The sequence below is a fragment of the Globicephala melas genome, chromosome 5 (assembly GCF_963455315.2).
Source record: "Globicephala melas chromosome 5, mGloMel1.2, whole genome shotgun sequence".
NCBI classification, from domain to species: domain Eukaryota; kingdom Metazoa; phylum Chordata; class Mammalia; order Artiodactyla; family Delphinidae; genus Globicephala; species Globicephala melas.
In genome coordinates this window covers 39,591,756-39,735,934 of record NC_083318.1, presented here as the reverse complement: position 1 = coordinate 39,735,934, position 144,179 = coordinate 39,591,756, and positions in this window count along the sequence as shown.

Genomic DNA, 144,179 nt, shown 5'->3' with positions numbered 1-144,179 from the left:
TCAGAATTGAGATTATTGATTCTCATATATCATTATCTGTCAACATCACCCTGGGTGTTTGGCGAAAATATATGTGCACACCATAAATCTAGAACTGGAACCCCTCAGAATGGGTCCCAGGAACCTGCATTTTTAACATGTAAATCAAGTCATTGAAAACATTTTAAACTCTGCCTGCAGATCCCTCATGCACTCAATGAATTTTTTTTGTAAGTTCATTTTTATCACCATAGTCTGTTGACTGATCTGACACTTCAGTCCAGCCCATAACTATGGAAACTGTAACTATTGTTTTGCTGAGGGAAACATCTTGTCCTTTTGCTGTAAATCTATTTTGCTCAGGGGCAAGCTTTTATAGGTCAAGATCCTTGCTGTGTTATTGAGAAATGTAGGTTGGCTTGTAAAGAACAATTGTTTCCTGCAAAGTCACAAATTTGGGCCCAGCATGATGGATATTCTCAGGTTATGTGTGCTATAGCATACACTGAACGATAAAATTATCTCAGTAAGATATTTTTATGAATCTGACCTGCCTTGCCAACATGAAGTATTAGGCATTAGGAATATGTAAAAGAGAAACTATGGGTAAAAAAAAAAAAAAAGTTTCCGATTATTTGCTCAAGTGACACTTCAACCAGCCTATTTTAGCCTTCTTTTTGTCTTCTGGTTTTCTTTGACTTGCTAACCCCTTGTCTCTGAATCTTGACTCTGTATCTCTTCTTAAGTTTTCCTTCCTAATCTTTGACCTCAAGACTATATTTTTTAACATTAGGTGGCTACCTCCCCTGTCTATACACATAAATACACAAAATTGTTATATAGTGACTACACTGTCTCCCAGAGCCCCAGAAGGCATTATGATAATAGAAAACTTTTCTTTCCTTAGGTATGTTAACAGAGGTCTTCTCTCATAAGATCGTTTACCCCAAATTTGTATTGCTATGTAAATAAATATCCCAAATGCAATGACATAGTAATTACAATTGCTCATTTTTCTCATGTATTTGCAATTTAGGAAGGGCTTGGAAACAACAGTTCACCTCTGTTCCTTGCACCATCAGCTTGGACAGTTCAAGGCTAAGGACTACTCACAAGGCTGGAGGCTGCAATCATATAAAGACCCACTCACCCCCATGTCTAGTGGTTGATGCAGCAGTTAAAATGGAACTGTTGGCCAGAACATCTCTGCATGTGGTTTCCTCACAGCATGGCAGCTGTGTTCTATGAGTCGTTTTCCCAAAAGACAGGATATGGTAGCTAGCCATTTCTTAAGGCCTGGGCCTGGAAACCAGCCATTTCCATTGCCAATTATCTATTGATCCAGTCAGAGAGACCAGACTCAAAGGAAGGGGACATAAAACATACATCTCAATGAGAAAAATGTCAAAGAGTTTTGGGGTCATTTTTTTAATACTATCATATGAAACTCATCATCATTAAGACTTGCCGTTGTGAGATTCCCAACCCTGCTCATAAGATGAATCATCTTCAAGTTGTAGTGATGAGTAATAATAGGTAACACTTGAGAAATAGGAGACTTCGTAAAGCAAAGGAAAATACAGAGGAGGTGTACTTGACTGTGTCCTACAATCCTGTTATTCTAGAAATAATGTCCAGCAGGGGAAGAACTTCTTATTAAGATTTCTCTGGCAATAGAGGGGAAAAAAAGTTCTTACTCATTAAAGTTTGTAAGACTTTTCAAAGCACTAGCATGAACAATGGCCTATAAGTTTCTAACAATATCCACCAAAGAAATTGGTACTGCCATTATTATTTATATTATACTAATGGTAAATTTTGATTTTGTGATATTAGAGGATATGCTCAGTATTTTACAGCTAGAAAGTAGAGAGACTGAACTTTAAATCAATTTTCCCTCAAATCTCATGACAAGGCAAGTTTTGTTAATAAAGAAATTTTGAATTTCAAATTAGGACAGAAGATCTGAACTTGAATTGGTAAATTGGAGCAGGTATATTATGAGGTGATTCCAGTTAAATAGAAAGTATAGAAAGCTTATGGCAAGAAGAAAGGAGCTAAGAAACTTGGTCTCACTGGGGAGGTTAATTCTGATAAGGGAAGGCAGTTATTCAATGTACAGTATCCAAAGAGCTTGTCAAGATCACACGTAATTTGATTAGCAAAGACTCTTAATAGCATGGCTCATTCTATTTGGTGGGTTCCAGTAGCAGGGTTAATGTGGTTGACAAGTTATGTTCCAAGATTGGCATGCATTAGGATGGGAATGCCAAGAAATGTGTCCATTCACCAAAGGACATCTTTGAGGATATGGGATTAAGATTCAGTTTCATAAGTGTGAGAAGGACACAATTTAGGAAGATAAAATGTCCAATTCAGGTTAATTGAACTTCACAGTATTTTTCTGAGTCTCAAAGAGTGTTTCTTGTCCCTCCCCCTAATATGGGAGTAAGGGATTAAGAGGGAAAAACTATTATGTATAAGCTATAGGATATATTGTACAACACATGTACTGACAAAGCAAAAGACTTTATTGGGAAGGGATCCCCAGGAAGAAAGCAGCAGCGTAAGAGGACCCAGGAGAACTTGCTCTGACATGTGTCTCACAGGTTTTATGATAATGGGGTTAGTTTCCGGGTTGTCTCTGGCCAATCATCTTGCTTGTGCCCATATTTGGTCTGACTCAAGGTCCTTTCTAGTGACACATGCATCTCTCAGCCAAGATGGATTCCAGTGTGAAGGATCCTGGGAGGTTGGCAGGACATTTTATGGGGTGGTGGGTTTCCTCCCTCCTTTTGGCCCCTCCCAAATTCTCCTGGTTCAGTGGCAGCACCATGCTCCTTATTGGGACTTCTTGTTGGGAGACAACTCATGCAAGTGGCTATCAGCATGCCTGGCTAAAGCAAGCAGTTTTGGTTAATCATTCCCTAACAGAGATTAGAAGTCCCAAATCAGTTTCTCTGGTTGAAATGAAGATATTAGTAGGGCCATTCTCCCTCCCAAGTCTTTAAGAGGTAATCTGTTTCTTTGTCTTTTCCTGATTCTAGAACTGCATGTTTTGTACTCCTTGGTTCTTGGGCCCTTCCTCCATGTTGCTTCAATGATCACAATGCCTTTTTCTTCTCTTGTATTAGAATTGTAGCCAAGGCTGTTGCCCCATAATCATACCCCTCTCCCTCCCTCAAATAGAAATCAATTACTCTTATCTAAATTTTAGGAGGATGTGGTAAAGAGAAAGAAAAATAACAAGAACTGTTTAGAAACAACTAGGCCCAAGATGGGGATGATTTGACTTCCAGTAGACCTTGAACCTCAGTGTATACTCACTGTAATGCATTAACATGCTAAATGACAAACCCACCTATATCATGACAGTTGATGATTGCCAAGACAATAGGAAAAGCTAGTACAAGAACTAAAAAAGAAAGTTGCATCAGTTCCGAGTCCAAACCACACCTGTTCACGGAAAACTCATGAATATTCCTCCCACACTTTCCAAATCCCTCCCTTTTACTTTGACCCACATGTACATTTGGTGTCTCTACCCAAATTGGTTTGAGAAGTATATTTGCAACCTAGTTTACTGCTCCTCCATTCTTTGGCCACTGAATTAAGCTTGTGCCGTTCCAGTCTCAGCATTTGTTTCTTTATTGGATGTGCAAATCCAATTGGAAAAGGAACCTCCCTGGCAGAGACAAGGGGTCTCAGACTGGACTAGGACCCCAGCACAGGTCTAGTAGGCCAATTCCATAACAAAATCTTCTATTTCCTTCTTGTAAAGAAAATTGCAATTAGAATCAAAGCCTCTGGATGATCCATCATAACTTCCCCTTCTCAAGATTCTTCACTTAATCACATCTGCAAATTTTCTTTTGCCATATAATGTTCACAGGTTCCCAAGATTAGGACTCAGACATTTTGGAGGCCATTATTCAGGTTACCAAAGCCATAGTTTCCTGCATTTTAGATAAAGTCACATGGAAGTGAAGCCTGGATTAAAATTCAGATATTCCCATAGCTTACAATTTTTTTTTCCCTCACCCACATCTACTCTATTGCCTTAGTTCTAGGAAATGTACCACTTCCTAGACATAGGAAACCCTGCTACCTTCAGGATTCTAGAGTGCACAGATCTCCCCAAGAACACAAGATACCAATGATGAATGAAATCAAATTTAATGACAAAGAATAAAGCAAGGTTGGATATACGTCTTCCATCATCAATTATACTATAGTGAAAGACAAGTATTTTAAATTCTCTGAGATTCAATTTTCTCATTTATAAAATGGGAAAATTATATATGCCCAATAACCTCATTAGGTTATTGGAAATATAAGAAGGAAAGCTATTTGAATAAGCGAAGCACTATGATCAGGTTCAATCTTTGGGGTTTATGAATTTCTATCCAAACAGTACTGAAGGATGTGGAAGCTTCATTTTTCTGATATAGACTACATTAGACCTTGATTCTTCCTCTTTTGGGGATTGTATGAAATACTTGATTTACATTTTAACTTTTATCTGAAGCTGCAGGTATAACTGACAGAGCTTATTAGTAGACAGCAAGAAATAAATTTCACCTTCTGAAGATTTTGGCAAAAATAACAGGGACTTTTAACTATTGGGAAAAAAAAACTGAATTAAAATGTCCCTTAGAAAGAAAACTGATTTTTAATGGAACAGATGGACTATTACACTGACCACTTTCCAATCTGATTTTATCTTCCTGTTTTTTTGATTCATCCATATTGATATATTGCTCCTTATATGAGCATAATGTAATCCTGCAAGCCAGAGGAAAATTTCAGCAGTCAAATGCATTGCGAATAATTGCTACTCAACTGACATAAATCTGTTTGCAACTCCAGGATCATAAAGCAATAATGTTGGAATTGACCCCAGGAATTGCTGAGGAGTGTGTGGTAAAATGGAAGGATTACTGGTCTGGGAGCCCAGAGAAACATTTTCTAATCCATTCTGAAAATCCTGTTCTCTTCCATTTATGCTTTGTGTCTGTCATATATTTCACAGATTTTTATTTCCAATATGATCACTACAATTAGATGCTTAATTATCTCTCCTTTGACATTGGTCATCAGATCTTAACTAGAAAACTCTCTGTCAGCAGTGTGTTCTATGTGCTTCTGGACAGTTTACTTTGTTAAGATTCTGATTACTAAACAAACAAACAAAAAAACCCAAAAAAACATGTTATTCCCTTATTTAAAAATCTTCACGGGTTCCACATTACCTATCATTTGACTCAACCCATTTCTTATGTCTTATCTATCTTCCCCATCCACTCACCTCAACAACCTTCAGTTTTATCCATCCTATAATCCTTATAAGTCTCTGACACTAAATTTGTTGACTTTCTTCTTTTATTTGATTTTTTTTTTTTTCTGCACTATGCCTGTCCAAATCCTACCAGCCAAAGGAATATAGAGTAAAAGTGATATGCTATTTCTGGGTCAAGAAAATTAATAAGTGTATATACTTTTATTCTCTTTTTCTCTTCAGCTTCCTTGAAACACAGACATTATTTAGTCTAATAAAAAAAACTCTGGGGCTTCCCTGGTGGCGCAGTACTTGAGAGTCCACCTGCCGATGCAGGGGACATGGGTTCGTGCCCCGGTCTGGGAAGATCCCACATGCCGTGGAGCGGCTGGTCCCGTGAGCCATGGCTGCTGAGCCTGCACATCCAGAGCCTGTGCTCCGCAATGGGAGAGGCCACAACAGTGAGAGGCCCACGTACCATGAAAAAATAAAATAAAATAAAAATCTCTAAAAAACAATAAACAAAATTCTACAACCAATTTACACTTATTGATGAAATTACTTTGAGAGAAAATATATGGCAGTTTCTACTAAAGTTGTAAAAACTCATGCTCTTTTACTCATCAATTCCACTTATGTTTGCCACTATTAGAAACAGTTTAGTGTTATTAATAATAACAACTCTGGAAACAACTTAAATATACATCAACAGTAGAATGCTTAAATAATAGTGACATAGTCATGTATTGGAGCATTACCCAACCACAAAAATGAAACAAATGAACAACAACAAAAAAAACTACAAGTAAACAAAATGACTTAGATGAATCTAACATACGTAATCTTGAACAAAACCAACCAGAAATGTGTATGAGATTTAAATAAACTTTTAAAACAGTGAAAGGTGATCAATGGAAGTAGGAGTCAAGATATTAAGTACTGAAGTGACTGAAAGATAACATGAAAGGGGCTTCTGTTTTACTGGTAACAACCATTTTTAAAGTTGGTTATATGATTATGTTTATCTAATGAAAAATTATTAACCTCAAATTTATAAGTTGCATATTTTTTTCAAATGTATATTATAATTCAGTACTATATTAGCTTGGGCTGCCATAACAAAATACCATAGACTAAATGGTTTAACCAACAGAAATAAATTTCTCAGAGTTCTAGAGATTGGGAAGTCCAAGATCAAGGTGTCAGCAAGGCAATTTCATTGAGGCTTCTTCTCTTGTCATGTCTTGTAGCAGCTGCCAACTTGCTGTGTGCCCACATGACCTCTTTTTGTGTTTGGGGTGGAAGGGGAGTAGAGAGAGAGGAAGCCATCTTTCTGGTGTTTTTCATATAAGATGCTATCTTATAATGGCAGCCACAACTTCATAGAAGCTTCACTATCATGACTGCATATAAGCCTACTTATCCTGCAAATGACCCATATCTAATACAGTAACATTAGGCATTAGGGCTTCAACAGATGAATTTTGAAGGGACATAAAAGATATTTCAGTCCATAGAAGATACCATGTTATATAAAAACAAACACAAAATAAAAACAAAACAGGAGAGACCTTCAAGATGGTGGAGGAGTAAGACGTGGAGAGCACCTTCCTCCGCACCAATACATCAAAAATACATCTACATGTGGAACAACTCCTACAGAACACCTACTGAAAGCTGACAGAAGACCTCAGACTTCTCAAAAGGCAAGAAAATCCCCACCTTCTTGGGTAAGGCAAAAGAAAAATAAATGAAAAAACATAGACAAAAGAATAGGGATGGGACCTGCATGTCTAGGATGGAGCTGTGAAGGAGGAAAACTTTCCACACACTAGGGAGCCCCTTCACTGGTGGGGATGGGGGTGGGAGAGGGGGAGCTATGCAGCCATGGAAAATAGTGTAATAACAGGGGTGCAGAGGGCAAAGGGGAGAGATTCCTGCAGAGGATTGATGTCAACCAGCACTCACCAGCCTGAGACTCTTGTCTGATCATCTGCCAGGGTGGGCAGGGGCTGAGACCTGAGGCTCAGGATTTGGGGATAAGATCCCAGGGAGAGGACTGGGGTTGGCTGCATGAAGACAGCCTGAAGGGGGCTAGTGAATCACAGCTAGCCAGGAGGGAGCCCCCAAAATTTCTGAACCTGCCCAGAGAGGCAAGAGACCATCATTTTGGGGTGTGTGAGGAGAGGGGATTCCTGCTCTGTGTGCCCACAGAAGGCAGAGCACTGCCTAAGCAAGCTCCAGAGATGGGTGTGAGCCACAGCTATCAGCTCAGACCTCAGAGATGGGCATAAAATGCTAGCACTGCCACTGCTGCCACCAAGAATCCTGTGTGCAAGTGCAGGTTACTACCCACACCCCCTGGGGAGCCAGAACAGCATGCCACTGCCAGGGTCCCATGATACAGGGACAACTTCCCCGGGAGAACACACAGCATGCCTCAGGCTGTTGCAATGCTACACTGGCCTCTGCCTCAGCAGACTCTCCCTGCATTCTAGTTATGACTACCACACCCCTCCCTCTCCCCAGCCTGAAAGAACAAGATAGCCCTAATCACTTGCTTTTTAACCCCCTCTGTCTGGGAGGAGAACAGACTCCTGAGGGTAGCCTACACACAGAGGTAGGGCCAAAATCAAAACTGAACCCCAGGAGCTGTGTGAACAAACAAGAGAAAGGGAAATTGCTCTGGGCAGCCTCAGAAGCTGCACAAACAACTTGATAAATGCTGCATCTGCGGAATACCTAATAAAACAATGAATGTTCCCAAAATTGAGGCAGTGGACTTTGGGAGCAACTGTAGACTTGGAGTTTGCTTTCTGCATATGATTTGTTTTAGCTTTTATGTTTATCTTAGTTTAGTTTTTAGTGCTTGTTATCATTGGTGGATTTGTATATTCGTTTGGTTGCTCTCTTCATTTATTTTAATTTTTTATTTTTTTATTACAATTTTTCCTTTTTCTGTTTCTATGAGTGTGTATGTGTATGTTTCTTTGTGTGATTGTGTCTGTTTAGGTTTGCTTTTACAACTTCTCCTAGGGTACTGTCTATTCCTTTTTTTTGGTTGTTTTGTTTGTTTTTTTGTTTTCTCTTTAGGAGTGTATGTGTTTGTTTCTTTGTATGATGTAGTCTGTTTAGCTTTTCTTTCACCATTTGGTTTGAGGTTCTCTCTGTTCGTATTTTTTTTTCTTCCATTTTTTCTGAGCCAGGTGGCATAGCAGGGTCTTAGTGCTCCAGCTGGGTGTCGGGCATGAGCCTCTGAGGTGGGAGAGCCGAGTCCAGGACATTGAACCACCAGACACTTCCTGGTCCCATGTAATATCAATCGACAAGAACTCCCTGAGAGATCTCCATCTCAACACGAAGACCCAACTCCATCCAACAGCCAGCAAGATCCAGTGCTCGATGTCCCATGCCAAACAAAAAACAAAACAGGAACAAAACCCCACCAATTAGCAGAAGGCTGCCCAAAGTCATACTAAGTTCAGAGACACCACAAAACACACCACCGGATGCAGCCCTGACCACAAGAACACATGCACCAATTCCCTCCACCAGGAAGCCCACGCAAGTAACTGAACCAACATCACCCACTGGGGGCAGACACCAAAAAAAAAAAAAAAAAAAAAGGGAACTACGAACCTGCAGCCTGTGCAAAGGACCCCAAATACAGTAAGTTAAACAAAATGAGAAGACAGAGAAATATGCAGCAGATGAAGGAGCAAGGTAAAAACCAATGAGACCAAACAAATGAATAGGAAATACACAGTCTACCTGAAAAAGAATTCAGAGTAATGACACTAAAGATAATCCAAAATCTCAGAAAATGAATGGAGAAAATACAAGAAACGTTTCACAAGGACTTAGAAGAACTACAGAGGAAACAAACAATGATGAACAACACAATAAATGAAATTAAAAATTATCTAGAAGGAATCAATAGCAGAATAATTGAGGCAGAATAATGGATAAGTGACCTGGAAGATAAAATAGTGGAAATAAATGCCACAGAGCAGAATAAACAGAAAAGAATGAAAAGGATAGTCTCAGAGACCTCTGGGACAACATTAAATGCAACAACATTCACATTATAAGGGCCCCAGAAGGAGGAGAGAAAAAGAAAGAGTCTGAGAAAATATTTGAAGAGATTATACTCAAAAACTTCACTAACATAGGAAAGGAAAGAATCAGTCAAGTCCAGGAAGTACAGAGAGTCCTGTACAGGATAAATCCAAGGAGAAACATGCCAAGATGCATATTAATCAAACTATCAAAAATTAAATACAGAGATAAAATATTAAAAGCAGCAACAGAAAAGCAACAAATAATATACAAGGGAATCCCCATAAGGTTAACAGCTGATATTTCAACAGAAACTCTTCAAGCCAGAAAGGAGTGTGAGGACTATTTAAAGTGATGAAAGGGAAAAGCCTACAACCAAGATTACTCTACCCAGCAAGGATCTTGTTTAGATTCAACAAAGGAATTAAAAGCTTTACAGAAAAACAAAAGTTTAGAGAATTGCACACCACAAAACCAGCTTTACAACAAATACTAAAGGAACTTCTCTAGGGAGGAAACACAAGAGAAAGAAAAGACCTATAATAACAAACCCAAAACAATTAAGAAAATGGTAATAGGGACATACATATAGATAATTACCTTAAATGTAAATGGACTGAATGCTCCAACCAAAAGACATAGACTGGCTGAATGAATACAAAAACAAGACCCATATATATGCTGTCTACAAGAGACCCACTTCAGACCTAGGGACACAGACAGACAGAAAGTGAGGGGATGGAAAAAATATTCCATGCAAATGGAAATCAGAAGAAAGCTGGAGAAGCAGTTCTCATATCAGACAAAATAGACTTTAAAATAAAGAATATTACAAGAGACAAAAAGGACACTACATAATGATCAAGGGATCAATCCAAGAAGAAGATATAACAATTGTAAATATTTATGCATCCAACATGGGAGCACCACAATACAGAAGGCAAGTGTTAACAGACATAAAAGAGGAAATTGACAGTAACACAATAATAGTAGGGGACTTCAACACCCCACTTTCACCAACGGACAGATCATCCAAAATGAAAATAAATAAGGAAACACAGCTTTAAATGACATTTTAGGGCAGATGGACTTAATTGATATTTATAGGACATTCCATTCAAAAACAACAGAATATGCTTTCTTCTCAAGTGTTCATGAAGCATTCTCCAGGAGAGATCATATCTTGGGTCACAAATGAAGTTTTGGTAAATTTAAGAAAATTGGAATCATATCAAGTATCTTTTTGGACCACAGTACTATGAGACTAGATATCAATTACAGGAAAAAAAAATGTAAAAGATACAAACACATGGAGGATAAACAATATGTTACTAAATAACCAAGAGATCATAGAAGAAATAAAGAGGAAATCAAAAAATACCTAGAAATAAATGCCAATGAAAACACGATGACCCAAAACCTATGGGATGCAGCAAAAGCAGTTCTCAGAGGGAAGTTTATAGTAATAAAATCCTACCTCAAGAAACAAGAAAAATCTCAAATAAATAACCTAACCTTAAAACTAAACCAATTAGAGAAAGAAGAAGAAGAATAACAACAACAACAACAACAAAAACAAAATTAGCAGAAGGAAAGAAATCATAAAGATCATATCAGAAATAAATGAAAAAGTAATGAAGGAAATGATAGCAAAGATCAATAAGACTAAATGCTGTTTCTTTGAACAGATAAACAAAATTGATAAATCATTAGCCAGACTCATCAAGAAAAAATGGGAGAAGACACAGCTCAACAGAATTAGAAATGAAAATGGAGAAGTAACAACTGACACTGCAGAAATGTAAAGGATCATGAGAGATCACTACAAGCAATGATATGCCAATAAAATGGACAACCTGGAAGAAATGGACAAATTCTTAGAAAGGTATAACCTTCCAAGACTGAACTAGGAAGAAATAGAAAATATGAACAGACCAATCACAAGTAATGAAATTGAAACTGTGATTAAAAATCGTCCAACAAACAAAAGCTCAGGACCAGATGGCTTCACAGGTGAATTCTATCAAACATTTAGAGAAGAGCTAACACCTATCCTTCTCAAACTCTTCCAAAATATAGCAGAGGGAGGGATTAGGTATCACCCTGATACCTAAATCAGACAAAGATGTCACAAAAAAAGAAAACTACAAGGCCAATATCACTGATAAACATAGATGAAAAATTCCTCAACAAAATACTAGCAAACAGAATCCAGCAGCACATTAAAATTATCATACACCATGAACAAGTGAGCTTTATCCCAGGAATGCAAGGATTCTTCAATATACACAAATCAATCAATGTCGTCCACTTCCTAACCAACCCTATCTCACAGTTTTGTTAGTAAACAAGCTGCCTTCTGGAATTATAATTCTACCCTGAGTTTCTGACAACTGGAGGAGATGACTTAATTCTGCATAAGTCTTGCCAATTCTCTCACCTAAGACCATGCTTTTATATCCTCCAGCCACAGACTGGAGCCCTGTTACAAACGAAAGCTTGGTCACTACTGTACAATCAAATCAGTAACCAGCCAAAGCAAAACAGCTTGCCTTCCACCTCCCAGTCCCCACAATCCACCTTTTGGATAATCTCCTCCAAATTTCAGCCTCCATTCATGTCTGTTTCCCTAGGCCTGGTATTTATTTTTCCAGTTCCCTTTTGGCCAGTGTTATTCAGGGCCAAACTTGCCAGGCATTCAAGGTCATATACATTATGATTCATTTTTAATATTTCCCACTCAATTTCTCCTTTTTCTGCACTTCTCAACTCTTTTGCTGTGCATTTCTTGGAACTTTTCAAAGGAGAGTTAGAACCTCCTTAGGATATTTATCATTTAAATTAAAGAGGAGAAAGGGAGATTAGTAAGATCAAAACAAAGATAAGAAAATACTAATTTTAAAAGAGAATAGAGTATAAATGGAAGAAGTACAAGGGTGGAAAGCAAGAATACTCAAATTTGGACAAGTTATTTTACTGCCCAGGGCCAGAGCTGGAAATGGTGAAAGGCATAACCAGATGATTTACAGGAACTCCTCTGACGTGTAATATTCACTGAGTCTCTGAGCTGAGATGTAAAGGAGTATGGGTGCAAGATCTTGTATGTCCCCAGATTAGAAGAGTTTTAGTAGCCAGACTTGGATGTGAAAGGAAGTAGAGGCTGTAACATTTATTTCATTTATCTTCAGATTAATCAAACTGCTATTATCAAACTAATTGTTAAGCAAATAATTTAGATACTTTGAGAATGAAAGGTGTTATTTAACAATGAAATTGCTTTCTTAAGTTCTATTTAATGGCATCTTAAAGACAAAAGTTATCATTAAATAATTCTTTTTATTCTCTGGAAAGGTAATGGATTATATTATACTAACTTTCTGAATGTCATGGTCATAATAAAATGTATTAAAGAGATTGTTTAGTAAAAATTATTTCTCAATAAAAATAATGGATAAAAGGTAAACTTATAATGATGCTTACAAATAATCAAAATTCTAAAAGATGAAAGAAGGAAAGACATGCTCCTTATTTTTATTTACTCTTCCCATTCATCTCTTACTTTTATTTCTCCTCTTCCTCCTACTTCTTTTCTCTCATAAATCAACTTTATCTTACTAGTGCTAAAATAGACCAAACATTGGAAAATGAAAGAAATTTTCTGTGTTAATTCTGTCTCATATTTTGGTGCTAACAATCTTACATTTGGTGCGAAATCAGTAAAAGATTAGTAAAACAAAATACATTATCATCATCATCATCTTTATCATCATTATCCCTGATGCTGACAAGGGTGATGTAAAATAAACGGAGTAAGAAAATTGGTACAACTTTTATGAAAAGCCTTTTGATGATATATGTTAATAGAATAATAGAAGCTTAGTCCATTTAGACCCAGCAACTATATTTCTGAACCTCTATCTGAAAGAAATAATCCTAAATATAAAAATATCATTACGTTAAAAAAATTAACATAGTTATTTATAATATCAATCAACTTGAAACAATTAAATGACCAACAAAATTGGAATGTTTAAACAAATTATAGTATATATACTCAATGAAATTTTATACAAGATTTAAACTGAATGCCCATGAAGAGGATGTCATAAATTATAAGCATTTCCCTTATTAAGGGAAACAGCCGGATAACAACTGTATATAAAGTTTAATTATAATCATGTTTAAATTGTTCATAAAAATGACTCTAAATAAATATATTTCCATTGCAGAATTTAGACTCTGGGAGAGTTCTTCCCCTTCCCATATATTTCTGTTTTACAAATTATATTTCATGACTCTGAATTGATTTTTATAATGAAATAAAAATAAGCATAGTTTTGGAGGAAGTCATTTTGGAAATTTTGGAAGCCAATGACTTTTAGTTAACCCACATTTATATATCATGCTATGAACAAACAACGAATGTGCCAGGCACTCTGCTAAATATGTAGGGAAAGCAGAAATGTTGGAAACAGCCTCCCTGTCCTCAACGACTCAATGTCAAGAGTGGGACTCACGTGTGGACCTGATTAAATATAAAGTGATTTCATTTCTGAAGGGGTCCACAAGATAAATGTAAACTAAGTTCTTTGAGGTCACAAGGAAAGAAAATGGTAGTTCTAAGAAGTTGACTGAGGAATGGAGATAGTTGTGAAATTTGAGATAGCATTTGTATGAGGGGTACCGGTTCCACTGTGTGACCTGGGAAAGTCAGTTCTGGAGGGAAGTATTTCACAGGTGAAGTCCCAGGAAAGATGTTGGGGCTACATTCAGGGAAAACAGGATGGATTCATTTATGGGAAGCATTCTCAGGAAGTACTAGTCTCGATGACAGTTGGAGAAGGTGTGCCACAGTAGGAAAAGTTTGGGTATGGGTTAAGAACACAAATAGGCTACCTTAAAGGGAAGTAGAACGTTTAACTGGAGGAGGAAAGGGGATGAGAGATAGCTTCCTTTGTAATACACATTATGGATGCTTTTCTCTAAGGTACCTGCATACTTTGGCTACTTAGAGTCTTCTCCCACTGGGAAAGGCTGAGAAGAAAGGCATGTGGATGGAGAGAAAAGAGTTATTATAGATGGGACTCATTTCTGGTCAATCAGATGTATGCAAATATATTGTGTGGAATTTGCATTAAAGCTGTGTTAACAGGAAGATGATTTACCTGAGAAGAGGTTCCATTTTTCTTTCCCCCTACCGCTTGCTACATGGAATGGAAACATGGTAGCAGGTGTTCTAACATGAATTTTGTGAAGCAACTTTGAGTGTGGAAACCAGAGAATAAAGAAAAGAAAAGGATGGGCTTCCCTGGTGGTGCAGTGGTTGGGAGTCCGCCTGCCAATGCAGGGGACACGGGTTTGTGCCTTGGTCCGGGAAGATCCCACATGCCACGGAGCGACTGGGCCCGTGGGCCATGGCCGCTGTGCCTGCACATCTGGAGCCTGTGCTCCGCAACGGAAGAGGCCACAGCAGTGAAAGGCCCACGTACCACAAAAAAAAAAAAAAAAAAAAAAGTAAAGAAAAGGATGAAAGCTACCATACCAGCCTTAAGCTTCTCATCTCTCAGATTTCTTTTATGGAAGAGAAAGGGTGGCTTCCAGAAGCTACTGCTATTTGAGTGTCCCATTCTGTTATATGGAGATAAAGTAAATCCTAAGTAACAAAAGCTAATATGTATTTACTGAGTTAAAGTTTGTTTTAGGCAGAGCAATAAGATATACATACTTATATAAAATACATAGTTATAGAGTGTATAACTATATATTATATATTTTTATATTTTTTACTTTAATCTTCATAATATTAATCCTTACAATAACACAGTGATGTATATATGAATTCTGCCGTTATATAGAGTAAAACTATAGAGAAAAAGAAAGGCTGAACAATGTGCTCAAGATCAAATTGTATATGAGTAGTATGAATAAAAAGCAAGTCTCTGTCTCAGTGTTAACAAAACTATGGTCTTTACACAACATATGTGCGATTTCTAATTTGCACACATGCTATGCATTCTGTATTTTCTATTTCAGATCTTTTTGATGATTATTGGTAAGATTCAAGCCAACTGTCTTTTTCCTTTGTAATTGGCTTTTTAGTTTATTTTAAGTAAATAATAATCATGATCATATTCATAATAATAAAAGCATAAGCAATGTCACCTTCTAATGATGCATTTTTACTCAAGTTTGGCAGAAACAGGTCATATGGCTACTTCTAATTTCAAAAGGGGCAGGAAAGAACAAGTCTTTCAGATGTCTGGGAAGAGAGGAAAGACTGAAGAATTTACATACAGTCCTGAGGACTAATCAAGACTTTTGATATACTAGCAAATCAGTTTCATAAACAGTTGTACCAATTTATGCTCCAAAAAACAATTTTAGTGAATGCCTCTTCTTTACTCTTGTCCAGTAATTCTGTGATTTCCAACTCAATAGGCAAATCATGATGTTTCACTGTTATTTTTGATTAATTTTCATGTCTTTGATGATTATTAAGTTGGAATATTATCTTTGAAAGGCATTTGTGTTTTGCTTTCAGAAGTGTAATTTTTCATGTTCTTTAGGTATTTTTTACCTTCTTCTTTCTATAACATGGCTGTTGAGAATGCAGACCCTGTTGAGAAGTCAGACCACCTAAGTTTGAATCCTTACGTGGACACTGTACAATATTAGGTAAGTTTCTTAAATACACTAAACCTCCTATATAAATATGTAATATGAATATATTATACATAAACATATTGTAGTATTTATTTTATGTATTATATATAGTATTATATTGTATATGATATATAAATATGTAATATATCATACAGTATTACATATACCTAATCTGTTTATATTATACATAATATTTAATTACTTATGTTTATATTTTATATTTATATATATAAATTTTTTCTCCTTAATTCAATTTTATATGTATATAAAATTGAGATTTCACATCCTATGTATCCTATGTATCCTATGTCTATGTATTCAACTGCTCTCACATAATGGTAATTTTTTGTCATTTTATTCACATAAGTACTGTACAGCCTTTCTAAAGTTTGATTCTAAGTATATTAATATGTTTATGATGTTTTGATAAGGTATTTTTCTATTTTGTTTTCTATTTTTATTGTCAGCATATAAGAAAGCAAATATTTATATGCCATCATCTAAACATCTGAGTGAACAATTGTTATTCTTAATTTTTTGAAAGTTAATTATCTTTGTTTTCCTAGGCAAGCATCATAGCATCTATAAGATAGTAAATTATAATTTTGCCTCTACATTTGTACTACTTTACTCTACTTTTCTTTTTCCTAAAATAATTTCCAGGATAATATAACTACTTGCAATGTCATTTTAAATCTTCTATAGCTTTGTTTCACCAAATCCTTGCATTTTGAAATCTTTTCTCTGACACCTGTCCTTTATGTCTGTGTCCATCTTAAATAGTCATTGTTTTAACTTATAAATAAATGCACTCTTTGATTTCCTTAAAAGCACAAAGTTTATTTTTTCCAATGTTATATTTGTTTTCTATACTAAGATTGAAATAAATTTATTCGAATCTATTTGAAGATAGTTGCAGGAGGAAGAACCTCTCCCTCTACTGGTCTCTCTGCCTTTACCTCCTGCAGACAAAAGGCAGAACAGGTATTTCTGGTTCTTCTGTTCTGACCACCCTTCCCCCACTTTCCAGGTCTCCGTTAAAAGAGTCAGGAATAATATCAGAGTTTGGTTTGCCCAGAGATCAAGAGAGTAGTTCAGCCCTCCACATGCTATAGGGAAAACAAAACAAAACAAAAAAGCATTCTTTTTCTCACTTCCATATCATAACTATGAGGAAAGATGTGGTCCTTGAAGTCTACATCCTCCTGACAAGACTACCACACATTGAAGCCTCACCTCCACTTTCTAACTTGGAGTCACCTTGGCTTATCTCCTGTTCCTCTTTTCCAGATCAAGTCAGTCTCCAAAAACAGCCCAAGATGCCCTGATATTCCCTTAACCCAAGTGTCAGATGGCTTATTGGTGAGTGGAGCAAATAACTTTGCCAACACTTCACTTTCCTCTCCTCTGATTTATTTCCATTCCCATCACTCATCACCTACTGGCAAGTCATATATATGATTTATGTTGTTGGTCTCTCTCCAGTAGACCAGGCGCCCCACCAGGAGAGAGATATTTGTCTATTTGGGTCATCACTGTATCCTCATGATCTAGAAAAGTACCAGCTGCATAGTAGAAATGTAATAAATATTTGCCAGTTGTTGAATAAATCAATTAATGAATCCATCTCTCATTCTCTCCTTTAACTTTTCATATTGTTTTTAGTGTGGTGTAGTTTGTACCTTATTTTCCATTTACACTTTAATGAAGTCATGTTTATTTTGAACAATTATGAAAATATACTGTGAGTATTTTTCTTTGGGTTCCCTTCATGTTTATCTGGATGGCCTATGAATCTTGTTTTAGATCTAAGGGAATTTGCAGGGTGAATCTTTTCTTAACTTAGACCTTCCATGATCTGGCAGGACATGAGAGGGAGACCACACAATGGTCAGGTTCAGCAGGGAATTAGACTTCTCTCAGTAGATTCTATTTCAATTTATCATCATTGTTGCTGTCAAGACAATGTCAACAAATGAGGTCATGAGTCTACTTGTGGATTTCTGTTCATCTTAGTCTTTTTACAGGAACATATATTCTGTCTTCTGCATCGTTCTTACGCTTACTACAGCTCATAGAAGTGTTCAACCCTATTGGGAGTTTCTCATCCAATTCAGTGTCCTTCCAATACATGAAAAGCTGTATTGAAAGGAGCTTTAAACTTTCTACTTAGTGTCTCCATGAATGAATTTCCAGACTGAAAATAAGAGGGCCGCAGTTTCATGATTTCAGTCATTCAGGAGGGTCTTGCTTACCTGGTCTGTTAATTTAGTTTCAGCAAAGAGTTTTCAAATTATATATTTATTCTTCCTTCTTTCTCAGGCTTTTAACCTGAGGCTCTACTTTCTACTGTCCCAGGTCTTAGGTAGCACAATGGAATGGGAGAATCCAAACCCCAGCACACTCAGGAACACTGAAGAATGTCATTTCTCAGTCTCTGCAACGATCTTGCTTTTTGTGAGTAACTTTGGCTCTTTTAGCTGATCATAAAAATAATAAATTAAAATGAAGAGATTCCAAAAATCATTCTCTTTTATTTAACTTTGTCCATAACCAGACACATATACAGTAAGTCTGCTACATACAAATGAGTTCTGTTCCGAGAGCATGTCGTAAGTCCAATTTATTCATAAGTCTAACAAAGTTAGCCTAGGTACCCAACTAATACAGTCAGCTATATAGTACTGTACTGTAATAAGTTTATAATACTTTCCACACAAATAATACATAAAAAACAAACAAAAAATAAACATTTTTAATCTTACAGTACAGTACCTTGAAAAGTACAGTAGTACCAGGTACACCACTGCTGCTTTTACACTTGCTTCTGGACATCCTGGGCCTGAAATAAAGACACTGTACTACTGTACTCTATACAGTACTGTACGGTAAAGTACACAAAAGTACAACCACTTGTAGAGGATACACGTAAGTGACAATGTACCTCAGACATGTGAACTAACTTACGTGATTGGACATGTGAACACACGCTTGCATCCTTGCAAGTTCACAATTTGAAGGTTCATCTGTAGGAGAGTTACTGTATTTTAAATGTACAATGAATTAGCTTGTTATATGAAGAATTTACTCCAATGGAGAATGCCAACTGTAAGAATACATTTTTACATTTTATTTTCTTTTACTTTGCCTAAACACACAAGGACTTGTTCTGTGTGAGTGTGTGTGTGTGTGTGTGTGTGTGTGTGTGTGTGTGCCTGGGTGTTTGTTTATATGTATTATCTTCTCATCTGATATGACAGATTCTAGTCCATGACTTTTTTGAAAGTGCTAAAAGAAATCATGTACCAGGTCTCTGCAGATAATCATATTCATTCAAGTTACCTTGGTGATTTGACTTTTTAAAGTGTATTGCTGAAACAATATAAATTCACTGATTTGCATGACAAATAAATTACCAGTTTGAAGTGTTGAATGCCTAAAGAAATTTAATCATGGTGTTTCAGATAAATTATAGTTACAGTGTGATTTCTGTTTATAAAGTAACTTATAATTTCTGTTCAGTTCAACAAATTTGCTGAGTATTTACCCTGCGCCCAACACTTCGTTTTCTGTGGGAGACAATGAGGAAGAAGAGACAGTCCTTTGCCCTAAGAAACACACAATCTGTTGTATTCAGAGGGGTAAATGACTTTTTTGGCTTCTTCTTCACTAAGGTGTATGTGTCAAGGGTCACAGGAAAGATTCTGCAACAAACATCTTCAGATCATGAGATTTCATCAGGTCCTGAGATTTCTTCAGGTCTATGGTTTCCTCTGTTGGCTTGAAATTTTTTGTACCTATTGTATTTCCCCGATTTTTGTCTGTCTACCTCATACATCAGTTTTTCTCATTTCCTAATCAAGGTATAGTCTATATTTCTGAGCACTGAGGTTTGCAGTAGAGATGAATGGTAAGTAACACAGACAGAAGTTCAATCTTCCTGGAATTAGAGTCTCATCATGGAATGACATGGCCAGAGTATATGATTTCTTTACCTAGAGTGATGGTGGTGATGACAGTTCATTTTTCTGGCACTTGTATGCCAAAGCTCATCTTAGGAAAAAGAGATATTATGCTATTTAAATAATCCATAACTAGTTAAATTCTAAACTACAGCCTTGGGCACTGATAGTATAAATGCAGAAAATCCAAAAGTAGTATCAGCATAATTTCATGACTGATAGGGTGTGGAGTATGAAGGAGATGGAGAGATATACACTATCTGGAGGAGTTTTGTCTTAATTTCCTTGGTAAATGTGGATCCTATTACCTAAAGTAGGGAATAAAGGAAACAAAGTGGGGATGGGGCATGATTTAGGGAGAGTATAAGCCATTTTAATTATGTTAAATTTGAGTTATTAGACGGTCATTTAAATAGTTCTATTAAAGAGAGAGTTATATTTAGAAAAGTTTAAATCTCAAAGAGAAAATCAAAGTCATAGATGAATGAGTAGACTTCATCTGCATTTAGCTACCAATTCTGCCAAACAGTGGTTTAAGAAAAGTATGTGAAGTGTAAACCATTATCATTAGTCCTGTTATTTCAGATGAGGACTAAAATGGAATGAAGTTTGTGTTGCTTACAAAATTTGTGAGTTGAAACCTAATCTACGTGATGGCTTTTGACGATGTGCCTTCAGGAGGTGATTAGCTCATGAAGATAGATCCTCATGAATGGGATTAGTGTCCTTATAAAAGAGATCCCAATATTTACAAATGAATCAACAGACAAAGGATTAATCTCCAAAATATATAGACAGCTCATGCAGTTCAATATTAAAAGAACAAACAACCCAATCCAAAAATGGGCAGAAGACCTAAATAGACATTTCTCCAAAGAAGACATACAGATGGCCAATAAGCACATGAAAAGCTGCTCAACATCACTAATTATTAGAGAAATGCAATTCAAAACTACAACGAGGTATCACCTCACACCAGTTAGAATGGGCATCATCAGAAAATCTACAAACAACAAATGCTGGAGAGGGTGTGGAGAAAAAGGAACACTCTTGCACTGTTGGTGGGAATGTAAATTGATACAGCCACTATGGAGAACAGTATGGATGTTCCTTAAACAACTAAAATAGAATTACCACATGACCCAGCAATCCCACTTATGGGTATATACCCAGAGAAAACCATAATTCAAAAAGACACATGCACCCTAATGTTCATTCAGCACTATTTACAATAGCTAGGTCATGGAAGCTACCTAAATGCCCATCGACAGATGAACGGATAAAGAAGATGTTGTACAATGGAATATTACTCAGCCTTAACAAGGAACAAAATTGGGTCATTTGTAGAGATGTGGATGGATCTAGAGACTGTCATACAGAGTGAAGTAAGTCAGAAAGAGAAAAACAAATATCGTATGTTAACACAAAAATGTGGAACCTAGAAAAATGGTACAGATGAACCGCTTTGCAGTGCAGAAATAGAGACACAGATGTAGAGAACAAACGTATGGACATCAAGGGGGGAAAATGGTGGGGGGTGTTGGTGGGGTGGGATGAATTGGGAGATTGAGATTGACATATATACACTAATATGTATAAAATAGATAACTAATAAGAACCTGCTGTATAAAAAATAAATAAAATAAAATTCAAAAACAAAAAACAAAAAAAGAGACCCAGAGAGCTTCCTCAGCCTTTTCTGCCATGTGAGACTACAGCAAGGAAATAGCCATCAAAGAACCATGAAGTAAGTCCTCACCAGACATCAAATTTGCCAATGTCTCAATCTTGGATTTCCTAGAATCTAGAACTGTGAGAAATACATCTTTATTGCTTAAGCCACTTAGTTTATGATATTTTTATTAGAGCATCCTGAATGGACAAAGACAAAAACACTAATGTCCAAAATAATTGACTTGACTGCAGTCATGTAGCAAATTAGCACTACAGCTCAGATCCGTTATTATTTTTTTTTTACTATATTATTGCTAATTTTGAAAGAGCACCTGAAAGAGGATGATGATGATGATGATAGACAGATAGATAGATAGATAGATAGCTCCATCATATTCCTTGAAAAATTACTATGTGACAGACTATAATAAATTTTTATATGTATTATCTTATATTCACAACACTGCTAGAAGTAAGTCAATTTTTTATATACATTTTACAGAAGAGAACACTGAAATCCAGAGAAGCTAAGAAATGGATCAGTCAGAATGCTAACCCTGACTTATCTAACAATAAAGGCATTCTTCCTCTGACACCTACACCATATTCTTCTGCCTTTCATCTGTCCATCTACTCATCCATTCATCTACACAACATATAGACTAACCAACCAAACAATATTGTTAAATGCATTTTCTCTATGGGTTATTGTCCTTAAATAACCCATGGCATAACATAGAAAACTGAAAAATTAGAAATTATTTTATAGTTTGCTATTAAGCTGTTTCCAGGAAATTACTAGAATATTCAGGATGGAATGCAGACCAGTATTACTACTACTGTTATTAGCAATGAAATGTTTCTTTTGTAATTAATAATCACATAAAAAAAAGAAAAAACATAATAATCACATAAATATTTCAGTTCAACAAAAAGTCAATAAGGAACTTATCACTTACATTATCAATGATTCTCTTCAATTAACAAATTTGTACCAGGACATGATAAAACATGCATGTCCTCTTGGAAGGAAGTTTTAAAGAAAGATGTAATATTTAGGTGATTGGTTTTTGATTTATTATTATGTAAAAATGTAATAGACTTGCTCCCTCTTGTGATGATTACTGTGACTATCCTACTCATTGGAATAGTCCATTTTAACCCTGGGTTCTTGGATGCAGAAATTCTCTGTTTCACTGGGGGCCTTCTACTTCAGGGTTATGATAGTCAATATTTCGCTAAGCATTCATTTGTTCTATCCCCCCTTATTTTTTTGATATTTTCTTCTTAGAAGCATTTTCAAATATTGACATCAGTTCTAAATGGTGAGGCACAATTAGACATTTAGTGCTGCTAAAGACTCTAGGACAGTAAGGTCAAGGACCAAAGTACTATATTCCTCTTGATATCTCCTAGTACCATATGTAGAAACTTGTACTACAAAGGAAACCCCATCTCTGAGCTGTCACTCCTGAAGGAATAGCAGTGAAGCTCAAGGTAAGGGATAACCAGCATCCTCCTGTGAGAAGGGCCTTGGCAAAGTGCCAGGGGCTATTAGCTTCACGTCTGGAGTCTGGCCAGTATTAAATTCAAGCTGGGAGGCAAACTAGGATCAGAATCCAAAAGGAAAGGTCTGCAAGAGAGAACCAGTAAGCACAAAGTATAGCTTCGGGGAAATTTGATCTACATTACCATGCTAGAGCTCAGACTCTTTTGAAAATTTAGATACTTATCCCCAAGGGAGTTCTCCACTTAGTTTTAAGGACATAGTACTCTAAGTCAGCTACCTGACTGTAAGTTATTTGTTTCTATATCTACGGTGTGATACTATTTTAATGATTTTCATGCTGTAATCAAGAGACTACAATATATTCACCAAAATAAGATGTGCTCTGTTATGAGATCCCCTAGGAGGCAAACAGAGTGCTTGGTTATGCTGTACAATTTGTAGCATTTATTGAGCACCTACTCTGTTCCAAGTACTTTCTATACTTGATTTCATGCAATTCTTACTGCAGAATCTAGATACTAGATATTATTAGACTCATTTTTACCGATACGGAATCCAAGGCCTAGAGGCAGCTTAAACCACTTGCAATGGTCCAGAAATAATAAATGGTGAAACCAATATTCAAAGTAGTCTTGCTGTTTATCACTATTATGCATTACAAAACTGTTTTCATGGTTCAAATTTATTTTACAATACCTCTCACAAAGCCAGGTGAGACAAGAGTACTGGTCCCCAAAAATAACAAAATCAGGCAAATAAAAACATTACACTTCTTGGTGTACTAGAAATCATATTACCCTTCTTTGATCCCTCACCTGATTTATAACATTTGGCTAGAGATTACTTTTGGTGAAGTTCTGAAATTAAAATTAAAATAGAATCAGTCCCCCAAAGTTAATAATTTCTCATTGTAAGAAATATTTTAAAGCATGCTGTACACCCTATGAGGATACTAAAAAGTTTTGAGTAATGATAGCCTATTTAACCTTGTACTGTTACTGCTGTTGATAATAATAACTAATGTCTATTATTAATTTACAGTGTTTAAAATGTTTTTTTTTTTTGCTTCACAAAATCAAGTAAACTCTCAAGGGTCTACTTTGAAGATGAGTCATTCGAACATCTAAATTAGAATAATACATCATCTCAAATGAATCAAATACATAAATATAAAAATAAGTACATAATGATTTCATATTAAGGGAAACGATGCATCTTAAAACCCTTTGTAAACTCTAAAGTTCTACACCAGTGTAGGAACAATTATTAATCTTATAATAAGTCAAATGTTTTCTTAGGGAAAGGATTCACTCAACAATGTCTGGATAGGTGGCAGCTTAGCCTCTAGGGATATGGAATCTCAGTGCCCTTTGAAGCAGCTCCCTCCTTTACAAACATCTTCCAAGTAGTGAGAGAAAGTACTTCCCCATATTAGGTCCAAATCTATTTTGATATATGTTATGGTTTTAGCAAACTAATAAATACTACCCATTGTTTCTGGAGTTTGGAAATATTGAGCACTAGAAAAAAAATGGTGATAAAGCTACTAGCTTTGTGATTGATAAGGAGAATTAGAAAATGCTGCTTGACCCATTGCCACAACTAAATTCTCTAATATGTTCTCCTCTGCTAAATAGAACCTTGCCCAAAAAGCTACAGTTTTTCAGGCATGTTTACCTCATGGATCAGTAGAGAAACATGTGTCACTTGAGGATTAGCCACTCAAAAAGAGAGCAAGGAAGGGATGGAGATACAAATACTCTCTCTCCATCCATACCAAGATAAATCACTTACAGGAAAAGTAACAAGGGAAGCCTTTGAAAGAAGAAGAGAAAGCCTATTGCACCTACTAGAGAGTGGACGATTTATGGAAATCATCCATATGGAAACAGGAGGAAGAAAAGGTAAGAGCTTCTTTGTAACTTAATTTCCCAGGTTTAGCTCCTTAGACTGTTAATCTTATCAATTGATTCTATGGCTGACCAGACATGTGGCTGTCCCCATAAGGAAACTAGAACAACTGTTTTTTTAGGGCAGTCTTTCATGTTCATTCATGAGTCTTTTCTCTCACTTCCAAGCATTGTTCCTTTTTTTCTTTTGAGAACAACTGGTGGACAGTTTATCCTTTCTCACTTCACCAAGGCTAGATAGGACAGAACAGTAATTTGAATTAATCCTAAAACTCTATTGTACCCAAGGCCCAAAATTAATCTCTCATTCTTTGATGCACAGCTACTCTGTACAACATATAATGCTTCAGTGGTTAAATGGTAACTTCATATGGCAGCTTAAAAGTACTCATTAAGTACAATATTCTCAACACAAAATACTCCCAATTTGCATGTGAACACCTTCCCACTATCAAATCCCCACAGAAGACATAAAGCTTGAATATTCCATGTTGTTTCTCTTTCAGGTTAAATTAACAATACCATGCTTTATCCATTCTTCATTCTGGTCCAGTCTTACTCAGAATCTCAGAATGGGTGTAGCTGCCTCTCAATGTCCAAAGGTGAATTAATTCCACATCGGCTCTCTCTTGTAGCTCACTTTTAACAGTTCAGATGTTAATAGGACAATATAGACCTCCTCATTGCCAGTCCTACACTTTCTACAAGCAAAGACAGAATGCTATCCATTCCCAACACTGTTTCGTGTATTCATTCATTTTCTTATTTCACAAATATTTATTTATAGCCTACTCTGTGACAGATACTATGCCAGAAGTTAGGGACACAGCAATGAACAAAACAGACAGAAATTCCTTCACTCATGGAACTTACATTTAATTGGGAAAGGTAGAAAACTTTAAGATATATAAGCAACATATATGTGGATTTGCCAAGAAGACAAAAGGTACAAAACTGGGGAAAAGTCAGAAAATATATTGGAGGTGGGGTGACATTTAAAATAAATTAGCCAGGGCATGCCTCATACCTCCATATATAAAGGAAAGACAATGTGTAATTGGAGATAGATACCAAATGGATTTTCATGGATGGCTGGGAGAGGAGAGAAATAACAGTGGACAATGGAGATAAAGAGGAAAGATATAGAAATGAAATAAAATCAAGAGTCCTTCCTGGACTATAAAGATAGCATGTGGGCTTCCCTGGTGGCGCAGTGGTTGAGACTCCGCCTGCCGATGCAGGGGACACGGGTTCGTGCCCCGGTCCGGGAAGATCCCACATGCCGTGGAGCAGCTGGACCTGTGAGCCATGGCCGCTGAGCCTGCGCATCTGGAGCCAGTGCTCCGCAACGGGAGAGGCCACAACAGTGAGAGGCCCACGTACCACCCCCCCACCCCCCAAAAAATAAAAATAAAAGCATGTCACGAACTGAAAACTATCTGCATCTACTCTAAAAAAGGATTCTTAAACTCTATGAACAGTTATTCCAAGTACAATTATGCCTCAAAAGCCAGTACTTGGTGCAAAGCAGAGCCATGATGAGGGTAACAATCATGAAGCCCACTGTCAATGTTCGAGAGACTGCAAAGATGGAAAAAGTGTTGCTTTCTGTCTCACCACGATACCAGTTAGTCAGTCTGTGCTAAGCATCCGGAAACTAAAACCTGTGAACTTAAACGCTGTTCAGGAAAATCTCCTATTGAGAGGAGTGTTAATTACAACCCATGCCTACTCTCAGAGAATGACACTAGGGATATTCCTTGTTTTCTTGCAAAAGTGGTTGGCAGCTCCAACCGCCACATTGTCTAACTCTCCTTTCACATTTCAGGCTTCCAAAGTTTATTTCCCATCTGAGTCCTGGACTTCTGGTGTCTTGGCTCATCACTGAGTGTGGGCTTCTTAAGGCTGAAGCTCCTTCTCATAAGCAGCCACTTTTTGCCTCATCCCACTGTGCCTCCTGGTCCGGTCTTTGCCATGGAATCTCCCAGGAGTATGAGAAACTGTCTGCTAGGGACAATTTTGTTCTTGTCACCATATTTGTTTCTGTTGGGGTATCTCTCCCTACAGGATCCCTGCAGGATCCAAAACAAAAGCTGCAGGGGATGGTTATGAAGCCTGCGTCTTTAGGCACCTAAATGAGCCTATTAGTTTCGGTCATTTTTTAGCGTACCCCAGAGAGGATCAGTACCTTTGTTGTAAACTTCTCAAGACCCTGTCTTCCTTCAGTTTTTGAGCATTTCAAACTTCAAGTAACATTTTTGCTACATCTTTTGCAGCAGAATAGGGTAGGACCCTCATGTCCTATTTACATCTAGGTTTCTTTTTTCCCCATGCTCTTTTAAGGAAGGTTTGATAGTTTAGTCCAGTTTAACCATTTTTCTTTTTTTTTTCTGTTGCTTCCTTTTCTTCTCTATTATGCTAACACACCTTTATTGGATCTCAGCAGCATCTTTCCTTTTTTCCTTTCTTTTGAGGCACAGGGAGTTATCTTTGTATCATCCATTGTAGGTTGTCGTTGTAATGAGAGGTACAAAGCAAATGATTTGTGGGGCTGACAAAAAACATCATCCCAAACAATCCAATCCTCTCTCACCCTCCTAAGTAGGATAACCCCACCCTGACAGCATTCTCCTTTTAGATTAACATTGAAAAAAGACTGTTCTTGATTTGCTATTGTTCTGTGCCAGTCCCTTGGGGTGGCACTTGATCCCTGTGCCTTCCTTATAGTGTTTATCCTTTCCTGCTCACTCAAGGCAATGGGATAACTGTATACCTAACTACAACAGCTGAACGGCTTATAAAACGCTCTCAATGGCTTTGTGTAGTCAGTATCCTTCTTGATCTTTCCTTCTCAAATCAGTACAAATTTTCTGTCATCACTTCATACAGCTGTTCTGATCTATTATGGATGTTTTCCCTTTTATTGTGACACAGCTCTTAAAGGCCTTAGATATGTCCTATATCTGGTTTCCCTCTGGGGGTCTCTGCACTCTGCTCTCTGGAATGAAACCTTTTGGTTATGTATGATTGGGGGGGGTGGCGGGCGGAAACATCATCCTCTCTGATCTAGTAGCTACAAAGATGCCTGTCTCTTTCCTCAACTCCCTTCAAGGGCATTCAGCCCAAGTGAATCCTCTTTCCCTATTCATATTTGTCCAGTCTGGACTCTATGATCCAAATTTTACCTCACGAAACTGCCCCTCTTCCTGCCCAAGCATGTTGCTTTCTCTAAAGCATCTGTTATTCTCCACTGCTCCCATTGTGATAGAAAGACAGAAACATAATGATTAAGACAATTCATTTCTGAGAAAATTCAATTCCTAGAGATGGAGTGAATGTTACAGAAACAGGCCTTTTTTGTTTTGTTTTGTTTTTTCTTAATTTTTGAGAAGTCGTTTGTTTCATGGAGTTCCTCTCTACCTTTACTTATAAAGACCTATCCCTTTTTATGTATTCATTAGTAAAATCTACTGCCCTTTTGTTCATGCAGCTGTGTCTTTATCTAAAGCCATTATTCAAAGTATGCGTCCTGACTTTCTATGAAAGCAAAGGCTCTTGAGCTTATGTTGAACTTAACTGCAATGATGATGTTAAGTCACTGCCTGAGGCTCTCACAAAAAAACTCAAGCTGGAAGCAAAAATCATCTCATCTACTAAAGCCCAAAACATTCATTGAGGAGACTTAATTGGGCCCAAATCTTTCCCCTGTTACCTGCTCCCTGACTCAAACCCTACTATGTAAGTCAGATCAATGTTCACTACCATGGCCTATATGATAAGGCCCCTGGATGTGCTTATTAAGAGCCCAGGGGGCATCAATCAGGCCCTCATCTTTTAAAACATAGCTTCATGTCTGTAACTAACAGAAACTAAGGGGAGCTGTGATCCACATTCAAAAAGACTTTAGTGATCTGAACTTACTAAAGCTTAGATTTGAAAGCATCTCATCCTGGCTAAGCCAAAAACTTCAGTCTGTCTGAATTTTATGTACATAATTCTGTCCCTAATTTCTAAGATTCTGAGCCCTTGCACCCTTTTATAATAGCATCCTATGTTCTTCTACTCAAAGTAGGACCCATTTGTGAGGAATCAGAAAGAGAACTAATGTGTTATCCTTATTGCTAATAAGCTGACAGGAACACAGTCTTAGATCTACTGCCAACAGACTTTGAATTCTCCCTCTATCTGTTACTTAAACTCACCCACCCAGTCCCTGGGAGTGCTGGAAAATTCAGAACCTTACATGCTTCAGAGACTACCTTAAAAAAGAGCCTGTGTTCTTGGCTCTAATTCTATGTGTGTCCTTGGCTGGGTCACGGCGCCCAGATATTTGGTCCAACCCTATTCTGATGTTTCTGTGAGGGTATTTTTAGATGAGACTTCCAACAAAATCAAGGGTTTTGAGTAAAACAGATTACTCTCCATAATGTGAACGGACCTCATCCAATCAGTTGAAGACTTTAATAGAACAAAAAGGTTCACCTCCTCTAAGCAAACAGAACTTATTTTGCCAGCAGACTGCCTTCAGACTTCATCTGCAACATGGGCTCTTCCCATTTAGCCAGCAGACTGCTTTTGAACTAATACTGCAACTTTTGCATGAGTCTCCAGCATGTCAGCCTCCCCCATCAGATTTTGGACTCACCAAGCCTCCACAAGCACATGAGCCAATTCCTTAAAAAAAAAAAAACTTCTCTGTATAACCACATCCCATTCGTTCCCTTTCTCTGGAGAACACTGAATATTACAGGAGCCCCAGAAGGGAATGTTACTGTATTTTTTTTTTTTTCAAACTCATCATCTCACAGCTTGATGAATCTTTCTACCTCCCTCACCAATCAGGGAATGGGACAGAGAAATAGGCCAGTGGTGGTTTTCCCATGTTTTTCTCCCAGATTAGGGGGAGTATGGAAGCATGAGAAGAGGGGAATGAGCATCTTCCCAACTCCTAGAGGGACACAGATCCAGTTTAATCTTTCTTCCACTCAACTTATTTATACTTATATATATACTCACATATATTTATTTTTGCCAGTTTTAATCCTCATATACATTTATCTGCTTCCAGACTAAACAGAGAACTTTTAATCTTTTGCTTCTTTGGCTAAAATTGATTCACTTTGCATCTGAGTCACAGCCCAGGCACCAGGTGTAAGGCACCAAATGCAGACTTTGATTTGGACAAACCTGATTTCAAAACACAGGTGCTCCCATTTGTATATTCTTTGGCATTAAGGTGTAGAATCTCTCTGACTTACATACTTTCCGTATATAATCTCTAAGTAAGTTAGAATCTTTCTAATTTACTTATTTCCTCTGTTGTAGATTTGAAATAGTAGCAATCTACCTAACAGAGTTTTCATGAGAATTAAATTAGGTAATAATGTCTTACAGTGTCTAGAGCATGGTTATGAGTTATTACTGAATTTTTGAGGTTATGAACATGCCCTTATAAAAAGAAGGTTGAGGATTCCCCAAACTCTGCTTAGTCAACATGGGCGTTACTATTCTGCTAGTTTCTGAGAAAGACACTGTCAAAGATTCTTTGCTTGATCAAACTTTAGTCAGGCTCCCGAATCTTCTCCTAGGCCTATCGTTGCCCTTCCCTGTAAAATTCAGTTTTGGCAAGAACCTTAAGTCAGTTTATCAAGAATTTCTTACCCTTGGTATCTGCTCACCCTGGCCTATCTTAATCAGGACTCCTGTTAGTTTAGGTTAGCCAGAATCTCAGTAATTTTCCATTCATTGCTGCAAATTCCCACTGTCTCTGTTCTGTTCAAAAGGGAGCCCAGTTCTTTTTCCCTTTGCAACAGCCCTAAATAAAATTTTCCTTCACCACTTTAACTGCCATCTGGATCTGGTTTACTTTGACAACATTCACAAAGGGAGAAGAGGAAAACCAAAGCAAATTGCACTTTATATTTAGCAGAGCTTTTGCCTAAAATTCCAGAGTAGAGTTCTCTGATGAATTAAGCAGGAGGACGTGCCTTAAGTTGCAGCTTTCTCTCTCTCTCTCTCTCTCTCTCTCTGTCTCTCTCTGTCTCTCTCTCTTTCCCTCCTTCCCTCCATAGGCACAAACAGTACCGTTAGCTTAATTAGTTATAAGGCAGTGGAATGGAGGATATGAAAGTACCAGAGTGGAGAATAGATCAAAGGTTGAGAGAGATCAAGACAGCTGGCATACATATACTGAATTTTGGGCTACATGAGACCCTGTTTTATTAGGTCCAATGTGTCTTAAGTACACAGAGGAAGAAAACCATCATATGGGGGGTGGTGTATGTTGGTTTAATAACCACACTCACTAGAAAATGTCCCAGTCAAAGGGTGCTGACCCATCTACTTTAAAACTCCTGAATTATTGGCAAGGAGAAGGTGATGTAATGCCTGTTAGAAAGGGCACAAGTGAGAATCTTATGTATCTTGATTATCTTCTCCTTGAAACGTTATGCTTTCAATTCCTGAAAAGAATATATACACTTCTTATCTAGGTACCACTTATCCTAGGATTTTACTCAGTAATCATATCTGTAATCTCACCAATTTAGAGAATGGATATTGTATTAGGCTTTTTACGAACAACTCGTTCAAGTAAGAACATGAGGGGGCCAGCTCAGGAAATTGTAAAATCCAGGGATTGTGTGGCTTCAGGAATAAGTAGATCCAGGTGTTTGTGACACAATTAATTCTTGTCTTTTACTGTATCTTTTATCTCTACTTTCCTCTCTATGAGCCCCATTCTTTGATATTCCTGCCACGTGTCAAAGTGATGCAGTCAGCACGTCCAACCATATATAGCACTCATGGTTCCTTATGTAAGAAAAGTGAACCATTATCTTTCAACATCTGTACTACTTACTGAAGTGTCATTTACCCTGTCTAACCCATATGTTTGCTTCTTCATCTAGTATTTGGTCTGGAGTGATAGGGCCCTCTCATTGGACAGGGTGGTGAATGATTACCATGTCTTACAGATATTCCATTTGTTTGAGGAGTCTTCCTTTGTTTAGAGAGTTCCCTATATAATGAATCCAGCCTTTCCAAGATAGTACCCTGGAATGCCCTTTTCTAGCCTCTTTTGCATCCAGGGATGAGGCCGAGTACTACATTCAACCTGTCAGATTCATCCACATGAAATTAATTCAGAATAGAACAATGGGAGAGGCCATTTGGAATGCATCCATAGCATGGATAGCTGTTGCCATCACAGGATTTAGAGTTGTTTAGCCAATGTCTTAGGGTTCATTTCTGGCCATTCATCCTTAAAAATGAATGACCCTGTGACACTTTCAGATATTCTTTGTGCCACCTAATAATAAGAAATTCATTTTTCTTGCTACATTAGAAAGAATTGATTCAGATGTTTGCAATTAACTACTCTGACTGTTATAGCTGACCTGGACTGGTGGTCACCCTGCTGATCGGAAGTGGAGGTTCAGTTTGATATCCATAGTGCAACGACATGGATTGGGAAATGGTCAATTCTCCAATGAAAGCAATGCTGGACTGTCAAGAAGTCTCAGATACCCACATAAATCTGACACAATATACCAGAAGTATTCAGTTATGAAGTGATTCATTGATTTGTTAAATAATGAGAAACTCTCTGGAAATCCTCTGGTGAAAGTAACATTTCCGTACTTTCATCTTCTTCGCTGACCCTCCTCTGGCCCTTTAGGTGCAGCTAACCAGTGCAAATACTGCTGTGGCAGGTGCCTGAAACTGCCCCGATAACCAGGACCACACTCATTTAATTCCTCTCTCCCCTTCATCGCCCAACCCTGGCTCTTGAATACTAGTTCCTTTTATCAATATTTAATTGCTTTGCTTGATTCTCTTCCACTTTTAGGGGACATACTTCCTTCTTTGGCTTTTTGGGATCTTTCATAATTTGTTTGCAATTCTGCATATTTCTGTGATTTGTGCATTTTGCACAGAGGTTAAGTAAGTGTCCTGTCATTTTGGCCTCATTTGAATTTATTGCCTCTGGCGATTTACACTCTCCACCCCATAAGGGGAAGATGACTCAGACGCCTCCTGTACCATACTGGTGTCCTTATTACTACTGAAATCCCCACTGTATTTTCTATTATGGTGGGTGATCTAGACCCATTCCCTTGCCATTCTCTAAAGTATACCATTGAGCAATATATATCTATTATTCATGTTTATGGAAGATCCACCAAAGGAAATTTTCCAGTTGGCATCTTAATACAATTGGCCTTTGAGTTACTGCTGAAACCTCATCTTTTTTAGATCGATTTTCTACCAAATTTTGTATGGTTTTGTGACAGTTTTCAACTCGGCTTTTATAAGCCCAGTTAATGACGTTGCAACATCCCCTGGGGGTTCACTGGTCCCAGGTGCTCCTGTGTGGCAGATGTTAGAAAACATCTGGAAGATGTAGGGATTTGCATAGACAATAAAAACCATGTATATATGAAATAAAATAAGTGGATTTTATTGTATTTTATAACAAAGTTAAATTAATTGTTTGTGAATCAGTCTAACTCTTTAGGATGATGGGATGCATTGTGGCAAAGGAAGGTGCTAAGGGATGGCAGTGAAGAGACTCAGATTCCAGTTCCCACCTGCCTCTAAGACTGTCACCTTGAGCAGGTCCTGCCGTCCATCAGGTGCTCAGGCTCTTGATCTGCTAAATGAGGGGTGTGGATTAAATCAGGTGTCAGCAAACATATTTTAATATAAATATTTTAGGTTTCATGGGCAATATATTCTCTTTTGTGACTACTCAGTTCAGCATTTTAGTGTGAAAACAGTCATAGATAATATTTAAGTTAATGAACACTGCTGTGTTCCAATAAAACTTTAGGTACAAAACAGCTGGTAGGCCAATTTAATTCATGGGCCCTTGACTAAATGATCTCTAAATGTTCTGCATGTCTGCTCTAATTTTACCTGATCTCAAACACATATAAGATATCTGTTGGAGCACAATTCCCCACATAATTTAAAAAATGAGATTACAGTAATGGTGTTTTATTTACATTAAAGTTGTCTTTTGTGACATTTTCTATGATCCCTAGACCCTTATCCTAGTTCAATACTACTACCCCTTCGTTTTGCATGGGCACACACACGCATGCGTGCACACACAGCCTCCACACATGTGTGCACACACATGCACATACACATTTCTCCCACAAATTCAAAATGACCTGCCCTCAAACTGTTGCCACCTGAAAATCAGTTTTCTAAATGTGCTCATCACTTACAGGCAATTTTGATAAATCCTGAAGTATAGGCTGTGTCCCTGACAAGCTGACCTACTAACAACCTCATTATTTCATCAATTCAAGAAATAGTTATTAAGCACTTATATACTTGGTATTGTGCTTAGAGCTGAGGATAAAATAGTGGGCAAACCAGGTATAGTCCATACCTTCATACTCTGGAAATGTTAAATTGTCCAGAGTAATTGATTTAACATTTCAATATCACATCAATAAAGTTTACTAATGTAGTTCTAAAAATACAGGAGAATGAACCAAAAAGACATGTTTTTTCCTTAACTTACCCCCGGATGATTTTGGTCCAATTCTTTAAGTTTTATGAGCTTTACCTTTCTAAATTGTCTTTTACAGTCTTCTATACAGTATAGCTATATACATTATAGATGTACCTGCCTTAAAGGACATTTACAGAGCATAAAAGTGTTCATTCATGTAAAATGTTATCCACAAACTATAGGTTTGGAACACGTATCATGCTATTGAGTGAAGGCATTTTTTTAACCTGAATAATGTTACTTTACTTACTAAGTGCAAATTTATTTCTTTATTTTAGTAAAATGTGGGACTAAATTTCTTTATAGGCATAGGCCCTTTTATATTAAAATTGGCTTATTAATTGAGAACCAACCTCACTGTGTGCATTAGAGGAAAATAGATTTCTTGAGGATACCATTTGTACTGCAGTTACTATCACACTCACTCCTCCTTGACCTCTCTCTGCCAGATGGAGGTAAATTATGAACCAGCACTAGCAAATGCTGAAATGTGTTAACTTCAAGGATAAACCGGGCTTCCTTGGTGGTGCAGTGGTTGAGAGTCCGCCTGCCGTTGCAGGGAACACGGGTTCGTGCCCCGGTCAGGGAAGATCCCACGTGCCGTGGAGCAGCTGAGCCCATGAGCCATGGCTGCTGAGCCTGCGCGTCCAGAGCCTATGCTCCACAACGGGAGAGGCCACAACAGTGAGAGGCCCGCGGACCGCAAATAAATAAATAAATAAGAATAAAACATTAAGCTAATTCATTTGGCTAAATAATAAAAAAAAAATCATTGTCTTCAAATTTATTGATTGATCAAGCCATGTTCCTGGTACCTAATATAGATTATTACATTTTTTATTGCAAAAATGCCCTGTTTGATATTTTCTCCATTTTAAAACAGGCTCGCAGTGAAAAAGCAGATGGACCAGGATGCAATCCCATGTTAGTCTGACTTTAAAACACCTGCTCTTTCCTCAAATTATACAGTGTTCCTTCTTTCTCTCTTTTCTTCTTCAGTTTGAATCTAAATTTAGTTTTCAATAGTCTAGAACCATCCCGGAGAGCCACTGAGATAACTTGGGCTGTATTCATATGAGAATCGAAAAACCTTCCTCAGGAAGAACTCATCTTAAGGGAGAGACCAGAGGCTGGAATAGAGTTAAATACAATGAAGCAGAATCAGAGGGGTGGGATGACCTTGAGAACATTCTACTCACATAGTCCTCTGGCCAATTACCATCCTCTGTTCCTACATCTCACCTTGGGAGTTGGGGCAGGAGGTGGTGGGAGCTGAAATGCAATAAAAGATAAAGTAATTCTAAAGAAGCAAAGACTTTGGAGACGTAACAGCATAGGTGGTCAGCATTCCAGATCCACAGGGGCACTTACCCTGTGTCCTGCCTGAAGCATGTTGAGGACATATCCTGGGTACAGACAGCAATACCCTTAATATTTGGCTCAATATCAATGTTCACACTCATAAGAGGTGTCGTGACCTTGTGGACAATAGCAGGTGCACTTTCTACAGGTGCTCATTAGAATTTGCCACTTCCTATTTTCTAAGAAAGAGTGAATAATTACATAGGTAGCTGAGATAAAAAAGAAGAAACAGATCCAGAACTGTCCAATAGAAATTTGCTATGAAACCAGGTTCCCTCAGGATCATCGGTGACAGAATTTTATATAAACACAAACATACACACCTATATATGCATATGCATACTTATACACATGAGTATATACACATATATGTACACATATTATATATAATATTTCCTGTGGTTACAGTCCTCAGTTCTAGATTCCGTCTTTATTCACCATTTCAGTTTACAGGACAGTCTTTGTTGTACAAAAATAGTGGCAATTTATAGGAATTCCTTATTATTTTACATCCACTTACCATGTCCTTTATAAAATTTTATAAATGCATATAGATTAAAAATTGCAAATTACCCTAGATTACCCCCCATTCCCATTCCTAACCTCCCCAAAGTTTGCAGTATATCCTTCCAGTCCTTTGGAAAGTTAAATCTATGAATTCCTGCTTCACTGATACAAGGGTAAGTTGGACTGATTACCAGGAAGGGAAAAAAAAACTAATTTATTCTTTCTTACACGTGGTGGAACCAACCCTAGACACCCAGCTTCAAATTCTTCCCCTCAGAAAAGCACTCTGGTCTCCTGACACATACCTAGAATCAAAGATTTTTCTTCTGCAATTGAAAGGAAAAGAGAAAATAGAAAGAGCTATTTAAAGGGATCTTTGTCTCTTGCCTGCCAACCTAAAACTATACCCCACTCCCTTTCTTTACCAAACTTCCGGCTTTAATCTCTGCTCTCTATCCCAGGAGAGGCACTGAGGAATTATCTGTCCATGTATTTGTAGGGAAATGAGTAGAGTCTTTAGGAGAACAACAATGTAGTGAAATTCCACAACCAGTGTCTTGTAAAGCCAAGACTTTGGAGGCATTGTCTACACTTTCTGACCCTTTGTTTCTCTCCACTGAAATGAGGTAAGTAAATACTCCACTTGCCATGTTCATGAGGACAAGGCTTTGTACTGTTTACCTCCAGGATAGGGCCTGGCAAAGGAAGATAACCACTTAATAAAAGAAAAAAAGTAGGAGTGGGAGGGTAGGAGTTGGGAGGTTGAAATAAAGAAAAGTATGAGAAGTGTGTCCATAAAGTGGCTGTGTCTCAGTAAACCCTTTAATTAATGCCATTTCCTAGTCACTTTCTCTTCCCTTCCTACCCTAGTGAGGACGTGACCAGAATTTTCTTCTAACTAATCTCTCCTAAATGTATATATTTCATTGTTTTGTATGTTTACATCACTCTAGCTTTGCACATCCTTGGTCTTAGATGCCTAACAATGGTGTTGATGTAATAAGGAGATGTGATGTGGACCAACACTGAACACTTTATTTTACTTCCTCTCTTTATATCTCACAGGTGGTTGTGATTCATCACACAATGTTTGTGATCCATCATATACACCCTTATGCTGAGTTTCTCAATTACTAAAATGTTCAAGGTAAAACAACAAAAACAACAACAAAAACAGAGCTATCTTACATCCTTCATTTCCTCTCTCTCGTTTTTCCTCTCTCCTTCCCTCCCTCCCTCTCTCTCTCCCTTCTTTCCTCTCTTCCTTCCTCCCTCCCTCCCTTACTTCCTCTGCTCCTTCATTTCTTTTTCTTTCTCTAAAAGATCAATTTGTCTCTGCAATTTCCTTTTTCACTGGCTAATAGTCTTGTTGTTTTGTTTATGGAACACATTATGTTATGGGCTGAATTGTGCACCTGAACAAAAATGTGTATGTTGAAGTTCCAACCCCCAGGACTTAGAATGCAGCCTTATTTGGAAATAGGGCTGTTGCAAATGTAATTAGTTAAGATGAGGTTATACTGGAGGAGGTTGGACCCTTTATCTAATATGACTGGTGTCCTTATATAACGGGGAAATTTGGATGGGCACACATACACACACACACAGGAGACAGCATGAAGGCAGAGATCAGGGTGATGCATCTACAAGCTAAAGAACGTCAAAGATTGCCAACAACCACCAGAAACCAGGAAAGAGGCCTGGAACAGACCCTTCCCCAGCATCTTCAGAGAGCAGGGCCCTGCTAACATCTTGAACTGAGACTTCTAGACTCTGTAACTGTGAGACTATTAATTTCTGTTGTTTAAGCCAAGCAGCTTATGGTACTTTGTTACCGCAGCCCTAGGAAATTTACACTTTATAAGTTTATCTTTCTAGACTACTCTTTTAAACTGGTTTCCACTTATTGACTCACTTCTTTCTTCAAACATTTATCTTTATAAGAGCCAAAGTGATCTCTAAAGTAATAAATATAATCACTTCCTCCTCTCCCTCTCCCCATGTCTTAAAATACCCTCATAACTCCATGTCACCCTGCAGTGAGGTCCACAGGGTGCTGTGTCCCAGCCCCACTCTCTCCCCAGTGCATGTCACCTACTCCCTTTACTTTTTAAGCTCCAGAAACACAGGACACATTCGAGATCCTCTTGTCCCCTCTCCTGATCCCACTGCAGACAGACTTGAGTCTGAACGCCATTCCCTGAACTAGACTTGAATGCCACGAAGTGTCAGCCCCCATTTTCCTAATCATCTGTCATCCAATTGTCATGCAGTGTACAGCAGACTTATTTTTCTATGATTTTAGGATTTATCTGGCTAGAAAGATTGGTATTTGTATATGTTATGTTCTGCTTAAATCCCCTTAGGCCAAGTATCATAAGCTTCAGTAATGCATCAAGCAAACACATCAAAGAAAGAAAACTTTGCTGAGCTTCATTCCTGAACCATTAAAAAAGTGTCCTTTGGCACGCTGGCAAAAAGCAGACTTTAGCCTGATGAGTTTTCTTTGCATTAACTCCTGATTTTAACGGCATTATGTGGAGGGGAAGGAGATGGCTCTTCACGGTCTTCAAAAATGGAAGGAAATTGAAAACCCTTAAAATCCCCATTATGCTTGAACTGTTCCCCTCCATTTAACTGTGAGCTTCAAATTTTTCATTATCTTCTTACTAGTAATTAACTCACCTGACCATATTCAACAAATAATAAAATGCAGTGGTAGAAGAAATTAGTCTCTAAGCATTCCCTAGAATTACTGAGAGAATAAGGGAAACAATAAGTTCAAGACGGAGCCCTCCTCTAGAAAACCCACCTTACCTTCAGCCATCAGGTGGCTTTTCTGCTTGGAGTGATTTTTTCCAGAGTTCAATCTATGGGCTCCTATAAAACTATTTTCTACACACAGACTTGCTATGGAACAGGTCTACAGAATCAAAATATTTTGTTGCACTCTAAGATGAAGGGAGAGCAAACTGTTTGGAATATGAAACAAGCAAGGGCACTTAAGAGATTCCCCAAAAGTAATTTCTTCCGGAATGAGACTGTTAGTATTGAAGCATTGAATACTGAATATCTGCTTTCAGGACTTTCTCTAAGATTTAGGGACACTTTTGTATCTGAGCCTAAAAAGGTGATGGGATTGTCAATGTTTCCCATTTATTCCTGCCTTGAATGTGAAGAGAAAAAAAAAAAAAAGATTATCTTTGATTCTCTGAAATAGGTGGGGTTAGATTGCAGGGAATGTGATTTGGGTTTTACAAAGTATGGGCTGAAATCAAACCATTCAGGCATCTTAATTCCATGGCTAAATCCACTCTGTGCTAATTAACATGGCAGAGTGATGCTGACTGAAGGATTAAGGAACTTTCCTGAAAGAACTTCACAAAATCTAATTTTATAAAACCTAAAAATGGTATAATGGGAGCCATGGATCTCATCGGATGCTTGCAGTAGGGTTGCTCAGGGAAATGGAAGCCTGGGAAGGATTTAAGGCGACAAGAAGAGCTGTTGTCAGAGCCACATGAGGGATGTTCTTTGCCTGCCCAGAAAGTCTCAGGTGTTAATCCCTCTATACCTGGAGCATAGAGTAGAGTAGTGGGTGGAGTTGAAGACTGAACACTCAGTTTGAGGCCCTATATTGTTACTTGGTAATGGCTTTGAGCAAAAAGATTAACTCCTTGACCCTCCACTTCCTCATACAAAGAATTGAAATTATAGTACCCCCTTTCAGAGGTTATTATGGGGATAGAATGATATAGTGAATATGAAACAGTTTGAAATAGTAAGTATACCCTTAATAATATTTACCACATGGCAGTCTTATATAAGCGTTTAAAGGTGTTTTAGCACATAACAAACAAATACCTGAGTATTATTATCATCCCTATTATGTGGATGAATTAATTGGCACCAAAATGTTTAGGTTTGAAAACTGTAAACTTAGACAGTGTGAGTATGTTATTATTATGATTATTTTTCCCGTTAATAATCACATTACTTCTCAGCAACATTAAGTGCAAACCTAGGATGGGACAAAGGGGAGAGAGTTAAATGTATAAATGTAAGTGGATAATATTAGGTCTCTTACTCTTTGATTTGACCGTTTTGCTTGTTCTGGGATACCCTGTTGTAGATAGACTCCAGATACACAGTCTACGAGTGTAGAAATAAGTAGAACTTGATTCAGTTGCGTCCACTTCTGTCCATCTGTGCCATCACTGACCCAGCCACCATCTCATCCAGCCTGCTTTCAAGAAACAAACTCCTCACTGAGCTTCTTGACTACAATCTCATTCTCCTGGCTAATCTCCCCACTGCATGTGATCTTCTAAATTATAAGCATGCTGTACTTTATGGTTTATAATTGACCTTATGGCAAACTTTAAACAATGTATGCTGTCTTACAAGACCCTTGATGACCTGGACAATTCCACTTCTCCACCTCATCCTCCAACTCTTCCTCTTCCCCTACTTCCCACCCTTCCCCTGCACCATCCCATGTTCTCAAATCACATGCTTTGCCTTCAGTTACAGTCACTTCAGCTATAACATGATATGTGCATTACTAAAAATCATAGCACTATGCAAAATTACACAATAAAAACCACAAGGTTGACAAGGCCTGGGGCAGAGCAAACTCGAACATTTCATTTGGGACACACGTAAAAAGGAGATAGAAACCTAGTAAAAGTGGGAACCTACCAAATGGCTAAGAAATGCATAAAAGTAACAAAAAAATGAACTTAACCTTAAAAATGACCTGAAGTATATTTATGGACGTGAGGATCAGAAGGGTGCAGGTTGTGAACAATAGCAACATGGAGGAAGGAGAGTTACCTAGAAAAGAAAGGAAAGTTGTCACACAGGATATGGAAGGGTGACTGTGGCCCAGAGCACTCAGATTGGACCTATGTAGCTGGTAGATGCTTGAGGCGATGCATGTGTGCATGTTGTGTATACCTACAGAGCTCAGTGTAGTGAGGTGTGGGTTTTCTGCAACCACCAGTGTTTCTCAAGTAGAAATCACACTTAAGCAAATGCAAAATTCACTCATGCTCAAACTGTCCCCTGATATATCAATTGCATTGGAACAAGTTCAGCTTTTCAAAGCAAGGGCTATAGCAGTCTGTGTTTGATGTGCTGTGATTCACCCTGCTCTGGACATGTACCTGTTAGGCTTCTCTGTAGGTCCCTCACCCTGCCTTCCTCTTCACTTCCATAACTCCTACTGATCCTTTATACCTTAGCTTAAGTATAATTTATTCCAAGAAGCTTCTTTCAGAACTTCAACATGTGCCAAGTAAACATTTTTAAAACTAATTTCCTCTTATTTTCACCCAAACTGTTCCTAAACCTAGACCCATTGACTCAAAATACTTTGTGAAAACATGTGTTTCCTTATCTCTCTCCCGCCTCAATATATTCACCTGTCCCAGTCTTTCTCCTCTCAATAAATGGCACCTTCATTCTTCTAGCTGATCACATACTTGGCATCATCCTTATCGCCTCTCTTTGTTTTATACCTCACATTCAATCTGTCAAGAAAGCTTGTTGGTTCTGCCTTCAGAATATTTTCAAAATCCAACCACTTCTTGCCAACATCACTGTTGTCCTTCCTTAAGCCACCAGCACCCCTTGCCTGGGTGACAGTGATGTTTTAACTGTCTCCTTCCTGCCAATTTTTTCTCATGTAGTCTATTTTTAATACAGAAGCAGAGTGATCATTTTAACAAGTAAATTGTGTTACTTTTCTGCCCAAAGTGGCATTCAGAGTCCTAACAATCAGCTTACAAGGACTTAAATAATCTCATAACATTCCCTATCCAGCTCCAATTCATCTTCTCTTATTCTCTTCTTTGCTCTACCCTCCAACCCCATCAACTTCCTTTTAATTTCTTGAGCACAACAAGCACATCACTTCAAGGCTTTAACACTTGATGTGTCCTTTATCTGGATCACTCTTGGCTCAGATATCAATATAGCTTGATTTCTTACTTTTTCAGGTCTCTGCCCAAATATCACTTAAGTGGTGAGGTTTTCCCTGTCCACCTAATTAAAGTAGTAAGAACAAGGTCCCTTTACCAACAACATGGCTGTCCCTATTCCCCTACTCTGACTCATTTTTAACTACAACATTCTACATTTTTTCTCTTTTTTATTATTGTCTAACTTTTTCTACTAGACCGTAAAAACAGGATTTTTGCTCATAGCTGTATCCTCAGCAGGTATAACATGGTCTGGCATAGAGCAGGCATTCAACAAATATCTGCTGACTAAAATTTTCATATTTGAGGTAATTGCATGAGCTATAAATTGTTTTTAAAAATTACATACTACAGGTGTATCAGTGTTTTTTTTTTCTAAAATTGGCCTTGTTTTGAGACAGCCAAACACTCTCAGAATGATTTGTTTTTATTGGTAGTCATGTTAAAAGAGGTTCCTCTTTACTTATTCATTTTGGACGTGGCTCAGTTATGAGTCTCCTGTCTAAGGAATTCTAATCTACTAATCTAAGGGAGTATATATAAGGGTTTGGAAAAACAACAATAATACCACTATTAGAGATAGAGTTTGCATTTCCTGGAAGTGCATGCCCCATAGAAATTTAGTATGGTAGGTAGCACCTATTATTTGGAAACTTGCAGTTCTGGCTTTCTCTTGTTCTTCAAACTGCAAAACCATTGTTGTCTATGGGTATCGATTTCATAGCTTTAAGTGGTGAGATGATGTTTAAGCCTCGAGGACTTACCAGTTAATTTTAGCTGGCTAACTGGGTTATTTTACTGCTCTATATATGCATTTTATTTATTTGTTTTTCTTGTTTGTTTACAGTTTCTGAGGTGCAAAACCTTGGATTGAGCCATGCACTGAACACTGAAGCCTGGGATATAAATCCCAGAGAGGCAACATGGGCTTGATGTTAAAACTGAGCTCTGATCCTGGTCCTACTTCTTATCATCTGTGTGACCTTGTAAAATCACATAAGTTCATCCTTCCCAGGACCTGCTCAGAAAGGGGCAGACACATCAATTAGTGTGCTAATTGGATTTTTCTGAGAGAAACTGCTCCCCAGCAGTGAAATTCAGTCTCCTCTGCAATGCTGTGTGTGAATTTAAGCTGGTTGGCTTGCCTCCTGTGTGATTTTTGTGATTGATGAGTTTTTCTATTTCCGTGACAGTGTTTCTCTGGGAGAAGGAACCAGCACTGGGGCCAGATTGCTAACAGTATCATTATGATTTTATTATTGTCCTAGATCTGGAGATCCATAACTTGGTTTTCTATTAGCACATTACTCAAGTGAGACAGTGGGAAGGCAATCACTTCTGTTGTGGGGCAGCACAAGCCAACCTGGTTTTTGGAAATGCCTGTTCAGATGCACTAGAAATGAGAAAATTAAGTGCAGTGACCAGCATGAAAGGTGGTTTTCCTTCCTTGTGCATCTGTATACAGTGTGTGAGATTATAGTCTCCACAGAAAGTGAGATACATAAGACCCATTAACATTTAGAGGATAAATGCACACTCACCAAGAGGTAAATATGTCTATTACAGTAGGAAGCATGTATCAATTTCATTGGCAATCTCACACAGGCAACCACGAATGTTGTTAGGCTGAAAAGACCCTAGTGGGACCTAAAATTGATAGGTTTTAATTTAAGAAACATTGTAAGAAAATAATTGAAAAAAAAACAGTTATCATGATTTTGAAAATATGAAGAAAACTTGGCATTGCAAATCTGAACAAAATGCCTATGGCTTTTCTGTTCATGGGATTCCAAGGAAGAGGTTCCAGGATGAGAAAGAATGGAAGAAAACTTACCTTTCACAACACCAGATGTGCCATTATCTATCTAAACCTAAATTTAGGATAAGTCATACCTTCTTGTATTATTTTGCTAAAGCTTCCTGATAAAGTACCACAGACTAGGAGGATTAAACAACAGAAATTTATTATTTCACAGTCCTGGAGGCTAGAAGTCTTGAGATCAAGGTGTCTGCATGGTTGGTTCCTTCTGAGGCCTCTCTCCTTGGCTTGTTTATGTCTGTCTCCTCCCTGTGTCCTCACATGGTCTTTTCTCTGTGTGCTTCTCTGAACTTATCTCCTCTTCTAATAAGGGTGCCAGTCATCTTGGATCAGGGCCCACCCAGTGACTTAATTTAACCTTAGTCACCTCTTTATATACCCTATATCTAAATAATGTCACACTCCAAGGTACTGAGGGACTAGTAATCAACATGTGATTTTTTGTGTGTGGGACGGGGAGGGGTCAAAATTCAACTCATAATACTCATTCATGCAAAATTTAAATGGTTGGTCATCTTAGCCTATTTTCCAGAAGAGAAAATAATAATACTTCTACAAGGATTTTTAAATAACAATAATACTTCTACAAGGATTTTTATGTATTTTCTGAAACTTTCAGTCTTTTGTAAGTCAGTTTTGATACTTCTACTGTGATAAGTGTGGCAGGGAGTTCTTTCCAAAGATTGTCACAACAGTGCATCTCATCTTGAATGTTCTTCTGCAATGTGGCTTTGCCACTCCTTTCATCCAAGGATGGGGTCTTTGTCCCTTCCTTTAAATTAGGGTGAGCATACCAGTGCTTCAACAGATAGAGGATGCCAGAAGTGATGATGTTTAATTAAATTCTGAGGCTAGACCATGAAAGGTGATGCAGCTTTGCCTTGTTCATTGGATAACTGTGTGTGGAGTGGAAGCAGCCCACCTATCCTGGAGGTATCATGCTAAGAGGAGGCCAAGCCACACTGAGGGCAAGCATAGGTGCTCTGGGCGGCAGTGTTGGTCTTGCATCTCCCTGGGGCCAAGCACTAAACAGTTGAATGAATAAAACTTCTGCCTCTTGTCATCCCTTCCAACCATTTCAGTCTTTCAGCTGTGGTCTCAACATCATATACTTTAGTGTGGACAAATGCCACCACCCCACCCCATATTCTATCTGAATTCTGGACCCCACATAACTAAATGGTTGCTGTAAGCTACTAAGTTCTGGGTCAATTTTCTTATGGAGCAAAGATCAAAATAGAATTTGCTACTTAAAGTGGGTTGCTGCCATAACAGAAACCTAAAATGTGTGGTCTTACTATGGACCAGAGTGTGGGCAGAATCTGGACAGGCCTTGAGGAGAATGTTAGAGAAGCTGGGATTCAGGGAGGGATTTATTATGGGAGGCTGAAAACAAGATAATTCTTACTGTGTAGTAACATAAAATTTGGTAACACTGTCCCTGTGGTGATGTGGGAATAGAAACATTCTTCAATTAACTGACAGATTTGATTAGGTAACTTCCAGGAAGAATATGGAAAGAGCTAACTTATCTGATCCATGTTGCCTGACATTTAGATAGAAATGAAATAACAAGAAAATGTTCAATTTTCAAGCAAAATATATAGGAATTCTACAGGCACCAAAATTTGCTGGGTTCTAAATAAACAAAAACAACAAGGCAAAGCAAAACAAATCAAAACAAAAAAATCAAGTGATAAAGAACCACTGCGCAAAAATAAAATGCAGGCTACTCTCAGGATAACTATGAAGCCAAAACTGTTATTGTAAAAAGATTTTAAGACGTCAGAAATATGTAAGATGGGGAGCCTCCTAGAACCTTTATGACAATAAACAAAGACCTCCTGAGGATCTGAATTGTGTGCCTCACAGATGGTCTCTGTTAAACTATAGGGCTTCTAAGAATCTTAAAATATTCCCCAGCAACCTCAAAAGAAACGAAGGGCTTATGTCAAGGAACTTTGTAGATGTGTTTTTTTTTTCCTTTTTTTCTAATGGAGTTAATTATAAATAGATACACAAGCAACCCAAAAAATTTCTTTGACAATGGGATTGAAAGGGCCAGACCATATAAAGAGAAAAGAGTCCATTGAAAACCTCAATTTTTATAGGCAGAAAGTCCACTGACCAGGCGACTCAGTTACAAAAATGAGTAGTATCTTAAAGAATTGGAAAACTGAGTAAGAAGACTGAACCAAAATCCCAGAAAATAGAGCTAAGAGTCAAAGATAACAATTAACAAGGAGCAACACAGATCTTAGTCAAGATTTGGCAAGTTATCTGCTACCTATCCCACCACTGAATTACGTACATCTGTGTGTGTTGCAGGTGGGGGGAAGATAACAGTCTACTTTACAGAATTTTTTTTTTTTTTTTTTGCATTTCAGCAGTTAGGTTGATTAATTTTCACACCCTTATTGAGGTATAATTGATGTACAAAAACTGCATATATTTAATATAGATAATTTAATGAATTTGGACATATACATACAACCATAATACCATCATGGTAATAGATATGTCTATCACCTCTAAAAGCTTCCCTGTGTTCCTTTGCTCTGTATGTGTGTGTGTGTTTGTGTGTTTAGAACACTTAACAGGAGATCTATCCTGTTGTTAATTTCATAAGTCCAAATTAACTACAGGCTATATTTTGGACAGATCTCTAAACTTAGTCATCTCATATAATTGTAACTTTATACCCATGGATTAGCAACTCCCCATTTTCCCCCTTCCCCAATCCCTGACAGCTGTCAAAATCACTTTCTGTTTTATAAGTCTATCTTAGATATGTCACATAATGGAACTATGTAGTACTTGTCCTTCTGTGGGTGATTTTTTCACTTAAGGTGATTTCTTCAAATTCGCAAATGCAAATAGTAGAATTTCCTTTTTTTAAAGGTGGAATAATATTGCATTGCATAGATATGTATATTATTTATCTATTCATCTGTTGATGGTTATTTGAATTGTTTAGCTATCTTGGCAATTGTGAATAATGCTTCAATAAAGATGGAGTTCAGATATTACGTCTAAATCTTATTTTCAATTCTTTATTTTTTTAACATCTTTATTGAAGTATAATTGCTTTAAAATTGTGTGTTAGTTTATGCTTTATAACATAGTGAATCAGCTATACATTTACATATATCCCCATATCTCGTCCCTCTTATGTCTCCCTCCCACCCTACCTATCCCAACCCTGTACGTGGACAAAATGCACTGAGCTGATCTCCCTGTGCTATGCAGTTGCTTCCCACTAGCTATCTATTTTACATTTGGTAGTATATATAAATCCATACCACTCTCACTTTGTCCCAGCTTACCCTTCACCCTCCCCATGTCCTCAAGTCCTTTCATTACGTCTACGTCTTTATTCTTGTCCTTCCCCTAAGTTCATCAGAACCATTTTTTTTTGAAATTCCCTATGTATGTGTTAACATAAAGTATTTGTTTTTATCTTTCTGATTTACTTCACTCTGTATGACAGACTATGGGTCCATCCACCTCACTACAAATAACTCAATTTCATTTCTTTGTATGGCTGAGTAATATTCCATTGCATATATGTGCCATATCTTCTTTATCCATTCATCTGTCGATGGACACTTAGGTTGCTTCCATGCCTGGCTATTGTAAATAGAGCAGCAGTGAATATTGTGGTACATGACTCTTTCTGAATTATGACTTTTTCAGGGTATATGCCCAGTACTGGGATTGCTGGGTCATATAGTACTTCTGTTTTTAGCTATTTAAGCAACCTCTGTACTCTTCCTCCATAGTGCCTATATCAATTTACATTCCCACCAACAGTGCAAGAGGTTTCCCTTTGCTCCACACCCTCTCCAGCATTTATTGTCTGTAGATTTTTTGATGATGGCTATTCTGACTGGCATGAGGTGATACCTCATTGTAGTTTTGATTTGCATTTCTCTAATGATTAGTGATGTTGAGCATTCTTTCACGTGCTTGTTGGCTATCTGTATATCTACTTAGGAGAAATGTCTATTTAGGTCTTCTTCCTATTTTTTGATCGGGTTGTTTGATTTTTTTTGATATTGAGCTGCATGAGCTGCTTGCAAATTTTGGAGATTAATCCTTTCTCAGTTGCTTCATTTGCAAATATTTTATCCCGTTCTGAGGGTTGTTTTTTCATCTTGTTTATGTTTTACTTTTCTGTGCAAAAGCTTTTAAGTTTCCTTAGGTCCCATTTCTTTATTTTTCATTTTATTTCCATTTCTCTAGGAGGTTGATCAAAAAGGATATTACTGTGATTTATGTCATAAAGTGTTCTGCTTATGTTTTCCTCGAAGAGTTTTATAGCATCTGGCCTTATATTTAGGTCTTTAATCCATTTCGAGTTTATTTTTGTGTATGATGTTAGGGAGTGTTCTAGTTTCTTTCTTTTACATGTAGCTGTGCAGTTTTCCCAGCATCACTTATTGAAGAGGCTGTCTTTTCTCCATTGTATATTCTTGCCTTCTTTACCAAAGATAAGATGACCATATGTGTGTGGGTTTATCTCTGGGCTTTCTATCCTGTTCCATTGATCTATATTTCTGTTTTGGTGCCAGTACCATACTGTCATGATTATTGTAGCTTTGTAGTACAGTCTGAAGTCAGGGAGCTTGATTCCTCCAAAACCGTTTTTCTTTCTCAAGATTGCTTTGGCTATTCGGGGTCTTTTGTGTTTCCATACAAATGGTAAAAATTTTTGTTCTAGTTCTGTGAAAAATGCCGTTGGTATCTTGATAGGGATTGCATTGAATCTGTAGATTGTTTTGGGTAGTATAGTCATTTTCACAATGTTGATTCTTCCAATCCAAGAACATGGTATATCTCTCCATTTGTTTGTATCATTTTAATTTCTTTCACCAGTGTCTTAAAATTTTCTGCATACAGGCCTTTTGTCTCCTTAGGTAGGTTTATGCATAGGTATTTTATTCTTTTCATTGCAATGGTAAATGGGGGTGTTTCCTTAATTTCTCTTTCAGATTTTTCATCATTAGTGTATCGGAATGCAATAGATTTCTGTGCATTAATTTTGTAACCTGCTACTTCACCAAATTCATTGATTAACTCTAGTAGTTTTCTGGTAGCATCGTTAAGATTCTCTATGTATAGTATCATGTTATCTGCAAACAGTGACAGCTTTACTTCTCCTTTTGTGATTTGGATTCATTTTATTTCTTTTTGTTCTCTGATTGCTGTGGCTAAAACTTCCAAAACTATGTTGAATAATAGTGGTGAGAGTGGGCAACATTGTCTTGCTCCTGATCTTAGTGGAAATGGTTTCAGTTTTTCACCATTGAGAATGATGTTGACTGTGGGTTTGTCATATGTGGACTTTATTATGTTGAGGAAAGTTCCCTCTATGCCTACTTTCTGGAGGGTTTTTATCATAAATAGGTCTTGAAATTTGTCAAAAGCTTTTTCTGCATCTGTTGAGATTATCACATGGTTTTTGTCCTTCAATTTGTTAATATGGTGTATCACATTGATTGACTTCTATATATTGAAGATTCCTTGCATTCCTAGAATAAACCCAACTTGATCATGGTGTATGATCCTTTTAATGTGCTGTTGGATTCTGTTTGCTAGTATTTTGTTGAGGATTTTTCCATCTATGTTCATCAGTGATATTGGCCTGTAGTTTTATTACTTTGTGACATCTTTGCCTGGTTTTGGTATCAGGGTGAGGGTGGCCACGTAGAATGTGTTTGGGAGTTTTCCTCCCTCTGCTATATTTTGTAAGAGTTTGAGAAGGATATGTGTTAACTCTTCTCTAAGTGTTTGATAGAATTAACCTGTGAAGCCATCTGGTCCTGGGTTTTGGTTTGTTAGAAGATTTTTAATCACAGTCTCAATTTCAGTGCTTTTAATTGGGTTGTTTATATTTTCTATTTCTTCTTGGTTCAGTCTCGGAAGGTTGTGCTTTTCTAAGGATTTATCCATTTCTTCCAGGTTGCCCATTTTATAGGCATATAGTTGCTTATAGTAATCTCTCATGACCCTTTGTATTTCTGCATTGTCAGTTGTTACTTCTCCTTTTTCATTTCTAATTCTATTGATTTGAGTCTTCTCCCTTTTTTTCTTGATGTGTCTGGTTAATAGTTTATCAATTTTGTTTATTTTCTCAAAGAACCAGCTTTTAGTTTTATTGATCTTTGCTATTGTTTTCTTCATTTGTCTTCTTTTATTTCTGATCTGAACTTTATAATTTCTTCTGTCTGCTAACTTTGGAGTTTTTTGTTCTTCTTTCTCTAATTGCTTTAGGTGTAAGGTTAAGTTGTTTATTTGAGATGTTTCTTGTTTCTTGAGGTAGGATTGTAGTGCTATAAATTTTCCTCTTAGAACTGCTTTTGCTGCATCCCATAGGTTTTGGATCATCATGTTTTCATTGTCTTTTGATTTTCTTTGATTTCTTCAGTGATCTCTTGGTTATTAAGTATTGTATTGTTTAGCCTCCATGTGTTTGTATTTTTATAGATTTTGCCTGTAATTGATATCTAGTCTTATAACGTTGTGGTCAAAAAGGATATTTGATATGATTTCAATTTTCTTAAATTTACCAAGGCTTGATTTGTGGCCCAAGATATGATCTATCCTGGAGAATGTCCCATGAGCACTTGAGAAGAAAGGGTATTCTGTTGTTTTTGGATGTAATGTCCTATAAATATCAATTAAGTCCATCTTGCTTAATGTAACATTTAAAGCTTTTGTTTTCTAATTTATTTTCATTTTGGATGATCTGTCCATTGGTGAAAGTGGGGTGTTAAAGTCCCCTACTATGATTGTGTTACTGTTGATTTCCCCTTAGCATTTGTATCTTCTTCTTGGATTGATCCCTTGATCATTATGTAGTGTCCTTCTTTGTCTCTTGGAATAGTCTTTACTTTAAACTCTATTTTTTTCTGATCTGAGAATTGCTACTCTAGCTTTCTTTTGATTTCCGTTTGCATGGAATATCTTTTCCATCCCCTCACTTCAGTCTGTATGTGTCCCTAGGTCTTAAGTGGGTCTCTTGTAGACAGCATATATATGGGTCTTGTTTTTGTATTCATTCAGCCATTCTATGTCTTCTGATTGGAGAATTTAATCCATGTACATTTAAAATAATTATTGATATGTATATTCATATTACAATTTTCTTGATTGTTTTGGGTTTGTTATTGTAGGTCTTTTCCTTCTCTTGTGTTTCCTGACTAGAGAAGTTCCTTTAGCATTTGTTGTAATGCTGGTGTGGTGGTGCTGAATTCTCTTAAATTTTGCTTCTCTGTAAAGGTTTTAATTTCTCTGTCTAATCTGAATGAAACCCTTGCTGGGTAGAGTAATCTTAGACGTAGGTTTTTCCCTTTCATCACTTTAAATATGTCCTGCCACTCATTTATGGCCTGCAGAGTTTCTGCTGAAAGATCAGCCATTAACCTTTTGTGGATTCCCTTGTACGTTATTTGTTGTTTTTCCGTTGCTACTTTTAATAGTTTTTCTTTGTATTTAATTTTTGATAGTTTGATTAATATGTGTCTTTTCATGTTACTCCTTGGATTTATCCTGTATTGGACTATTTGTACTTCCTATACTTGATTGACTTTTCCTTTCCCATATTAGGGAAGTTTTCAACTATAATCTCTTCAAATATATTCTCAGTCCCTTTCTTTTTCTCTTCATCTTCTGGGACCCCTATAATTCGAATATTGGTGTGCTTAATGTTCTCCCAGTGCCCTCAGTTATTTTCATTCTTTTTCTTTATTCTCTTCTGAAGTAGTTGTTTCTACTATTTTACCTTCCAGGGCACTTATGTGTTCTTCTGCCTCAGTTATTCTCTTATTGATTCCTTCCAGAGAATTTTTAATGTAATTTATTGTGTTGTTCATCATTGCTTGTTTGCTCTTTAGTTCTTCTAGGTCCTTGTCAAATGTTTCTTTTATTTTCTCCATTCTATTTCCAAGATTTTGAATCATCTCTACTATCACTACTCTGAATTCTTTTTCAGGTAGACTACCTACTTCCTCTTCATTTGTTTGTTCTGGTAGGTTTTAACCTGGCTCCTTCATCTGCTGTGTGTTTCTCTGTCTTCTCATTTTGCTTAACTTACTCTGTTTGGGGTCTCCTTTTCACAGGCTGCTGGTTCGTAGTTCACATTGTTTTTGGTGTCTGCCCTTGGTGGCTAAGGTTGGTTCAGTGTGTTATGTAGGCTTCCTGGTGGAGGGACTAGTGCCTGTGCTCTGGTTGATGAGTCTGTATCTTGTCTTTCTGGTGGACAGGTCTGTGTCCAGTGGTGTGTTTTGGGGTGTCTGTGACCTTATTATGATTTTAGGCAGCCTCTCTGCTAATTGGTGGGGTTGTGTTCTTGTCTTACTAGTTGTTTGGCATAGGGTGTCCAGCACTGTAGCTTGCTGGTTGTTGAGTGGAGCTGGGTCTTAGCATTGAGATGCAGATCTGTAGGAGAGCTTTCACTGTTTAATATTATGTGGAGCCAGTAAGTCTCTGGTGACCAATATCTTGAACTCAGTTCTCCCACCTCAGAGGCACAGGCCTGACATCTGGCTGGAGCACCAAGACCCTGTCAGGCACACGGCTCAGAAGAAAAGGGAGCAAAAATAAGAAATAAAGAGAAAAATAAAATAAAGTAATTCAAAATAAAAAAAAATAAAAAGTAATTTAAAAAAGAAAAAAAAAAAACAAAGAAAGAAGACAGCAACCAAACCAAAAAACAAATCCACTAATGATTACAAGCTCTAAAATCTATACTAAAAAAAAAAAAAAGTACAGACAGAACCCTAGGACGAATGGTAAAAGCAAAGCTATATAGACAAAAATCACACAAAGAAGCAAACACATATACACTCACAAAGAGAGAAAATGGAAAAAAATATGTATATTGTTGCTCCCAAAGTCCACCGCCTCAATTTTGGGATGATTTTTTGTCTATTCAGGTATTCCAGAGATGCAGCGTACATCAAGTTGATTGTGGAGATTTAAACCACTGCTCTTGAGGCTGCTGGGAGAGATTTCTCTTTCTTTTCTTTGTTTGCACAGCTCCTGGTGTTCAGTTTTGGATTTGGCCCTGCCTCTGCATGTAGGTCGCCTGAGGGCATGTGTTCATAGCTCAGACAGTACGGATTTAAAGTAGCAGCAGATTAGGGTGCTCTGGCCTACTCCGGCCATGGGGGAGGGAGGGGTACAGAATGAGGGGAAAACTGCAGCAGCAGAGGCCAGTATGACATTGCAACAGCCTGTGGTGTGCCATGTATTCTCCAGGGAAGTTGTCCCTGGATTACAGGACCCTGGCAGTGATGGGCTGCACAGGCTCCTGGGAGGGGAGGAGTGGATAGTGACCTGTGCTTGCACACAGGCTTCTTGGTGGCTGCAGCAGCAACCTTAGCATTTCATACCTTTCTCTGGTGTCCACACTGATAGCCATGGCTTGTGCCCATCTCTGGAGCTTGTTTAGGCAGTGCTCTGAATCCCCTCTCCTCGTGCACCTCGAAACAATGGTCTCTTGCCTCTTAGGCAGGTCCAGACTTTTTCTCGGACTCTCTCCCAGCTAGCTGTGGTGCACTAGCTTCCTTCAGGCTGTCTTCACGCAGCCACACCCAGTCCTCTCCCTGGGATCTGAACTCTGAAGTGGAAGCCTCAGCTCCCAGTCCCCACCCGCCCAGATGGGTGAGCAGACAAGCCTCTCAGGCTAGTGAGTGCTGGTCAGCACTGATCCTCTGTGTGGGAATCTCTCCGCTTTGCCCTCTGCACCCCTGTTGCTGTGCTCTCTTCCGTGGTTCTGAAACTTCCCCCCCACCACCCTGTTTCCGTCAGTGAAGGGGCTTCCTAGTGTGTGGAAACTTTTCCTCCTTCACAGCTCCCTCCCCGAGGTGCAGGTCCCATCCCTATTCTTTTGTCTCTGTTTTTTCTTTTTTCTTTTGTCCTACCCACGTACACGGGGAGTTTCTTGCCTTTCCAGAAGTCTGTGGTCTTCTGCCATTGTTCAGTAGGTGTTCTGTAGGAGTTGTTACACATGTAGATGTATTTCTGATGTATTTGTGGGGAAGAAGGTGATCTCCATGTCTTACTCCTCCGCCATCTTGAAGGTCTCCCCTATTTTCAATTCTTTTGGATATATACCTAAGAGTGTGATTGCTAGATCATATGGTAGTTTTATATTTAAGTTTTTAAGAAACCTTCATATATTATCCATAGTGGAGGCACCATTTTACATTCCCACCAACCGTGCACATGCGTTCCACTTTCTTCTCACCAAAACTTACTATCTTTTTTCTTTTTTTTTTTTGATAACAGACATCCTAACAGACATGAAGTGATATTTAATTGTGGTTTTGACTTACATTTCCCTGATGATGAACAATATTGAGCATCTTTACATATTCTTATTGCCCATTTGTATGTTTTCTTTGGAGAAATGTTATTCAAGTTCTTTACCCATTTTTAATTGAATTATTTGTATTTTGCGACTGAATTGTAGAAGTTCCTTATATATTTTGGAAATAAACCACTCATCAGATACATCATTTGCAAGTATTTTCTCCCATAATGGGGAACAATTTTAGGAGTCTTAGCAGAGGGCATGAGTATATTTTTTATGTTGGAGGGATGTACATTTTCATGATAAGAGGGCAGACTGTGGCTAGTTGTATCTACAAAAGATGGCCATGATAACATTGCACATGCTCTTTTATAGTGTGAACATACAGATTTGGTGATGGAGGCAGAAGTTTACAACTGCTTTGAATATGTCAGAAGTGACATTAAAATTTCCAAGGCTTGATTCTAAAAGGTGATGGAGGTTTTGCTTTATCCATTGGAACATTCATGCTTGAAGCCCCAGCTGTTATTTAGACAGTCCAGCTGCCCCGAGGTTGCCTTCTGTGAGAAAGCCAAGTGACATGTTGAGATTGCATGCATGCACTACAGTCAACAGAACTAGTCCTCAATTCATCCCAGCACAGGCACCAGACATGTCAGATGATTGCAGCCCCCAGCCATCATGTTATAGCCAGTCTTTAATCCTCTCAAGCTGAGGCCCCAGACATGATGGAGCAGAGACAAGATATCTCTGCTGTACTCTGTCCAAGTTGCTGACATTCAGAATTTGAGAACAAAATAAGAAATATTGCTTTAAGCAGTAAGTTTTGATTCAATTTGCTATGCAAAAAAGTAACCAGAACAGGATATTTTAGAGACTTTTATTATAACTCAAATCCACAATCTTGTTGTAAAATAATTCAAGAAATATCTAAGAATATAAAGACAAAATTAAAAGGTCCCTTCATACACATACCCTCAAGCCACTTGCACTGTATCTCCTATTTTTAAGCTAAATTGTGCATTCTTCCAATTGGCTTTTGTATTTATATACTTTATATATAAAATTCTGCAGTCTTTTAAAATATTTTGTGGAATAATATTCATATTGTTCAAAATATTGCTGGTTGAGCTTTTTAAGTTACCTTGGAAATATTAACATTGCACCATATACAAATATACGTCATTACTTTTAACAGATGAAAACAGAACTGAAGTATAATATTTATGGTCTCTACCAAAATTTGCCCTAATGGGCCCCTTCTATTACATTAAAAAAGTAATATCATAGGGCTTCCCTGGTGGCGCAGTGGTTGAGAGTACGCCTGCTGATGCAGGGGACACGGGTTCGTGTTCCAGTCCGGGAAGATCCCACATGCCGCGATGCGGCTAGGCCTGTGCGCCATGGCCGCTGAGCCTGCACGTCCAGAGCCTGTGCTCCGCAACGGGGGAGGCCACAACAGTAAGAGGCCCATGTACCACAAAAAAACAAAACAAACAAACAAACAGCAATATCATAAATGATCCTTTATGACTATATTTGTATAAAAATTAATATAATCCAGGATAGAATAATTATTATATTATTATTATATTAATTTTCTCTGATTTTAAAAGAAATTAAAATTAAAGTATTTGTATGGTCCCTGTTCACTGTGTCTACTGAGCCTAATGAAGAACTTGGTTCTGGCTGGAACACAGTTTCACATTATGAATATTCACAATTTATCTAACCATTTTTCAATTGAAGAAATTCTAAGATGCTTCTACAGGGTAAACAATTTTCACTATTGAGATGATGCTGCAATGGTCATGATTGTACTCTCTCCTCTTTAGTCTCATGGATATATTTTTTAGAACACACACCTAGAGTTAGAATTGGTACCTTGATGGATATATCCATTTTCAAATATTTGATAAATGTCTCCAAATTACTTTCTCAAAAGACTGTAGTAATTTACAATATTTTCAACAATGCAGGGCCATTTCCCTTATGTTATATATATTTGTTAGTATCAGTTGATTATACATAATAAAATATTTTTGCATAACTGCTAACAAAAAACTTCAGTGAATGTGTGCATGTGTGTGTTTGTCTATGATTCCATGAGTCTAAGAAAACATATAGAATGATAGACACAGGCTGTTTAATATTGGCTACCTGGGCATGATGATGATGGAAAGAGGACAGGAGGCAAAAAAACAAATTTAAAAATCAAGAATTTAAAAAATTATTCAAAACAATGAATGTTTTCAAACAGAAAATATATGATCTTATAAGCAAAAATACCAATCTCTTTCTCTTTATGATGTATATCCAGACCTCTAGTGAAGGAAGCAGTCTAATTTTGATTCTTAATCAAGAGATGACCATTGGGTGGGTCAGAGTTGACCACCTGAATTCAAAGCATTCAATATCTAGGCTGTCCAGAGACACATGAAATTTAAATTAATAGCTGAGAAAGAATAAGATGGAATATCTATAACCTTATACCACATTAAAAACAACAAAAACAAAAATAACCTAGTAGTCAATTCTTGGAGCCTGCAGCATGCTCTAGCTCTTCATTCATAAGTGTTAAGTAAAAGCAAACAAACAAAAAGTTGCAAACCAGGCATATCATGGTTCCATTTCTAAGAAAAATAATGGGTATGTGTCTCAATTTTCATTTTGCCCATAAATTATTCATTTCTTTTTGTTTTAATGTATTTTTCATTTGGATTCAAACTTTTATGATGGGTTTTCCTGAAATGCCTGGTGATTTATGTTTCTTTCTTCAAGGAATGAATAGCATGCTTCTTGTGTGCCTGTTTAGACTTGAAGGATGCACTCAAGCTTGAAATCAATAACTTTATAAATCAATAACTCTGTTCTTCTAAAAGATAGCATTTAGGGGCAAATAGCCTTTCCAAAAAATGATTAGGAAGCTGCGTGGAGTATGTGAACCTGCACTTTCTGCTGATTCACACACCAGAAAGAATGTTTTCAGGTGCCCTTTACACATTGGGCAATTGGTAAATCTAATAGCTATTTCAAAAAAAGATGGACATTGTATAAATTGACAGATGTCCACTAAAGGGCAATAACCAAGAAACCACAGTTCTGTGTGTGTGTTTTGAAATATATAAAACAGATAAAATTAAATTACATTATGTTATTTCAACAATCTTCACAGCATCTTCACCAGGAGAAGATTCCATCTCAAATAAAGAAGATTTTCTTTGCTCCTCTGTAAGAAGCAACTCCTCATACATTAAAGTTTTATCCTGAGATTGTAGCAATTCAGTCACATCTTCAAACTCCACTTCTAATTCTAGTTCTGTTTCTATTTCCATCACATATGCAATAACTTCTTCCACTAATGTTTTGAACCCTTCAAAGTCATCTATAAGTGTTATAATTAACTTCTAAACTCCTGTTAATGTTGATATTTTGATATCTTCCTATGAATCAAGAATGATCTTAACGCCATCTACAAAGGTAACTCTTCCCACAAAGTTTTCAATTTATTTTGCCCAGCTCCATAAGAAGAATCTCTATCTATGATGGCTATAGCTTCACAAAATATATTTCTTAAATAATCAGTCTTGAAAATAAAAATTACTTCTTGATCCATGAGCTGCAGAATGGATGTTGTGTTAGCACGCATGAAAACAACATTAATCTCATTGTACATCTCCATCAGAGTTCTTGGGTGACCAGGTAAATTATCCATGAGCAGTCATATTTTGAAAATAATATTTCCCCTTATCTTTTCTTTTTCCTTTCTCTTCTCTTCTTTTCCTTCTGAGTAGTAGGTCTCAATAGTGGGCTTAAAATATTCAGTAAGCCATGTTGTGGACAGATTGCTGCCACCCATGTCTTGTTGTTCCATTTATAGAGCACAGGCAGAGAAGACTTAGCATAATTTTTAAGGGCCCAGGATTTTCACTACAATGAATGAACATTGGCTTCAGCTTAATATCACCAGTTGCATTAGCCCCTAACAAGAGAGTCTGCCTGTCCTTTAAAGCTTTGAAACCAGACATTGACCTCTCCTCTTTAGGTATTAAAGTCCTAGATGTCATCTTCTTCCAATATGAGGCTGTTTTGTCTACATTGAATATCTGTTATTTAATGTAGTCACTTTCATGAATTAGATAGATATTCTGATTTACTTGCTGCAGCTCCTACATTAGCACTTGCTGCTTCACCTTGCACTTTCATATTATGGCAATGGCTTCTCTCCTTATACCTCATGAACCAAGCTTTGCCAGCTTCAAACTTTTCTTCTGCAGCCTCCTCACTTGTCTCAGCTTTCATGGAATTGAAGAGAGTTAGCACCTTGCTCTGTATTAGGCTTTGGCTTAAGGGGATGCTGTGGCTGGTTTCATCTTCTGTCCAGACCAATAAAACGTTCTCCATATCAGCAATAAGGCTGTTTGGCATTTTATCATTTGTGTGTTCACTGCAGTAGCACTTCTAATTTCCTTCAATAACTTTTCCTTTGCATTCAAAACTTGGCTAACTGTTTGGTGAAAGAGGTCTAGCTTTTGACCTATATTTCTTTCAACACACCTTCTTCACTAAGCTTAACCATTTCTAGCTTTTTTTTTTTTTTTTGCCGTACGTGGGCCTCTCACTGTTGTGGCTTCTCCCGTTGCGGAGCACAGGCTCCGGACGCGCAGGCTCAGCGGCCATGGCTCACGGGCCCAGCTGCTCCATAGCAAGTGGGATCTTCCCGGACCGGGGCACGAATCCACGTCCCCTGCATTGGCAGGCGGACTCTCAACCACTGCGCCACCAGGGAAGCCTTCTAGCTTTTGATTTAAAGTGAGAGACATGTGACTCTTCCTTTCAATTGAACACTTAGAGGTCATTGTCAGGTTATTAGTTGGCCTAACTTCAATACTGTTGTATCTCAGGGAATAGGGAGGCCTGAGGCTAGGGAAAGACATGGAGGGATGTCTGGTTGGTAAAATAGTCAGAACACACACAACATTTATTAAGTTTTCTGTCTTACATGGGCATGATTCATGGTCCCGCAAAACAATCACAATTGTAATATCAAAGATCACCATAACACACGTAACAATAGTAAAAATTTTGAAATATTGGGAGAATTATTAAAATGCGACACAGAGACACGAAGTGAGCAAATGCTGTTGGAAAAATGGTGCTGACAGGCTTACTCAATGCAGGGTTGCTACAGATTTTCAATCTGTGAAAAATGGCATATCTGTGAAACACAATAACGTGAAGCAAAATATAACAAGGTATGCCTATATTATTACTACTATTATTATTAAAAATTGAAAAATGCCATTACATGCTTACATTTTGACTGCTTTTTGTTGAGAAGTGAGGTCAAGAAATGGGTTCAGTCTTCCCATTATCATCTCATTAATGATAATTCATTCACTGAGAGTTCCATGGGTTTGATGGCGTTATTTGCTAATTGTACTTATAGGAGCCTCAAAATTCTTTCAACAGTAATAATAAATCCACCACTAAAGCAAGTTATAGTCTGTTTTTAACACAACCCATGTTCATGAACTTTTAAGCATGTTGTTTTATTCTAACATTTAACACCCCCTATTAGTCTCAAGATCATCTAAAATCAGCAAATATGTATTAAATATTTTAAAAGTTCTTACTGGGAGGCAGGTAATTTCATAGTAATAATTTTCAAACTTTCAATTCTTTCTTTTTGTTGTTGCCTGTTATGTTATTCCCTCTCTTTTGTTTGTTCATTTCTGTCTTTTTATTTATGAATCACACAAGCTTTCATGATTATGTCTTATTTGAAAAGGGACTATAAACATGGGTAAATCTTATGTGACATCCCGTAATTCAGATATCTATGTCTACCTATAAATCTGTATTTGTCTATACATTTAGCCTAGAAATATTTACTAAATAAATATTTGGGCTAGAAAAAAATGTTGGGGAAAACTATATATTGTGTTCAATTTTGTCATTTTACAGGTGAAGAAATTGAGATGCAAAGAGGTGAATCAACTTATACATGATCCCACTGTAAGTAGAAAAGACAGTAAAAACACTCAGGTCTTCTGTTCAGGAATTTTTAGTATAGTTTAGGGTTTTTCTAACTATAGTCCAAAATCATACACCAAAAATGTATGTGTGTGTGTGTGTGTGTGTCTGTGTGTGTGTGTGTGTGTGTGCATTGTTGTATGTCGTTTGAAGGTCGGTTGCTAAATATGCATCTTACCCATTCATAAATGGCAGTGATGGTAACATCAATGTGTGTATAGATATAACAGCTATGTGACATTAAGATCTTTCTGTTTTGTGTACCTACAGCGAGTCACCTCAAAATAATTGTGGCTTCCCAGCCCTCTTCCCCTCAAAGCTGTTATTTTTTTTTCCTTATAGGAAGTTTTGTCCTTTCTTCTCTAGCAGAGACACGTGACTTGAGATTGACAACTAGACTCTTTGCAGATGTCAATTCCCAAGAATCAACAGCTCTGCCACATTGCTTCCAATTATGTTTGACAGTGTCCTTGTAAAAATCTGTTGACAACTTGTTTCAGCTTGTCAACAAAGTGAATTACACTTTCCTTGCCTGGTCCTCCCTCCCCAGCAACAGATATTAAGCCAAAACAAACTACATGGCCATGATGGTGAATTAAACACTTAAGAGGATCTATCATGAGTGATAGATCACTCTTGGATGAATCAAAGTTATCATGGAGATATTGCTGATTAACTACATTGGTAGCCAATGATGGGAGTGTCATTAGGTGTGATGGTTCTGAATGCCACATTTATAGGAAGTCTGCATTTACACATTCATTTATGCAGCAGAGTCAGGAGTCATATCTCTGGATGCTGAAGGAACCTGCCAATGTTATATCTGAGCAGCTGTCATTGCATATTGAGAAATTTTAAAAGAAAGGAGAAGTGTCAGGAGCTATAAAGGTGAGAAACTGTCCCAATTTTTTAAAGGGAAGAACATAGTTCATATCAGAAATTACAGATTTTTGGCACTACCTAGAGTAGGTGATTAAATAAATGCTGTATTTGAATGCTTAGAATATGGAATGCCTCTAATAAGGTACTTGAGAAATATCTAATAATTGAATAGACTCAGATTGAATGGATTTAGTGTTCACTGAAGGACTGAATGGATCATTTAAGAGCAAGTCTTGCCAAACTCCAGTGCCTTGTTTGGATACAGTAAGTAAATATTTTATCATGAAGTTCACATGGTGAAATGAAAGCAGGGTATTATTTTTATTTTATTTGAAGGTGATTTGACAATCCTTTAATCATAAGTAGGCAAGAGTTTTCTAGGGAAATAATTTAGTCATCATCCTTAGCTTTGTTCCCTTGAGAATTTTATATGATTTGAATATAGGTGTAAAAGATCTATTTAGCAAATTTAAGCTGTGTTTAAGATCTGTACTTACCAGCATGTAAACTCCACGAAGGCAGGGAGTTCTGCTGTCTGATCCACTGATTTATTTTCAACATGTGTTTTCCTGACAAAGATGCTCAATATAATTTTGTTGAATAAGGCACAAAGCCAGGGAAAAGGGAATATGCAAAAAATGAGTTTCTTAGTTCTGCAGGAACTCCAGTCCTCCTTAGGTATCTCTCACCTAGTCCTAGAGTCACCAGTGAGTTGGTTCATGTTAATCCCCAATCGATTCTTGCCTGTTCAATAGTCCCCATAATTTTCCTTCTTTCCTATTCTGTCCAGTTGTGACTTTGTCAGAGTAAATACTTATCAAAGGCACCACTACGTTGGTACCCACTTGCCATCTCTATTGATGATTTCTAGACCAAAACTCAGTCCCAGAGGGCAAAAAGAAGAAAGAAAAAGGTAGGAAAGATGCAACTGCCAACATCCATGATACAACTGTTGCTACGGGGTTTTAAAATTCTCAAGACTGAGAGCACTAATGTTTGGCCTGAGTGCTAATTCCCCAATGTGGAGGTTACCGCCTGGCAGTGGAATAGAAGTTTGGGGAGATAACTTTATTATAAATGTAAATATTACATGTCATATATCACTATTCCCATGAAAAACATTTCTACCTTCATTGTGGCTTTGCTGTTGTATGCACTTGTGTTTTCATTGTCAATATTCCCTTTTTCATTGCTATGCAGAAAGTAACTGAGCAGGCCCAATACTGCTGTCCCTAGAAAGGGCTTCCTTGCAGGGTTGGCCTTTGCCTGGCATCCAGGAATTTAGATTTCTTACCATTCCAAGAACTGATAAATGTAGCTTATCATGCTTAAGCTCTTTGTACAAGAATATGTTTTATTCTACATACCTGCTTTTCCTTTGGGGGTCCAGAATTTTGGTACATTATGAGGCAGAGTATGTTTACATGACCATCCACTAATAAAAACCCTGGTGATGAGTCTGTAATGAGCTTCCCTGGTAGACAACATTTCACATGCGTGATCATAACTCATTGTTTGAGAAATTGTGTGTCTGGTATGAGAACACTATGAGAAGACCCTTAGAAGCTTGCCCCTCGTTTTCTCTGGACTGTTCCATGTGCCTTTTCCCTTTGCTAACTTAGATTTGTATCCTTTTACTATAATAAATTATAGTCATGAGTATAATTATACACAGATTCCTGTGACTTACCCTAGCAAATCACTGAATCTGGAGGTGTTCTGGGAGACTCCTGACACAATTGTCAACCACATTAACCACTACAGATTCTGTCTGACCCTCATGGTCCCTGGAAATTATCATAATTCAGATCTTTTACTTGTTATTATATTTTTTTATTTTTGTTTTTTGCCCAATTGAGTTAAAACTCTAGTATGATCCCATAAAACAATATGAATAAAATAAATACCAATAAAATAGTAGGTAAAATTTATTGACCTTATTTACTTAATTTATTGAGATCATTTATATATTTATTCTTCTTTTTGGAGGGGCACTATGATTAGTACTTTCTCATTTAATCCTTGCAACTATTCCATGGGGCATATAACTTTAAAGTCATAAGTTTATCGATTGAGAAATTGAGGCACAGGGAGATCAAATACCATATCAAAATTCCACAGATAAAAAGTAATGGAGTTGGGATTTTAAGCAGGAATTTTGAAACATCATTGTTTTGACACGCAACACTACATGGGCATCATTTTTCCTGTCTTTACCCTATGATCAGACCTCTTACTTGCCTCAAATCAAAAATTATGTTTCTTGCAGGTCTCTGTTTTAGGGTGATTTTTTTCACAAAAATACTCCTAAGTCTGTCAAGAATGTAAAGAACATATGATGTCTGTATCTAGCAGCAGTCCTCCAACAATCTGAGGACTATCTGGATCATATAGACAAATGAGTCTAGATTGTATGAGGGACAAAATTAAATCTCTAAAAAGCATTTAAAACTTTGCAGTATAGTTCATTCATTTCTCGACCTGCTGCTGCTTGAGAGCAAGGATTAGACTTCAAATAAGGTTGAATTCTTAACAACACGCACAGTTTGTGGCCCATACTAGGAATTTAATTGTTTTATTTATTTATTTTTTTCAATGTGGTTGATGGATAAGCATATGATTACTGAGCTACAGAACTTGTTTGGAGATTTGGTCAGGTGGAATGTTCTCCAGAAAGTTCAACAATGGAGGCACACTTTGGACTAGAGTTTTGGGCAAACAAGAAGTGTATTCACATTGTATTCATAGCCCAAAATGTTATAAATTCATAAAATAAACAGGACTCAAAACCAGAGTAAGAAAAAAACTATCATTTTCAACAGTAAGAAAAGTGGCTGAGTGCATCCATGCTGCTAATCCATTAAGAAGAACTAGGTGCCCCTTTTCTATGATGTGTTAAATTAAAAATGCAAGTTTCAGTCCTGGGAGTATGAAATGATTACAATTTCATTAAAATGCATATGTGTGCATGCATTCAAATGTGTATATGTGCACACATATGTATGTGTCTTTAATGGGTATATTTTATATAATATTATTTTTGTATATTATATATTTCTTTCTAAAAGAAAGAAAGATGCATATCAGTTTTTCAATGAGGATTAACCTTTTGAAGGTGGGATAGAATAGGTTTTGGGAAAACATTAGTTTGTATCATAAATATAAATATTACATTTCTAACCATGGTGGGACTGTGAATTTCTAATGGTTTTTAAGTATTTTTTCACCAAAGTGTCTTTAACTCATAAATATTATGTTAGATTGATAATTCTTCTACATAAATATATTCATGTAATGTCAAGGGAAGAAATGTATAATTACAAAGAGGTAGCTTGTTTATTAAGACTCTGCATGTATGTGTGTGTGTGATATGTATGTATATATTTCTCTGGAAAGTATACCAAACTGACTGTTTGGAATATATGTAAGGCTTTTATTTTATAATTTGGTTATTTTGGTATTTTTTAACTTGTTTTCACTGAACTGGATTATTTTATTAAAGAAAGAAAAACAAACAAGCCAAAAAGACAATATCAGGACTGACAGAACCAATAATTCTGATATCATGACTAACAGGAAGTAATGCTGTCCTTTTATTTATGGAAGCAAAGGTCTTCTCTAGGTTTTAAGGGATGAGGTAAAATTCAAACTTCTAAGCCTGGCATTCAGAAGGCCTCAGAGTCTGGCCTCAATATAGCATTTTGACCTATAAAACAATAAAACCTATAAAACATTTTGACCATTCTATAAAACTGTTTTGCTCATATTCTCAGAAAGCACTTTGCAGTGTCCTGTTCTCACAAATACCCTTTTACCAAATTTTATTACCTGGAATGACTTTTATTTTTCTCTATACGTGTTTTTAGTCCTATGTTTTATCATTATTTGAATTCTTCCTTCTCCTAAAATACATGACTTCTCTTAAACCCACTTTCAGCTCAGCTTGTTGAAGATAAAGAAAATTTATTAAACTTACAATGTTAGCTATCATTAAGAATAGATGCTGGGTGTCTTAAGCCAGGTTCTAAGAGTAAAAGTTTTCCAAAGTTTATATACATTAAGAATGCCCTAAAGGTTACTGAGCTCTGCCCACCAGAGCAACAGTCAGCTCTACCCACCACAAGTCCTTCCCATCAGGAAACTTACACAAGCCTCTTAGATAGCCTCATCCACCAGAGAGAAGACAGCAGAAGCAAGAAGAACTACAATCCTGCAGCCTGTGGAACAAAAAACACATTCATAGAAATATAGACAAGATGAAAAGGCAGAGGGCTATGTACCAGATGAAGGAAGAAGACAAAACCCCAGAAAAACAACTAAATGAAGTGGACATCAGCAACCTTCCACAAAAAGAATTCAGAATAATGATAATGAAGATGATCCAGGACCCTGGAAAAAGAATGGAGGCAAAGATCGAGAAGATGCAAGAAATGTTTAACAAAGACCTAGAAGAATTAAAGAACAAACAAACAGAGATAAACAATACAATAACTGAAATGAAAACTACACTAGAAGAAATAAATAGCAGAATAGCTGAGGCAGAAGAATGGATACGTGACCTGGAAAACAGAATGGTGGAATTCACTGCTGTGGAACAAGCTAAGAGAATTCAGCACCACCAACCCAGCTCTACAACAAATGCTAAAGGAACTTCTCTAAGTGAGAAACACAAGAGAAGAAAAGGACCTACAAAAACAAACCCAAAACAATGAAGAAAATGGTCATAGGAACATGCATATCAAAAATTACCTTAAATGTGAATGGATTAAATGTTCCAACCAAAAGATACAGGCTTGCTGTATGGATACAAAAACAAGACCCATATATATGGTGTCTACAAGAGACCCACGTCGGACCTAGGGACACATACAGACTGAAAGTCAAGGGATAGAAAAATATATTCCATGCAAATGGAAATCAAAAGAAAGCTGGAGTAGCAATACTCATATCAGATGAAACAGACTTTAAATAAAGAATGTTACAATAGACAAGGAAGGACACTACATAATGATCAAGGGATCAATCCAAGAAGATATGACAATTATAAATATATATACACCCAACATAGGAGCACCTCAATACATAAGACAACTGCTAACAGCTCTAAAAGAGGAAATCGACAGTAACACAATAATAGTGGGGGACTGTAACACCTCACTTTCACCAATGGAGAGATTATACAAAAGGAAAATAAATAAGGAAACAGAAGCTTTAAATGACACAATAGACCAGATAGATTTAGTTGATATTTATATGACATTCCATCCATAAAGAGCAGATTACACTTTCTTCTCAAGTGCACATGAAATATTCTCCAGGATAGATCACACCGTTGGTCACAAATCAAGCCTCAGTAAATATAAGAAAATTGAAATCATATCAAGCATCTTTTCTGACCACAATGCTAATGAGATTAGAAATGAATTACTGGGGAAAAAACCCCATAAAATACACAAACACATGGAGCCTAAAAAATATGTTACTAAATAACCAACAGATCAATGAAGAAATCAAAGAGGGTATCAAACAATACCTAGAGACAAATGACAATGAAAACATGATGAGCCAAAGCCTATGGGATGCAGCAAAAGCAATTATAAGAGTGAAGCTTATAGTTATACAAGCCTACCTCAAAAAACAAGAAAAATCTCAAATAAAGAATCTAACCTTACACCTAAAGGAACTAGAGAAATAAGAACAAACAAAACCCAAGGTTAGCAGAAGGAAAGAAATCATAAAGATCAGAGCAGAAATAAATGAAACAGAAACAAAGAAAACAATAGCAAAGATCAATAATACTAAAAGCTGGTTATTTGAGAAGGTAAACAAAATTGATAAACCATTAGCCAGAATCATCAAGAAAAAGAGGGAGAGGACTCAAATCAATAAAATTAGAAATGAAAACGGAGAAGTTACAACAGACATCACAGAAATACAAAGCATCCTAAGAGACTACTACAAGCAACACTAGGCCAATAAAATAGACAACCTGGAAGAAACGGACAAATTTTTAGAAAGGTGTAACCATGCAAGACTGAACCAGGAAGAAATAGAAAATATGAACAGACCAATCACAAGTAATGAAATTGAAACTGTGATTTAAAATTTTCCAATAAACAGAAGTCCACGACCAGGTGGCTTCACAGGTGAACTCTATGAAACATTTAGAGAAGAGCTAAAACCCATCCTTCTCAAACTCTTCCAAAAAGTTGCAGAGGAAGGAGCACTCCCAAACTCATTCTATGAGGCCACAATCACCCTGATACCAAAACCAGACAAAGATACTACAAAAAAAAAAAAAAAAATTACAGGCCAATATCACTGATGAATATAGATGCACAATCCTCAGAAAAATACTAGCAAACAGAATCCAACAACACATTAAAAGGATCATACACCATGATCAAGTGGGATTTATCCCAAGGATGTAACAATTATTCAAATATACACAAATCAATCAATTTGGTACACCATATTAACAAATTGAAGAATAAAAACCATATGGTCATCTCAGTAGATGCAGAAAAAGCTTTTGACAAAATTGAACACCAATTTATGATAAATACTCTCCAGAAAGTGGGCATAGAGGGAAACTACCTCAACATAATAAAGGCCATATATGACAAACCCACAGCCAATGTCATTCTCAGTGGTGAAAAACTGAAAGCATTTCCTGTAAGATCAGGAAGAAGGCAAGGATGCCCACTCTCACCACTATATTCAACATAGTTTTCAAAGTCCTAGCAATGGCAATCAGAGAAGAAAATGAAATGAAAGGAATACAAATTGGGAAAGAAGTAAAACTGTCACTGTTTGCAGATGACATGATACTATATATAGGGAATCCTAAAAATGTCACCAGAAAACTACTACAGCCAATCAATGAATTTGGTAAAGTTGCAGGATACAAAATTAATGCACAGAAATCTCTTGCATTCCTATACACTAATGATGAAAAATCTGAAAGAGAAATTAAGGAAACACTCCCATTTAATATTACAACAAAAAGAATAAAATACCAAGAATAAATCTACCTGGGGAGACAAAAGACCTGTATGCAGAAAACTATAAGACACTGATGAAAGAAATTAAAGATGATACCAACAGATGGAGAGGTATACCATGTTCTTGGATTGGAAGAATCAATATTGTGAAAATGACTACACTACCCAAAGCAATCTACAGATTCAATGCAATCCCTATCAAATTACCAATGGCATTTTTTACAGAACTAGAACAAAAAATGTTAAAATTTGTATGGAGACACAAAAGACCCTGAATAGCTGAAGCAGTCTTGAGGGAAAAAAACAGAGCTGGAGGAATCAGACTCCCTGAATTCAGACTATACTACAAAGCTACAGATATCAAGACAATGTGGTACTGGCAAAAAAAACCTAAAAATATGTCAACAGAACAAGAAAGAAAACCCAGAGATAAACCCATGCATCTATGGTCAACTAATCTATGACAAAGGAGACAAGGATATACAATGGGGAAAAGACAGTCTCTTCAATAAGTGGTGCTGGGAAAACTGGACAGCTACATGCAAAAGAATGAAAGTAGAACACTCCCTAACACCATACACAAAAATAAACTCAAAATGGATTAGAGACCTAAATGTAAGACCAGACACTATAAAACTCTTACAGGAAAACATAGGAAGAACACTCTTTGACATAAATCACAGTAGAATCTTTTTTGATCCACTTCCTAGAGTAATGGAAATAAAAACAAAAATAAACAAATGGGACCTAGTGAAACTTAAAAGCTTTTTCACAGCAAAGGAAACCATAAACAAGACTAATAGACAACCCTCAGAGTGGGAGAAAATATTAATAAATGAATTAATGGACAAAGGAGTAATCTCCAAAATATATAAACAGTTCATGCAACTCAATATTAAAGAAACAAACAACCCAATCCAAAAATGGGCAGAAGACCTAAATAGACATTTCTCCAAAAAGAAATACAGATGGCCAATAAGCACATGAAAAGCTCTCAAAAATCACGAATTATTAGAGAAATGCAAATCAAAACTACAATGAGGTATCACCTCACACCAGTTAGAATGGGCATCATCAGAAAATCTACAAACAACAAATGCTGGAGAGGTTGTGGAGAAAAGGGAATCCTCTTGCACTGTTCGTGGGAATGTAAATTGATATAGCCACTATGGAGAACAGTATGGAGGTTCCTTAAAAATCTAAAAATAGAATTACCATATGATCCAGCAATCCAACTACTGGGCATATACCCAGGGAAAACCGTAATTCAAAAAGACACATGCACCCCAATGTTCATTGCAGCACTATTTACAATAGCCAGGTCATGGAAGCAAATTCAATGCTCATCAACAGACGAATGGATAAAGAAGATGTGGTACATATATACAATGGAATATTACTCAGCCATATAAAGAAATGAAATTGGGTCATTTGTTGAGATGTGGATGGATCTAGAGACGGTCATACAGAGTGAAGTAAGTCAGAAAGAGAAAAACAAATATCATATATTAACACATATATGTGGAATCTAGAAAAATGGTACAGATGAACCAGTTTGCAGGGCAGAAGTTGAGATACAGATTTTGAGAACAAACGTATGGACACCAAGGCAGAAAGCCACAGTGGGGTGGGGATGGTGGTGGAATGAATTGGGTGATTGGGATTGACATGTATACACTGATGTGCATAAAATTGATGACTAATAAGAGCCTGCTGTGTCAAAAAATAATTAAAATAAAATTCAAAAATAAAAAAAAAGAATGCCCTACATCAATATCCCACACACATGCAGACACAAATACATGACTGTAATATCCGTACTGTGAAAGATACTAAAGAATATTAAAAAGAGAAGGAGAAGTAGAGGTTTATACTATTTCATCTTAGGGAACCATTTATTTCTATTGCTATTTAAAAAAATAACTATTATAGTTTATTAAAATATTGTGATTTACAACTTCTTCCAATTAGCTTACTGACATTCCCCAGAGAAAGCCAACTTTTCCAACTCCTTAACAAATAAGCAATGTATATGAAAAGCCAGGAATTGGAGCACTGAAATAGGATGATATTTGGAGTTTGGAACTCAGCATCTTTGCTTACTACCTGTGTGACTGTGAACAAATTAACTAAACCTTAGTTTCTTCATGTATAAAGTAGAGGTTATAATAATACTAATTGTGTGGAGTTATTAAAATTTATATGTAATATAAGTAAAGTTGCTGTCAATGACAAATCCACATCCATTATCATTTCTGGGAATGATTGTCTAACTTCCTACTAGCACATCCATTATCCTATTACATTCCCCCTAACAATGCTAAAAAGAAGTATTATTGTGTATTCTGAGCCTCATAAAACAGATGTAAAATCTGTGATTTACAGAAAATAAATTATTTACTCAAAGACACAGCCAGAAAGGACCGGTTAAGAGTTGTTGGACTTGATGCAGTGTTCTTTAAATTATCTTGCATCTTAAGAAGACTGATTTAAATGTTCCAGGTAGCTACCCCATAGTGGTTGAACAAGAAATCTAAAAATGGAGCTACCATATGATCCTGCAATCTCACTCCTGGGCATATACCTGGAGAAAACCATAATTTGAAAGGATACTTGAACCCCAATGTTCATAGCAGCACTATTCACAATAGCCAAGACATTGAAGCAAACTAAATGTCCATTGACAGATGAATGGATAAAGAAGATTTGGTACATATACACAATGGAATATTACTCAGCTGTAAAAAAAAAAAGAATACAATAATGCATTTGCAGCAACATGGATGGACCTAGTGAACTTAGATTATCATACTAAGTGAAGTAAGTCAGACATAGAAAGACAGATATCATATTATATTGCTTATATGTGGAATCTAAAAATATGAGATAAATAAACCTACCTCAACATAATAAAGACCATATATGACAAACCCACAGCAAACATTATTCTCAATGGTGAAAAATTGAAAACATCTTCTCTAAGATAAGGAACAAAACAAAGGTATCCACTCTTGCCACTATTATTCAACATAGTTTTGGAAGTCCTAGCCATGGCAATCAGGGAAGAAAAAGAAATAAAACGAATCCAAATTGGAAAAAAAGAACTAAAACTGCTACTGCTTGCAGATGACATGATACTATACATAGTATCCTAAAGATGCTACCAGAAATCTACGGGTGCTAATCAGTGAATCTGGTAAAGTCACAGGGTACAAAATTAATACCCAGAAATCTCTTGCATTCCTATACACTAACAATGAAAGATCACAAAGAGAAATTAAGGAAACATTCCCATTTACCACTGCAACAAAAGGATAAAATACCTAGGAATAAACCTACCTAAAGAGGAAAAAGACCTGAACTCAGACAACTATAACATACTGATGAAAGAAATCAAAGGTAACACAGACAGATGGAGAGGTATATGATGTTCTTGGATCAGAAGAATAAATACTGTGAAAATGACTATACTACCCAAAACAATCTACAGATTCAATGAAATCCCTATCAAATTACCAATGGCATTTTTCACAGAATTAGAACAAAAATTTTTACAATTTGTAGGGGAAAACAAAAGACCTGGAATACCAAAGCCATCGTGAGAAAGAAAAACAGAGCTGGAGGAATCAGGCATCCTGACTTCAGACTATACTACAAAGCTACAGTAATTAAGACAGTATGGTACTGGCACAAAAACAAAAATATAGATCAATGGAACAAGATTGAAAGCCCAGAGATAAACCCACACACATGTTCACCTCATCTATGACAAAGGGGGCAAGAATATACAATGAAGAAAAGACAGCCTCTTCAATAATGGTGCTGGGAAAACTGGACAGCTACATGTAAAAGAATGAAATTAGACCACTCCCTAACACCATACACAAAAATAAACTCAAAATGGATTAAAGACCTAAATAGAAGTCTATAAAACTATAAACACTATAAAAGTATAAAACTCTTAGAGCAAAACATAGGCAGAACACTGTTTGACATAAATCGTAGCAAGATCTTTTTTGATGCACCTCCTAGAGCAATGAAAATAAGAACAAAAGTAAATAAATGGGACCTAATTAAACTGAAAAGCTTTTGCACAGCAAAGGAAAACATAAACAAGACGAAAAGACAACCCTCAGATTTGGAGAAAATAGTTGTATACAAAGCACCTGACAAGGGATTAATCTCCAAAATATACAAATAGCTCATGCAGCTCAATATCAAAAAAAAAAAATCAAAAAATGGGGAGAAGACCTAAATAGACATTTCTCCAAAGAAGACATACAGATGGCCAACCAACATATGAAAAGTTGCTCAACATCACTAATTATTAGAGAAATGCAAATCAAAACTACAATGAGATATCACCTCACACCAGTCAGAATGGCCATCATCAAAAAATCTACAAACAATAAATGCTGGAGAGAGTGTGGAGAAAAATGAACTCTTCTACACTGTTGGTAGGAATATAAATTAGTACAGCCACTGTAGAGAACAGTGTGGAGGTCCCTTAAAAAACTAAATATGGAACCAACATATGACCCAGCAATCTCACTACTGGGCATATACCCAGAGAAAATCAAAATTCAAAAAGACTTATGCACCCCAATGTTCATTGCAGAACTATTCACAATAGCCAGGACATGGAAGCAACCTAAATGTCCATCAATAGAGGAATGGATAAAGAAGATGGGGTACATATAAACAATGGAATATTACTCAGCCATAAAAAGGAACGAAACTGTGTTATTTGTAGAAATGTGGATGGACCTAGAGACTGCCATACAGAGTGAAGTAAGTCAGAAATAGAGAAACATATATTGTATATTAACACATATATGTGGAATCTAGAAAAATAGTATAGATGATCTTATTTGCAAAGCAGAAATAGAGACACAAACCTAAAGAACAATCATATGGATACCAAAGTGGAAAGGGGGGGTGGAAGAATTGGGAGACTGGGATTGACATATATGCACTAATGATACTATGTGTAAAATAGATAACTAATGAGAACCTACTGCATAGCATGGGGAACTCTACTCAGTGCTCTGCGGTGATCTAAATGGGAAGGAAATCCGAAAAAGAGGAGATATATGTATACGTATAACTGGTTCACTTTGCTGTACAGTAGAAACTAACACAAAATTGTAAAGCAGCTATACTCCAATACAAATTAATAAAAAATTAATAAATCTAAATTTTTAAACAGAAATAGATTTAATTAACTTTAACCTCTATGATCTTGATCTGTAAATTCAGGTTAGGCACACCTCCCATATTCTTCCATAACATCAGGCAAGATTTTAACATCAGATTAGAGTTTCCATAAGACTATTTCTTCCTTGCCTGTTACCTTGTGGTTATCCACTTCTAGATGCCATGTGCTATAAGGACAGTGACTATAGTTAGTTTGTGCACTGTGGCACCCCAATTGTCTGGAACAGTGCCTGGTACTGGAGTAGGGGATTTCTAAATATTTGTTGAATGTAGCACAGACTAACCATTCTGGACATGTGCTATTTTTCTTGTATAGAAGTACTGATTTATGAATGTGTTTTTAAAAATAATTCTTGGCTTCCTGGCATGTATCTGCTGGAATGCCTACAGCCATTGTAAACCAAATGAGGTTAAGGATCAGAGAATTGTTTTCTATGAAGAAAATTATTCCTGGTAATGTGAGGTCAATGAGACTGTGATGTAGAAAAAGACTCTGGCTGGGATACCAGGATAAATTCCCACTTTGCATTTTGGTACAGGGAAACTTTGAAAAGTTACAAAATATATGTGTCTCGTTTTCATCTTCTGTAAAATGGAAATATTGATATTGTGACAATTGTCGTTAGGAAAAAAGTATATGAAATGATTTCATGTTATAAGCATTCAATAAATGGGCATTCTCTGATCTTGGTATTTTACTTTGCCCTGTTTGATTTTTTCTTCATACTATTTATAAAACAGCACATGCATTTATTAATGTATTTATTGTCTGTCTCTCCCCAGTCAGAATGGAAGCTCTCTGAGAGCAGAGCCTATTGTACACACTGCTATATTCCCACTTAGGACAATGATTTGAACAGAATAGATGATTAATTACTATACACTGAATGAAGGAATGTCACTATTTTATAAGTCGATGGTTCTTTTGGCATTATCACTCTAAATCAACACACATATCTACAATTTGAAGATGTCACTATGTTTTACCCACCTGGGTCAGACCTCATTCCACAAAAATTCAGAGGATTTCAGGTTTCTTGGGGGACAAATGAGCATCAGATTGACTTATCTTCTGATTAATCTCAAAGTGCAAAACTAATTAACAATATAACTCGATTCAAATCAAGCTCCCTTAATTTTCCACCTCCTACTCTGCCCAACCAAATTTCAATCAATAACAGTATGTTAAAAAATAAAATGTGTGTCAACCATTAGCATTTCATGTACTCTGGGAATCTGTGTGGATACAACTCTCAAGGTAACTTTCTCTTTCCCACGTTCCCTGTTTTCTCCCTTTCTTTTGATCAGCATTTGGTTTGTTTAATTTTATCCCTTTGCATATTTCCTGGTTTTTTCAGTGTTACCTTAAATGACAAATTTTCATCTTTACAGAAAATCTTTTCTCCAGTTGAACAGAACTATCTTGATAAGCACCCACTCAGCAAAAATAAGTTTACTATACATGCTTAAAATGAATACTAAAAATCATGGATAGAACATGTGCAAACCCAAATTAAGTGATTTATGTTCATGTTTACATGGTTCAAACATACACAGTAAATAGAAAGAAACTATAATTTTTCACTCTGACTGTGGCCACCATGTTGAGACACATCATTGTGATTTGAAAATCAGAATGTTTACTTTTAGAACAGATATCTGAAAAGTATGTTCTCCTCTAATAAAAGTATTTCCATTCTAAAAGCCCCATTCATTTATAAATATTCTATATTTTCTCCTTTAATGTTGCCAGATTTTTTTTTTAATGACATGAAAATCTCATTTACATGAGAAAAAAGGCAGCTGGGTTCCTAATAGAGAACTGAAACATAACTGCTTTAAAAGTGGGCCCTGAAACATTAATTCAAACTTTTCCTGTCTTCAGTTGTTAGACATTCAGTGAAAAGGCAGTGATGGGTTATGGAAAATGTAAGGAGCACTAAAAATAAATTTTTCAAGTAACCTCACTATTTTCTTAAAAAAGGAATAAAAACAGTGAGCAGTTGTCTCTACTTGGTCATTTATATTTTTCCTATCCTTCTTCTGATTTGTATTCCTACCAAAGAATTTTTACATCAGTTGAGATTTTCATCCTCTTTCACAGACTTAAATAGGACTATGTTAACCAAGAATACCAGGAATATTGAATTTCAGAGATTAAATTTATTATAGACTGAAACAGGACATTCCAATTAAAATGAAGACTTTTCAAAGAGATCAGCATTTCCCAAGTGATCCATTTCTTTCTGTCCCTTTTTCTCTTCCATACTACATGTGTTATGGATGCTTTAAAGCAGTAACTCAAATTAATACATCTCTGCACCCATACTTGGCAGTGCTAATCATTCTTCAACAGTAAGGAATTTTGGAATGTTAGAAATAGCACTTAGACAACATTGAATAAAACTCATTAATTTTGCAAATGGAGAAACTTAGGACCAGAGAGGGAAAATGGATTTGTATACTTCAATTTTGGGAATTTTAGAGTTACGATGATGTTGAGGGCGAGGATGATGATAATATTATGCTCAAATGAATGTGATCCAGGATAACCAATTAAGAATAACCAAGTGAATTATACTATTTACTGGTGTACTTATTCATCTAGGGTCTGCTTCATGGATGATGCATATCAAGTAAATTATGCAGGGGATAAATTATTTTCCTGCTCTTAGTACTGTAAGTACAGTACTAGACTGATTATTTGATCCCTTTTTTTTTTACTTCTTTATTGGAGTATAATTGCTTTACAATGGTGTGTTAGTTTCTGCTTTATAACAAAGTGAATCAGTTACACATATACATATGTTCCCATATCTCTTCCCTCTTGTGTCTCCCTCCCTCCCACACTCCCTATCCCCCCCTCTAGGTGGTCACAAAGCACCAAGCTGATCTCCCTGTGCTATGCGGCTGCTTCCCACTAGCTATCTATTTTATGCTTGGTAGTGTATATATGTCCATGCCACTCTCTCACTTTGTCACAGCTTACCCTTCCCCCTCCCCATATCCTCAAGTCCATTCTCTAGTAGGTCTGTGTCTTTATTTCTGTCTTACCCCTAGGTTCTTCATGACATTTTTTTTTTCTTAAATTCCATATATATGTGTTAGCATACAGTATTTGTCTTTCTCTTTCTGACTTACTTCACTCTGTATGACAGACTCTAGGTCCATCCACCTCATTACAAATAGCTCAATTTCATTTCTTTTTATGGCTGAGTAATATTCCATGGTCAAAACTGTTTATGTTAATTGTTGTGCCAGTACTTTTTTTAATAAAACTAAAATACAGACTTTTCTGATCTCACCAGTTTTTTCATTAATGTCCTTTTTTCTATTCCAGAATCTAATCTAGGACACTAATTGCATTTAGTTGTCATATCTCCCCAGCTTCCTCTATCTGTGACAGTTTCTCAGTCTTTCCTTGTCTATCATGACCTTGAGATGCTTTGAAGAATACTGGTCAGTTTTTCTATAGAATACCCCTCGATATGGATTTGCCCAAACTCTTCTAATGAGTAAATTGAAGATATGCATTACTGGGGATAATACCACCATGATGATGTGTCTTTCTCAGAGAAGACTAGTTTGCAAACATTAAATCGTGCTACATATAGACACCATCATTACATCATTATGGCATTGTTTCTTGCAGCCACCATTCAAAGAGTTCCAGTGCATAATTCTTTATAGTTTTCTTAGTACCCTCTTATATTATCTCTTTCAGTTGCTTGAAGAGATTAGTTTCAATTACATACTAGGAAATTAAAGCCCAAGAAGATGGTATGAGTTAATAGTCATGCAACTAATTAGCAGACAATTTATGCCTTAAATTTTTGCCTTCAGAGCCTAGAGCACAGATTTCCCAACCAAGTTCACAGTGAAAACTTAGGAGCCTCATGACCTCGGGGTGTCTTGAAAAGATTCTTGTGAACTCCACATTTTCTTTCATTTCTAGTCACAAGGCCCTAATTAGACATGTCACTTTTCAGTTTCCTATATAAGATTCATGAAGAATGTTTCCTCAGAAGTTCATCATCGGTACATTGGCCTTCCGTCCTCTTTCTTCCTCCACTCCTGTAGTAATCCCATCTCTGCATGGCCATGAGGGAAATGAGTGATTCTTACTTCCCCTAATTGGAGTGAGGTATGCCACTGCTCAGAGTTGAGAATTCTTGGTGTGCCCTCGAAATAAATCTGACTCCTGAATAATGATTTGGCTCTGCAAAAACCAGTGCCTTGGAATCCTGCTGAGGTGCTGCCATCAAAACAGAAAAAAAATCAAATTTTACTCTGAACGGAGTCTTAATAACAGTTGGAAACTTCAGCCTCCTGCCTATAATTTATTTACAAAGAATCTTTTTGAAGGGAACTGTCTTGGAGAATTCTGTACCACTTTGATGTTTGCAAAAGTAACCCTGTAAAGATAGAAAGAAGATATATATATATATATATATATATATATATATATATATATCTTCAGATAGAAAATAAGACAAATTAGAACAAGAAATCTGTGTCCAGTAAGTCATATATGAGCTTCTGATTCTTCCATTTTTCCTATGACAGGACCTCTGCCCCAGCCTAGTAATTGTTTTAAGCACTTATGGTCAATATTTTAATTTAGTTTTTCCATAAACATTTTTAGACAATGTTTTAGTGAAATTAGTTTTTGTTTTGTTTTGCTTGTGGGAGGAGCTTAGGGGTCAGAGTGTGATACACGGAAAGGAAGACAGTTATTAAAGGGTGAGTTTCAGACTGAATAGAGTACCCCCAAAATTCACAGGTCAAACCCCTAACACCAATGTGACTATATGTGGAGATAGAGACTTTAAGGATATAATTAAGGTTAAACAAAGTCATAAGAATGAGGCCCTAATCTGATAAGACTAGTGTCCTTATAAGAAGAGGAAGAGACACCAGATTCTTTTTCTCTCTCTCTCTCTCTCTGTGCAATCACAAAGAAAAAGCTATTTAAGGACATAATAAGAAGGTGGCTGTCTGCAAGCCAGGAAGAGAGTTCTCACCAGAAACCAAATCTCTTGGCACCTTGATCTTGGACTTCTTCCCTCCAGAACTGTAGGAAAATAAATGTCAGTTGTTTAAGCCACTCCATCTCTGGTATTTTGTTATGGCAACCTGAGCTGACCATTAAAGGATGCATCATTCATTCAACTATCACAGTAGGCAACTGAAGAATAATTTTAAGAATTGGTGCACCTAAGATTTATCTCCTCCCAAGGGACTAAGTAGCTGGAGTACCTGAATATCAACTCATAAAAGGAATTGGCTGATGACTATTCCTATGGCTTATCAATTCCTCCAGACATCATCTAGATGCAGAATGGCTTCCTGAAATTTAGGAAGAAAAGAAAAAAAAAAAAAGCCTCAGAAATGCATGAAGACAGAATGAATACAAGTATGCCTCCAACAGCATCTACTGCACCCAAAAAATAGATCCAGTCCAATTCTAGAAGAGCTCGTGCTTCTTAGTTTTCCCTGCAAGGAAACTGATACTAGAATCTGTAATGTGTGTACCTCTATGTATACATATGTGAAATGTGTACATATGTGATGTGTGTGTGTATGAATGTGTATATAGGTGATATATGTGATATAGTCACACGAGGTACATGATTAGTGAAAAAACGAGGTCTCATCACTACTTATAACCCTGATCAGGCTAGCTATGAAGTTCACATGCCTATATTATATCCACCCCCAGCCACATCATCTCCCTTCATGGCAAGTCCACAGAGAGGCTCACAAATGCTCACAAGAATGTTTTCTCAGTATTATAAGGAATCAGTCATGCTCTTCTTTGGCAGACTTGGTCCCATTGGTGAGAATTTTGCCTGAGGTCTGATGCCTTTGAAGTTGTGTATAATACACTTACTCTAAAGCAGTTTCAGAAGCTGTCCAGGGAATTTGATGTTATTCAAATCAACATCTCCATCTCTATCTGCATCTTGTTTCCTTCCTGACACTTTCACATAAGCAGTGATCTTTCACCTAAATAATCTGTCACTGGGATATGAAATAGTGTTCTGTTCTTGAATCACACCAAAGTTATAACACTAAGTTACTACAAAAATCCTTAATACAAATTTTGAAAATTAAATACATATCAACTATACTTCAATAAAATAAGTTTAAAACAGAAAATCAAATACAGGACTGTAAAAGTAAAAACACTTCCTTTTTTTAAGCTTTAAGCTCAAATTTTTAGATCTTTAAGCTATAGATAGTAAAAGAAATCAACATGATATAATACATATCATATAATATGAAGTTATCATAATAATTATAATAATATGTGAATATTATAAAAGTTTTAATTTATAATAGTAACAAATAGTTGTGTAGAGTCTATGTAAATAAATCTTTAATGTCTCTGAAGGACAAAACATATATTTCAGCAGAATAGAAGGGCAAACTATGTTTTTGAATACAGAAACAGTATTCTAAAGATGTCAACTGTCATTAAAAATTATGCATTTCTGTAACCTGATAAAAATACTAACAAGATTTTATTGAAGCTATATAAAACTATTCTTAAGTTCAAATGTAAAAATAAATAGTTATGTATAATCAGGAGAATATTTAAGAAGAAAAATAATGAAGGAATATCTAGTTGTAATAAAACTACAGAAATACATAGTCTATTGCTGTAATAAAACTATAGAAATACATAGTTAATTGCTGTCACATGAATAGATAGAGATCAATGAAATGGTAGAAAATGTCCAGGAACAGATCTAATATTTATGAAAATTTAGTGTATCAAAATGGTGCCATTTCAAATTAGTGCAGAAAAAAATAGATAATTCAAAAATTGTTGTTGAGACAATTGGGTAGCCACCTGAAAAAGTTTTAAAATTAGAGTGTATACTTTGTACCTCATGCAAACTATTTAAATTAGAAAAAAAATAAACATGAAACCATAAATATTCTAAATATATCACATTAAAAATGTGTTTGAAGAAGAAAACATTTTTAACATAAATCCTAAAGGTCATGGAAGAAAAACTGTAAACTCAACCATATATAAAGTAAAACAAAACATTTTGCATCACGGTAAACCCCTGAAAATAAAACTTTAAAACTCAAATGATAAACTGAGAAAAAAGAAAAAGAACAATCACTCTTAGATAGTTGAATTTAATTACAGACCAATTTATTTAATTTAATATGTAATGAGGGCTCACAAAGAAATAAGACCAAGTTCAACAACCAGTAGAAAAGAAAAAATGGGCAAAAAATATAAACAGTGAACAGAAAAAGACAGTGAGTTTTTAAACTTGTGAAAACATTTTCAACATCAGTGATAAGGAGAAAACTATGAGTTGTAATTTTTATGATCAGGTTGGCAGTGTTAAAATATTTGAAATTAATGTGTTCAGAGTGGGCAGAAACACATTCTTGATGGCATTGTAAATTGCCTAAATTACTTTGTTTTCTACAAATAAAGATCCCAAATGTCAATAACTTTAGCCTGAATTATATTCCAGGAATGCACCATATTGATATCTACATGTATGCAAGAGAAACCAGTTAGAAGGAGAAAAAAAATCAAATAAATAGTCTTCAACTGGGAGCTAGTTAAATAAAGTAAGGCACACACCTGTGATGCACAGCTTTAAGGGATGGTGACAAATTTTTTTAAGTTTAGATAAGAAATATCTCCCAAGATCCTGCCTCAAGTAGGAAAAACAAAGAATGGACAATGAATAATATGCTAATATTTGTGTAAAAACATGCAAGCATGTATTTGCTTGTATATTCCTGAAAAAGAGGAATAGGAGCAAGAAGTACTTTTCAATATATAAATTTATGCATAACTTGTGCCTGTATTACAAATTAAAATATTTTTTAAAAGTAACAGTTTTGGCCTTGTTGATCTCTATTATGTTTTTGTTTTCTATTTAATTAATTCCTGTTTTATTCTTTATTGTGTACTTTCTTATATTTCTTTTTATTTTATTACTTTTTAATATTTTTTTACACTTTTCTGCTTTTAGCTTTTTGAATTTACCAGTTTATGTGGTTATCCTTCCTTTATGAATTTCGGTTTTCCTTTTGGATTCAGTTGCCTTTTTCCTTAGTTCCTTAAAAAGTTACCTCAATGAGAGTCTGAGAAGGAGTTACCAAGTTCTGGCATTTCACAGATGTTTTTTACATTCATGGATCCCATTTAGAACTCTTGTTTTTTTTTACCTTTTTTTTTTTTTTTTTTGCGGTACGCGGGCCTCTCACCGTCGCGGCCTCTCCCGCTGCAGAGCACAGGCTCCGGACGCGCAGGCCCAGTGGCCACGGCTCACGGGCCCAGCTGTTTCGCAGCATGTGGGATCCTCCCAGACTGGGGCACGAACCCGCATCCCCTGCATCGGCAGGCAGACTCCCAACCACTGCGCCACCAGGGAAGCCCAGAACTCTTGTTTAACCATTTTTTTTACTGGAAGTTCATTGGGTACCTGCTGTAAGATCACATTTTTCTTTTATGTTTTGATTATGACTTACTTTTTAAAAATTAACATTAAAAGTTAAATTTAAACAATAATAGAATACAAGAATAGTAAATTCCACCCCTCGCATTACACAGATTCAATTTTTATCGAGGTTTTGAAATATTTTCCTAACATTCTTTTTTCTCTTGTTGTGTTTGAAAAACTTTAAATTTCAGGTCTCGTGTTATTTTACCCAATATATTCAGGATGTATCTTTAGAAAGCATAAGACTTTTCTCCTATAACCACAGTGACATGCACCACAACTAACAAAATTAATATTTTTTTCTTAAAATTCTCTAATATCTATTCAACATTAAATCTTTCTAAAAATTATCAGTTTCAGATGTTAATTGTCTGAAAAAAATCTTTTATAAAGTCCTTTTGTATGTAACAAAGTATGTACACTACATTGGGTTCAAGCTTTCTATATTCTTATATTGAATGTGTTTTTCTTGTAACAATAATTATTTGTGTTTAATCAGAGCATTTAATTTGTTTATTTTAATATAAGTAAGAGGTAGTTGAGTTAAACTACATTCTTCTGTCTGTTTTCTATTTGTTGCACAAGATTTGATTTCTTTATTTAAACATGCTTGTCTATTTTTAGATTAAATGGTTTTGTTATTTCATTTCTTCCTTAAATTTACTAGTTTGCTTTTCATCTTCCTTTAGAAGTTACCTGAAAAATTATTATATGCATCCTTGGCTTATGAAAATTTGATAACAATACCACTTCACAAGAAATACAAGAGACTAAAAACACTTTAACTTCATTAAGCACTCTGAATCATACATGCTATCAAGTATTTTAATTATAAAGAGATATGAAAGATCATAGTTGTTATTATTATTATTAATTTACTATCAGTCAATATTCATTTAGATGTGCACACCCTTCCTCTCTTTGTACTCAATATCTTCCTGCATCTCCAATCTTCTGTTTAAGATCATTTTGACTTTGCCTAAAGGGTATCTATCCTTTGCTATTTCTTTCAGTGTAAGTCTGATGGAGACAAATTCTCTTAGTATCTTTTTGGCTGACAATATTATCATTTCTTCTTCATTTATTTATTTTTAAGATATTTTTATTGGCTACGGATTTCCAGGTTAGTAATAATTTCTTTTCAACAGCTCATAATTCACTGTTTTCCAGTTACTTTGTGTCTGAAGAAAAGTCAGTTGTCAGTCTTACCTTTGTTCCTTTCAAGCTAATAAATGTCTTTTTCTTTGGTTGGTTATTTTCTAGCTGCCTTTAAATTTTTTTCTGTTTTTGGTTTTGACAGTTTTACTATGATATGCTTAAATGGGGATTTCTGTTTTAACTTGTTTGAATAGCCTGCTCAGATATTTTGCTATTTCCTCACAAATCTGGGATATTTGCTATCTTTCATCAATTCCAGAAAATTTAGAGCAAAATTATTTTTTAAATTGAGATAAAATTTACATTTAACATTATATTATTTCCAGGTGTACAGCAAAATGATTCAATTCTGTATATATGGCAAAATGATCACCACAATAAGTCTAGTTAATATTCATCACCACACACAATTATAATTTGTATTACACAGCTAAGACATGGAAGTAACCTAAGTGTCCATTGGTTGATGAATGGATAAAATAAATATGGTATATATATATATATATATATATATATATATATATATACACCATATTTATTATATATATGTATACTTATGTATATATATACATATGTATATACACATACACATATATAACATGTATATAATGGAATATTATTTAACCATAAAAATGAAGGAAATCTTGCCATTTGCAACAAAATGTATAGACCCTGAGGGCATTATGTTAAGTGAAATAAGTCAGACAGGAAAGACAAATATAATATGATCTCATTTATATGTGGAATCTACCCCCCCAAAAAATTAAAATAATAAAAACAGAGCCCATAGATACAGAGAATAGATTGGTGGTTGCCAGAGTTGGGGTGGGGGGGAATGAAATGGGTGAAAGTCACCAAAAGTTAGAAATTTCCAGTTGCAAATTATTTAAATAGAGATTCTCCCCATTCCATCTTGCTCTTCCTTCTGAGACATCATATCATATACTTTAGTAATGCCCCACATATTCTATATCTTTTATGATATTTCTTGTACTTTAATTTTTTGTTTCTACTCTATAGTCTAGATATTTTCTTTGACTTGCAGTCCACCCTCAGTTATATATTCAACCTTCAACTATGTCTAATTTTAGTCTAATCATTGTCCAATCAGTTATGAAATCAATCATTTGAGCTAATGAGTAGATTTGAGTGTGGGCTGGATTTCGTTACTTGCTTCTAATCAATGTTTCAGCAAATGATGGAATATCACATTGGTGATTATATTATTGAAGACTACAACTTCAGTCTTACTGACAGACTCTCTCTACTGCCTTCTTGGCTTGCATGCTTGGGTGAAGCAAGCTGTTATGTTGAGGAGGCTTGAGTGGAAAGGACCTGAGGATGGTCTCCAGCCAACAGCCAAAGAAGAATTTCATCTTTCAGTTCTTCAGCTCATGAAGAACTCAGAACTTCAATCTTACAACCCATGAGGAAATGAAGGCTACCAAAAATCATGTATAAATTTGGAAGCAGATCCATTCAAACCTTTAGATGAAACCCCAGTCTTGAGCAACATCTTAATTTCAGGCCTGTGAGAAACCCTTAAGCAGAAGACTCAGCTAAGCCACACCCATTTTCCTGATCCACAGAAACTGTGTTGTTTTAAGCCACTATTTGTGTTAATTTGTTACACAGCAGTAGATGACTAATACGTTGCCTATACAGTATCAGGGGCCATTTTATTTTCTGTGGGTAGATTCTTCCCTGGATACAAGGCTTGGGTATAGGGCCTTCTACCATCTTGCCTGTCCTTTCTCTGGGTAAGAAAAAAATCCCAAGCTAGTAGACTAGATTTTGGAAACCTCTTGACAAACCAAGAGGACAGCAACTTTTTGCCTATTTTTCTGGACCTCTGAATATTCCTCTTAGATTTTCCAAACTCTGTACCATTTAAAACATCCTGATTAAACCATATTCAAAGATAGTTTGATATAGTGGAAAGGGTATGGAAACCAAATATGTCAAGGTTTGAGTATTCCTTCTACTATACCTTCTGATTCTGTTTCTTCATTGACAAATGAGTATAGTAATATAAATCATTATGTGAATTAAAATAATGTATATTTATATAATTATATAACAATTTGTAAAATATTTCTCTTGCTACATAGTGGATCCTCAGTTAATATTAGCAATTATTAATTTTATACTTATTGTTGCATATACTTTAAGATCATACTTAAATTAACTATTCCTATGTTCTTCAAATATCTCATTTCTGCTTTCCTGGCTGAAATTTCAGCCAGCGATTACAGCTGGGAAATTTATTTACCTACTCTTTTAAGCATGCACTGTATGTCAGGAGTTTTCTCTTTTTTTATTTTTAAACATGTCATTAATATCCCATGACACTGAGACATGAGAAGTTATTAATATCTTCATTCTTGGAGGAAAAAAATGGGAGCTTAGATTCTCAACAGCATGATGAGGGTTAGAATCCATATTCTGCCTCAAAGTAGAACATTCTCTGGACAAGTCCACATTTGCATCTATTCACCATTAACTTTAGACCTTTAAGAGGTAAATACCGCCAAAAATGTATTGTGGTAAGCAGGATTCTAAATGGATTCCAAGATTTCTTTCACTGGTATATAGTTTTGAATACTCCCCTGAGTGGGGGAAGAAACTATGAATTTTATGAATGTCATCTTATAATTAAGTTTCTTTATATGGAAAAGGTGAAGATGTTTTGCAGATGAAATTAAGGCCCCTGAACAGTTGATTTTAACTTAACCAAAAGGGATGTTATCTTGTAAAGGAGGATCAGGAAATAAGAGATGGAAGAAGAGAGATTTGAAGTAAGATATACGTTCTCTTGTAGGTCATAATGAAGAAAAGGTCATATTGTGAAGAAAGACATATGGCAGGGAATAGCTATAGACTTCTTTAAGCTAAGGTCCTCAGTCATACAGTCAAAAGGACCTGAATCTTGCCAATAACCATTGAACCTAGAAGAACCCCAGCAGATACTCTGATTTCAGCTTGGTGAGACCCTGAGCAGAAGACCCAGCTAATAGGTGCCCAGAATCTTGACTATGGAAACTGTGAGATAATTTGTGTTGTTTTAAGCTGCAAAGTTCATGTAAATTTCTGTAGAGCAACAATAATAGAGAATAATGTTTAATTTTCCTAGAATAATGCCTTATGTAATAAATGTTTCTTTCTTTAATAACTTGAGTCATTAAACTTGTGTCATTATCCAGCTCAAAATGTTTCTTGTCATCTAACCCCAATTCTGCCAAGTCCATCTGAACCAGACCAAGTAACAAGCATTTGTTCCATCCAGTTCAATTTATGTCCTTATTTGGGGCTGACCAAGTTTAAAACTGGTCAGCAATTAACAAGTAATTTGCCTGAGTCATCATTCTTGAGTGTTCATTTCTGAAAGGAGGCTTTGTCAAAATGTCAATCTTTGTATTCTGCTGTGCCTATAATCTGGTGGCTTTCCAGTTCTTGCTGAATAAGGAGCTAAATATGCATTTCTATTTTTGCTACTAATTAAATGTGCATGACATAGTAGAGTTGAGAAGAGCAGAGCTTACCAGTGTTCTTGTTCCTTTTGTGGTGTATGCAGTAAACCAGAAGTAGAGTGAGACTAGCTTCATTGCATCCCAGCTGTTCATTTTAAATATTAACAATACATTCTGGGAACCAAGTAGGATAACATTCACATAATTGGATTTTATTGCACATTGTGATCTTCATGGCCAAGAGAGAAGCAACAGACAATGTGGGAAAAGGACACAGTAGCTTTAGGAGTAAGAAAGCTTAAGAAAAAGAAGTTATAATTCTTATAAGACATCTGACCTTGGAAAAAATATTTAACCCATCTGAGCTTCAAGTTCCTCATCTGTACTGAATAAATCCCTTTGCTCTTTCTCTTCATATCAGAAATCCCTTGAATAAATGAGTGCCTCTATTATTCTCCACAATGCCACTTTTATCCATCCCATTCTCTTTATCTCCACTTCTTTTTAATATCTTCTGGCCAAAATAATTTCAACTGGTTTATTGAAACAGTCTCACTTTCTTCATTTTTTATCTTTCTAATTTTTCTTTCATACTGATGCCAGAATTATCCCTCCCACCTACATTTGTCTAGGTGATGAATCTCTCTTCCTCAAGCTAACCCCCTCCCATTGTTCTCCAGGTCCTCATTTTCTATGGGATTAATTAATTAGTACAATCCCTTAGTGTCTCACACAGGGTGAATGATGATATATCTTTGCCAGACTTAAAATCAAATGCATCCTATGTTCAAGCAACAGAGGATCACTGATAATTTCTTTTTTTTAATTTTTATTTTACATTGGAGTAGAGTTGATTAATAATGTTGTGTTAGTTTCAGGTGTACAGCAAAGTGATTCAGTTATACATATACATATATCTATTCTTTTTCAAGTTCTTTTCTCATTTAGATTATTACAGAGTGTTGAGCAGAGCTCCCTGGGCTATACAGTAGGTCCTTGTTGGTTATCTATTTTAAATATAGAAGTGTGTACATGTCAATCCCAAACTCCCAATCTGTCCCCCCTCACCCTTCCCCCCGGTAACTATAAGTTCCTTTCCTAAGTCTGTGAGTCTATTTCTGTTTTGTAAATAAGTTTGTTTGCATCATTTTTTTTTAGATTCTGCATATAAGCGATATCATGTGATATTTGTCTGTCTCTGTCTAACTTACTTCATCTAGTATGATAATCTCCAGGTCTATCCATGTTGCTGTAAATGGCATTATTTCATTCTTTTTAATGGCTGAGTCCATTGTATATATGTACCACATCTTCTTTATCCATTCATCTGTCAATGGACATTCAGATTACTTCCATGCCCTGGTTATTGTAAACAGTGCTGCAATGAACACTGGGGTGTATGTATCCTTTCGAACCATGTTTTTCTCCGGATATATGCCCAGGAGTGGGATTGCTGGATCACATGATAATTTCAAAATAGTTACCCTCTCCATGCCTTTTTCCATGCTGTCTTCCTCTACTCATCTCTCAAAGACCTTCTCTTCAAAGAAAAGCCTCCTCCCTTACATGTTAGATGAAATAAACACTTTTTCCCCTGTGCTCCCATGGCACTTTACTTATACACCCACCATGACACCAGTGCAGTGGATTTTAAGCACAACTGCCTCTTATGCTGAACTGGGAGCACCAGGAAAACAAACTGTTTATTTTGCTACTCTATTTTCATTGAACCTTCTGTGTTCACCATAAGTTCAGTAAGTGTTCGTTAATGAATAACAGTTGAATGAATGTGTGGATGAGGTAATAATAGTAATAAATAACTGTTATTGATTATTTACTAATTGTTGCTGTGCTAAGAGCTTTATGTAGATTAAGCCATTTGATTCTTACCCTTTTTCTTTCTGGTAGAGATCATTATATTCTCCATGATGTAGATAGTTAAACCTAAGTTTACTGAGGTAAGTGTTTCCTCTAAGGGCAAACATCTAGTAAAAGGAATGAATTAAGTGAATGCCTCAGCATATTGAATAATGAATATGAATAATGCCTTGCATATTTTAATGCATATGAATAATGCCTTGCATATTTTAAATGTCTTTATTTTTCTTGCATTATCAGAAGGCAGATTATACCAACAAGTATTGTAGTATGTGCTCATTCTGGTACATTGCAATTCTCAAAGGAGATCATCCTAAATAGTAATTTTCATTGTAGAACATTTTGAATGCCAGAAAGGTAGGATATTTGGAGTGAGTCGGTAGTTATTGGAAGGTGCTTTTGAAAGAAAGGGATTCTAAATGCATGACACAAATTCATGTTCTTATATTTTAAGATTTGACAACTACAAAATGGAGACTTCTATACTTATAGAATCTTTAGGGCTTTCATTCTAACCTTACTGCATTTATTATAAACTCTTCCAACATAAAATGCAGTAATTTTTAACAAATTCATGCACAATACTTTCTTCAAAGGCTAGCTGATTTTGGAGAGTTGAAAGCTATAAATTATACCATCTAGTGTTTCATACCAGCTAACACTTTTGTAAAATATTGTCTAAAATTTAAAAATCTCAAATTCAACAAATTATGTGTGCAGTTATTGAAGATTTTGGATGTCCTTTAACCATATTATGTTATCCTATATATTTTATATTATGGAGTTTCTTGACATTTGTCAATAGGCCCTGCACATTTGAATTTTTCCTATAATTCAAGGAACCTGCTACATCTTGTCCAGGTGTATGGACAAGGAAGGAAGGAAAGGAAATGGAAGGAAGTTGAAATTAAACCAGTTGAAATTATTTTGACCAGAAGATATTAAATGGAAGGAAGGAAAACAGACCGATGTATTCATGACTAAATCTACTCTTTTGCCTCCCAAGCACCATATTTTTAACCAGATGAGCTAAGTTGTTATGAATGTCTCTTATTCTTAGCAATCCCTGAGAAATCTGGCATCTGAATTTGCTTTCCTGAGAATATCTATTTTAGAAATTATGTTCTTTCCTTTGTGTTTTTCTGAAAAAAAAAAAAAAAGAAAGACAACTAAAATATAAAAGAGAGAAGGAAGATAAAGTTGAGAGCAGAAAAGTTGCTGGTCAAAGAAATTGCTTTTTTAAAAATTATTTTATTTTATTTTAAGAGGGAAAAATGTTGAGATTGAGTGAAAATTCTATTAAAACTAGGATGGTCTTTTTCTACATTCTGGACTATAGCTAAAAAGGGCAAAGCTAAAGCTGTTTAACTCTGTGCATTGGGGAGTGAGTTAGCAAGACAAGTCTTGGTACACCCAATGAATTTCTCCAAGATGTGCACACATCACAAACTACTTTCTGTGCATGAATCATTCAAGTCTCTCTGAGATCCTGGAGCTGTGATAAGATTGGAAGGCGAGCTATGTGAATTACCACTTCCTATGGCATTAAATCTCTCTCACCATGATTAATGCCAGTGTGCATACTTCTTTGAATAGTGGAAGTGCCTGTCTCTAGAGATGGACCATGATAGAAGCCTGTGATTCTATCATTGAAAGGGGAGCTGACCCAGGCTAGAGAAAGCCCAGGAATGGAACAGAAATACAGTCATGATGCTCCAAATGGAAGCAGAAAAACAGGTTGAGAAGGAACTACCAGCTGAGGGAGCAGTGTGGGCAAAGGCCCAGGTGGGGGTTAGCAGCACTTTATTCAAAAGAGGAGGAAGAGGGCTTCCATGGTGGCGCAGTGGTTGAGAGTCCGCCTGCCAATGCAGGGGACGCGGGTTCGTTCCCTGGTCCGGGAAGATCCCACATGCTACGGAGCTGCTGGGCCCATGAGCCATGGCCGCTGAGCCTGTACGTCCGGAGCCTGTGCTCCGCAACGGGAGAGGCCACAACAGTGAGAGGCCCGCGTACCACAAAAAAAAAAAAAAAAAAAAAAGAGAGGAGGAAGAAGATAATACTGAAAAGATATAAAGGCCAGATTAAGGGACCCATAGAATACCAAGCCCTGCATAAACACTGATCTTGGCAACACCAGTAACAGACTAAAAATTATTGAATGCCCACTATGCATTTCACACAAAGATTTACAAAAGTGTTCCTAAAAAAAGGGAGACATAAGGACATTTTCTGTAGTTACTTTGACATGAATAAACAGCCTTTCCTTCCTTGAAGATAGAATTCATCGCAGACACACAGAGGACAGAATTCAACAGTCTGTCTTTGAACCACCCATGCTAGCTTCTTTTGGAACTTAAACAAAGCTTCTCCCTAGGAATATGTGATAATTTTTAAGGCTTTTAACTTTGGCAGGAAAGTCGAACAATTCATAATGCTAAAATGGCTTCGCTACCACAAACACTTGATTTTGCCCAAACGTTTACCCGTTAGAAGCACAAAGTGTAAACATAGTTTCCTAACAAAGATTTGTGGAGCCGAATGATGCTTTGAGGACAAATAATAACGGTGATATATGTTTAAACAGAGAATCTAAAAGCACGAGGAATCCAAAGATCTCAGTTAACCCAACCTAACATATGATAATGAAATTGCATTAACCCCGAAATGACACTTGCTGAGTTGTCAACTACATTTTGCTTGAATATTCTACTTTGAATAAGTTATAGTTTTCCTGGTCTATCCTTTCCATTTTTATGGAATATGCAATAGTGATAAAAATATACTAAGCAAAGTTAGTGTATTTTCCCCAACTCCATCTGAAATTTCTATCCTTAAGGCAAATAAAATTTCTTTCCTGTGTAACAACTATTCCAATAGTCTGGGAGTTATTTTTACTTATCTCCACTTAACAGATTCATTGGATTAACTGATGATCTTCCCTCCTTCTGGAATTTACTGGCTGATGCCCAATGCATGCTGAATTCTCCTCGCACTCTGCTCATATGCTTGTAATGCCAACATTTGAGCTTTAATCCTACCAAGAGCCAAGTTTTTATTTTGAAACTTGTTATTAGGTGTACTTCTTGTTGTAATTATGTAATTTAATTATTAACTAGTATGCAAAATCATGCAGAAATAGAGTTGAATTGTTTGGAAAGACTAAATAAAGATGAGCTACTACAAAGAAATAGTAAATTATGTGTGGGTAAAATAGCTTTAAAATTGGGGAATTTCTCTAAGCTCTTGCTCCTCTTAAGGAAAATAAACTGACAATCAGTTGGATGTGATTGTGTAAAAGACATGGAGCCAAGCCCCTTGGTTCCCCACCCACAGTCCCTGGGCACTTGCTATCTTTATACACACCAGACAAACTTTCTGGTGTTGCATTTGCACTTCTTGGTATAAAGCCTTTTGCTTCCAGAGCCCTTTCTGTCCACCAGCCTAAGAGGCCAGCAATTGCTCAGAATTAACATCCCAGGGAACAGTTCTAAACAAATGATTGATAGAAGTCGGTATAAAAATACCCTAGTCCATAGTCCCATGGGAGGAACATCTCTGAAATGCCTGTTCTGTGTTGATGCCTAGATTTCCCCAGTTCCTAAAATTCCACAGAGATAACTTGCCCCATAACTAACCCTTTTCTGGCTGCCTTCTCTTACCTGTCTCTTGTCTCTACTTTCCTACCACTGTTTCCTAGGATCACTTCCCAATAGACTATATATATTCAAATTCTTGTCTCCGCATTTGCTCCTGGTGGTGTCTTAGTAAGCTCGGGCTGCCTAACAAAATTCTATAGATTGGGGGCCTTAAACAATAGAAATATGTTTTCTCACAGTTCTGAAGCTTGGGAGTCTGAGATCAGGGTGCCAGCATAGTTGGTTTCTGAGGCCCTGTTTCTGTCTTGTAGACGGTTGCCTTCTCCCTGTGTTCTCACATGGCAGAGAGGGACAGAGTTCTGATCTCTTTTCCTCTTACAAAGCCACAAATCTTATCTTGATGGCCCAGCCCTCATGACCATCTTTAACCCTAATTACCTCCCAAAGGCTCCATCTCCAAATACCATCACATTGCTAGGTTAGACCTTCTACATATGAATTTGAGGGCAGGGACACAGAATTCATTCTACAGATGGTGAGAACCAAAACTAAGACAAAACATTATATGGAATTACAATCTGTAGAAATGTACTTAAAAAACTAAAAAAAAAAACAAAAACATTGCCCTAAATAAAAAGATTGATAAATAACTGGATATTTATGCCCTTTTAATTAAAATAAACTTTAGGGTATGTGTGGAACCCAAATGACTTGTAATCTCAACTGTAATTTGAAAAGTCATGACATTATGACCAAAGCTTCTGATTCCTTATTTAAAAATAGGCATTTTTCCATATTTTTAGGCACCATTTTTGGGTCACTTATATGTGCCATATTGTCACTCTGCAATATGACTAGATTTTTTTAAAAAGTGAAACATTTTAAATATAAAAAAGTATTGAATTAATGTAATGGACAGAGGCACACCAATAAATCAAAACTTTTTTTATTTGCTTCAATATTACTATAAATGAATAAAATATTACATATCCATCTAAAGCTTTGACCCTCATTCTTTCCCTTCCTATGCCTCCCTCCCCATAGGAAACTACTCTCCTGAAGTTCATGTGCATCATTCCCTAGCATGTGCCTGAGCAGTACTTAGTGTAGCTATTGAATGATGGCACAATAGATGCTATGGTGTTACATTCAAGTCCCCTCATCAGGTCGGATGTACCCATTCTTTAGCTGCTGATATCAGCTGCTGATAGCCCACAGCTGTGCCTCAGACTGGACACTGCCTTCAGCTATGGAGAACTGCCCACCCCTGGTGTGGCAAAAAGCTGACTGATGCAGGGATATACATATCCAGCTCCCTTGCCTCAATATGAACTATCTCTGAACAGCAATCTGAGCTCCAGAACTCCATTTAGGGTGGGCTGAGACCTCAGTTACAACCATACTGTGACTTGGCTTCATGGTCTGCCCTATTCCACCTTTCTCTCATCCCTAAATCTTCCTAGGGCAATCTTCTGTATATCTTCTGCACACAACTCTCCATCTTAAGAGTGTGCTTCCAGGAAACTCAACTGAAAAATAAAAAAAGTATATTTATTGTTTTGCGTGATTTAAAATTTACATAAATGGAATCATACTGTATTATGCACTCTTTTATGATTTTGAGACATACCCATATTGATACATATTAATATAATTCATCTTAACTGTTATATAGAATATTATTATATGAATAAACCATGATTTATTAATTTATTCCCTTACTGAGCAACAGTTTACTCCACTGTGGTTATTACAATCACTGTAACATTGTTTTCTTTTGCATATATGTGAGTGTTTTTCCATAATAGACATCAAGATGTATATTACACTGAGAGATTATATGATGCTACAAGTTACCAGCCACTTTCCAATAGCTCTCTAAAGTGGTTGTACAATTTTCATCCCCACCAATAAAATGAGTTCTCATTTCTCTACATCCTTGCCAAAACATCTTGTTAAAAATATTAACACAATAATTTTTGCAAATTTGTTACTGTGAGATGGTATCTTATTTATTTAAAATTTGAATTTTGCTGATTGCAAGTGAAAATAAGCATCTTTTCATATTTTTTATATTCATTCATATTTCCTCTTCTATAAATTGCCCATACAGGTCACTTTTCTATTAGGATATTTGTTTCTTATTTTGATATATATGTTTATCATACTTAATAGTTATAATATCTTTATAATTATTAGATTCAATCCTTTGTTGGCTGCATGTCACATCTAGGGTGTGACTTTCCGCTGTATTTATTGTGTCTTTTGTTGTATAATTTTTTTTAATTTAATGTATTTAATGTATTAATCCTGGTTTTGCATTTTGATTTCCATGTTCTGTTTAAGTAATTATCCCCTATGCCTAGGTTATAAAAATATGTCTTATGCTAAACTTTTTATAGTTTTCTTTTCACATTTATGTTTTTAATCAAGCTGAGATTAACTTGTGTATGGAATAATGAGGGAGCTAATTACATTTTTTTCCCTTAGGGAGAATCTGTTATTCTAGTGACATTTATGTAATGGTGTATGTTTCCTGGATAATTTGTTTTGTCATTTCTGTCATTGTGTAGCTCCTGTCATAGATGTGGTTCCTTTTATTTTTATTTATTATTTATTTTGCCTTGCTCTGTTTCTGGGCTTGTCATTTTATTCCATAGATCTGTTTCTGAGATTTTTGCATGCAAATTCAGCAATATTTATATGTGCTAAGGTACAAGTTTTTTCTATTTTTTAACTTGTTTTTGATTTAATTTAGTTTTGATGGATAATTACTTACTGATATTAGCTTGTAAATGGATTAACAATCTGTTCTGTTTGAGTTTTCTTATTTTTGAGTCAAGTTTGATGAGGTGTTTTTCTAGATACCTTGGGTCTAAATTTTCCAAAGCATTATACAATTATTTATAATTTTACAAATATGATGTAATATATATCAATTTTGTTTTTATGTTTATTATTGATGAATTTTCATTTTGGATGATCAAGCTTGCTAAGGAACTAGCTATAATGACTTATCGATTCTTTTTTTATTACTTTAAAAAATTTCCATTAATTTTTGTTCATATACAGTTTTTTTCCTTAGATTATCTATATTTGTTTCACTTATTATGTTATTAATATTTTAAGTGGATTTCTTAAATTATAATTTTCAACATTTTCTCTTTTCTAAAATTTGCATTAGGACTACAAATTTCCTGCCTTGATGTCCATACGTTTGTTCTCTACATCTGTGTCTCTATTTCTGCCTTGCAAACCGGTTCATCTGTATCATTTTTCAAGATTCCACATATATGCATTAATATATGATATTTGTTTTTCTCTTTCTGACTTACTTCACTCTGTATGACAGTCTCTAGATCCATCTATGTCTCTACAAATGACCCAATTTCATTCCCTTTTATGGTTGAGTAATATTCCATTGTATATATTTATCATATCATCTTTATCCATTCATCTGTCAATGGGCATTTAGGTTGCTTCCATGACCTAGCTATTGTAAATAGTGCTGAATGAACATTGGGGTGCATGTGTCTTTTTGAATTATGGTTTTCTCAGGGTATATGCCCAGTAGTGGGATTGCTGGGTCGTATGGTAACTTTATTTTTAGTTTTGTAAGGAACCTCCATACTGTTCTCCATAGTGTCTGTATCAATTTACATTCCCACCAACAGTGCAAGAGGGTTCCCTTTTCTCCACACCCTCTCCAGCATTTGTTGTTTGTAAACTTTCTGATGATGGCCATTCTAACCCGTGTGAGGTGATATCTCATTGTAGCTTTGATTTGCATTTCTCTAATAATTAGTGATGTTGAGCAGCTTTTCATGTGCCTCTGGGCCATCTGTATGTCTTTGGAGAGATGTCTGTTTAGATCTTCTGCCCATTTTTGGATTGGGTTGTTTGTTTTCTTAAAATTGAGCTGCAAGAGTTGTTTATATATTTTGGAGCTTAATCCTTTATCCATTGATTCGTTTGCAAATATTTTCTCCCATTCTGAGGGCTGTCTTTTCATCTTGTTTGTAACTTCCTTTGCTGTTCAAAAGCTTTTAAATTTCATTTGGTCCCATTTGTTTATTTTTGTTTTTATTTCCATTACTCTAGGAGGTGGATCAAAAAAGATCTTGCTGTGATTTATGTCAAAGAGTGTTCTTCCTATGTTTTGCTCTAAGAGTTTTATAGTGTCTGGACTTACATTTAGGTCTTTAATCAATTTTGAGTTTTTTGTGTGTGTATGGTGTTAGGGAGCGTTCTAATTTCATTCTTTTACATGTCACTGTCTAGTTTTCCCAGCACCACTTATTGAAGAGACTGTCTTTTCTCCATTGTATATCCTTGCCTCCTTTGTCATAGATTAGTTGACCATAGGTGCGTGTATTTGGTTTTAAACATTCTAATTTTTATGACAATATATTATTTCACACATAATTCTTTTAAAGTTAAGTTCTTCTGATGTTTGTTTTAAATTTACAAACTTACGAATTTATTTTGAGTAACTCAATATTCTACTTTGCAAGATTACTCTCAAGGAAGTAAATGTATTCTTCAAGTTTGTTCAGCTTAACTTAGTCTAGAATAACATCAACAGTATCACTTCCTTTGTTCTACATGCCACAACATCTTTTTAAGTGATTGATTGATTAATCAATATAATTTACTCCTGTTATCTTTCTAATCTATAGGCTAGGTTTTTAGATTTTATTGCAGTTAAGCCTTCCTTGCTAAGTACTTTCTGTAAAGTATGAAAAAAATCATACATTTTTCTTACATTTAACCTTTGTCACAGTTATTTCAAAATCATATGAATTTTTAAACACATAGGGAATTGAAATAGTGATATTAAAACATTCAAATTCTATATTTGCAACTTGCAAGTCTCTGGAAACTCCTACTGCCCTTACTCCTTAACACTTATCAGTGAATTAAATTGAATATTTAATTTTAAAATAGCTTTAATATTTGGTTTGAAGAGTATTTAAGAGTGCTGAAACAATCTAGTATAAGTTTGTAAGGTTTAAAAAATGAATGGGAAAATTAAAAAGAGTAGAATCTTTTAAAAATGAGCTTCTTTGTAAGGTAGCTATCCCATTGCCTATCTTAAAACACTAACCCATATACATAAATGATGTGATCCTTGTTGAGTACCCAGTGAAAATCCTGGATACACAAACATTTCAATCAAAAATTAAACAAAATGCAAGAGGGAAGAGATATGGGAACGTATGTATGTGTATAACTGATTCACTTTGTTATAAAGCAGAAACTAACACACCATTGTAAAGTAATTATACCCCAATAAAGATGTTAAAAAAAAAATTAAACAAAATGATCTAGTTAGCTGCATGGTGAAGGTGGTAAGTAGAATTATGACTCAGCAGAATTATGACTCAGAATTATTTAATTAATGTTTGCAATATGTCTATTCCTAATTCAGGTATTGTAATTACCAAAATGTAAAGATAAATCAAACATGGCTCCTTTACTTCATTCAAGAGGTTAATGCTGGTGGGGAAGAAAGAAAAAGAAAGCATCAGTAAACAGTGTTCCCAGTTCAGGTGTGCTATGAAAATGCAGAAGAGGACAAGTAAACTGTTTTCAAGTTGCCTCTGAGGTGGAAGTAGAAAATAAGGGGAGGGTCTTTTTTGAGAAGGGGTTAAACAAGTAACTTAAGAAAAAATGAGTGGTATTGTTCTAGTGAAAATGGAGATGGTTTGTATTCAGGCAGGTTCTCTGATAAGCCAACTTTGAGGGAATTTTCTTGGAGAATATCTGTTTCTGAGTCCTCTCAGGAGCTACACCTGTCAGGGAGGGAGGGATTGGGAAACAAGATTGGTCAGAGAAAGGAGCTGGATTCATACACAGTTTACCAGAGAGCTTGGCTGATTCTGTGGGGCCTCTGGAGCTAGAATTTCTGAGAATGTCTTTCTCAAGGACCTGGGAGCCATCCCTTTAAAACATAATCATCAAGAAACTCAGCACCCCTATTTCCCAGTCTCTGTGAGAGGGTAGGAACCTAGCTTTGGTAAGGGACAATTAGTAAACACAGATGGCTCAGACATGTTGACCAATCTAACATTCTGCAGTGCTTTTTCATTACCCCATCCAGTGCTTAAACAATCTCCTATCTTTTGTTTAGTGGGATTAAGTTCAATCTCCCTCCTTTATTACAGTAGTTTTGAATAAAGTCTTTTATATTATAGTATTGAATAAAATACTGAATAAAGTCTTGAATAAAGCCTGTTTAACTTGTTTGGTGCAATATTTTTGACACCCATTATTGTGGACAGGCTAATCAGGGCAAGGGATCTGGTCATAAGCAAAGCAGTTCCCTTCTGCAATGGATAATTTCCAGGGACAGACTCAGCTGCGATCTGTCAGCAGCCCACACTCCCAGCAGGTGGGGAACGAGTGCCACTGTCCTGAGGTGTGAAGCCTGGGCAACACAGCATGGCCTCCACTCTATGGATATTCAAAGAAGATTTTTAAATTAATGTCAAATGCCCTGAATTTTACAGAGACCTGCACATTGGCAGAAAGAGTTCCAGTAACACTTTCCTGTGTAATACTTTATATTTAAAAAATCATGAAGATATGTGTCATCTTACAGAGCACTAAGTTTTCTCCATAAGATGACTGCTCATCTTTGCAATTTATTTCATCTTCATGTATTCTATGACTATGCTCCCAAGGTTATATTCTTTCTATACCAGCCAAAAAGTAACTTGTTACTCCTCTCAGATTCTAGACCAAACTTCTTACTAGTTTTCCAATTAAAATTAAAACTCAAACCTAAATACATTCTGTCAGTATTCTTCTTGAGGACCAAGTAAGTCTAGAACGGTGCTACTCAAATGTTTAACATTGTCACACTCTTTACCATCTTATAGCAAAATCTCTGAGAGCTAACATAAGACTACTATTTTATTGATTCTTCCTTGACTGCAGATTCCATAGACAAGAATTTGGTTGGGGTTAAACTGTATGAGTTTAATACAAATCTCCAGTTTACTGATGTTTGTATGAATCAGAATCTTAATACCACCTTGAGAGCCAGGATCTGCAGAGTAAGTTTTCAGGTAACCCAGAAAAATATGGCAAAATGATGAAAGAGAAATGTGTAATGAGTGGCTTTCTTCTTTTGTTAATTTGAACATTAAAACTTTTTAAACCTTTGAAATATTTTTTTATTTAAGAATAACATGCATTGAGAGACGTTCACAAATCAGAGGTATACAGTTCCACAAATTATCAAGAAATGAACGCATCCATAAAATATTATACAAGTCAATAAATAGTATATTACTAACACCACCAGAAATTTCCTTTTGCTCCTTCCCATTTATTAACTTTATTCTCTTCCCAAAATGTAACTACTATTCTGATTTTTCACAGCATAGATTGTTTTGCCAATTTTTAAATTTATATAATTAGAATCATACAGTATGATATAAATTCTGGCTTCTTTTGCTCAAAATTATGTTTATGGGATTGATCCATATTGTTTTGTTTATTTTTAATTAATTTGTTTTCATGGGTATGCAGTATTCTAGTCTATGAATAATCATGAATTTACTTACCCATTCAATTGTTGATGGAATTTGGGGTTGTTTGCAGAATTTGGTTGCTATGAATAATGTTATGAATCATGTTGTATTTTTTGACACACTTGTGTAAACATGACTGCTGGATATACACCTTGGAATGTCATTGCTGTATTGTATAGAATATATTGTATTATATGCTGGTATGTAGGTTTAGCTTTAGTAAATTCTGCCAGACTGTTTTCAAAAGTAGTTATACCCATACCCTCTTGCAGAGTTTGAGAATTCCACTTGATCCATATCCTGTCGGTACTTACCACTTTTTAAAATAGCAATTCAGGTATTGTGTAGTGATGTTGATATTTCATTATAATTTTATAGTTTTGATTTGCATTTTACTTATGATTAATGAAGTTGAACATTTTTCAAGTGTTTTATTTAGATCTCCTCTTTGGTGAAGAGCCTGATCAAATATTTTGTCCACCTTTCTATCATTGTTTTCCTTTTACAAGTCATTGGTAGAAATCTTTATATAATCTGTAAACAAGAACTATATCAGTTATTGTTGCTGGGAAATTCATTTTCCCTCTCTGTGGCTTGCTTTTTCACTCTCCTTATAGTGTATTTTCAAACTGAAAATTCCTTATGTCACCAATTTCCTAAATTTACTTTACTCATCTCCCCTGCTATGGTTACTGTTGCTCTTTCAATTTCATTTTCTAAGTGTCCATTGCTAACATATAGGAATATGACTGAATATTGTATTTTGACTTTAGTAAATTTAGCAAGATTTATTTATTGTTTATAATTCTCTATCAGTTGTTTCAATTTCTATTAATTAGTTTAGTATTTTAATCATTGGTGTTTTAAAATCGATGCCTGAAAACAGATTCTCTGTTCTCAATGTTATCTATTGTCTCTTTTGGTTTTCTGTTACATCTTTTCTCCCTGTGGTCCTGGTCATTTTGATAATCTCTGCATGATGGTCTCTTCCTCCAGAAAGGCTTAAGTTTCTGAAAGTAAAATAGGAAAAGGCACAAATAGCTTTAGGTCACATTAGTCATATCAAAAATTGAGATCATTCGGAGTGGGTTTTGATCTCTGTGAATGCTGGTGTATTTCTGGTTCATGTTTATTCTTTGAGGCTAGGTCTGCTGAGTTTCAACCTAGACCTGAGCTTTTACCAGGACTTTCCTCCATGTTTAATCCTGAATTCTATTTTTCTTTCTTCCAGTTTTGTGAGACTCTCAAAAGCTTTTCTTAGTTCCTTTTAGAAATCATCAATAACTCAATTGGAAAAGCAAAGCTAAATATGCTTGCTTCCTTCTTGGACTCTGGTCCCACACATCCTCATTGTATTGATAGCTCCCCAGTCCCTCCAAACCCATTGTAGTACAAATTCTGTGAAAATTTTCTTGTTCTTTATCGTGAGAGAATTGGTATGAACCACATCTTCAGCAATTGTTTTTTTTTTAATTTTTTTAAAGTAAAATACAAAAAAATGTTTAATTATTAAAATATAACCTCTTAAAGTCTTGAAGTTCTTGTTGGAATTTGAAAGAATCTATTAAATAATATCCTAGCTTTGACCTAAATATTGAAAGTAATTGAGAGACGCAAGAGTCAAGGAGGTGGAGACCATGTATCAGACCATGAATAAAACCTGGTTTGAGGATTCTGGCTTGCATGAGTGGTAACAATGTACTTCCAAATGACAACCCTAGAATTCTGCCTATTTGACACCCTGTAACAGGTTGATAAAGAAACAGTGATCTCAGAAAATCTCTCTAACTCTCAACTGCCTCCAGCTTTGCAGAGGCAAAACTTACACACTTAAGCTTATTTCATGTCTGAGACCAGAGAAAATCACAACTGTGTGTTTGTCTAGCAGGAGACTTCCTCCATTTCTTCCCCAACAAAGTGGAGCTGAGTTAGTTGTGTACAGGTATCTAGCACAAATACAGCAATCAGATAATTTTCTTTTCTCCTCCCAAAGAATATCAGTAGCAGATAAAATCATGTCTACCGCTAATAAAGAATACTTTTTGCATACAAGAGACATAATTTTATTGTGCTAAATAAGGTTGAGATCAGAAAGACTTGTTATTAATATGTATTTAGGATGCATAGCTGAGGATCATCCACTCTGATAAAAATCACAATTTATGGTAGACACTCGACCACCTCAACAATTGATCAACTCACAGTTTCTCTTCCAGCACATTTTGCAACCAGATTTTTTTTCTTTTTAAGATGAAAATAATATTCTGAGACATCAAATTAAGTATTTGTTGTATGTTGTGCTACTTCTTGTTTGTTTGTTTACTCACCCGATGGCCTTAGTCAATATTTTTGGGAACCATTCTTTATTGAAATATTTTGTTCTTGTCTTGGAGCTGACCCAGAACTGATTCCTGAGCGAAAATCTGGACCTGTTGACCTCTGGACCATGCTGACCCTCAGGAAAATATGTGATAACTATTACTTTGGCACAAAATTTTTGTTTATCAGTTTTTATGAACATGCTGTCCCTGTCCTTTACCCAGTTGATTGCCAAAGCATATGGCTCTGTATTACATCGATAAAATAGAAGAATATTCTGACTTCACATTCTTGACAGGTTATATTACCCTGAACTCCTTGCTGCCATTGCACATCAAAACATTGGTGATAAGAAATAATCATCATAAAAACAGATATCCAAGTCATTTTCTGAAACTTTGCCTTACATTTTGGGAGCAAGTAAGACCATGAGTAACACAATATAAAATAGCCAGTAAGAGAGTGGGTTCTGGAGCTAAATCACTTACACACTATGTGAAGTAGTTACTTCTCTGTACGTGTGTTTCATCTTTTGTAAAACCCTAATAGGATTGTTTTAAGGATTAAATTAATTAAAACACATAAAACACTTCAAATAATTCCTAGAACATATGGAGTTCAATGTATTTGGCTGCTCTTATTTAGATTTTTACATTTAAATTCTTATCTCAGCTAGTTTTAAAGCTCTTACATTGATTGTGCAGATCTTCTGTTGGTTCACTGTTATATCCCTTAAACTTCATAAAATAGTTATTCAATAAATATTTGTTAACTAGATTACTTTTTCATGGACCCCTGATTTTGTCATCTGATATATCATTTATCAGCCTTCTTTGATATAATAAATAGTTATTAAATTTTGATATTATTTATATAGGGCACTATGTCAAGAAAAATATTTGTAAAATTATGCAGCACTTACATTATGAGCTCATGGGAAAAGTCCCTGATAGATCTCAATTATTGGAAGATGTTATCCTTCTTCTTGAGGAGAACCTGAGCTAGCTGCTACTTGGGGACGCAGAAATCCAGAGATGAGCAAAACAAATTTTGGCCCTAAGGAGCTTCCAGTATTGTGGATACTGAGGCAATCTAGAGATGGAAAATATATTCTGAATCTGGACGTGGAAAGAAAAGTGTATTTTTAAAGCACTGGTGTTGACTGATGGGTGTACTATAAGGAGACGAGAAAAATTAAGTAAAACACACACACGAACACACACACATACCCACACCCTCATGCTTGTTCAGAAAAAAAGAGAAGTTTTATAACTGCTTTTGCAGTGATACTGGATTAAACATGCCATAAAATCTAGCATCTAGCAAATTCAAATCTGTGATTAATGCTAATACCAATTGCACATTGTCAGCATACACTGTACCTGCACACACATTTCCAATGACAAACACCATATATTACCTTTAAATCAGCAAGGACTTGTTCCAAGCTTGGAACTGATTTAACATATATCAACTCCCAGTGTAAGTATGTGTTGCAAGCTAATGCGAAAACATCTTGAAAGGCCACATTTTAAAAACAATACAGGAAACAAATTGCACTTAAAAAAAAAATTGAAGTCTGTTGCTGAAGCCTTCAGTAAGATATGTTGGATTCTATGATCATGAAGATCCTCGATGGGTTGTATATATGCATTTTTCATAACCACTGCCTTTTTGATTCTCATTGTGAGAGATGACTAAGAGAAACACACACACACATATTTAGAAAATTATTAAATATCCAATTCCTGGCCTAATGAAATATTGATATAAAGGGTGAAAATAGTATCTAAATGTCCATCGACAGAAGAAAGGATAAAGGAGATGTGATATGTATATATATATGTATATATATACAATGGAATATTACTCAGCCATAAAAAAGAATGAAATAATGTTATTTGCAGCAACATGGCTGGACCTAGAGATTATCATACTAAGTGAGAAAGTCAGACAAAGATAAATGTCATATGATATCACCTATATGTGGAATTTTAAAAAAAAATGACACAAATGAACTTATTTACAAAACAGAAACAGACTCACAGACATACAAAACAACTTTATGGTTACCAAAGGGGAAGGGAGAGAGTGATAAATTAGGAGTTTTGGCTTAACATATACATACTACTATACATAAAATAGATAACCAATAAGGACCTACTGTATAGCACAAGGAACTACATTCAATATTTTGTAATAACCTATAGGGGAAAAGAATCTTAAAATGTGTACATATATATAAAACTGAATCTCTTTGCTGTACTCTTGAAACTAGCACAACATTTTAAATCAACTATACTTCAATTAAAAAAAAAAAACATGATTTGACCCTGGTCTTTTGTCTCCATTGTACCCCATCTTTCACAGAGGGGGCTCCTGAGGATGCTATTTGTTATAAATTTTCAGTAGAGGATTACAGATTGGTCTTTCTCTGACTACCTGAGTTATCATAGGCAAGGCTCATATTGAGTTCTTCAGTATCATTCATTGTTACTGAACTCTTATTAGTGGTGGAGATGTTAATGTTGTTAACATTGTTCTGAGATAAGCAGGCATGAGTCAAAGTCAGAAGTTTTTCTTACATCCAATATAAATAAAGAGACCAGATACAAATAAATGAAGATGCATTCAAGCAGGAGGCCCACCAGTAACAGAGTTTGAGAACATTTGATCACCTAAGATTGGTACAAATTTTCTGTTAGCAATTAGTCCACTGTGTACAAAACTTGAGCAAGTTGGTTATCTAATAAAAGAGGGCTATGTAAAGTGAATTTGTCACTGACCTCTGTGTCAAATAGCAAATCAACAAAATAAGAATCACTCCAACCAGTTATTTAATTATATAATTTATATCTATAAATCTCCTTTCTGTTTACAATGCTCAGCTACATGAAATAACCTAGTTAGACTGAGTGAAGAAAGGATTCCTTTTAGGATCCTATTCTTTAGTGCAGGGATCAACATATTACAGCCCATGGGCTAAATTTGGATTGCTGTGGTCCAAACCAGGAAATATTGATTTAATTTGTCTGCATACACTTTATGGCTGCTTTTGCCTTTCAAAGGCAGTGATGAATAGCTGCAAAATAGATCATATGACCCACAAAAATAAAAGCATTTACTATTTGATACTTTACAGAAAAAAAAATTATCGATTGATTTAGATGCTCATTCACATCACAAAACAGTGTGTGCGCACACACATACACACACACACACACACAGACTATATATATGTGTGTATATATATTCCATAAAATATACAATAGGGAAAAATGACCTCTTCAATAAAGAGTGATAGCAAAACTGGACAGCTACTTGCTAAAGAATCAGACTGGACTACTTTCTCACACCATATACAAAAATAAACTCAAAATGGAATAAAGACCTAAATGTAAGACCTCAAATCATAAAACTTGTAGAAGTAAACATAAGCATAATGCTTTTTACACTGGTCTTAGCAAGACTTTTTAAAATGTTTCCACAAACAAGGGAAACAAAAGCAATTATAAGCAAATGGACCTGTATCAAACTAAAAATGTTTTGCACAATGAAGGAAACTAGCAACAAAACAAACAGGTTACCTACTGAATGAGAGAAGATATTTGCAAATGATACATTCAACAAGGGGTTAATAACCAAACTATACAAATAATTCATACCCTTTGACATAAAAAATAAAACAACCAACCTGATTAAAAAATGGGCAGCGGACCTGAGTAAACATTTTTCCAAAGAGGACATAACAGATAGCCAACAGGTACATGAAAAGATGTTCACCATCAGTAATCATCAGGTAAAGCAAATCAAAACCACAATGAGATATCACCTCACAACTGTTAGAATGGATATTATCAAAAAGGCAACAAGTAACAAGTGTTGGCAAGGATGTGGAAAAAAAGGGAACCCTCATGTACTGTTGGCAGGAATGAAAATTTGGTGCGGCCAGTATAGAAAACAGTATGGGGGTTCCTCAAAAAATTAAAAATAGATCTACCATATGATTCAGCAATTCCACTCCTGGATATTTAAAAAATAAACACTAATTGGAAAAGATATATGCAGCCCTATGTTCATTGCAACATTATTTACAATAGCCAAGATATGGAAGCAACCTAAGTGCCCACTGATAGATGAAAGAATAAAGAAGATGTGAGATTATATATATATATATATATAATGGGATATTACTCAGCCATAAAAATGAATGAAATCTAATCATTTGTGATAGCATGGATAGACATGGAGGTTATTATGCTAAGTGAAATAAGTCAGACTGAGAAAGAAAAATACTGTATGATTTTACTTACACATGGAATCTAAAACAAAGCAAATGAACAAACATAACTAACAGAAACAGTCATAGATACAGAGAAGAAGCAGGTGGTTGCCGGAGGAGAAGGGGTTGTGGGGAGGAAAGAGAAAGATGAGGGAGATAAAGAGGCAGAAACTTTTCAGTTACTAAATAAATGAATCACAGATATGAAATGTACAATGTGGGATTATACTCAATAATTATGTAATATCTTTGTATACTGAAAATCAGGCCTATCATGGTGATCATTTTGAAATGTATATAAATATAAAATTTCTGTGCTGTGTACCAGGAACTAACATAGTGTTATAGTTCAATTACACTTCAAAAACCAACAAACTCATAGAAAAAGTGATCAGATTTGTGATTACCAGAGGCAGGGTTTGGGGAGAGGGGGAATTGCATGAAGGTAATCAAAAGTCACAAACTTCCAGTTATAAGATATATAAGTGCTAGGGCTACATGTACAACATGATAAATATGATTAACACTGCTGTACATTATATGTGAAAGTAGTTAAGAGAGTAAGTCCATAAGATTTCTCATGAAGAACCTTTTTTTTCCTGTTTCTTTAATATTGAATCCGCATGAGATAATGGATGTTCAATAAACTTATTATGGTAATCATTTCATGAGGTATATAAATCAGATCATTTTTCTGTGCACCTTAAACTGACAATGTTGTTTGTCAATTATATCTCAATAAAACTGGAAGAAAAATTAATTAATTAATACCTGAGAAGGAAAAAGAATACTAACTTTATTAGAAAAATCTTGATATAAGAATAATATTCATTATTTAAATATTCATTTTATCTTAGTTTTGTTGGTCAGTTTGACTATTTAAAAAGAAAAAATGCTATTTGATAACTGACATAAAATAATTCTAATGTTTATATTTTACATATGTTGAAATATACATTTCAGATGAAAAATTATTAACATTTACTAACCTTTGGATAAATTTACATTTTATTTTTAGATAGAAAATTATTGTCAAAATAAAAAAAATATGTAAAAATCTTGATTATACAGCATGGTGATGTCACTGGAATAAAGGTAATTAAAATAAATTATTAAATAAATACATAATAATTTATTAATTATGTTGATCCATATTTAATCAAATCATCCAAACATTATCATTACATCAATATAACACCCAGACATAAAAAATAATAATTAAATTTGGTCTTTTGATATTTTTGGACTTCTGTTGACTTCCAATTATATAAAACCTATAAATGTGTTTCTCTTTTGATGGTATCTTTGTCAATATAGGAGTACATAGCATATGTGTTCATTATGTTTGATTTATGATGGTCAACCATTTAAATATATGGTAAGTGGGTAAAGGCCTTTTCACTTGAATGGGTTGAGACCCAGGTCAGAATATCAGCAGCACCATGTGTTCCTGGCTGTTTGGGCTCAGATAATTAAATCTAATCTTCTGTATCCAATTTTCTTTTCTTCACAGCTGAACATCAATCATCAGGTACATCAAAAGGTTTCTGTGCTGATTATATGAGTCAATGTGTACAAAAGTGTCCAGCATAATACTTGGCTTATGGTTATTTCTACCCTTAAACATTTTGTATGACCTGAACCCCAAAACAATGAGATTGATTTTATTAAGTTCTACTTATATTCCTCTTCAATAGATGATGAAACAGAGGTTCATAGGAGATGGTATCTACTGACCATCACAAAGTTAGTGAATGAAGAATTTGGGGTCATCATGCATGACATAACAGAAAAATGGGGGAAAAAAGGATGTATGGCCTTTGGGGTCAGAGATCCAGTTTTAAATACCACGTTGACCTCTTACTGACTACATGACCTTGAACAACTGTCAACTGGGGTTGGCAGTAGCTGTCTAAAATTTGTGAGGATTAAATAAAGTAGCATAAAATATCACATAGATGTATGTGATTTATTTGGTTTCAAATCTTATGTCTCTAAATTTACCTTTCTTGCATTCAAAACATACTTTTTAAAATTGAGAATATTTCTTTCAAATAAAATTTCATGTGGAACTCCAATAATATTAATATATGACACATGAAGAACAGCTTTGGGTGAAATAGAGCAAAGGGGCCCAGTGTATTGGAATGTCACTTCTTTCCCTTATTCTCTATAAGCATGGCAGCTCCTAAGGCACTTTCTTTAAACTTTAGGGCCCCAGGAAACAAGGTTTGAAATAAACGCCCTAAAACCATCTTACTGCTTACATCACTGCATATATCTACATAAGAAAGCATCTGCAGTGCTAGCTTTTTGCACGAAGCAGTTCCGACAGCCCAAGTGGAGAATTTTCCATCTGCCTCTGTTGGCTGACGTTGCCACTTCTGAGCATTATGAAAACATCTCCCCACAATGCCTCCCACTTGTCTTTCCTCTCTCTGTCTTGTTTCAAGGTTGGGCCAGTAGAGCAGGCATCACTGTGACCTTGACTTACCTTAACTATTGAGTCATTCTCTCATTCACAGGGAAACATTCTGAGACTCTTTGTAGGTCAAACGGATGGCCAGATGTATGCCAACCTTTTAAATGACAGCTGGAGTTACTTGAATTTGCTAACACTAGGGTTGCATTTTACACACCTGCAGTTTTCCTGCAGTTTTTAGACAAGCCTAGATTTTGCCAATGCTGGCATTTTTCAATAACAATGTATTTCTCTGACAGTCCCATAGAAAGCCAGTGGAGCTTAGCACATTTCAACTCTGATATTCCCTTTGGCTCTCACACAGATGTCTGTCATTGCAGCTTCTATGCTGGGGGTTCAGGAAATGTACAAGGTTTGGAAGACTGCACTGTGTCAGTCATCTACATAAATCAGATCATGACACTCTGCTGCTTATACTCCCCGATGGTCTCCCATCATACTCAGAACTATTCATCCTGCCTTAAAAAAAACCTGCTTAAGCTTAACCCTCCCTACTTCTACAAAATCTAATAACATGGTTCTCCTCTCTAACTCTGCCCGATCCTCAAATGACCCACTTTCTGTCCTCTTGCCACCCAGAGCTTATTTCTGCAGCAAAGATTTGGGGCTAACTTTTCTCTGTTTAGAATCTTCCTCCTCCTGACTTCACATGGTTGTTCCTTCATGCCATTCAGATTTCTGTTTAAATAACACCTCCTCAAAGAAATCTTCAGACTACCTAATCTAAATTAGCTACTGAAAAACTCTCTATCACATAATGTTATGATAATTTTCTGCAAGCATTTAGCCATACCTCTTCAATTTTAAAAATCATTACATCATAGTTTGTGTGCATGTGTATTTATCTCTCATTTTGGAATGCAAATTCCATGACTGTAGAAAACTTCTATGCTCTGTTCACCACCGAATCTCCAGCATGTAAAGCAGAGCTTGGCACATAGTAGATACTCAATAAAGTTTTGATTAATTGTTGTTTAATTTACTGCTTAGCCTCCCAACTCTTCAGTGACCTTATTCCCATAAAGTCATATATTTTTCTTCAATATTAAATTGGACAGGGGAGACACAATGCAACATGAGTTCACCCAATCTTTTTCTTTCTATCTGACCACACAAGGTAAACAATACCAATCAGATCTTTGTGGTTAGGCAAAGTTCTATGACTTGTTCTGGCTAATGCAAAGCGAGTGGAAATGACCTGTATCAAAATGGGTTAAGGTATTTTGGTAAGTTCCTTACCATTCTCCTATCTGTTTCTTTACTTTGAGCTTTGACCAGAGGCTGTGTGCCCAGATGGTGGTCAAGCAAGATGGAAGCAACCTGCATCTGTGAGTCATCACACAGAATGTAGCTACCATGGAGGTTAATCCACCAAGACTTAGTATGAATGAAATATAAGCTTTACTGTGTTCAGTTTGTTATTCCAGCAGAAGCCCAGCCTATCTTGAGTAATGTGTCAGTGCAGAATGGAAGGAGAATGGGCTCAAGAGCTACCAGAATTAAAACCAGTTAAGTCACTTGATCTTTTTAAGCCTCTATGAAATGGAGATAAAATGTCTAATTTACATGAGTGCTATTAGCTAAAAATACACATAAGTACTTGGGACATGTAAGAATTCATTAAATTTTAGCTTAGAATTAAGTTGTCCAGAAACAGATATTTGCCTATTCTCTCAGTCTGAAGGACTCTCCTCCTTCCATTCTAGACTGGGCATGATGAAGAACACCTATTCTATTGATATTCATCACACATGCAATCTTACAGGTAAGGTTGGCCAGACTTTTAGGTGTCAAGAATTGTTCTAGGAATAAAAGTGTTAATAAAACACCTTTTCCTTCCAAAACAGTTCTTACTTCAATAATGATGATGGACATATACATAGATAAATTTGATGAGTTATGACAAAAATAATAAACATTATGACAAAAGACTCCATCCAAATGGAGGAGGTAAAATTTAAGCTGCATCTTGAAGTGTAAGGAGAAATTTGTGAGAGGTTTTGCTGCCACTGCCCTTCTAATCCAAGCTCCCTCTCCCTTTGCTTTGGCTGATAAGCTCTTTTGAAGAACACTGCTATTCCACAGACATCACTCCAGAGGCAGTGACTTCAAACTCACTTAAGATGAGGCAGCTGCCTTGGGAATCTGTACACTAGCCCTTTCTAATTCTCATTCTCAGCGGTCACAGGGGCTAAGACAAGTCCTTCTCAACAGACTAAAACCCAAGCTCAAAACTACCCTCTACTCTCACACTATGGTCTGGCCCCTTCTTTTACAATGATGATAACCTGCTCAGGGTAAATTCCCTGAAATTCTCTCTCCTGATCATACACTAAGAACCCTTTATCCTGACTTCAAAGGACTACATAAGGTAATCCCCTCTTACCACCTTCCTCCACGCTCAACAGGTCCCATCTCCCAGAGATGTGACATAGGTTCACAAAGGGAATGTGAGCTTTGTAATCACTCAGAAGTAGATCTGAATATCAGCTGCACAATTTGAAGCTTTTTGTCTTCATTTTTCATTTTACACACTGATAAAATAAGGAAAATAATACCTGGAAAGCAAAATTTTGGAATTTATATTTATTAAGAAAACATTTGTCACAGAGTAAGTATTTCATTCTGTGAAACTTTTATTTCCAATCTCTTTTTCATGGATACTCTCACTTATTTTATTCTTGATTCAAATTAAAAAAAAATTTCTTTGGTCTCTTGATTCAGCAATTAACTCTCCCCTTTTAGACATTACTTTTTTTCCCTAACTCATTCCACTCAAGCTTACAATATTCTATTAAAAATATAAAGTCAAACTCAAATCGAATCAAAACAAACAAAGAGACATTCTTCTACAGATGCTGGCTGTCATCAAGCACCATTTTTAAATTTTCTGAAGATGTATGCCCTCAAGTCTCCTTGTATTTACCTTGCTTTAATTCATTAATTAATTCTGTCCCTAAACAAATATTAACCATCTGCTGTCTGCCAGTCACCATAGTAGGTCTTGGAGGGTACAAGCATGATTGCTGTCCACTAAATGCTGGGCATTTAGTTAACAAAAATGTCTAACTATACTCTGTGATATAATAGAGGTATATATAATTGCTATAGAAGTAGAGAAGGGGAGTCATCAACTCTTCTGGAATGTCAAGGAAGTCTTCCTCGATGAGACGATATTTGAAGTGAGTCATAAAGATAGCGAAGAGAGGTTTCTTAGTCAGGAGGAAGAGAGGACATTTCAAGAGGAGGAAAAAACTTTGACTAGAGCTCTTGGCTATAATAAATGGACTTAGATTGTAATAGTAAAAAATGAATAGATTTGGGAAATATTTAGCAGGCTAATTAACCTGACTTTAAATAAGTTGGTAGGAGACAAGGAGCTAGGAAGGATTACTCCTAGATTTCTGCTCTGGTGGAGTTATGTTCTGAGGTAAGAAAACACTGGAAGAAGAATATGTTTTTTGGGGGGACTACTCTAAGTTCAATTATAGACATGTTGACTTTGAGGAGTCATTCATCCAAGTGTATAATTCAAGTAGAACATTGGATATACAGAGTTCAGATGAAAAGTTTGGACTGATAACATACATTTGGGAATCATCACCAAAAACAATTTCAAACTAAAACAGTTAGGGGAAGAATATTTCCAAGTAAAGACTATGGCATGAGAAATGGGTCTAGTGTCGGCACTAAGGAAGTTCCTCATCTAATATATGAAAGAGAATAAACCAGGAAAGAAGATTAAGAGGAAATTGGTAAACATAGGAGAGAAACCATTTGGTTTCAAAACTAGAGAAAGACAGAGTTCATGAAGGAATGTCTGTCACATGCTGAAAATCACTAAGAACCTGAGTTAAATGGGAAACAATGAGGTTCCTTAGACTAGTGGTATGGGGATTATTACAGGCTTAACATGGGAGGTTGAGTAGAGAAGGTAGAAGCCAAATCTGATTGAGAAGAGAAGTGAAAAGGGAGACCTAGAAACAGAAAATGTAGGGTGTGGAATGTAGTATAAGAGATTTGGAGGCAAGAACAAAGTTGAGAAAAAATGGACCCATGGTAGAAATGGTCCCAAATGCCCATGCCATGCATGACTGCTTTCTTCTCTGGGTCTGGCTTTGCACCTGTTTGGCTCTTCCCAGTTAGAAGTTTTCTCCAGAACCCCTTTTGCCACTTATCTGACCAGCTTGTTGGAACTGAACGTATATAAATCACAGAGGTCAGGACAGAGCATTTTATCTCCTTCACTCCTTTGAACTTAAAACTTCACCCCAGTACAGAGCTCTTCTGTGATCTTGAGGGTTTCTTTTGGTTCTTAATCCATTTGGGAACAATCCTTCTCACTATGACCATTGTGAAGAAAACAATCTTGAACTTCTCCAGGGAAATCAGAGTTTGTGACTAATACATGTTAGGTCTCTCAAATCTCAGAATTAAGTAAATTGATAAGTAATACTATTTTATTCTGTCCCTTCAAAAAAAAAAAACAAAAAAAGTCATGTGTCTACAAACAGTTATTATCAGATATCAAGGACTTTGATCCCTTAAAGAAAACTTCTAAGTAAAAGCTAGTGAAAAAAACTTTCCTCATTTAGGAAAGTTTAGACAGTAAGTGTCCATTGAGTACTTCTAGATGTATATTTAATACTCCTTATTTATAAGGCTGATTCTGTGACTCCCTAATGGAGAGATTTTGGGTAAATCACTCTGCCTAGAGACCTCATTTTCATCTGCAAATAGAGTTAGGTTAAATTATTTTTCCCAGTAGTAAAGTTTTACAATATATTACTTGTACACTTTACAGTTAGAACAGATGCAAAGTCTTCATTCTATGTTTCCAATTTTGTTCCTTAATAAAATAGAATTACTAGATTAAGAGGGTTACAGTTTTGTGTTAAACACAACCCCCAAGGAAGCTATAAAAGGGTTAAACAGATAGTTACTTGTGGCACTAATGCAGTAACCGTGCTTTGCTCTGATTCTGAAATGGAAGGAAGTCATGAGTATCCAAAAAAGAAGATGAGAAAATAACTCCCTCCTGAAGGCAGCTATTCTGGGAACCTGGTGAGCTCACATCAGGCATCATCCTGACCCTCCAATCAAGAGAAGACTTCAAAGAAGGTAGGTCAGCTACCACCCACCTGACTGCAGTCTCTGAGGGAGTTAGGAGCTAACTCAAGGAGAATGTACTAATGAATGTAATCTGTCCTGACTTTGCAGGAGGCTGAAATGATCGCTTCCTGGGAGTGAAGGTTACATAACAGTACAGCTGCATTGATGAGACTAGAGGAGAGATAACACTTCCAACTTGCTAAAGAGTTGGGTAATACTGATCAAAAATAGTAGGTGTTAATGACATAAATAATTCCAGTAGTGATTCCTGACTCTAACTAAAAAAAAGCCATTGCTTTATTCTTCTTGTTTGATTTGGTATAGCAACACAAAGAACATAGCAGCATGATACCAGCCATAGAGGAAACAGGATTAGTCTACCTTGGATGTTAAGAGTAAGTTAGCTTGAGTTCAAAGGCAGTCTCCATCTCTGAAGAAGTGGAATATTTACTAACTTTTTTCTAACCTTCATAGTTAGTTTCCTCATCTGCAAAAGGGACCATGATAGTAACTAATTCTCATGTTATTATAAAAATAAATAAGAATTTAATGAAGCAAATGTAAAGAGGTTGTACTGTACCTAACATATCCTATATTAGCTATTATTGTTATCTCTGCATTTAGAATATCTGCCAAAGTCTTCATTTACTTCTAAAATGTTCATTTCTAAAAGGCTGTATAATTTGTTAAGTAACAAAATTGTGTTAGTGTCTATATAACATAGACAGGCTCTCAAACCTAAGAGTTAACATTGGCTATAACAATAGAACCTTAATGAAGGGGAAGTCACTGAGACAAATGTTCCTATTTGTTTTCAACACTGTCCAGGACAGAAAATATCACATCTTATGAAAATAAGTAGTCCCTCTATGGCAGCAAGTCTGTCCATGTGGTAGAAATAGACACAGTAATCCATTGAATTTTAGTAACATCCACAGTTTAATCTATCCCATCTCAATAACATCCAACTAATGGATGATCTAATTAATTGGCTCTGCTCTGGCTCAAGGCTCATTTAAAAAAAAAAACTTTTCTGATTATAAATTTATCTCTAGTATGGATTTGTCAACAGAGAACAAACACATTGACCAGCAAACAGTATTTGATAACTTACCTGTTACATTCTATTTCTCATCATAATTTAGCAAATTTGAGTGCCTTGTAAGAAATTAAAAAGAGGTGTTTCTGTGAAGTACATTCATCTTCAAGTAAACTACTGACATTTTTAGCCCACATAGTTAATAAGGATTCCCTGGAAATCAATGACATTTCCAAATTATATCATTGGCACCTCTCCCTGATGATTAGCCATACTTCTCCAGGCAATGTCCTACTGCAGAGTCCTTCCAAATTGGAAGAAAAGTCTCTAGTCATAACATGTATTAAATAACACTACAGTAGACATTTGGTGACCCAAAAAATCTTACTTTCAGGATCTGAATGCAACCATTCTTGAAAACAAACGTTGTTGCTTGATAGAACTCCTGCCTCCACACTTTCTTTCCTTCTCCACTCTTCTGAAAGCTTCTCTTTTCTCCTGCTCTATCCTCAGAGTTGAGTTCCCTCATGGGAAATGCAAATACAGAACCATTAGATGGCTTGAGTTAGAATGGACCAGAATGATGAGGCCAGAGTCCAGCTTCCTACTCTGATCCACTCCTTCTTGGAGCTGTAATGGCACAATGTCAGAATGGATCATGCCTAAAGATTGGGCTTCCTTTCATCTTCTCTCCAGTGCTATTTTAATGCATACTTCACTCTTCTCTGAATTTCCCAGCTAAAAAAACATCAGGACAAAGAGCATTTTCCAAATGAGATTATGTGACATCAAACATATACTAAACTTGTCCTTGCGACTCTGACGGAGCATATTCACTTCTTTGTGTAGTTTGCATTTTTGCTTGCATGTCTGTTAGTATGGACAGCGTGTGTATGAGTTTTGGAAGGTATGATTATTTATCTTCAAATAGCATAAATATTATTCAACAGCAATTTTCATACTACCTTTTCTATATATCTTCACTTTCTCATTTATAAATTGGTAATACTAACAGCAATGTATACCTGGGTTTGTTAGGAGAATTAAGTGAGATAATATATCTAAAGTGCTTATAGCAGTGCTAGGCAGGTATGAACCCCACCCTTCTGAAAAATGCCAGTTTAGTAGATATAGCATTTAGTATCATTTGCCTTATCATCTAGTACCATTTATGTTATAGCATTTAGTACCATTTGCTTTTTCTTTTCATTATGACATGACACCTGATACAGTCACTTTTTGTCACTCCCTACTGTCCATAATTTGCCACATTTTTCTTAATTATACTTATCATCCTCTAAGGTGCTTTATAACTCAATTTTTAATTTCCTTCCTTACCCACTAGATTATAGGCTTTAATCGGGTGGAATCCTTGGTCTACATTGTTCACTGTTGTACCTCCAGTTTAGGACAGTGTCTGGTCCATCATAGGTACCCAATAACTATTACTTGGATGAATGACAAAAGACCAGGTGAGCACCATGAAGTAGGCAGAGCAGAGCTTATTTTCTCCATTTTGCAGCAAAAGAAGGTGAATCCCTAAGAGGTACTAATTACCCAAAACCACACAGTTAGTTAGAAATTCCTGGAGCCATTTGTAGAAAACTTGGTAATGTATTTCAGCAAAGACTCTGAAGGAAGAAAATATCTTTTATCATCAGTAGGATTTTGAGTTTGGTCAGAATCTAGAGTAAAATGGACAAGGAGGAGAGAAGCAGTTTAGGGAGAGAAAATTCTCTTGAAAGATTGAGGCTAGGGCAGGTGGCAGAGAATCTTGACTTGCAGTCTGGAAGGCTTGAAATGTATCAAAGAGGCAACCAGAGCTATTAAATGTATAGGAAGATGTCAGTGGCATAGTCAGATCAAGCTTTATGATTTCTGTATTAAAATTATTTTATCTATCCTCTGCCAGTGTACTTATAACAATGTGATTGGGGGGAAAGAATTTTTAGGGTTTATACAAATACATACTATGGGATCTATAACAATCTCACAACTCTGACCTTCTTCTACCACATGACACACTAAAAAGAATGTGTTCCTGACATGTGACCTGGGCACACCAAGTCCTAGACCCTTCTAGTAGCTGAGCATGTGATCCTTAGGCAGTTGATATTCTGGCCACTGTTAGATCTTCTATTTGAAAAAACCCAAACTTCTTCCTGAGGAATGTAATATAATTTATGATCTGGCTGCTTCCTGCTTCCAAAGCTTGTCTATCATTGCACCAAGCCCTTGCACACATGAACATCTGTGCCCTGTACCCATCAGAGTGAATTAATGACAGTTTCTGAGATACCTGAACTCTCTTATCACCACCCTGCCTTTTTCCCTGTTTCTATGGAGCCTAGAACACACAAAATGTTTAACATAGCGCTAAATCACAATGAGTGCTGAAAAAATTAGATACTACATTGTATTATATTTTATCATATATAAATATATAGCATATATATATATGCATATTTCAGAAGTCTCATTTTTTCTTGGCCAGTCTCCCTGTCCTCATCTCTGTGTCCCAAACCCACTGTCACAGATTTCATTCTCATTACCTGGGATATTTTTCATGTTTTGTATCTGTGCTTCTCTCCCACAATGTTCTCCCTGGGAACTGGTTCTATCTCCTTCATCTCCGTATCTCCAATCTCTACCAGCACTTGGCATGAAGTCAATGCTCAAATGTAACTATACACTAAGGAATACATACAAATAAATGCAAAGCCAAAAGGATCTCTGTCTTTGGAAATGTCCAGAGGTTTTCTTTGTCAGACCTTCAAACCATGGAGTTTTCTTCAGGTTTTGTAATGTACTTCATTATAATTCGTTTGAGGGGCCTATTAAAATCTATCCCTGAAAACTTCTTACTTTTTGAAAAAAAAGCAGAGCCAGTTCTGACACTTTAAAAATTCTGTACAGGGCTGGCAATCAGACTTCTTCAGCCTCTTTGCTTTGTGGCCAACAGACAACTTTTTTCCTCTCTCAGAGCTTGGCTTGACATATTCATCACCTAGAGAGGATGCATACTCCTCAGAAATATTGAAATGACTTTAAATTGTTCTTGGAATTTGCACAATTGAGTCTCCTGTGTTGCTCATAAAGTGAAGTCTTCTGAAATTGCGTTAATGTTCACAAGAAACCTCACTGCTTGTGTCAATTCATCCCCACTCAAGAGCTGAGCCATACTTCTAGGCTACTTCACACCTCTGAGATATCTCATTTCAATTGCCAGAGTCGGTCCCACCTCAGAACTTTGTATTATCTCAGAACTTAGAATAAATTCTTAGAGCATGTAATATAAGGTTATGAGATGGCATTAAATTGCCTGGAAACACACACACATACAAGGACCCCTTGTGCAGTTCTTTACCAGAAAACTTGAGAGAACATATGCTTTCTTTTGTCTCTTCCTCTTCTTCCTACTCCTTCCATGTGACCCTTTGGAAGAACATGCCTCTTTTATGGTTCTTCTAATCTCCTCTTAATGAAAAGTAGAAAGCAGATTGTAGTTATTCATCAATCATACTAGTCTGACAACTAGAGCTGGCCAAAGATAGAAAGTAACCTCTGCAGGATGTCTCCCAGTGACCTCAACTTTTCTATTCCACTCCATGTATAATGCAGTTGCCCTTTGATCACTCTTCTGCAATTTCACTAATTTTATTGGACCTGCTATTGATGGAGGTGAGAGAATAAACTAGGATGTATTGAATATCAGCTAATTTCCAGACCAGGTGCTGGATGTATGTATGCAAATAAGCATACATAGTATCATTTCATTTCATAATGAGCATTTTTAAAGTAATATTGTTATCATCTTTGTATTTCATATAGGAAAACAGGGCTCAAAGAGATCCAGAGATTTCTGTGAGTCTAAGGACTGACAGTTAGTAAATGGTAAAACTAAAATTACAAGCCCTGAGCCATATGACTCAGTAGCCTGTGCTCTTTCACGAAACACTTTTCTCCATCCTACTCACACCTCATTTACGCTTATAGATTCCCCAGTGGCCAGCACATGGTGTGCTCTTGTCAAATATTTGTTTACTGACTTAAATTATACTAAAGGTAGCATGACTGGAACTTTATTGTTCCAGTTAGCTGGAGACTGAGGGGTTTCCTGGACTTGGGACTTTCAGAACTAAAAGCAGGAAAGTTGGTTACTGTAACTAACATTGATATAGGTAGAACATGATATACTGCTTTACTCAAAAACACATTTATATCCATTATAGTTCTATCAATGTCTTATTTCACAATAGATATGAGAAAATAATGGAACATAATAGATTAGGAGATGTCAAGTGCTTGCCTTAAAAGTAAAAAGTTTCACTCTAGTTATAACAACTTAGAAAATTATCTTTCTTTCTATGATTTGCAATTCTGTTTAAGAATATGACACATCTACCTACCTAGGTATATATTACATATATATTTTTTTCAAACTGGCTTCTGTTAATCACAATTTACAGTATGATCAGAAATAATCTGTACAAGAGGTCACAAAAAAGAAAACTACAGGCCAGTATCACTGATGAACATAGATGCAAAAATCCTCAAGAAAATACTAGCAAAGAGAATCCAGCAGCATATTAAAATGAGCATACACCATGATCAAGTGGGGTTTATCCCAGGAGTTCAAGGATTCTTCAATATATGCAAAACAATCAATGAGATACACCATATTAAAAAATTGAAGGAAATAAAAGCATATGATAATTTCAATAGACGCAGAAAAAGCTTTAAACAAAATTCAACACCATTTATGATAAACACTCTGCAGAAAGTAGGCATAGAGGAAACCTAACTCAACATAATAAAGGTCATATATGACAAACCCATAGCCAACATAGTTCACAGTGGTGAAAAAATGAAACCATTTCCTCCAAGACCAGGAATAAGACAAGGTTGCCCACTCTCACCACTATTATTCAACATAGTTTTGGAAGTTTCAGCCACAACAATCAGAGAAGAAAAAGAAATAAATGGAATCCAAATTGGAAAAGCAAAAGTAAAACTGTCACTGTTTGCAGGTGACATTATACTATACATAGAGAATCCTAAAGTTGCTACCAGAAAACTACTAGAGCTAATCAATGAATGTGGTAAAGCAGCAGGATACAAAATTAATGCACAGAAGTCTCTTTCATTCCTATACACTAATGATGAAAAAAATCTGAAAGAGAAATTAAGGAAACACTCCCATTTACCATTGCAACAAAAAGAATAAAATATCTAGGAATAAACCTACCTAAGGAGACAAAAGACCTGTATGCAGAAAACTATAAGACACTGATGAAAGAAGTTAAAGAAGTTAAAGATAATACAAACATCTATTTATATGGAGAGATATACCATGTTCTTGGATTGGAAGAATCAACATTGTGAGAATGGCTATACTACCCAAAGCAATTTACAAATTCAATGCAATCCCCATGAAACGACCAATGGCATTTTTCACAATACTAGAACAAAAAAGTTCACAATTTGTATGGAAACACAAAAGACCCCGAATAGCCAAAGCAATCTTGAGAAAGAAAAACTGAGCTGGAGGAATCAGGCTCCCTGACTTCAGACTATACTGCAAAGTTACAGTAATCAAGACACTGTGGTACTGGCACAAAAACAGAAATATAGATCAATGGAACAGGATAGAAAGCCCAGAGATAAACCCACAAACATATGGTCACCTTATCTTTGGTAAAGGAGGCAAGAATATACAATGGAGAAAAGACAGCCTCTTCAATAAGTGGTGCTGGGAAAACTGGACAGTTACATGTAAAAGAATGAAATTAGAACACTCCCTAACACTATACACAGAAATGAACTCAAAATGGATTAAAGACTTAAATGTAAGGCCAAACACTATAAAACTCTTAGAGGAAAACATAGGCAGAACACTCTATGACATAAATCACAGCAAGATCCCTTTTGACCCACCCCCTAGAGAAATGGAAATAAAAACAAAAATAAACAAATGGGACCTAAGGAACCTTAAAAGCTTTTGCACATCAAAGGAAAACATAAACAAGACGAAAAGACAACCCTCAGAATGGGAGAAAATATTCGCAAATGAAGCAACTGACAAAGGATTAATCTCCAAGATATAGAAGCAGCTCATGCACCTCAATATCAAAAAACAAACAACGCAATCCAAAAAATGGGCAGAGGACCTAAATAGACATTTCTCCAAAGAAGATATACAGATGGCCAACAAGCATATGAAATAATGTTCATCATCACTAATCATTAGAGAAATGCAAATCAAAACTACAGTGAGGTATCACCTCACACTGGTCAGAATGGCCATCATCAAAAAATCTACACACAATAAATGCTGGAGAGAGTGTTGAGAAAAGGGAAACCTCTTGCATTGTTGGTGGGAATGTAAATTGATACAGCCACTATGGAGACCAGTATGGAGGTTCCTTAAGAAACTAAAAATAAAACTACCATATGACCCAGAAATCCCACTACTGGGCATATACCTGAAAAAAACATAATTCAAAAAGAGTCATGTACCACAATGTTCATTGCAGCACTATTTACAATAGGCAGGACATGGAAGCAACCTAAATGCCCATCAACAGATGAATGGTTAAAGAAGATGTGGCACATGTATATGATGGAATATTACTCAGTCATAAAAAGAAACAAAATTGAGTTATTTGTAGTGAAAGAGATAGATCTAGAGTCTGTCATACAGAGTGAAGTAAGTCAGAAAGAGAAAAACAAATACCATATGCTACCACATATATACGGAATCTAAAAAAAAGGTTCTGAAGAGCCTAGGGACAGGACAGGAATAAAGATGTAGACATAGAGAATGGACTTGAGGACACGGGGAAGGGGAAGTGTAAGCTGAGACAAAGTGATAGAATGGCATGGACATATATACACTACCATATGTAAAATAGATAGCTATTGGGAAGCAGCATCATAGCACAGGGAGATCAGCTTAGTGCTTTGTGACCACCTAGAAGGGTGGAATAGAGAGGAAGACACAAGAGGGAGGAGATAAGGGGGTATATGTGTACACATAGCTGATTCATTTTGTTATACAGCAGCAACTAACATACACTATAAAGCAATTATTCTCCAATACACACAAAAAACAAACAAACAGAAAACCGTGGAAAACTCAAAAGAAGAAAAAGAAAAAGAAAAGAAATAGTCTTTACTTCCAGCAGAACAAACTATTTACAAGCTCTTCAGACACATTGTATTACTTTACACAAGAATTAAAAACTCTGAGCTGATGATGGCAGTGCATGCAGAGTTTGTTATATTCTAAAAGCACTTTCATATATAGCATTGTATTAGTTCCCCAAAACAAGTATGGCCTTAACCCGTATCTCATTTAGTGTTTTATATATAAAATAAGTTTTCACAAAGAACACCTCAATTTTCTGATAAAGAAACTGGAACTACAGAGATCAACAGATTTTATCATGATCACTTGTATTTGAAGTGGCAGGGCCAGGACCAACAGCTGGTGTCTGTTCTTTGCTCAACGCCAAGCTTCCTCTAGTTAATGGAAAAGTGAGAATAGAGCTGATGTTCAGTTCTTTGCAACTTATTCCACACCATTCAACCTTTGTCTTCCTACATTTTCATTGTCTTCTTACAGTGGAACTCTAATGATATTCTCCATGGAGACAGCAACACCAACCCTCCCCAATGTCAACTGGTCCCACAGTATTGCCTAGCAATTCTTCTATTTCCTTTTTCTTCTCTTTCAATTTCTCCGTGGTATCTAATTCAACACTGTTTTACTTTGCTCAAGTTTCTGATCCTATGAAAAACCCCCTCTTTCTAAGCAGATGACCTAACCTCAAATTCTACAGAGGGTACGAGAAATGATTGGATGACAACTCAGTCAACCTGTTGACAAGGAGATGGAGGGGTTATTTCTTCTTCCCTCCAGTCTTCATTCCATGTCCTTCTTTTGGGAAAGCTGACTCTTTACTATCCATTTCAATTCTGTATCTTTGCACCCTCACTTTCTCCTAGTTTTTTTACTTCTATAATTAAATCACTCAACTTGCTTCTATCTTTTAAATGACCAAAAGAAACAAGCCAACAACAACATCTGCTATAACAAAAGGTACAACACATTCTTGCTCCAGGAATCCACTTAGGGGACTTATTGTACACATGAACTTGTGAGAAATGATGCATGAACAAGGAGCAAGTTCAGGCTCCTTCATTAGAGAATAGGTTGAATAACTGATGGTACAGGGAGAGAACATGACGCTGTGGAAAAGAACAAGGAAGCTCTTTATGAGGTGACATCAGAAAGATTCTCAAGATATATTGTAAAGTGAAAAAAACAAGAAATGGAATTGTATAAATAATAACTTCTGTTTAGATAAGGGTGAAAAGATAAGACCACATATTTTGATTTGCTTATTTATGTATAAGCAAATTCATGAGAGGATGTAAGAAACATAATAGTGAACATGGGGGTGGGGTTAGGATGGGAAGTGGGCAGGAGTAGAGGGGGCCATGGGCAGAGACTTCTCACTATATTAGCTTGTATACTTTTTGGTTTAGGAACCATATGGATGCATTACCTATTTTTAAATTAAACTAAAATACCTTTGTTTCCATATCTTACTCCAATTATCAAATTCTCCCTTCTTTCTCTTTCATATCCAAACTTCTTGAAATCCGTCCACATTGTTGCATATGTTTTCATCTCCATTTTGATCTGTTCTCTATTGCTTTCCAATGTCTGCTTCCATCATGACAATGAAACTTATCTCACTGAACTTTTGCTTGTTAAATCCTATGGCCACTTCTCAATTAGTCTAAATTAAACTGTGTGCAGTATTCAACATATTTACCTCTTTAAAATACTCCTTTCTTTGACTGCATTGTGCATTATTTTCCTGGATTTCCCCTTTCCTCTTTAGAATGACTTCTCAGTCTGCTTGGGAGATTTGAGACAGAATTACCAGAATTTCAGATAAGCATGGGAGTCAGTGTTTAGTGCCTGAGAGATCAGACACAAGATCTTGCTCCTCTTCTGTGTTAATTCAAACATTCAGTGATTACTAGTCCATGCCATTAGATGCAAACTATATGCTAATGACTCATAATTAATATTCCCAGCTCCAGTGTCTCTAAATTCTTATATCCAATGTTCTACTTGCCATTGCTTTTTGGATGTGACTTTGAGCATCTTAACCTTAACATGTCTCAAAATGAATGCTTGATTTCTCCTCTTTGTACTCTCTCCTTCTCGTAGCCTTCCTCTTTGGGACACCACCCCTCCCTCCTTTCTTCCAATTGCCCCAGTCAACATCTTTGGTGAAATGCACACATCATCCTTTTTAACTTAACTCCCTCATCAATCAATCTGAAAATCCAATTGTCTTTAACTTCTAAAATAATCCAACTACTTCTTGCATCTTTAATCCATACCACTGCAATCAAAGCCACCATCCATCTCTCTCCTGGACTATTGCAGTAGCCTCCCACTGACTATCCTGCATGCCTTCAACCCATTCCCTTCAAGGTAGCCCAAACTAGCTTCTAAAACAAAGGCAAACCATGCCACACCCCTATGCAAAGCAATCCCCTTCTATGATTACTTTCTGTATTGTGTTCTTTTTAAAATTTTTAATACAATTTTTAAGGGTACTTTCCATTTACAGGCATTACAAAATATTGGCTATATCCCCTGTGTTGTACAGTACAACCTTGAGCCTATCTTACACCCAATATCTTGTACCTCCTATTCCCTGATTCCTATATTGCCCCTCCACCCCCACTGGTAACCACTACTAGTAACCACTAGTTTGTTCTCTATATCTGTGAGTCTACTTCTTCCTTTTATATTCACTAGTTTGTTGTATTTTTTAGATTCCACATATAAGTGATACCACTCAATATTTATCTTTCTTTGACTGATTTATTTCACTTAACGTAATGCCCTCGAAGTCCATCCATTGTTGCTGCAAATGGCAAAATTTTGTTCTTTTTATGGCTAAGTAAGATTCCATTATATATAATATATATATACATATATATATATGTATATATATATCACATCCTCTTTATCCATTCTTCTGTCGATGGACACTTAGGTTGTTTCCATGTCTTGGTTATTGTAAATAATGCTGTGTATTAGTGTTCTTTTGAACCATAAAAATTACCACAAGCTCATACTTAAAACAACCCCCATTGATTAACTCATAACTCTGTATGTTAGAAGTCCAGGAACAGCAAGGCTGGAATTTCTGGGTGAGGAAGCTCACGAGCTATGATGAGGATCTTGGCCAGGACTGTGCTTCCTTCTGAGGCTCAGGGTCCTCTTCCAAGCACATTCAAGTGGTTGGCAGAATTCACCTCCTTACATGTGTAGAGCTCATAGCAGCTTCCATCTTCTTCCAGGCCTGCAGAGACACATTTCTCACTTCAAATCTCAGGGGAGGCCAACTGAGGCTAATCTCCCTTTCTAAAATGTTATCTATTCATGGTAGTGACTATCCATCATATTCAGTGTTAACATTCACATCTTAGGGGAGGGTTATAAGGAGCATCTACAGCAAAAGGAAGGTATCTTGTTATCTTGGGGGTCTTCAAAGATTTCTGCCTACCACACCTTCTCAGTCAGAGTAAAATCCAAACCCTCACTCTGCTCTGCCTACCTCTCTAGTCCCATTTCTCACTTCCTTCCCTCTTATTCATTTTGCTTCCGCTATCCTGTGTTTGTTTATTTGTTTGTTTGCTCTTCCTCAAACTTGATAAACCAGCATCTGTCAAGGTTTTTTGTATTTTCTATTTTCTCTACCAGAAATATTTGGTTATATATCCTCAGAGCTAATCCCTTCTACTCAAATGACATCTCATCAATGAGGACCCCCTCCCCAACCTATAATCATAGAGCACTCAAGCATGAGTATCTCTCTTATCCAGATTTCCCTTTCCTTCAAAACACATTAACACCCTCAGTGCCACATATTTACTTGGGGTGTGTGTGTGTGTGTGTGTGTGTTCCCAGAAGAAATGTAAGTTCCACATGTTTGCTATAGACTGGATGTCCCAGAATTTAGAGGGGTGTCTAGCACATAGCTGTTATCAGTAAATATGAATTAAATGTGTTGCCCTCACAGAGCATAAGTTTGTGTGGGCAGGTAATAAATAACTATACTGTAAGGCCTATTCAGGTCATCTTCAACCAGCTTCCTCAGCTTCTATTTTGTGATGGTTGCAAACTGCCTAAAAAGTGTCCTGGGGAATTTATTTTAAGCATCTATTTCAGTTCAGTCAGTGATTTTATGTATTCTGTTCTTTGAATAGCCAACTCTCTGGGGAAGGCCTGGATGGCCCATATCTTCCTTCTAGTAAATAATTAAAGAAATTCAGCATAGAACAATTATTAGGCTCCTTTTCCCAGGCCTGGCCTCTTGCCCTCCACAGAACACATGGGCTTATTTTGACAAATTTCATTTGTCCCCAAAGCATGCTTATTCCTGGTAGTCAGTTTAATGATCTTATGATTGCAGATCATGTCCCCTTGTAATGTTAAGCGTTTATAGAAAGTACCTCCTACATCCTGCAATTACAGCACCATCTTTAAAATAATTAGTCACAAAGAAAGAATGTCAGGCACTTTTAGGGGTTAGCAGGATGACATTAATTTCATCAGTAATTATTCAGGCAGAACAAGACCTTTTCAGAAGGATACTCAAATAAATAACTTCTATGCTACCAAATTTAAATGCACATGTTTCATTGTTTCAAAACAGTTAAAGGTAAGTGGCAAAGTGAGTGATACCAAATAGTTGCATATTGAGAGAAATATGAGGGGCAATGCTGTTTTTAAGAGGTAGTCTAGTATAGTGGGAAAATTACGTGCTTCAGAGTCATTTAGAGCTAGTTAAAAGTCTTCATTCTGCCACTTGCCTTGACCTGGTAAGGTAATCTTGCCCTGCTTATTATCCACATCTGCAATAATGGAGGAAATAACACCTAACTCCCAGGGTTATTGCAAGGGTTCCAGAAGCTGATATACAGATATGCCTGTGACAGAGATGCAAAATGGATAAAAAAGATACAAATTCATGGCAATGACAACACAGATGCTGAAAAGAAAGTAATTGAAAAATGTAAGACCTGGAATGGATTTCAGAGGCTGGATGGAAATCCCTTTTTGCAGAGATAAAGAGATTGAATATGATGCTGTATCAAAGTCTTGGGGCTTTAACCAGCAAGTTTTTCTGAAAAAACTTTGAGCATAATCCATGCCTTACAATGCAAATATAGTGTTTATTCACCCCACCCATCTCTTCCTCTTCATTCTTAGGTATTTTAAAAACATATTCAAAAAGCTTTGTAATTTATGTCACAGATACTTTCATTAAAAGATTTTATATCATTAGGAATCAATAGGATTTAAAATTAGGCAAGGAATCATTGAACCCACCATTGTTCAATTAATAGAGGACAATAATATTAGTAACTTAAGTTGCAAATATGCATATACACATAAATAAATTTATTATAAATTGAGATTAAAGTGGTGCATTTAGAATCTTCTAGTTTTTCCAGTGCTGCAGACTAATGGAAGCCAGATGCATGGAGTGGATTATGCTCAGAATCATAGTGGCTTTATTCTTATCTCAGATTTTGTTTCTCACTTACAAAAAAGAGTATGGATTGGTCTCGCTTAGCTTGTTTGCTCATCCAAAGTGAAGTCTGTTTGGAAATGGTTAATGAATGCAGCACACCTCCCTTTCAGAATGAGCCAGTTCAAGGTAATCAGGTTTCCATCATTTCAGGAGCCAATTTTTCTTTTCTTTTTCCTCATTTGTCCTTCCCCAGCACACCCCACTGCAGAGTAGTCAGCAGAGGGGGTTTGAATAAGAACAGTACTTTACATGTAAATAAGGCCTTTCATCCAAGTATCCCACAGTTCTTTGTAAACATTATCTGGCTGAATATAGATTATGAGCATCCTTTTAAAGCTAAGAAAATGGGTACCATGCAGGTAAGTGACTTGCCTAAGGGCACACACTAAGACTGGTGTTGTTCAGACAATGCTCCTGCTGATTTGAGGATTTAATCATCCTACTGGGCCAGGTAAGGAAATCTACCTGCATTACAACTCAAAGTTCCTGTATATCCCCGCTTGAGTATCACTCATATTCATATAGCCCACAACGACAGCCTCTTCATTCCATCAGGTGTTTCTCCTCATAATCTGTTTTACAGCTTTCTGTCAATGTTGATAATCCCCATACTGTCACAGATCACTCTAATCCTTGAGGTTAAAGACAGCAATTATGACTTTCCCTCGTTGAGTTTTAATTTCCACATTTGGAAACCTGGCTCAATGGGACACAATGCAGCAGTGAAAAACATAGTTTAGAATGAAGAGAGAATCCACAATTCTTATTTGTAAATCTAATCTGCAGGATAAATGAAATGCAAAAGTTGATGGTAATGGAAACTTGAGGTTGCTAAGTGGAAGATTTTAAAACCTGGAAATGAAAAAAACATTTTCCCTGAATTATACAAGTGTGGTACTTGTGTTTGACTTCCTGAGGGCCAAGCTAGGCTCTTTCTTACAAAATGTATATTGTAGAATAATATATTTTAGAAGAAAAATCTCAACGTTTCCATTGTTAAGATGTCAATTTGTCATGAAAGCGCATACAAAATGCTAAAAAACATGGATGGTTATAAGGCACCCAGGACCCTGTAGGATCTCCATGGTGCTTGGTGCTTCTCTCCTTCTTTGCTCACTTAAGAGTAGGTATAATACTCTCACAGGTTCAGATAAGGGAACATCACAGTGCTATATTGGCTTTGGTTCCAGTCCTGTTGTCAGTTCCCTGCGTGGCCTTTGTAGGTCATGCATCCTCTCTTGAGCACAATTCCTGCACCTAAAAATGAAATGTTTAGATCAAATGATCTCTCCAGTTTCTCCCAGATCTAAAATGTTATGAGTGTTCTAAGATCTGAGCCTATCATGATTACCTATGAGAGTTTTAAACCATGATACCAACTCTAGAATATCTTGCTCCAGATAGCCCTAATTTCCCAAGATAGCTGTCTTCATTATTCTGTATCTGTGCTGCCTAATACAGAATCCACTAGCCACATGTGGCTATGAAACAACTGAAGTGTCTGGTCCAAACTGAGATGTGCTGTGGGTATAAAATGCACACTGTGTTTTAAAGACATTTAAAAATTGTCTAAAATGTCATTGTACATTTTGCTTTAATTGCATATTGAAACTTTATATTTTGATAAATACACTATTAAAATAATTTTGTTTCCTTTTATTTTTTAAATATAGCTTCTAGAAAACTTTATATTAGATAGTCTATTTACACTTCTATTGGACATTACCCTAGATAACAAGAAAAATATGTACGTATGTACGTATGTGCTTATATATGTAGTAATGGGTGTAAATACCTGCAAAATCAAACTGTAGGTTTTTACCTTGAATATACCATAGAACACCATCTAACCCAGTTTCCTGACCTCACCCCAGTTACATATTATTATTCCTATTTTATGAATAAGGCTCCAATAGATCAGCTGAATGGCCCCAAAACAGAGAGCCTGTAAAATTTGGTATGGTGCCTATAGCTCAGTGTACTTTTTAAATGTCACTGTATAAATTCACTTTAAAAATACTATTATATAACAGATTCTGCCATTTTCTACTCATTTTGGGAAAATGACAACTATGCTTAAAATATTTTTTGTCAATTTTAAAGAATATTTTTTTGAATCTAGCATTCTTGAATTTGAATCAGAAAGCTACTATCAGTTGAGGAAAATGTTGGGTTCAGAGGCTGCACTATAAATGACACTATGTTTTCTTTCTGAAATTCTGAAAAATGGAGGCATGAAACAAAGGAACTGCAAAGAGAAGAGGGCAAGAGATGCCCTTCATCACCAAGAAGACCTGGCTTGCTGGACTGCTGGATGTGGTTTTTTATCCTTGGACAATTAACAGAAGAATGACACCCACTGCTCCTTTACTATCCCCTTTCTGAATCCCTACTCTGTAGTTTACATTTTGCCCCCGAAAGGCTCTCAATTACATCAGACAGGATATTAATTACATGAATCCCACTGTCACTTTACATTCTTTATTCCTTATTCATTCCTTATTCTATTTCCCATCCCAATTTACATCCAGCCAAATTGTTCAACACAGTATATCAACAGTTCTGCATGAGATAAAATTGTTTTAAAAAATATTGATTCAAAAATAAAAATGCGTAGTGACACTCAGATAATAAAATGCCAAAAAATGGACATACCTCAAATTTAAATGTAAACAGCCTCTAATTATAAAATTCTCAAGGAAAAAATAAAGTTTAAAGATTATTTCCCATTGTACTTTAAGGTCAAAGTTGTTAAAGTTGGAAGGTATTCAAGTCCAAAATCAAATTGTCTCGCCCTTGTGAGTTAAAATTTAAAGAAGTTAAAGTCTAAAATTAATTGTCTTTGCCTTTTTATTCTCAGTCTCAGCTAGAGGGTTGTCAGTATCTAGGTAGACTGGGGTTCCTTTAGCAACTACCAAGTAGGCTCTTTCTGGATAACATTCCTATGGTTGTATTAATTTAACATGAAACTCTCAGGAATCTCACTTTTAAGAAGCCCTAAGACTGAAGTAAGCATCCATGAGTATCAAAGTATTGGTTCTATATATACTGAATTTAGAGGTCAATACTCAACTCTTAAAAATGCTACCCAGGGACAATTGTGTTCCTAGACTGTGTATTTAGCCTTGATAAAAATTGAAGTTTAAAACAGTAAGGTCTGTATTCAGAATGATTCTTACACCTATGGTTGAATCATAGTCAATCACAGCAAGGGCTCAGTGGTATCTGAATAAAGGAAGATGGGGGACAAAAGAAAACAAAAATAAGTTTTCTTGCTTTTGTCCTAGTAAGGGATATTAGTGTATACCAGTTGTCTGAAGCCCACAACAAATACGCTTGAACTGAGCTTAAATAAACTTTCAACTGGTGATTACTTTTGGTTCTATCCATTAGCCATATTTCTCAGGGAAGGAGATTTGTTGGGGAGGTGTCCACATATGCATAATATTTTAAATTCCATTTTCTCTTTTGAGTCTTACGTTTTTAGTATGTCAGCACTAAAATGAGTACAAGCTCTTTGTAATTATGTAATGTGCCACTTTAATAAGTCCAGACATTTCCAGTTTTAATGGAATTGTCATTCACTGCCTACCTAAGCCTGGCCTGGACATTTTAAGCTATAACTTTATTAGCTCATTTTTGTACACCCAGAACTCAGCTGCCTTGAAGTTTCAAACACCAACACCTGTCTGTAGAAAGCTTCTTACCCTTATGATTGTATTATTGCCTTTTCTATGTTGCTTAGGAAAAGTTTTTCCTTTACAGTAAGCCTTGATGCTATAAGGCATTATAGGGTCCCTCCCCATCTTGCTGACCTCTTATCCTTATTGAGGATCCCACTGTCTCTCCAAGTAAGCTAAATGTAGTTTGTATTTTCAGTAGAAAGAACTCTAACATCATCTTCTCTGAGTCACCTACATCTTTGCTGAGGCCAGAGAGGCCACCATTCCTTATCTAGGATGTTGTGTCTGCTGGGACTAATTATGAAGCTCAGAGGCTTTACTGAGGCCTGAGCACCCCCATAACCATGTCTGCCTATTTTCTTTGGACAAAGCTGCCTAAAGCTGCAGTCATCCACCAAGGTCCAAACAGCCTATGGTTAGCTAAATCATTTTGGCTAAGCTTCAGCAGTTAAAAGACCATCACACAAATATAACAACCTGCTCAGTCTAACATATGCCTCTACAAACCACCATGATTAAAATGCATGACCCATGTACTGAAGTCCAAAGTCCAAAGATGAAGCAAACCAGCCCAGTCAACCACTCCCTGGGTGTCTTGCTCCATGGTATTTTCCCCTTATCTCATTTCATGATTGTCCTGACCCATTCACCCACTGTAGGGATCTTTAGGTGTCCCAATGAATAGCACCTTGCTTCTCTGCACAGAAAAAATATAACAAAGAAATGGAAAATTAAAAAAACATTATCATCTTTACTATTAATAAAATCTAGGTAGAAAACATGGCTTATGGTGGACATATCTGTGAGCAAGTCAGCTTACACTCAGTAGACCCCAGAATTAGCTGGGCTCACTCTTCTAGTCAAAAGCAACATTTCATGAGATACACCTCCATAGGTAGGGTACCAGCCCAAGTAAGGGCGGGGCATGAACAATCCTTTCACTGAGGCATGGCATACTGAATTACTAGTACAGGATTTACTACACTCTTTCTGCTTTTTATTAGTAATGTTTGCCCCCATATTGGTTTGTCTTTCACAAACTAGTTTTAAGTTCTCAAACAACAGGGATCATGCTGTTCATCACCTCTGAATGCTCACAGTGTTTCTATGATTCACTATGCTTTGTAAGACTCTAATAATGCATTTTGAGTTAAATTACTTATCCCAATCATTGAAATTTATAGAAGAGAAATGGTGGGCTGCAAGAAAATGGCACTAGCTTAGCCATCTATACTAGTCAGTATACTTCTGTTCCAAGGGAAGGAAACCAAGCTTAAACTGGTTTAAGCAAAAGAGGACTGTTGGCTTATATAATTGGGGAGCATTTAGGTTGAAGTCATTTCAGATAGTGTTGTATTCATGTTTTCAAACATTGATGTGTTTGAAAAGTCCCCATTTTTCTCTCTTTCTGGACTCCATTTGCTTTTGCCTTATTTTCACACATTTTTTAAATGTTTATTTTATATTGGAGTACAGTTTAACAATGTTGTGTTAGTTTCAGGTGTAGAGCAAAGTGATTCAGTTATACATATTATTTTCACAAATTTTTTAATGAGTCATGTTAAGAAAGCTTTACTCAGCTCCAAACCCACCTTAAACTTTTAGCTCATAATTCCAGGGAAAACAAGGGCATTATTTCCCTAATTGTCCAGGAGAGAACTCAGATTCATTTCCCTCACCTTGAACCATACACTATTACCAGGAGGCTGAAATAGTTCCTCTGGATTTAGAGGGGTTAGGATCAGCTCCACTTGGACTTCTCTGAACCAATGTTATTATTAAGAATGGTGGGGGGGGGGGGTGCTGGCTTCCCTGGTGGTGCAGTGGTTGAGAGTCCGCCTGCCGATGCAGGGGACACGGGTTCGTGCCCCGGTCCGCGAAGATCCTACATGCCGCGGAGCGGCTGGGCCAGTGAGCCATGGACGCTGAGCCTGTGCGTCCAGAGCCTGTGCTCCGCAACGGGAGAGGCCACAACAGTGAGAGGCCTGCGTACCACAAAAAAAAAAAAAAAAGAATGGGGGGCGGGGTTTCTCAAAGAAAGACTTGCCATGTTTAAAAAATAGCATATGCCCGTTAAAGAATTAGACAGAACTACAATCAATCCCAGTGCTGCCATGCACTAGCTATTTGAAATTGTGCTAGGTATTAATCTTTTTTTAAACTCTTCATAAGATTTTTGTGAGAATGAAATGAGACACTAAATAAATTGCCTAAGATACATAACATATTCAATAAACGTTAATACCCTTAAGACACTTCCTATACATATTTCTTAATGTCATTCATATTTAAAATAAAGATGTCCTTAAAAAAGTTAATAGAAAATAGAAGAAGCAGGGGAAGGTGATGAATGGATGTACAAAAACCTACTGAAACACAGTGATTTGAATGTCAGAGACCATGTACATACATAATTGCATTTAAATCTCTTTGGAGGAAAATATATTGTTGTGTGACTACAGTTGATAATGGCAAGTGCCAGAGCTACCTTAATTGTGCCCTTTGTTACTGTGAAACCCATTGAAGCCAAGTATCTTTCATTTATTTATCAAAACTCATGTGTCTAAGATACTTCAAGAGAAATTGTAGACATAAAAGATATTGGATGTATTAGCATTCAAATAATACATCACCTTCCCATTTTTACCTTATAATTCTTATATCCATTATACCACAAATCACCCTTCAAACTGAAGAAGGTTAAGTATTTTAACAAAGAGCTTGTTGTACTCACATTATATAAACAGGTGCCACTACTGTGTAAAGGGAGTTTGATATTTCTGCAAGATATCCCTTGAGGAGCGGTGACAATGACCAAAAATATTTTTTTTAATATGTGAACTCATCTAGGAAACCTCACAATAAGGACAGAACTGATCTGAATTAATTCCAGATCACAACTTATTTGGCTGCCATGAGCTACTGTTCTTTATAACCATCAACCTTGGATTTTTAACTATCTGTGTCCCATTCTCAATTCAGCTCTGACATACAACTCTAGCTATCTTCATTATATAATCTTCTGGGGTAACTTTTCTGATTCCTATCCCTAATTGAGTTGATTGTTAAGTTTGAAGAAATTTTAGAGTCTCTTGCTGAGCACAGTCTCCATTAAATGCTAAATTATACATACTTATAATTAAGTAAATTATATTAAAAATACAATTAGTCAATTTATAAAACTCATCACTTTCCAATTATTTTAATTCATTGAAAGTCTATATAGTCTACAAAGCACTACATGCAAGATCCAGGATGGATAATATGTATATAATACCTGCCCTGAAAAGGTTTAGATTCTGTAGTCTAGTGATATTTTTCAAACTGTGGCTTGGTGCACACCAGAAATGTCATACGTTAATAAGTGAGAAGGCAGAAAGGGATCCTATGGTCAAATAGATTTGGGGATCACTGTATTATATGAAGTAAAATACATTATGTTACTGTAGGACTTATCTGAAATGCGTATATGCCAATGTGCTTTGGATTGCTCCAAAAGAAGTGCAATCATCAGGCTTTTAAAGTATTAGAACAATTTTTGGAGGGATGTATCTTCTAGAGCTAAGATTCCATAGGATTTGAAGGTTCCATAGGTTACACTACTGGGTAATACTTGTATTCTTTTTGGCAACCCACCTTTTGTCATTTGCTCTTCAATTTCATGCTCTATAATGGCGAATAAGGGACCAAGTCATTCCTGCCCACCCTTCTTACCTTTCCTCTTGGTCAAGTCAGCTTCCTGCTAATAGAGGAAAATTGAACAGCTTCCAAAACACTGGCAAGCATGCATCAACCCAGCAGAGCAAATGACCTCTACATGTAGAGAACTGTTTAAAATAGACTCTTGTAAGTAACCATCCAACACTTCCTTGTGAGGCAAGAATGCATTCTCTTAAGGTATTTATTGTAGCAATATGTGTCCACAGGGGATTTAGTGTTGTTTAAAAGGACAGGGTGAGTAATGAAAAAGAGTAATTCTATATAAATCAACCCAGGGGCAAATTAGGGTGAAGGGCTTAGCAGAACACGGGACTGGCAAATTGTAAATCCTCTGAGTTGTCTATTACTCCATGAGCTTTTGTTGAGAATTCCTCTGAAAAGCTTACTGCAGATTATCACCGTTATCTGTGAACATCTGAGGTATACTTTATCACTAGAGGAGAAAACTTTTAGAGCTTGGAAAGAAATTCAGTGGGCTGCCTTGTATCTCAGGGTTTTAGTGAAGCAGTGTTTCAGCTTCTTGGGGGAAACCACTGCAGGTATAATACAATACCACTTAGAATGCAATGTTCTTTCTGGTGTCACACACACACATGTACACACATGCATGCATACACACATGTGCACATCAAGATTTAACTGTGTGGCGCAATGAATTTTAATCTTTTACCAACATTAATGTTTTGAGTATAAATAATAGATAAGAGTAACAGGTATCAAATACAGTAACATTATCAAATTTTCTTCTTCTATATATTCTCCCTTGGAAATCTCACGTAATTTTCACAGAATCCTTTGTTTTGTCGTTGGGATGATTAGAAACAAATAATTGTTTTCAACTCTGAGCCTTCTCCAGATCTCCTGGACTGCATTTCTATGTTCTTGCTGGGCAGCTCCACGTGCATAACCCATCAGTAACTCAAACTCAACATGCCTCAAATTAGACTCATTAATCTTCTCTTTCCAAAATACTCCTATTTTTATGTTTACCATTTACAAAAAAGACATCATTTTCTTCACTCCTCCCCACCCAGCCATTCAAGTGTAAAGCATTTTTCTTTGCTTCTCATCTTTCTTGGACTGTTAAATGCTACCTCCATGATCCCATAAAAAACATTGAGAACAAACATAAACAAATTTGAAATAAGAAAACAAAAGCTTTATTTTGACTTAAGCGTATCACTTAATGAGTATTTTTAGAATACTACAATGAACTAGGAAATTACAGACTAGCTGCATGACCTTGGGAAAGTCACGCAAAATTTCTGTTCTTCGTTTTCATGAGGAAAAAGAAAGAACATTGTAGCCTCATAAGGTTAGTGGGAGGATACAAAGATGTGATGTTTGTGGGCTTGCTATGCAAATCATAAAGCAATAAAAATGCAAACAACTCAGCCATTTCTCGTCTATAACCTCACTAACTCCATCAAGGCTTGATGATTCCTTTCCTTCTAAAGTAGTATTAAATTTTTAACAGGTTTTTCATCGAGGCTATGTTGGCTTTTGAGCCACTAAAACTAAGCCTTCATTTCATGCACTGGCTCACTCACTCACTTTTTAACTCAACTAACATTTAATAAAGACTACAAGGGGCTCAACACTATGCCCTGGGCTTGAAATATAGACATTATCTGAGCCTTATTATGTGAAAAATTAGCGATTGCACTTGCTATAGAGAGTTAACATGAGTTAATGGGTAAGATGAGTCTTCCTTAGCTTACACTGTGCCTGACATCATGCAGTGGGTGTTTGCTAACTATTGGTTACGGTCCCTTTATCACTGTTAATGTCTAAAGCCCACATTTCCTGGCTCCCTGCTCAGTTTTCTCTAGATATAAAACACTGTCTTCCTTACACATACATTTATTTTCCTGTCTAAACAGCTAAATTTTTATGATACACCCTCATATGTAAGAATATACGTTGTGTCCCCAAGGATTTCAATATTGAATGAATAAATATTTAATGAATAAAATTTCCTCAATATCATATCAATGTGAAAATAAATGCCTTTAAAGCTATTTAAAAACCCTTAAGGCAGTAGGCTGTCTGGATATAAAGAGGCACCTGACATTCATATCAGCACCCATAAAATAGAATAAGCCCTTCCACCTAGTTTCTTTCCCCAGCACTTAAATTTTTCCAACTACTCATTTACATTTCCTTTGAATCTTTAAGCAGTGTTCAAAAATAGCTCTTTTACAGGAAGTAAATTAATCAACAGACATGCAGTTCTCATTGAAAGCAATATCACAAGGAACACCCTGCATTCATAAGCTTACCAGTGCAGTAACCTCAGTTTCTCTCTGTCTCTCTGTGTCTCTGTCTCTCTCCATCTTTCTCTCTTTCTGTCTCTCTCAGCCTCTCTCTCTCTCTCTCTCTCTCTCACTCACACACACACACACACACACACACACACACACACACACACACACATACGCTCGTATCTATAATCTTGTCTCTCTATGTATCCAAGGAAATTGGCTGAGTAAGCCTATTGGTGATGAATCACTTTGCAACTGCATCGTGAAGATAGAATAGAATTCAGTTAAACAATTCTTGCTTTCCCCACATTTCATTAACTCAAACCTACTTCTATGGTCCCCCATAGTTTTTTTTCTAGAAATATGTGCCAAAGTAACAATAATACTAGTCATAATTTATAACAATCTGTCCCATAGACTCCAGCATATACCTCATGCATCAATTTGAAACATATGAAATTGATCATAGTCAGCTGGTTTTGACATAGAAATACAGCAATTTCTATGACTTAACCTAAAAGGACACATGCCACACATTTGCAATTCTTTGTTCCCTTTTTCCCACCACTGGACTGAGTGCTCCTCAGGATAGATATTTTGTCTTACTCTCTTCTGTATGTAATGCTCCAAGCACGGTGCTTGGCACAGAATAGGTGCTAACAAATGCTTGTAGGTAAGAAATAACTCTCTTTTAGAGAGTATTTGTGTGCATTATGCTGGATGATTGACAGACCACACTTCAGTATAGTTGAGGCAGAAACTATTAGAAAGGATAACTAAGTTGTTAATGAGACAAATATTGGGCCAATAGACCAGTCTTAGAATGGTCTATTGGGCAATGAGTAGCCTGGGCTCTACTCTTTGCTGGTTCCAAGATCTAAGCAATTTCATTTAATCTCGTCATTAAATCACAATTCTTTCCTCTGTCAGATTAGATTAACATATTATCAGACATTTATGGAGTACATAATCTGTATAGGCCACCTGTAGTTTACCTGCATTACCTCATGTAATAATCAAATCAACTTAATGAGTGGGAAATTATAGTTAGTCCCATTTTACAGATGTGAAAAGAATCCAAGGCTATCAAGATAGTAGATAGTACAACTGGGTTTAAGTGGTGTTTGTCCAGCTTCAAACTCAGATGCCTAATCACTTCATTATGAAGTTTTCCCAAAGCCTACCTGGCAAAATAGAGCTGAGAATCAAAGAAGATTATAAATGTTCAAGTACTATAAAAATTATCGAGTTACCATTGGTTGTACTCCTATGTCCTATATTAGACATTTTATATATTTTATATTATTTAATCCTTAAAATATATTTTGAAGTTGGTATTATTTTCACCACTTAACGAATAAACTGAGGTTCAGAAAGAAATGACTTCCCATGGTCACCAGCTGGTATGTAACAGTCTTAAAATCTTAACAACCTAAGTGCAATTATAATAGTTACAATTAAAGACAAATGAAAAAAGTTGGAAAAAAGTTGAAACCCTCCTATTACCTTTATCTAAAATATGTAGAATATGAAAGCCCACAGATATGTATTCAAAGCTTGGCCCCATATCTCAAACAGACAACTTTGTTTCTTTAGGCCTCAAATTTTTTCACACATAAAAGAGGAATGATAATACCTCTGTAATTTTAAGAATTAAATGGCATATCACACTTCAGAAGCTTTGTATATTGTGCATATGCAAGATATACTTGTCATGATACTCATTGTTACATTATCCCATCAGCTAGCAGGAATATTAGTAAAGCTCCCTTAGTTGGAAGAGTATTTATTATAGATGAGTCCCTGTGGGCAATAAACAACTTTGAATGGCACTGTGGATGAGGAGAAGACGCTGTGTTTAAACAGTGATATTGACCCAGTTTTATCTGGTTACAAAATGAAACTCTAAGCTAAACCTATTGGAAAAGTTAGGATATTTTTAAAATATGGAGTTTGATGATTGAGCTCAACTGTCTGCTTGGGAATTTGTTATTTGGAAGTACCTACCTTCAATGTCACTGCTAAAGAGCATGGCCAACAATTCATACTAAAGGGGGCCGTACAAATGGAAGGTACCCGACATATTCACCTCAGTCCTTTCTCAGGCTGTATGTAAGGGCATTTTATCTCTTCCTAGACCTCTTGTAACACATCTCTCTGCTGTCTTGATGAATTATAGGTTCATGCTCTGTCACAGCACCCTGCATTCTTGTTTATCCAAAGACACCTACTTTAATGTTCTCTCTTGGGTCATTTTCTCACCATTTATATCTGAGAAGCTTTGCACATCCAGGTGTGTCCATAAAGCTATTCTTCTCAGTCTGACAAGACTTTATTTTGTAGATCATGCAGTGCTCAGGGCATCTACCTACTATTATTGAGTTCTCCTGCTGTTCTTTGTGGACAGGTCCTGAGCCTTCCATGGTCCTCCTAAATATGTTTGGATCCCCCTAAGCTCCATATGGTCTTTCACTGAGGCCGTATTCTCTAAGTCATGGCACTCATCACATTCTGTTTCAGTAATCTAGATTACTTCTTTAAGTTCTCCACTGTACTATGCATGCCAGAAGAGTTGGCAGCATAACCTGCCTAGTTTACTACTGTGTCCTTAGATCCCAGTAATATACAATTGACACCGCACTTCAATGAATAAATTGTCGACTTTGTGAATAAATTATTTATTTATTTCATGAATAAAATAAGTTGTTCATGTATTTATCTCCATCAGAAGAGTTTAACCTCTATAGATAGTACAGTCAGGTTTAGTAGGCCTAACAATTCTACTTTTAGGTGAGAAGTCAGGGACTCACCAAGGTCAAATATTTTCCCCAGGGTCACAGTTACACAATCATTGAAAGGAGAGGGGAAACAAGAACCCAATCCTTCTGACTTGAATGCAGGGCTCTGCCTTCTATTTCAGCCATAGCAGGCAGGCACTTTTATTACAGCCACCTTTATATTTAGTCTCCCTTCTAATTCAGGCTCTTGTTGCAGTGTTATACCTGGCAATTTAGGTTGTATTCACTGCTGATATATATTCCTAAATGTATGCAATAAATTTAAATGAATAAGATGTCTTGCTGAGTGGAAAATCTGGATTATTATGTCCTGAAAGTAGATCAGCATAACCATTATATGCACATAAAAATAACCTTGGGGTTGTTAATATGAATAATACGTTTTATCACCATTAAAGCAAGATTTAGATGTTTAGCCTTTTCTCACATAACAGACTGTTCATTTTAGTAGAGAAAAACTCTTAATAAAAAAGATTAATGAGATAACTAGTTTTCTTTTTATATACAGAAATTTTTCCTATTTCTGAAATTATGTCTCTTCTGAAAACTCAGACACTCTCTTTGCCATAAATTAAAGGCCACTCTTTGGTGCAAAAGAAAAGACTGAACAGGTGAATTTTACAAGTGATGATCTTAAATATTGATGCTATCAAAGGCTTTTGTTGGAGAAAGTTTCCTTATTAACTTGCCAGCAGGTAAAATTAAATCTCTATGAGGTCTCTTTTCCTCTAAATAGTTTTCAGCTGGCAAACATATCGAAAAATACATATGACCAGGGTTCAACCAAAGTAATGGAGCAGTAAAAATAGAAGGAAGTAAAAAGCCTTCCTTTTTCACTTAAACCTCAAAGAGGAGAGCAGATTTGATCTGAATTGATACTCTCTTCAACAATTCAAATTCTGTTTTTTAAATTAATTTTTGTTGGAGTATAGTTGATTTACAATGTTGTGTTACTGTCTGCTGTACAGCAAAGTGAATCAGTCCCATATAAGTCATTACAGAGTATTGACTAGAGTTCCCTGTGCTGTACAGTAGGTTCTTATTAGTTATGTATTTTATATATAGTAGTGTGTATATGTCAATCCCAGTCTCCCAATTTATCCCTCCCCCCTTCCCCCCCCCTTGGTAGCCATAAGTTTGTTTTCTACATCTGTGACTCTATTTCTGTTTTGTAAATAAGTTCATTTATACCATTTTTTAAGATTCCACATATAAGTGATATCATATGATATTTATGTTCAATGTGAGGCAGAATCCTTGACTGCCAGTAATTCCCATTGATTTAGTTTCTCCTTGGATGGTGATGACCAGAACATTTAGCTTAATACCCCTTGGTTCCAATTAAGAGACAGATGATCTTGAGGAAGAGGCAAATAGTCTTAGGCAGAATGAGATGTCTCTGGCCTCAGGCCACTCAAGCGAAACTGCATTAAGCACTGGTGGTAGTTAATCTTCAAAGTAGTCCCTAATGATTCTTTCCTCCTCATACTGCCCTCCTCCACTGGATAGGGCTGACCTGGGTAACTAATAAGATATTGTAGAAATTAGGGAGTATGACTTTTGAGGTTAGGGCATAAAAAGCATGGTGCCTTTTACCTTGCTCTTTTGGGTCATTCTCACCAGGGAAAGCCAGTTGCCATGTCATGAAGGCTCATATGGTGAAGAACCGAGGCCCCCTGCCAATAGCCATATGAGTGAGCAATCTTGGGTATGGAACCTCCAGCCCAGCCCAGTCTTCAGACGGCTGGAGACCAGGCCAACATCTTGACTGCAACCACATGAGAGACCCTGGGTCAGAAATACTCAGTTTACCTTCTCTTGGTTTTCTGATGCCCAGAAACTATGAAGTAATAAATGTTCACCATTGGAGGCACTAAAGTCAGGATAATTAGTTAGATAATAGGAATAGATAATGATTAAAGCACTAATAGAACCATTTACATAGCACCTTTGCTTCCTAAGCACATGTTAAAGCCTGCTCCCTTTTAAAAGGGCATATAGGGAATTCCCTGGTTGTCCAGTGGTTAGGGCTTGGCACTTTTACTGAGGGACCCGGTTCAATCCCTGGTCAGGGAACTAAGATCCCACAGGTCGTGCGGCCAAAAAAAAGTAAGTAAATAAAATAAAAAAGGCATATAATCACTATTATTATCCACTATTGGAAAATCAGGAAACAGGCTGGAGAGGATCATTGAGCAACTCAGAGCCACAAGGCTTTTGTATGGTAGAGTGAGAATTCAAACTCAGTTCTAGAGAAATCTAAAATTATTTTTTTGTATCACAACATGTTCAGAGATTTAGGGTTCAAAGTTCAGTTTAAACAGCTAACACATAGACAAACAAGGCAACCTGCCTGAACTTACAGGTCCAACTCCTATGTTCTTCCTAGTATCCTGCAAGAAGACGACGTCAGGCCTCCTGGACCCAGGAATTCATTCTCCCAGGGGTCTGGGGTCCAAACATGGGGGGCAGACCACATCCAAAGACGTGTCAATGTGAGAGAAGGGAAGAGTTTTACAAAGACACAACTTTGTCTCAACTGAACAGTGCTCTGCAGGTCCAAACCTGTTCCAGAACCCTCCCCAGCATGAGCTAAAACCTTTGTTGCAATGTCATTGCAAGTTCACTTCTTGTTATCCTTGTTTTCACCTCCTCAGTGCTGGTGTTTGTGAGAGCACTTTTCAACAAGCTGCCTGCAAACAAATTCCTATTTCAGAGTCTATTTCCCAGATAAACTTCACAGTCTATCCTGATTCTCAACCCACTGCCTTATTTTTGAAATGATTGAGCTAGCCTAGGTATTTCTGATTCTCATGGTATAGTCCCTGAACCAGTAGCAATGGTGTCATCTGGGAAACTGAGAGAAATACAAATTCTCTGGCATACCCCAGTCTTACTGAACCAGAATCTCAAGATGTGGAGACCCAGAATGTGTGTTTAACAGGCCATCCAGGTAATTCTGATGCACCATAAAGTGTGACTGCTATTGGTGTAAAGATTTATTCCAGCTCTTAAACACCTTGGTATTGGGTTACTATCATATAAATGTCCTTCAGCTGGTTGGTCCAGAGTCTTAATAGGATCAGATCACACACCATTTGAGTTCCAAACATTATAAAATCAGATTACAATTCAGCAGTTGTTATGTGCAGGCTTTGGACACCAGATTCTAAATTTTTGCAATTTTGCAGTAAAGACAAGTTTATTCTAGTCAGGCTGGTGGGTACAAAGGGGTACAAACTTTAGAGTCAAGAGTAGCTACTTTATAATACCATCTTCACAATCATCTTGATATATAACCTTTCAGAAGTCATTTCAACTCTCTTGAGCTAGTTTTCTTATACGTATTATGGGTTTATGTGTTCATGCACTGACTACTTTACAGAATTGTAGCTAAGATTAAATGATATAATCTGAGAAGTAAAGAAAGCTTGGGGTCATATACCTTTCTTATGGGGTCTGGTAATTTGTACTCCCTATAAATAAATAAAAGACTATATACATACATGACTATAAACAATAATGTTAATATGTATTGAATGAGTACCGTGGTCTACACGAATCACAGTGGTATAGAACATATTTGTCTTATTTGATTTTTTATAATGAATGTGTTTTATGTGGGGGGGGGAAAGGAATTGGTCACAAAGCTCACACCTATCAGATTTACTGATTCAACATAAACAATTTGTTTGCAAAGTCAGTTGAGTCCCTATTCTCTAATGCCTTTTTCGTTCTTCCAATCTAAGGAGTTTAAGTATTTATTGATGATAATAACTGAGAATACTAATAGTTAACACTTTCACAGCATTTACAATGTGTATATGACGCTGTTCCAGGTATGTGAATGTGTTTGTTTGTGTATAAATACATAAATAATATAAGTATAATTAAACATTTATTATTACATGTTAATGTTAGCCTACATTCATAAATAAAAAGCAACAAACTAGAGCACAGAGAGATTAAGTAATGTACCCAAGGTCCCACAGCATTGTAAGAAGAGCTGGGATT